Below are 105,232 nucleotides of genomic sequence, written 5' to 3'. Positions count from 1 at the left end.
ACTTGGTCATTGCCATTCTGGTTACAGCTAATTTTTGGCTGGTGGCTTAAGGAGTTTTAAACCTTTTTGCATTTTGAAGCTATACCTATACTATAATCTTGTTAAGATCCAAAAGTGTAAAATACTAATTCTTATATTTGTTATCTTTTCAAATGGTCTTAGGATTTTAAGCACAAGAGCACATATGTATATATTGGCAGAGAATTATCACTGTTGTGAACTTTTTACACAGAGGCCACAGGGAGTGACACCCAGAAAGTAGCCTACTGTGCGGTACTTTCAACATGGCGCACAGCTGCCGCACAGCTGTCACAGAAAATGACGTAATGTTCAGGGAAATTAAATTACAGTTGACTTAATTGATGTATTCTAAAAATATATATTGTGCTGCCTCCAACTGGTAACAAGAGCGATCCGAGATGGCAACAACCTGCCTCCCTGCCCAATGCTACATGCTTACACTGTGAGTGGCCAGGCAGACAGACAGACAGACAGACAGATGGAAGAAAGAAAGGATGAAAGAAAGGAGGAAGACATGACAGGAAAGAAAGAAAGAAAGAAAGAAAGAAAGAAAGAAAGAAAGAAAGAAAGAAAGAAAGAAAGAAAGAAAGAAAGAAAGAAAGAAAGAAAGAAAGAAAGAAAGAAAGAAAGCATCATTGCCGTACCTGGTCCCACCCCTCAATAATGGGCTTCCAGGGCAGCAAAGCATATGTGAACATCTGTCGTAAAAAGATTGAAGGCACATGCTGAAACAAGCCAGTGCAATTTTAAAACGCATGCATGCATGTGGCCTGTCTTATTTCATTGTAATTGAGTGTAGCCTACGATTAGAGGCAGGGACCTGCAGCATGAAAGTACAGTGTATGAAGACTTCTGTTGCAAAATGACCTAAACATTTTGTGACTTTTGCATTTTATTATTGGTGCTGTTCTGACGTTAATTCATCTACATGTGGATTCTTGAAATTCAATTATTTTGAGAATCTACTTTTTTAAACCCATATAAAATGCATCTGGCGATACAATGCAATGCCGTGCACACTGCAAAAATGTAAATTTCCCAAAATGTTCCAAAATGTGGGCCGTACGTCATTTTGCAATGAAGCTCTTCATATTTTAATGAACACTGCTTGAGCTAAGGCAGCTCTTTACTTGGCATAACGTAAACATGATCTTTGACATGATCTTTTACAAATGCTTGACGAGCTAAAGCATGTGACAATAATGTCCTCATAAAATATACAACCTCTATAGCCTATCAAGGTTCCTAGTGAAGTTCCACATGCTCCCCGCGCCCCCTCAAGCACCTCCCCCTTCAAAAGTCTGTGCAGACCACTGGATTAACTGGCTGTGTGTGTGTGTGTGTGTGTGTGTGTGTGTGTGTGTGTGTGTGTGTGTGTGTGTGTGTGTGTGTGTGTGTGTGTGTGTGTGTGTGTGTGTGTGTGTGTGTGTGTGTGTGTGTGCATGTGTCCATGTGCGTGCGGGTGTGCGTGTGGTCAGATTGGTGCTTTAGCAGTTGCCATAGTAGGCCTAACCATCATTCTCGGGCTGGGCCTTGGACTGGGACTGCAGCTGAAAGACTGCCAGAAACCTGGTAAGTCTCCAACATTTCCCCCTTTTATCTCCTCAGAATGCGCTCTGCCTTTTGCATATTTAAAGGAAAAAAGTCCACTTCAACTTCGAAATTTCATTTTATTCATGACGTCACGAAAAAATGAAATGAAAAGTGAGAGCATAAAAATCCTGGTTGAAGCTGACTTTTTTTCCCTTTTTATCTGGTCATTTGTTTGTCCTGCTCCCAGGTCAGACGTTTGGATATGCCGGCTTTAAAGGGACACTGTGTGAGATTTTTAGTTGTTTTTTTCCAGAATTCATGCTACCCATTCACTAATGTTACCTTTTTCATGAATACTTACCACCACCGTCAAATTCTAAGTATTCATTATGACTGGAAAAATTGCACTTTTCATACATGAAAAGGGGAATCTTCTCCATGGTCCGCCATTTTGAATTTCCAAAAAAAGCCATTTTAGCTGCAAAAATGACTACTTGGACCATACTAGAAAATATTTGTTTATTACTTAGTAAACTTTCATGTAAATATCAAATTTGGCGATAGCCAACCCAGTTTCAATGAGCAGCATAGTTGCAGTACCTTTTTTGACCATTTCCTGCACAGTGTCCCTTTAACCTACTTTTTAAACTTTTTACCGCTTTTTTCACAACAGTCAGTCACTCAACATTGACCTCACCCTTCTGCTGACATAATGTGGTCTGTGAGACTGTGGTGAGGCAATGTCATGACTGACAGAAAACCACAACTGAACGCCTACATGGAAACCACATTTGCCTCAGCACAACAAGCTAAATTGCAGACAGCAGCTTTCTCTTCTTGTTAGTTTTCTCCTCAGTCTCCTCTCCACAGCGGACAACAGACAGGAAATGGCTGGGAGAGAGAGATGGGGAAGGTTTGGGAAATTACCTTTTATATAGGCCGGGAACCGAACCCGGGCCGCCCATATAGTAGTCCAGTGCCCAGCCGCTATAGCCATGGCTGGGCCATTTCCTTACTTCTTACAGTCACATGTACTGGCCTTCCTTGATGCATGAAAAGTCTTTTTTATGGCAGAATCACAGCAGAATTTCAATTAATCAGCAATCGGCTTTATAAACACAGCTTTATAAACACTTTATTAACATTTAATAACAATTAACATTTAACAAAGCATTTACAAATGGTTATAAATGAGCAATAACCAAACTCTGACTGCACAGTGGAGTGGGAATCAATTTCTACTGTGTGAGTTTTATGTGGCTTCATGCTTTCTGGTCTTTGAAACTTCCTGGACCGCTGCGACTACGCTGTGTTAGCATAGAATTTCTTGCCCATTTATATACATTTGTAAACATTTTGTTTGATAATTAGTTAATGCTGTGAATAGGATGTTATTCTAAAGTGTTACCAAACATGTTTATCCCCCCCCCCCCAGTGGTTGCTACGTCGTGTAGGAGTCGTTGCTATGAGCCGTTTGATGAGGAGGAGACGCCGGGTTGCCGCTGTGACCAGCAGTGTCACGAGAGCAACAGCTGCTGCTACGACTTCCAGGACACCTGCCTACAGCCAAGTAGGCTACACACTCACACACACACACACACACACACACACACACACACACACACACACACACACACACACACACACACACACACTCACCCACACACACACACACAGGCACGCACGCACGCATGCACACACATCTGCCTATAACCAAGTACGCACTCACACACACACACACACACACACACACATACACACACACCTGCCTACAACCAAGTAGGCCTACACACACACACAGGCACGCACGCATGCACACACATCTGCCTACAACCAAGTGCGCACTCACACACACACACATACACACACACCTGCCTACAACCAAGTACTGTACACACTCACACACACACATAAACTCACACACACATGCGCGCTTGTGTGCACACACACGTGCGCGTGGCGTGCACTCACACACATGCACACACATCCTACAACCAAAGCCTACAAGCCTACAACCAAATACACACACGCGCACAAACACAAACACACACCTGCCTACAACCAAGTACACACTCACACACACACACACACACACACACACACACACACATGCACGCACACACACACACACGCACACACACCTGCCTACAATCAAGTACACACACACTCACACACACACACACAAACACACACGCACACAAACACGTACACGCACACACACACACAAACACACACACCTGCCTACATCCAAGTTAGTACACACACACACACACACACACGCACACACACATGCGCTCGCACACACACACACACGCACACATGCACACACACACACACACACACACACACACACACACACACACACACACACACACACACACACACAGTTCATTTTTTTTAAATCTATCTTTTCCAGAGACAAAACGAACAATTTTACTGTCTTGTTTTACTCACTTGTAATGAAATATAATAAAAGAAATCCGGAATCTTGAAACTTGTAGCTTAGAGCCTGTAAGAGTCAATGGCACACACACACACACACACACACAAGCCACAACCCCCCAATAGAGAGAGAGGGGACCCATTACATAATTTGTTTTGGGAAGGGGGCCTCATAAGATGACTTTGTCCTGGGCCCAGCCAAAGCTATCAACGGCCCTGCAGCACCCCCCACCCCCCCGCCCCCCACCCCCACACACACACACACACAGACACAGATAATGATAATAATAGCCTAATAATAATAATAATGCATTTTATTTAATTTAAAAAGCGCCTTTCAAAACACTCAAGGACACTGTGCAGAGAGAAGCAAAATAAAACAAGACACATAAAGAGATTATAAGCAAAACAAAAGATAAAACAAAACAGAGTTAAAGAATCATAAAGAGTAGGCTAACTGAAACAGATGAGTTTTTAGTCTGATGATTTCCTTCTCTTGGTGCTGTAGGTCAGCAGTGGGAGTGCACACGGCTCAGGTGTGGCGAGAAGCGTCTGCCGCAGAGTAACTGCCACTGCTCTGACGACTGCATGAGCGCCGGAGACTGCTGCACTAACTACCAGAGTGCCTGCCAGGGTAAGGAGTAAGGACACTGCTGCTCTATCTACCAGAGTGCCTGCCAGGGTAAGGAGTAAGGACACTGCTGCTCTATCTACCAGAGTGCCTGCCAGGGTAAGGAGTAAGGACACTGCTGCTCTATCTACCAGAGTGCCTGCCAGGGTAAGGAGTAAGGACACTGCTGCTCTATCTACCAGAGTGCCTGCCAGGGTAAGGAGTTAGGACACTGCTGCACTAGCTACCAGAGTGCCTGCCAGGGTAAGGAGTAAGGACACTGCTGCACTAACTACAGTATCAGAGTGCCTGCCAGGGTAAGGAGTAAGGACACTGCTGCACTAACTACCAGAGAGCCTGCCAGGGTAAGGACACTGTTGCACTAACTAAGCCAGGCCATGCCCTCCTAGTGACGCAACAGCTTCATGCCGTGTCCTGACCAAGAGCGAACTACGCTGCCTGGTAGCGTGGGTAGCAGAAGAAGTTTCGCCTTGAATTCGCTGTATTCGCTCCAGACGCAGCATTGACATGTTTGATTCAGCTAATCACATAACGGCTCTGGCTTGACAGCCTGGGACATTTGGAGATATGAACGTTCCGATTGGTTTTCGCCGAACAGCGTCAGAGCGAATTCGCCTGCGATTAGATTTAGTTTAATCGTCAAAATTCGCTCTGGTCGCGCAAGAAGCTTCGCTCCTGGCGAATTCGCCTTGGTAGCGCAGGTCGCGTGCCCTCCATAGAGAAATAATGACTTCCGTCACTTCATTCGCTCCGTTCGCTCCTGGTCTGTACATGGCATCAGCGTTGCTACCAGTCATGTCAAGAGCAATGCAAGTACTTTCTGAGTTCCCGCAAAATTGGGAAGCAAACAGTTTCTTGGGAAGCAAACAGTCATTAGCAAACCAAGGGAAGCCGTTTGGGAAATGCAGTTTGGGAAATGTTAATTGTTATGCCCTTGGTCAGACCAAGTCTCGAAGAGATTTGAAAGTCGATGATAATCAGGCTAGCACTAACTACCAGACTGCCTGCCAGGGTAAGGACACTACTGCACTAACTAAATTCCATATATTGCTCAGCCCTAGTGCAGCTGTAGTCTTTGTTCTGCTGCCTCAGACTAACCTGAGAAATCCCATACGGCTTCGCACAATCGTTCCCATCTGAAAGACAGCAGGGATACTTTCCCAAAAATGCTTGGTGGTGGTACCTGTATATTGCAAAGGAGTAATGCAGGGAGGAGAAAGGAGTTGCACACAGGAGCCGGATGCGATTCAGGAGAAACTATTTAGAAAAGCCAGCTATTATTTTTATTTTCAGCTTTTCAATACTGTTTCTCCTGAACTGCGTCTGGCTCCTGTGTGTGACTCCTTTCTCCTGAGCCTGATCTCGACGAAATTTCGTCTAATTTGTCGCACAAAACCAAAATCGATATTGCGTTCAGATTTCGACGCATTCCCTTTGTTGTCACACATGCGTAGTGGCCATGCTGCTGTCTGGAGCACATTGTAACGGAACGCGCAGCTCGCTCTCTTCCTGGACCAGCGCGTTTCCTACATTACCCACACCACCCTGCCACTCGCTAGTTATGGGGAGTGGTTATAATTATGTAGCGTGTAGGAACGGGTGCAGGATAGTTGTTTTTCGTTCTTTTTGTTTTTTTCCTTATCCTCCTCCTCTTGGGTATGTGCGGTCATAAACGCTGACGTGATTGGTCTGCAATTAGGCGCTGGCATCTTCAGGGCACCTGTGGGGTCCTGAGCAGGTAGCTTGTTCTGTGGCTAGCTCAGGAGCTGTGTGGCTGGCGGCGCGTTTGGTGGCGTTTTCCTTGGCAAGCCTAGGGAGGGGTACCCAGGAGCGCCTTCCCCAAAGCGCCGTAGCATCTGCTGTAGTCCGGGCTTTTGCATGATCAAGCCTACATTTGCCCGAGTAGTCCGACGTTTACTTGAGTGGTGCAGCTGGTGACCGGGGCCCAGTTCCTGTGTGTACTGAAGTGTGTGCAAGAAGCCAGTGGTCGGGATAAGCAGAGTTGGCTACGGAGCCATTCACCTGTAGGCCTATGTGTGTGGCGTGATAGTCACAGAACGCTGTGCTGCGCGGCTCAGCTGCTGTTCTCTCTAAACATAAATTAAATGAAACGTATGAGTGTTGTGTGAGTGTGAAGTGCGAACTGCTGCTGCTACATTGTAATTTTGAGGTTTGTTTTGTTATTTTCTCCCCCCTCTGTCCTAGTGGCCAGAGGTTGTAGCCGACTGATCTAAGGGGTAGACCACAGGCTGAGGGGGGCTATTCTTTTTTGTTTTGTTTAGTTTGTTTCCTCTTCCCTTTGTTAGTCTGTCCCTCCCAAATTCACACTGGATCCGATCCCCTTTAGCTCCCGGTACTAGTCCAGCCCTACTGGCCCCTTATGATCGAGCTCCCAGGGTACGCAGCCTCCTTGTTGAAACAGTCACTTGAGAGTGTAGTGAAAGTGTGTGAGATCTATCTGAGTCAGTGTGTTGGACTCTTGACTGTGTGCCACCTTACGGGTTTATTTGCCCCACTCGTGTGTAACAGGGGTTGCAGTGCTAAATACTTTGGACTATTTGTGTTCTGCCTTAGGGGTCATTTCCCTTCACGTGTGTATTAAGAGGCTGGCCCTGACTGTTCCCTCTGTTCGGCCCAGTAGGCTAGCGCCGACCCGGGCATTGTAGGAGCCAGTGTGTCTTTGTCCAAACTTTCCCCCCAATGTATTTGTTTATTTATGTTTAAACTGTTGCAACACTTCATATAAATTTTAATGTGTATTTAATAAAATCTGTATTTTTATACTTTTCTTAATTACCGTTGTTGTGTGGATTTTTGGGACAGAGTTCCCCTTGCTCTGAAAGTGTGAATTCAAGGGGTGGCGTAGTCTTTACTGTAGGGGGCGCTACATCTACAAAGTCTACTGTAGGGGGCGCTACAACTTTGGCGTAGTCAGGCAGGACGATTCCTGTGAAGTGTTGCAATAGGGTTCCTTGTTTTGGTTTGTTTATTTTTGGCGCAGCAGTGTGTGTGTGTTGGTGTGTGTGTGGTAGTAGAGAACAGCAGCTGACAAGAAGATGGCGGAACTCCAGGAGCTGCGGGATGAACTGGAGCGACTTCAAGCCGAGAATCAAAGACTCTCAAATGCCAGAGGTGACGATGCCCAGCCTGGGCAGCGCAACCAAATAGTGTACATTCCCAGAGAGAGGCGCTGTCCGAAATTTTCTGGGGCCCCAGTGGGTGGGTCTTTAACTGTTGAGGAATGGGTGGAGGAGGCAGAGGGCTGCATCCGGTCAAGACACATGTCCAATCAAGAAAAAGCCCTGTTTTTGTATGATCACCTTGAGGGCGAAGCCCGAAATGAAATTAAATATCGTCCCACTGCAACTAGAGAAGACCCTGTACAACTAATCAAAGTGTTGAAAGAGGTTTTTGGTTGTGCTAAATCTTATGTGCTCTGGCAGCAGCGTTTCTTTGATAGAAAGCAAAAAGAAAATGAGTCTTTGTTTGAATTTTCACATGCTCTAATGGAACTCATGGAGAAAATCAAAATGTCAAAAAATGACTGTATTGCTAATCCTAATTTAGTCTTGAGGGACCAATTCTGTGAAAATGTCCACGACCCCGCTCTGCGAAGAGAGCTTAAGAAGCTGGTGCGGGCTAACGCGGGTTGGACGATCTTGGAGGTCAGGCAGGAAGCCACTAGGTGGGTGGAGGAGGGCCAGGCAGGAAGTGATCATAGCCGTCGTGAGGCTGTGAGGCACAACAGTAAAGCCCAGTACACATCTCAGTGTGAAGTTACGCTCACACAGACCTCTGAATTAGCGGAATTGAAAGGCCTGGTGCTGAAGCAACAATCCCAGATAGAAATGCTGGTGAAACATTTGGGACAGCCAAATTCTACAACCCCTGCTCCCCAGCCATATCAGGGTGGTCGCTTGAGGCGGACACCAGACGGCCGCCCAATCTGTTTTAAATGTGGACAACCCGGGCACATCGCTCGTTACTGTCAGGCCTCCCGTCCCCTAACTAGTGGGCCCAACCCTCCATCGTCCGTAGATAGTACGTCCGCACCGCCCCCACCCCCGGCTGTCAGCGCCACCAGCATGTCGGGAAACTAGCGCCGCCCAGTGTACAGAGCCATACACTGGGAGGGACTGTATCTGGCTCTCCTTGTTTGCCTTCTCGTAGTCACTTAGTGGGAAAATGTCCAGTGTTAAATGTCAGTATGGGGGGAATAGCTGTTCCTTGCCTTGTGGATACTGGGTCTATGGTCACCACCATCACAGAGAGTTATTTCCATGAGCATTTTGCACATTTGCAGAAGAAAGAGTGTAATTGGTTAGGCTTGAAGGCAGCAAATGGGCTGGATATACCATATAGTGGTTATGTGGAAATGGAGATAGTCGTGCTGGGTCAGTGCATTTCGGGGAGGGGGGTGTTGATAGTCAAGGACCCTGAAGATGCCGCGTCTATTCTTCGTAAGACAGCCATACCTGGTATCTTAGGGATGAATGTACTTGTAGAGTGTTACCAGGCTCTTTTTGAACAGTTAGGTTCCCAGCTCTTTCAGTCTCCTCTGATTGAATCGGCAGGCCCGGCGGCTCGGCAGGCTCTGAAGCAGTGTGAAAGGATCGAGGCCGTCGTCAACGCCACCAAGCCCTTCAGAGTGAGAGTCCACGGGAAGGCGTCGACATGTCTCAAGGCGGGTACGCTCACCATGGTTCCAGTGTCATGTCCCCAGCTGGAAGCTGTGGATTTCCTGCTGGAGCCACCCAGCTTTGAGGAGGAGCAGTTGCCAGAGGGACTCTTGATGTCACCTACCCTCGTCTGTGCTCGAAAGGGGCTCCTCTACGCGCCAGTAGTGAATGTTGGCGCGGCAGACATATGGCTCCCCCCACGTCGCGTCATTGGAACAGTGCAGGCTGTGACGGCGACACCTGTCCGAGGCACACCCATCATTGTAGACCCTGCCTGGGAGGAATGTTGCGCTTATGTATCGGCTCAAGAGGTGTCCCCACCCGCCAATACCCCTGCCCCTGAGCAAGACTTCGTTGGCCTAACCCAACAGCAGGCTGCCCGAGCCCAATCCCTTCTGGATAAGTACAGCAGTATATTCTCCCAGAGCGATGCAGATCTAGGCTGCACTTCCCTTATAGCCCATGAAGTACCCCTGTTAGACAATGCTCCAGTTCGCCAGCCATACCGCCGCATTCCGCCCTCCCAGTACGAGATGGTGAAGGCACACATTCAACAGCTTCTAGACAACCAGGTGATTAGAGAAAGTTCCAGCCCCTACTCCTCCCCCATTGTCCTTGTGACCAAGAAAGACGGTAGTCTTAGACTTTGTGTGGATTATCGACAGCTCAATTCTAGGACTCGACGTGATGCCTACCCGCTCCCGAGGATAGAGGAGTCACTGGATGCATTGTCAGGGGCCAAGTGGTTTTCCACATTAGACCTTGCTAGTGGTTACCATCAAGTTCCGGTGGCAGAAAAAGATAAGCATAAGACCGCTTTCTGCACACCATTTGGCCTTTTTGAATTCAATAGGATGGCGTTCGGCCTCTGCAATGCACCCAGTACCTTCCAACGCCTCATGGAGCGCATCTTCGGAGATTGCCGCTACCAATCCGTCCTACTGTACCTGGATGATGTCATCGTTTTCTCGGCCACGGTCGAGCAACATCTTGAACGACTGGAGGAAGTCTTCCGGAGACTGGAGAAGCAGGGCCTGAAGGCTAACCTGGCAAAATGCAAGTTCTTTCAACATGAGGTGAACTACCTGGGGCACGTGGTCTCGGCTGAGGGGGTGTCCACTGATCCATCAAAAATTGAGGCTGTGAAGGAATGGCGGCGTCCAGGTCATCTCGCTGAGCTCCGGTCATTCCTGGGCTTCGCGAGTTATTACCGCCGGTTCGTGGAGGGGTTCTCCAAGCTTGCAGCCCCCCTACACCAACTGGTGGGGAAGCTCAGCGGGCCTCGACGGAAGGGGAAGACGCCACCCGTTCCTCTAGGCGAGGCATGGGATGAGAGCTGCGAGGAGGCATTTCAGGCCTTGAAGAAGAAACTTACCTCTGCGCCTGTGTTGGCCTATGCTGACTTCCAGAAGCCCTTCATCCTCGAGGTGGACGCTAGTCATGGCGGGCTTGGAGCTGTCTTGTCGCAGGAGCAGGGGGGGAAGATCCGTCCAGTGGCATTCGCCAGCCGCGGGCTTAAGCCCACGGAGAAGAACATGGAAAACTACAGCTCCATGAAGTTGGAGCTTCTCGCATTAAAGTGGGCAGTCACAGAGAAATTCAGAGAGTATCTGCTCGGGAACCACTTCACCATCATAACTGATAACAACCCGCTCAGCCACTTGCAGACGGCCAAGCTGGGTGCACTTGAGCAGCGGTGGGCCTCACAGCTGGCCTCCTTCAATTTCATCATCAAATACCGCCCGGGCAGGAACCATCAGAATGCTGACAGCCTGTCAAGGCAGTACTTGGAGCGGTTCTCCTTCGGCACAGCAGTACCAGCGCTGGGGGTGTTGGGAGAGAGGTTCCAGGCCGTGGGGGATGGGAGCCATTGCGAGGAAGTGACTGCTTTGCCAGGGCGTACGCCCCAAGACCTGCAGCAGCTGCAGGAGGCTGACCCCGTCATCGGGCCAGTCCGTCAGCACCATCAGAGAGGCCGGTGGCCTCGTACTGAAGAACGGAAGATGCTGCCTCGGGCCAGTCAGGTTCTGCTCCGTCAATGGGACCGGCTGGTGAACCGTGAGGGAGTGATGTACCGCCTAGCTCATGTCTCAAGTCACGGCCCTGAAGTACTCCAACTGCTGCTGCCCCAGTGTTTACAGGATGAGGTGTTGCGGAGTGTCCATGATGACCAGGGCCATCAGGGAGTGGAAAGGACCATTGAACTTCTGCGAGCCCGGTGCTTTTGGCCAAACATGGCGCGAGATGCGGAGAAGTGGTACCTGAAGTGCCAGAGGTGTGTGCTGGGGAAGGCTGTGCTACCGAAAGTGCGGGCCTACTGGGGCACGCTGCAAGCGAGTCGGCCAAATGAGATTTTGGCCATGGACTTCACAACTCTAGACCCCGCCAGCGATGGCAGAGAGAATGTGCTTGTCCTCACCGATGTTTTCACCAAGTACGCTCAGGCCATTCCAACCCAAGATCAGAAAGCAACCACTGTAGCCCGCATCCTAGTGCAGCAGTGGTTCCATAGGTTCGGACCGCCAGCCCGGATTCACTCTGACCAAGGGCGAAATTTCGAAAGCCTGGTGATCAAACAGCTCTGTCAGATGTATGGGATTCAGAAAAGCAGAACACCTCCGTACCACCCACAGGGGAATGGTCAGTGTGAAAGATTCAACAGAACACTACATGGCCTGTTACGCACGTTACCAGTGGCAGAGAAGCGCCGGTGGCCTCAGCACCTTCCCCAGCTCACCTATGCCTACAACACCACCCCCCACCAGACCACTGGCCATTCACCGTATTTTCTGATGTTTGGGCAGCATCCCAGACTGCCAATAGATTTTCTCCTCGGCAACAACAGCGCGGCTCCTGAGCATGACAACTTGGAAGAGTGGATCCAGAAGCACCAGCAAAGCATAACTATGACCCGGGAGCATGTAAGGCAGCGCGCCGCTGAACAAGCACAAAGGCGGAATCAAGGCCACAACGACCAACTGAATGATGCCGGGTTTCGGGAGGGCCAGCTGGTACTTCTGCGCAATCATCCCCCAGGTCGAAACAAGATTCAAGACCATTGGCATGCAGAAACATTCCAGGTGCTACGTAGCGCAGGCACTGTCTACACTGTGACTCCCGTGGGGGGAGGGCCATGTCGTCAGGTCCATCGAACCGAGCTCAGGGCCGTGCCGGAGGGGTGGCAGCCCGTGGCTGAGGGGCGTGACCGTCCTGTGAGGCCAGCCAGTAGAGAATGTGAGAGAAGAAACTCTGATCCGATGGACGTGGATCCATCCGATGGCATGGTGGTGGTGCGCAGCGGAGAGAGGCCTCAAGAGAACCCAGTTCCGATTAGAGACCCGGCCCTGGGAGTGGGGGAACCCCCGTCTGAGGACCTAGCGGCCCCCGAGGCCATGCCTCCACCTGAGACAGACCAAGAGGAAGTTTTGCTCCCCGGCTCGCTGGAGCCATCCAGAGCCCCGTCGACAGAGGATGTAGCTGATGCGCTGGGGGATGCACCCGCCTGCCTGCGGCGTACGACCAGGGCCACTGCTGGCTGCCATCCAAACCCCCACCGTCTACCCCAGAGCAGTGTCCTAGCCAGTGAATTACAAGAGGAGGGCCCCCGGGAAGAAGAGTGAGTTGTGATCGTCGGGCCGCCGATTCAATTGGAGGGGGTGATTGTAGCGTGTAGGAACGGGTGCAGGATAGTTGTTTTTCGTTCTTTTTGTTTTTTTCCTTATCCTCCTCCTCTTGGGTATGTGCGGTCATAAACGCTGACGTGATTGGTCTGCAATTAGGCGCTGGCATCTTCAGGGCACCTGTGGGGTCCTGAGCAGGTAGCTTGTTCTGTGGCTAGCTCAGGAGCTGTGTGGCTGGCGGCGCGTTTGGTGGCGTTTTCCTTGGCAAGCCTAGGGAGGGGTACCCAGGAGCGCCTTCCCCAAAGCGCCGTAGCATCTGCTGTAGTCCGGGCTTTTGCATGATCAAGCCTACATTTGCCCGAGTAGTCCGACGTTTACTTGAGTGGTGCAGCTGGTGACCGGGGCCCAGTTCCTGTGTGTACTGAAGTGTGTGCAAGAAGCCAGTGGTCGGGATAAGCAGAGTTGGCTACGGAGCCATTCACCTGTAGGCCTATGTGTGTGGCGTGATAGTCACAGAACGCTGTGCTGCGCGGCTCAGCTGCTGTTCTCTCTAAACATAAATTAAATGAAACGTATGAGTGTTGTGTGAGTGTGAAGTGCGAACTGCTGCTGCTACATTGTAATTTTGAGGTTTGTTTTGTTATTTTCTCCCCCCTCTGTCCTAGTGGCCAGAGGTTGTAGCCGACTGATCTAAGGGGTAGACCACAGGCTGAGGGGGGCTATTCTTTTTTGTTTTGTTTAGTTTGTTTCCTCTTCCCTTTGTTAGTCTGTCCCTCCCAAATTCACACTGGATCCGATCCCCTTTAGCTCCCGGTACTAGTCCAGCCCTACTGGCCCCTTATGATCGAGCTCCCAGGGTACGCAGCCTCCTTGTTGAAATAGTCACTTGAGAGTGTAGTGAAAGTGTGTGAGATCTATCTGAGTCAGTGTGTTGGACTCTTGACTGTGTGCCACCTTACGGGTTTATTTGCCCCACTCGTGTGTAACAGGGGTTGCAGTGCTAAATACTTTGGACTATTTGTGTTCTGCCTTAGGGGTCATTTCCCTTCACGTGTGTATTAAGAGGCTGGCCCTGACTGTTCCCTCTGTTCGGCCCAGTAGGCTAGCGCCGACCCGGGCATTGTAGGAGCCAGTGTGTCTTTGTCCAAACTTTCCCCCCAATGTATTTGTTTATTTATGTTTAAACTGTTGCAACACTTCATATAAATTTTAATGTGTATTTAATAAAATCTGTATTTTTATACTTTTCTTAATTACCGTTGTTGTGTGGATTTTTGGGACAGAGTTCCCCTTGCTCTGAAAGTGTGAATTCAAGGGGTGGCGTAGTCTTTACTGTAGGGGGCGCTACATCTACAAAGTCTACTGTAGGGGGCGCTACAATTATGTAATTATATAATTATGTTTTCAAAATTTGTTGTATGTAATCTAATTTCGTGAAGTTCACTAAAAATAACAAAAGACATTTCTGGCGTTTTTCATTCATTCAGTTTACCTCAAAATCACTGAATTGATTCCTTTTGGGACTGTGACGCTTGTTTAACCGACGGCACTCTGACGGCTGTCTGACGCCCAACAAGCAAACTTTAAAAATTTTAATTTTAGTGTTGGTGGCAACGTTACAACACAGATGGCCAAACTCGGCTTCTGATTGGTCGAGCTTCAAGCGCAAAAATGCTCTGCTGTGCCCTGACCAAAACCATCCCTAAACCTAACCTGTCAATAAATCAATGTTTCTGCTGCTTTAATTTTGCCAAGAACAGCGAAATGAGCACGGCAATGGCGAATTTGTTGCAACATTGTGCCCAGACCAAAACCATCCCTACACCTGACCCATCACAGAATGTGTGGACACACGTGATAGCCGGTTTCAAATCGGCAGGTTATCTTAAAGCTCGACCAATCAGAAGCCGAGTTTGGACATCTGTGTGCACCAGACAGCAGCATGTGTCACAACAAAGGAAATGCGCTGAAATCTGGACGCAATTTCTATTTTGGTACGCATGATAAATTAGATGCAATTCCTTTGAGATCATGTAGTAGCTCTCGTCCGTGCAGTGTGTACTGCCCCATATGGTTTATAGCAAGTTCCAAACAAAACTGGAAAATTCTGTTCAGAGCATCTTTGGTTCATCACTTCCACCACAGAGATGACAAATTGATGCACTTGTGTCTTATGCAGGACCAGCTTAAGATGGCCAGGGGCCCCTAGGCTACAGGTTGCTGTGGGGCCCCCCGTAAGGCAAATCTTGCGACAATTCTACAAAGACAATGTCATAATTAGGAGCTAGTAATTTATGATAACATGTCTACCAACTGTATTTAACATGAAAGATGAATTTTACCATATCACATCTTGTCACAATTCTGCATTTTTTTCACTTTTGGCCAATCAGGGCCCCCCTGGCAGGTGGGGGCCCCTAAGCCCTAGCCATATCTAGCCTGTGCATTAATCCGGCCCTGGTCTTGTGTTCTAAATCCAGGGGAAACAACATGGTTGGAAGATGAATGTCCTGACATGGCTCAGCCCAGCTGTCCTGCAGAGTATGTCAATATGTGTATATGTCTATGACTGTGTGTGACTTTGTTTTCTTCCTTCTTGGATCATACTGCTTTTTTTCTATCTGTCTGTCTTTCTTTCTTTCTTTCTTTCTTTCTTTCTTTCTTTCTGTCTTTTTTCTTTCGTTTTTTTTTCCAGAATTCTTTGGAAGTAGGCACACTTAATGGAATTCTGTGTGAGTTTTTAATTGCTTTACTGCGCAACGTTCGTTAATGTTTTCATGCTGTGAGGACTGCAAGACCTCTTTCCCCATGTTGTTTTACTTTGCACTGCATTATGGGGTTTCCTTCGCTTTGCATGCCCTTGCGCTCAAATTTGTTGTGTGGTTTTAGTGGTGTGAATTTGTGAGTTTGTGATCCACGCCCATACACTTTCCAAATCCTTCACATGGCTTCCTCTGTATGTTCGTAAGTATCATGAGCCTATTTTCAAAATTGCAAAAGAACACGAAGCTCAATATAGACATCATGTAAGAAGAAGAAAAAAAAGTCCAGTTGACTGTAAACAGAAGAATCTATGAATCTATGTTTTTCTCTCAAATTATTTGGTTTGACTTTTGTGAGTTTGTTTCCCTGTCTTTACACTTTCAAAAGACACTGCCCTTCTCTTTGTTACTTGTCATTAAGTAGCATGTTCATGATGACGAAGTATTTGCCGCTTAAACGCACGTAGAGTTCAAAATAAACCGTATATTGTGCACTTGCTCTTTTTTGTCCACAAAGATTTAACTCTCTCTCTCTCTCTCTCTCTCTCTCTCTCTCTCTCTCTCTCTCTCTCTCTCTCTCTCTCTCTCTCTCTCTCTCCCCATCTCTCTCTCTCTCTCTGTGTCTCTGTCTGTCTGTCTCTCTGTGTCTGTCTGTCTGTCTCTCTGTGTCCGTCTATCTGTCTGTCTGTCTGTCTGTCTGTCTGTCTCTCTCTCTCTCTCTCTCTCTCTCTCTCTCTCTCTCTCTCTCTCTCTCTCTCCCTCTGTGTGTGTGTGTGTGTGTGTGTGTGTGTGTGTGTGTGTGTGTGTGTGTGTGTGTGTGTGTGTGTGTGTGTGTGTGTGTGTGTGTGTGTGTGTGTGTGTGTGCGTGTGTGCGTGTGCCTCCTGTCTTCACATATACAGGTTCAAGAGGCAGCCACTGCTGCTGGTCTCCCTGGATGGCTTGAGAGCAGAGTACCTGCAGACCTGGGCCCACCTGCTGCCCGTGCTCACCAAGATGAGTACGTAAACAGGGGCAGATTAACATACAAACTACGGCAGATATGGTTGCTTCCTAGGGCCAGATTAACATACAAACTACGGCAGATATGGCTGCAACATAGGGCCAGATTAACATACAAACTACGATAGATATGGTTGCTTCCTAGGGCCAGATTAGCATACAGACTACGGCAGATATGGCTGTAACCTAGGGCCAGATTAACATACAAACTACGATAGATATGGCTGCTTCCTAGGGCCAGATTAACATACAGACTACGGCAGATATGGCTGCAACCTAGGGCCAGATTAACATACAAACTACGATAGATATGGCTGCTTCCTAGGGCCAGATTAACATACAGACTACGGCAGATATGGCTGCAACCTAGGGCCAGATTAACATACAAACTACGATAGATATGGTTGCTTCCTAGGGCCAGATTAACATACAGACTATGGCAGATATGGCTGCTGCCTAGGGCCAGATTAACACGGACAATACGGTAGATTTGGCTGCAGTCTAAGGCCTCCCTGAAGTGTCAGATTAACACGATATAGCAGATATGGCTGCTACCTATAGGGCCAGATTTACACACAATATGGTAGATTTGGCTGCAGTCTAGGGCCTCCCTGCAGGGCCATTTTAACATACTAGACAAGCCTAGGGCCCCCACCTCAAACTAACATACAAGCTACGGTAGGTATGGCTGCAGTTTAGTCCCCCCTTGCAAGGCCAGATTAACACACAAGATACACTAGATATGACTGCAGCCTAGGGCCCCCCACCCCAGATTAACACACAAGATACACTAGATATGGCTGCCGCCTAGGGGCCCCTACCCCAGATTAACACACAGGGTGGATATGGCTGCAGCCTAGGGGCCCCCATCCCAGATTAACACACAAGATACAGATATGACAGCAGCCTAGGGCCTCCACCCCAGATTAACACACAATACACTATATATGACTGCAGCCTAGGGCCTCCACCCCAGATTAACACACAATACACTATATATGACTGCAGCCTAGGGCTCCCCACCCCAGATTAACACACACCATACACTAGATATGACTGCAGCCTAGGGCCCCCCAGGGCCAGATTAACAATATTTTGAAACACTTGATCAGTTCTTGTTGATGGATCCTATCCACCCAAACAGTCCTTAATTGTACTCTTACTCTCTCTCTCTCTCTGTTCTCTCTCTCTCTCTCTCTCTCTCTCTCTCTCTCTCTCTCTCTCTCTCTCTCTCTCTCTCTCTCTCTCTCTCTCTCTCTCTCTCAGAGCAGTGTGGCGTTTCAGCACCGTACATGCAAGCTGTGTTTCCCAGTAAGACCTTCCCCAATCACTACTCTATAGCAACGGTATGTTATAGGCCTATCTCACCACATTCCCTCTGATACACCTCCACCACAACACAGACCCATCCTCCCCGCCAAGCCACTGCTCAAGGCTTTTTACACACCACATTTATATATGTGTATATTTATTGTATTTATTTATTCACTATTTTTAGGCCTATTATTTTAATTTCTATCTCTTATGTGTTCTGTATAATGTATTGTGGATATGTGTGAGTGTATGTGTGTGTACTGCTGCTGCAAAACAATTGCCCAAGCTGGGACAAATAAAGCTTCTTGACTTGACTTGACTTGACAAACAGCACTGTAAACAGCATTAGTCTTCTTGAGATGGGAAGAAGTATGATAATTCTGGGGTGCATTTCTCAAAAGCGTAGTTGTTAGCCAGTTAGCAACTTGGGTAGTTGCCAATGGGAAATTGCACTGAAAACAACAAAGTAGCTAATGAAGTTAGCAACTATGGTTTTGAGAAATGCATCCTTATCTTGGTTCACAGAAACAAAAATTGGGCAGTCAATATGCTAACTAAATCCCAATAGAGTATTTACAACACTGTGGAGAGTCCAATCAAAAGTCAGTGTAAAATTTTGCAGGTGGCCAAAGTAATGCCAACTCTAATGCTCTTAATATTTGCAGGATATTGAGCCAAATTAACCCTGAAGATACACTGATACAAGTTACACTGACCAAAGAGTAGAATGAACACTATTTTTGAGTGGGAGAAAGGGTTATCTGAAACGGAGTTCGTTTCAACTATTTAACCCCTTTGTGCAGAGCCTATGCTATAACCTGTCCTCAGAATTGTAATGTCCTAAAGTAAGTCTTATTTTGTTACTTAAGTCTCTCCGTAATGTCATAGAAATGTTGCTATGATGTAGTTGAGTCTTTTCAGCAAAGAGTGAACGGGCTCGCCGGTTGCCCCACCTACACAAAGAGTTTAATTGACACTGGTATGTTTACTGAATTGTTGATTCCCCCTTGTCAGGGCCTATACGCGGAGTCCCATGGCCTGGTCGATAACAGCATGTACGACCCTGTGTTTGACGCCTCCTTCAGCCTGTCCAACTCTGAGAAGGATAACCCACGCTGGTACTATGGCCAGCCGGTGAGAACTAGCCTGATTATCATCGACTTTCAAATCTCTTCGAGACTTGGTCTGACCCAGAGCATAACAATTAACATTTCTCAAATGCATTGTTGACCCGCCTCCGTTGGTTTGCTACTGGTTGTTTGCTTCCTGACCAAGTGGGAGGAGTTCCCGATTTTTCTGGAGCTCAGAAACTATATTTATATTGTTCCTTCCTGGCCCGCACTAGAAGCAACTCTCCTGGTGGCAGGGTGATCCGTTGCATGGAAGCCACTGCCACCGGTGTGTGAATGTGAGAGTGAATGATTTCATTTGAGGCATGTAATGTAAAGTGCTTTGAGTGCTCAAAATAGTGGAAGGCACACTATAAATGCAGCAGACCATTTGTGTGGTATAGCAGAAGGAGATCTGTGTTACTTTGATTATATAGACAGCCAATGTCAAATGTTCCATGCAATCTGTCTGTGCACAATCAAGTTGATTTGGTTCAATGGCAGGCATATGTAGATATCTTGTGCTTATTGACTTTTTTATTACTTAAATCACTTTTTATTTTAATACTTAAAAGAGTGGGCGATAGAGATGGGACAGGGCTGGTAAAGGACCCACTTGTAAGTCCAATCAACGTGTGTGTGTGTGTGTGTGTGTGTGTGGGGGGGGGGGTCCTAACGCACCGACATGACAGTGACATGATATTATAGGGAGAGAGATTTGCATGTTAAGTGTTCCCAGATGAGGATGTCTTACTACATTGTAGTATTCACTGTATACACTGTATTCAAGTTGAATGACAGAGCCTATTAAAGTGTCCAACGTCTTTATTTCAAATGGGTCTCTTTGGCCTCCATCCCTAAGTCTTAACAAAAGCCGCAAAAGCATTGGCTTTTTATTAACATCTCAAACGTGTCGAATGTGGATTATGTTCTTATAACACATGCTTTGCTCTTCATCCCAGATCTGGCACACAGCACGCTACCAAGGACTCAAGTCCGGAACATTCTTTTGGCCCGGCTCTGACGTCAAGATCAATGGAAGTTATCCCAACATATACATGCCATATGACGGGTAAGCCAACAACATTTTGCAATGTACAGTATTCATATACTGTTTATAGTGTACTGTAATTTGCCATAATATAATGTTTCATTCATTTCTCCCTCCAGAAAAGTACCTTTTGAGAAAAGAGTCTTCTCAGTGCTACAATGGCTGCGACTGCCAGAACATGAGAGGTAATCAATGCAGTGATCAATCAGAGTTAAATGTTTGCAACTGGTTCATGCCAGTGGTATGTGCAAAGTAACTGAGGGTTTGCTAACACATACCCAAATATAGCTGAAAACTGAGACTTTTCCCTTCGTTTATGCCTTGGTTTACTTTACGCTATCGTAAACAAAACCTAATCCTTCCATGGAATTTTAAAGAAATCCAGACACAAAAGGATTTGAAGTGTGCTGACTCCTTTCCCCAAACCTTTAGTTTACCCACAAACAGAGATTTGCCTGGCTCCCTCCTACCCTCTGCACTGCCGCCCACCCACAGCCATTAATGACAGCTCTCGACCGCATATTTACAGTAGACAAATTGAATGATGGTGTGTGTGAACAAAAGTTAATCTGGGAAACGGAAGTGTAAAAATGTTAATTTATCAAAATACCTGGTTATGTGTTAATCAAGTGACTCACGTTTGATGTCTGTGTGTGAATACTTGCAGGCCAGATTTCTACACGCTGTACCTTGAAGAACCAGATAAATCAGGTCATTCCTACGGGCCCGTGAGCGGAGGGGTAAGGTGTAGTCTTACTCTAACATTTAATTCAGTCTCATTAAGTTGTTTTTATTTACTTGTTCTCAAGAAACATTCATCATCAAACTTTTGACTCATTCTTTGACTCATACTTTTGACTCATTCAGATGCTTTGTTTACTTGTTCATGTCTTTCTTTTCCAATGTGACGTTCCAATACCAAAACAGTTTAAGTTACACCCAAAATAAATACCATCATAGTGTGTGCCAGATGTTCATAATCAATGTAGCCTGGCATGACGGATGGTATGGTCTTACATTCACTTAGAACTCATCAAGATGTTTGGTTTATTTACATAAGTTCAACAATACACGTAAAACCTCTGGGTTCTGGTAAAAGCAGGACTACTAACTTGGTCATTCAAAAAGAAAAAGGTTTACCGCACACTATACTAAGCACTTTGTTCCTTCATTATTAATCCATCAAGAGAACAATTCTAGAGAATATCTTGCGCTAATCCACCTCTGCCATGCAAATGAAGTTAAGGCAACGAAGTTTGTGCTGTAGTGATATATTTGCTTTTCCATCACGTTTCAATGCATTTTAAGTCGATGTACAGTATATATCTTTGATCGAAGCAGTCCTTCTGATGTCGAGTCATGGTAACAGGCTCTGAACTGGACCTGACAACTTGGCCCGCTGTACACAACAGAAGGGACAATCCATTGCAATCAGCAGTCCAATGTAGGCCTTCACAGAGACAGAGCTATAGTGGGGGCAAGCAGGGCATTTGCCCCTGGGCCCAAGGCCATCCTGTATTGGTGGTAGGGGTCCTATGATAACGACCTTGGCAGGCTGTATGGGGGCCCTATCAGTGTTTTGCCTGAGGGCCCTGTGCGCAATTTTTCCATCAATGGGCCCTCAGTTTTATTCACCTACTCTTCTTTTGGCCACTGTTATGCTCCCGTTTTCACATGCGGCATGCTAAATGACTACTGCATAATGTTATAATAGTTAATTTGATCATTCTGAGGAACTAGCTGGTGTATGTTTAGGTGTTATGACAGCTGGGGTTGTTGCTGGCAGGAAATACAGTAAATGTAGGCCTACATTTGATGCATTAAAAAGTTGTAAGTACTTGTTTGCAACGCAACGTTACACTCTCATCGGGTCCAGGCAGATGCTGTCCATATAGGGCCGGCATCAGGGCTGGATTAAGACGGCTTGGGGCCCCTAGGCTGCGGGTTGCTGTGGGGCCCCTTGGAAAGCAAATGTCGCAACAAATGTACATAAAGAGTATCATAATTACGAGCTAGAAATGAGTGATAGCTTGTCTACCAATTGTACTCAATAAGACACTTGATTTGTTCAATATTGCATCCTGTCACAGTTCCTCAATTGTTCCCTTTTGGTCAATCAGGGGCCCACTGGCAGGTGGGGGCCCCTAGGCTGCAGCCATATCTAGCCTGTGCGTTAATCCGGCCATGGCCGGCGTGACTGTGTTCCCCAGAACAAGGACTCTTTAGACTACCCGGCACATCTTGAGTCATATGTATGCTAACAATAACAATAGCAACAAAATTTCTATGGTAGAGTAGAGTAGACGTACTTGAAAAATCCCCACAGAAATGAAGGAACTAATTTGCATGGTCATGATGACAGTAAACAAATGATACAAAGATGAATGAGGTGGAGTGATTTCTCATTTTACATGCGCTTTTACAGAAAGGGACCTTGATAAGGAGTTCCAGATGAAATGGTTAGAAGTGGAACGGGAACTTGGCCTTAAAAAAAAAGTTGGTGCAAGCAGCAGTCGAGAATGAAAAGCAAAGACAATTCCAACGTAAATGTGAACGTGAGGAACATGAATTCCAGTTGAAGAAACTCCAATTAGAGTTGGCTACCAGGAACCAATTTGCATGGTCTTGACAGTAAACAAATGATACAGAGACAAATGAGGTGGAGTAAGTCAAGGAGGCAGGCTTTGAAATCAGTGCAAAGTCCAAGGTTTGTTATCCCACTAAATTGGCTCCCGCAGCTTGTCCAGTGGTTCTGAAGCTAGGGGCAGTGAATGCACTGCATGGATTTTGCATTAGTCTTTGTTAGAAAACCTCAGGTTCACAGTTAATATAATTCCATAAATCAATATTCATTTGTATGCCGATTAACCCCTTAGCGCAGAGCCTACGTTTATAACCCTAGAGTCACCAAAATTGTATTGACCTCGTGCCAGAATCGAACCTGGGTCCCCAGTGTTGCAGTGCCATACCCTACTGTTTGAGCCATGGCAGGTCCTTCTGCTTTTCAAAACATCCCATTTAATACCAACAACTGCATGACGATTGGGCCATCTAAAAGGCAAGGGAGGTTACAGTATGTAGCTATGTGCATAGTAACTGGTGCAACAATGCAACAATCACTTTGCTTTAATGCTGTATGCCGGCATACTGTATCATTAGAGTTAGTTTGGACACTTGAGACTACCTGGCACATCGTGAGATTTTAGCTTTTTTAAAATAAAAATGTGGGTATGTTACAGCTGAATGAACACATTCTAATGCAAGATGAGGGTCTTTTAAATGCAATCATGTTTCATGTTTTTATGTGCATCACAGGCTAAGACATTTAGGTATTTATAGGCTGAGGGCAACTTTACCAAGAAGGGCTTAGGCATTCAGCAGACGTTTTTTGCAGGTGCATTAGGCACGAATGGGTTAAGAAACCCAAAGTTTTAGCTTTAGCTTCATCTAGTCCAGAGTTTCTCAAAGTGGGGCGCAAGCCCCTCTGGGGGGGTGCGGAGGCTTTGTGGAGGCATTATTTCCTGTCTTGCCAATAAGCCAATACGTTTAAAGACCTCACCAACATTATATTATTAATTGTCATGAATTTGAATAGTAAGAAATGAACACATACTGTATCTGCACTGCATTCGACTGCAGTCCCTCTTTGTTTTATCTCACCTTTCCTTTGATTCTACGCAGCGATCGTAAAATGACTGTAGTCTGCGCGAGTACTGCTGTTGCTTGGGGGGCTCAGAGGCATCCAGACCCTCTGAGGGGAGAATGATGGAAAAAGTTTGAGAACCACTGATCTAGTCCAAGTGGATCCTCTTCCAGTGGCCTCTGAGCTCTCATCAGGCAGGAATGTAGACATCATGGGGACTGATTCATTCATTCCTACCTGCAGCCATCTGCTTGTCAAAACATCCTCTGTAATTACAGCAATACAGACCATGATTAGGACCAGGCCCCGGTGCATGGCCTACACTGAGGGCCTTTGCCCTGGCCATTGTTACAGGGTGAGACACATAACTGGAAGCAGTGGGGAAAACATAGCAGAGCAGCTATGCTAACCTGGTTCTCGCAAAGGGTCTGCGTGAGAGCCAGGCTACAGTTATGCTGCCCTACGAAGCAAAAAGGCAGTAACTGAATTGCTGTTGAAAATGAGTTATTGTGATTTCCTGGACATATACGTATGTCAAAATATAAAGTTAAATAAATCGATTGGTAATATAGAGTATCAAAACAGCCATATGTCAATAATCGTATGACGTAAGACTACATAGGCTGAACAACAGAATAATGTCAATGTCATTGTACTCAATTTGGATCTATGTACTGTACCTTACAGTAAGGAGATATGCACATTACAATCAACAACTATTGTAAAATACTACTAGTGAAATTTCAGACAAACTCTTTCCCATCATGTGTGGCAGTTCAAATGTACCTGCAATGCAGCTGGAGTGTAGACCCAAAACCAAAACATATGACACTGTCTAATCATCAAAACAACACCATATATCCATGACAAACAGGAATGGAAAACTGACCAAAACGGCCAATGAAATCAAGTCCTGCTATTTACTCCATGCCTGCAAGTCCCTGCCTGCGATTAGTGTTCATATTTTACCATGTTTTCTGGAATGATTTCACAACACTAGGCCCTTACTAAGGAAATAGTAGGCTATAGGAAATAGTATACTCTGACGACGGAGGTAGGCCTACTTAAAAGATACATGGTTGAAATCACAATGAAATCACTACACAGTACCATTTCTCCCTTTTCTCATAGGCTGTGTTACGTAAACATGGTATGCATCTATGCTCTATGGTATGCACTGGAATTTCAAATTTAAAAAGGGGCATATACCCTTGGCATCAAATATTAAAGCCAGGTCACAGAGTCCTGAAATACAGTAAACACGTCAAGGTGAGACCAAGTTGTCATAGTGTCACAACTTAGCATAGGTGCCGAATTAGGGGGGCATGGACCTTTTTGACCCGTCAGCGGGTCCATCTGCACAAAGTGGCTACCTGGATTATATAAAGATGTTGACATTCACTACACAAATTACAAAATCGGTTACAGAATTCCCAGTGCAACGAAGCTTATTGAAATTATTAAAAGTAGAAAAGAAGGAAGAAAGACACCCGTGACACATCATTCTTCCAGTTACCCCAGATTGCGGCGGGTTGATTGCAAATGTTTGTCATTGTGCCTAACCAAGACAAGACAAGCCAAGCCAAGTCGAGATGATTTGCTGCAGACATGCACATGTGTCTTGTCTTCTACATGCGATCAGGGCTGTAACCAGACATTTTCAAATACAGAGGTAAAATACTGCGTGCTGAACTGTATACCGTACATTTAGAATGCTTCAAATACTTCAGTCAAACTCTTTCTTTTTATTAATCACTGCCTTGAGGATAAATGGGGGTGTTGTATACAGACTGAATTTATCATTGAAATCACTCAAAATACTGAGGACATGACCTCTGTGTCCTCAATGGTAGTTATGGCCATGCATGGGGTTGCCTGATGGTATTACAATCCCTTGTGGGGTTGGGAGGTCTTTCCTCAAGAGCTGTGTGATTCAATATCAACAGATTTGCTATTTTATTTTCTGGGGAAGAATACGTCCCCCTACCCCTACCTGGAAGCAATGTACTATATTTATTTGTCACGGCTGGACTGGGATGAAAAAGCAGGCCGGGCATTTTCGGTCAAGACCGGTCCGCCAGGCATTGAGAAAGACAATGAAGCCAATGACAACAGTTTTAGTCATCTTTACAAACTGTTTTGACCACAACAGTCAAAATTAATATTTAAATCTGACTCTGAGAGGTCAGCTCTAGCGGCATGAGGACTGATACTACTGCACTAAGGGCAGGGACAGGCCATAATCATCAACAGTCCACCGGGCAAATGCCCTTTAAGCCTTATGGCAGGGGTGTCAAACGCATTGCCCGCGGGTTCCATCCGGCCCGGATGTTAAAAAAAAAAAAAAAATATATATATATATATATATATATGAAGAGTTCAGATGCAAAACCCCCTAACTCCACTTGACCACTTTTTGAGAAAAACACATTTTTTTATCAGGCCTTTGTATTTAGGTATAGAAACCTAGATTTAATTGAAATCACAAGGAAATTAGTTAGGGAAAACACTGTGTAAATTTTACAAATGTTACTTCTGCCAACTTACTGTTTTTAACAAGTATTTTCTTTCTTTGCCGTCAAAACCAGCTAAATCCATTACTGCTTTGTGTGCAAAACCCTCTAAATCCATTTTTTTCCATACAGGCATGGGAAAGTGTTACAAAACCACCAAAGATACAACTGGAAACATTGAAAATGATTATGCCACACATATGGGGTGGTTATAATAGTGCTGGTGTTGTGGTTGGCCCATTCATATCTAATTTAATGGACACATGATCATCAGATAATTGCGCCATACGGTATTTGTAGCCCCTTCATGGCACCCTGTCCAGGAGGTGACCTGCTGTAATAGTCACTGAAAGGTTACCAAAGTAGTAGCCCTACTGCACCATGACACAACACTCCACTATGACACAACATAGGGCAGGGATGAGGAACCTTTTTCATTGGAGGGGCCACTTCAAATTCATCCGAGGGCCATAAAAGTCCTCCGAGGCCCATACTATAAACACAAACCAGGATTTCCCCCTGCACTTTAGGCCTATATTGAATGAAACCACCTTTAAAACAGACCCAACCTTTTCTAGGTCCCCTGGATATAATTTAATTGTATTGCAAATGTATTTCATAACATTCCTTTACAAAACATGTAATATTTCATGTGAAGCTGCTTTATATCGTGGGCCGGATAAAATGGCCTCAAGGGCCGCAAATGGTTCCTCACCCCAGACACAGGGCGTTTAGTATTGCACTACGTCTTGGTCATTGCCACTCTAGTAGTGGCTTAAGTTAAAGGGTTAAGCAATACCCAAAGAATACCAACACTCATCTTCATGAATGAAAATCCACACTGTTTAAACAACAACAAAAGTTTATTTTCTTCACATCTGCAGACTTAATGCTTCCCAAGCAAATGATACAAAGTAGTAAATCAAATGAGATTTTCATGTTGTTTACATCATTTTTTTTTAAATTGCACTGCAGTAGTATTTCAATTGTAACACAAATACATGCAACAAGCAATTTTCTGCCAAGAATGGCAAGTTAAAGCCAGTAAGATTAACACAGTAATCGTAATTACAATAACAAAATGGTATAACAATAATAACGAGGATAATCATACAGCTGTAAAAAGAGCTTGATATAAATAAGTTAATCATGAAAATGAAGTTGAGGTATGAGACAATACATTTAATGTATTAACAAGACAATTAACATGACAACTATTTTACAAACCTGTTTTTGGTAATTCAACATTAGGAAACTGAGGTATGAGAAGGTACACATAAAAACAGAATTATTAAGTTTACATTAACTAGGGTTGACTATGGTAACAAGGCTGCTTTATTTTTTGGGTGAGAGTGTCTGAGTGTTATGTGTGCATGTTTAGTGACATTGTGCCCCTTAAGAATGTGTGTGTGTGTGTGTGTGTGTGTGTGTGTGTGTGTGTGTGTGTGTGTGTGTGTGTGTGTGTGTGTGTGTCATAATGTCTATCCAAATGTTTCAAGGCTCTCACATACTTCAGGATCCAAGAGTCCGTCCCTGCCATATTTCAATCATCAAGCAAGCCTGGCTCATTAAGTAGGTAGATAAATAAATAAATAAATAAATAAATACATAAATACATAAATAAATAAATAAATAAATAAACAAACAAATAAATAAACAAATAAAATAAATAAATTCAATTTACATTATGAACAAAAGATTGCTGAGACGACAAACTTGTTTTAGGTGTGTGTGTCTGCGTGTGTGTGTGTGCTATTATGAGTTTGTGCCTGCACTTGTGTGTCTGTGTGTAAACAGATATGCATACATTTTTGTCATTATCGTGACTTACGTGTGTAGTGTGTTTGTGTCTGCCTAAGAGTGCATTGACTTAATGGAAGGTGTGTGTGTGTGTGTGAGAGAGAGAGAGAGAGAGAGAGAGAGAGAGAGAGAGAGAGAGAGAGAGAGAGAGAGAGAGAGAGAGAGAGAGAGAGAGAGAGAGAGAGAGAGAGAGAAGAGATTTTACTCAACCTCCAGATCTTGTTCAATGTTCCTGTCACCTGCACTTGACAACGCCTCTTCATAAAATTCCTGCACAGTTGCAGGCACTCCCAACTCATGCAGTAACTTCATCACATCCCTCTTCTTCGCCAGCTTCACACAGTTGACATCTGGTAGAGGAGCCGGCGCAAAGTCACGCCACCTCTTCCCTCTTCTCAGCACAGAATGACGAGTAAAATCGCCAGCAAATGAAGGCTTGCAATCCAGCCTATCCCCACAGATCTGAATGACTCTGGCCTCGCTAATTTTGAAGGATCGTTGCTGGGTGGTGAAGGCAGCAGCTTCTTTCTTGAAGTCATAGCACTGCCAATCTCTCCCATACTGATGGACAGTGCCATGCCTGTGAAGGATGGATGTATACTCGTCTGGCAGCAGAATGGTGGCCTGCTTTTTAATGTGTTGTTCGATCCTGCCAAACACCCTGTCGGCTGGCAGGAAACTGTGTCCTCGGACCGGAAAGAAATAGTTCATGGTGAGGTGGGGAAACATCTGAGAATGGAGGGCAAACAGCATGGCCAGCACATTGATATTCTTGTTTTGCCCATAGCAGGAGTCAGAGAAGAGGCGGAGGCACTGACGCATGGAGAGGCTGTCTGCAGCTACTGCGGTGAAAAAGTGTTGCAGGGCTGAGGCAATCATATTGCTGTCCTTCGAGTTCTCACTCTCCAGCCAGGTGTAGAGGTGGATATCATGTCTGCTCTGTGGTTCCCCTCTGCCATGGTGACGCACCACTCCAAATACATAATAGTACAGCTGTCTGGAGTAATAAGTCTGCCCTATGGCAGACTTTGGCAGAACAAGGTTCTCCATCATATCGAAACACACAGTGAAAGAATCACCAACATCATTCAAAAGATTATAAAATTGGCGGGCGCGTCTGCGATGGAGGGCGTACAGGATGATTTTTTCTTGCTTTTGTTGATCTGTTAATGTGGGGTCATTCATTTCCATCCGGGATTTCACACATGTGGAGCACAGGTCCTTGGCCGGGTGTCCAAAGGCCAAGTTAAAGTCATACATAAAAATGCTCCAATAGAGTGAGTAAGTGACTTGCAGATGATTTTGCTCCAAAAAAAGCCGATGCATTTTTGCGACGCATAGGTCACTGGGTAGGTACTTCCTGCCTGGAGCGCCACGCCGGGCGTAATGGCTGGATCTGCAGTCAAAGGACTTGATGTGTCCTCTTATTGCCTCCTTCTTGGTTGTGACTTCCTCATTTGGTCTTGAGCCTCCTCGTTTTTCGGGGCGCGCCGTGCCAGTTTCTAGCCAGTGCTTGGCAATGCCCTGAACTCTGTCTTTCTTGACACCTATAATGACAATAAATGGGAGAGAGAGTTGAGAATTAAAAAAAAGAAGCTGACTGGCTGTTCATTCTTACTGTGAAAAATCAGGAGGAATTCGAAGAAAAGCTTTCATCCATCCATTCATTCATTCATTCATGCAAATTATGTCAAAATATCACATGCTTTGTCTTTTACCTCCCATTTTTAAAAGTACACACAATGAATGCACAAGATAAATCAAATGCCTTGATTATTGAACATTTTAAATTTACTGTTTTGTCTTTTTATTTCATAATGGTGATATAGGGGCCTATGCAAGGTTGTGGTGGGATGGGTGAGTGTTAGTCACTGACAGTGTTGGGAGGTAATGCATTACAAAATTAATTACTGTAATGTATTACTTTTTACTGTAATGCAGTAATGTACGGCATTACAGGGCAAAAATCTGTAATATTTACCTAGTTACAATGCAAAATAACTTAAGTTACAAATGCATTACATGACCTGGATTTTAGTGGTATTCAGTGTGGTGAGTCAGAAAGAAGCTATTCTTGAGCCTGGTTGTTTTTAGTCTGCATGCTGCCAAAAACACCTCCTGGGTTGGAGGTGAAAAAGTAATGACTCATGAGCTTGATTTACACTGCAATGAATTGCCAGATCCATGTTTAGGCCTACAGTTCTTTTGGCGAAAGTAACTGAAGTAAGCTTAATGCAAAAGTAGTGTAATGCCTTAGATTTTAAATATAGTAATATTTTACTGTAAGGGATTATTCTGAAAAGACAGTAGCCTAACATGTAATCAGTAAGCTTAATGCATTACAGTTTTTGAGTAACTTTCCCAACACTGGTCACTGAATAATGATACTGTCTCCCATCTTAGGTGTGCTAGGAGTTAAACTCCTATCATTACTGTTGGCTGATACAGGCCAATAGCCATAGGGAATAGCAGACTAGCAAAGCGATTCACATCAGAAAGGTATACCCCGTTTGAAATGGATTAACATGATCAGGACTCTCTCTCTCGATCTGTGTGTGTGTGTGTGTGTGTGTGTGTGTGTGTGTGTGTGTGTGTGTGTGTGTGTGTGTGTGTGTGTGTGTGTGTGTGTACAGTGTGTGACTGTGTGTGTGCATCTGTGTGTGAGCACAACAGACAGCACACTCGTGAAGGAAGACAATGTTTTGACTTACAGAAAATGCTGAGGAAAGACGCCTGACAGACAGGAACCCTTGTTTTGTCCTCCTTTAAAACCGAGTACTTGATGGTCACGTCCCTCTGTCGTTGTCTCGTCTCCTCGTCCTCCCTCCTCCGTTTAACAGGCATGATGTCCATGTGGGATAGCAGTATGGCATCCTGTGCCACCTTGTCTTTGGTTGTGTACAGCTGGTTTTTGAAGTATGCAAGGTCGGTCGCTGTTAACTTTACCGCGGCGCACATCCGTCGGTTATGGTTGCAGGCTATTGCATTTTCACAGTTTTCGCCACTATATCGCTGTATTTTCGCTACATGGCGACGCTTATTTTTCTCAGCACAGCGTTTCCTCCGTCCGTTCACTGTTTGGAGGACAGGCTCACTCATTCCATCATAATCAGTGCCATCAGGCTTCTCTGTAGCTGCCATTTTGCCGAAAGTCGCCGGATAAAGTTAGCTTTCCTGAGGAGACTTTGGCATCAGCTGTTTCTTTGTTTACAAACTTGATCGCATGTGACGCGGTCCAGGTCACGTTCTGATTGGTTGTTGAAAGTAGGGGCTTTTGCAGTGAAAGTGAAGTGGCGTTTAGCGGTTTTTGATTTTAAACAGATATTTTAGACACGGCGGGGAGCGGTTTATTTTATTTTTTTTAACAAAAACATTTAATTTATATAATCTAGATTTAGACAGGATTCACACAATATCACTAACTCATTTTTTTCAAAAATGGCGTTTAGGGGGTTTTGCATCTGAACTCTTCATATATATATATATATATATATATATATATATATATATATATATATATATATATATATTAATTTTAATTTTTTAATTTTTTTATTTTTTTTTAATGAAATAACCGAAATGCGCAATTACGCCCCTCGGGGCAAAATCGAGACATGCATGACATTAACTCAATGGTCCCTCTGTTATACTGTATATATGTAGTAAAGTGCACATCACACTTCTATTATAAATGGTGAATTTGTACTGTAACAGGCATTTGATAAATATATTATAGACCTCATATATAGAGATAAAATGTTAATACTTCTTATTCGTATTGTATTGGTATTGGTTGTAATTAAATAATAAATAATTGGATTTGTATTGGTTCCTATTAAGCTGAAACTGGAAACGGGATGTTAGAATGCGTGAAAATGCAGGAAATTACATCTAGGAAATACAAATTTTTCTGCCAAAATGAACTGTGCCATTTTAATTAATTGACGGTTGGCAATGAATGAATGAAGTCAAGGAAATTTTGCATAGGATTATCAGTATTGCATTGCTTTCTACATATTCAACACATTTAAAACGTGATAGTACTGAACACTAATCCTCCGCTTTACGTTTTTTTTGCGATGATGTTACTAATGCGGCCCGCTTGAGGTCCACATGGGTTGTATGCGGCCCCCGGACCAAAACGAGTTTGACACCCCACCCCGGCCAATCCAGACATGATATTTATTTACTAGGTGGACTCTGACCATAGAAGTAGATCATAGTGTTCTCGAGTTCTCGAAATTACAAAAAGAATGTTTTTTGCATTGATGTTACGTGATGTGATTTATCTACCTATCTCTAAATAGCACACCCCACCCCCCTTACAAATTGCCGTTACAGCTCATCCAAGGAGTCCAGGGGGTAGACAAGATCGTTGGGCAACTGATGGATGGCCTGAAGATGTTGAAACTCACTCAGTGCCTCAACATCATGATTGTAGCAGACCATGGTAAGAAGCATAGCATCCATCACGTCCATCTGGTAGCCACAACACCACAAAATTCTGGTTAGCACAAAATGGTACTACTATGATCAGTGTTGCCAGATGTGTCTGATCAAATCCTGCACAAAAGGTTCTCAAAAAACGCCAAAATGCGCCCAATTAAAAAAAAATTGCATTGATTTCTATGGGCACAAAACGGCAAAAAACCCTGCCAAATGGCCATTTTTTCCCGTTTTTACCTGCAGACGGCCATCCCAAGTAGCCCAATTGGGCGGGTAACAACGCTGGCTATTATCTTGGCCAGTTCAGGCCTTCAAAATGTATTAAAGGTGCACTGTGTAGGAAATGGTCAAAAAAGGTACTGCAGCTATGCTGCTCATTGAAACTGGGTTGCCTATTGCCAAATTTGATCTTTTCATGAAAGTTACGGAGCAATAAACTAATATGTTCTAGTTTGGCCCATGTACAGTCATTTTTGCAGCTAAAAATGGCTATTTCTTGAAATTCAAAATGGCAGACCATGGAGAAGATCCCCCTTTTCATGTATGAACAGTGCAATTTGTCCAGTCATAATGAACACTTGGAAATTGATGTTGGTGGTGGTCTGCATGAAAAAGGTAACATTAGTAAATGGGTAGCATGAATTCTGGAAATAAACAACTAATAATCTTACACAGTGCACCTTTAAGTTTGTTCAAATCTGTGTGGCAGGCAATATTGAAAGTCGGACATCTTGAAAATGTTAGCCTCAAAAATCTATTCTATCTATTCTTATTATAAAGAGTGTTAGTAACTTAATGATTGCTACTATTAGGCCAGGGGTGAATTTCTGGAAAGCATAGTTGTTAGCAGTTAGCAACTTACGTAGGTAGTTGCCAATGGGAAATTGCATTGAAACCAACAAAGTAGCTAACATAGTTAGCAACTACGCTTTCCAGAAATGCACCCCTGAATAGTCCATTGGAAAGAGAACGGTAAACAACCACTTTCATTTTCAGCTAAATCACTCAGTATATTTTTTCCCCACTTTTATCTAAATGTTATACTTACATGGGGAAAGTACTGCTACCTGTTTTTCTAGGCTTGTGTCAACCCACACAATACTGATACGCATTACAAATCTGTACAAAACTGAATTCTGGCTTGAATCAGTTCCCTCCGATGCTTTGAGGTGTTTCATCCCACACAACACTATTTTTTTTCACAAAACTGGAAAATGAAACTGATTATCTCTCTATTGAAATCAGCGGAGGTACTGAAGGGGGGGGGGGGTGTCTCTGACAAAAGGGACATTGCATTTTTTTTTTAAAACTAAAATTCCACAAGTTAACAGCTAGCAGCTAATAGATGTACTGTATTCACTATCCTGTAGATTTCTACCAATATTAGCGATCAATGGCCTGTGTAATTTTTTTTTGTCCATTAATATTGCTTGATCTATTCTTAAATCCAAAAGGGGGTCCCTGCTTAAAAAGTTTGGGAACCACTGTTTTACAATGTCCTGGGCAGTCATGGGTAAGCGGTTAGGGCGTCAGACTTGTATCCCAACGGTTGCCAGTTCGACTCCCGACCCGCCATGTTGGTGGGGGGAGTAATTAACCAGTGCTCTCCCCCATCCTCCTCCATGACTGAGGTACCCTGAGCATGGTACCGTTCGCCGCACTGCTCCCTTGGGGCGCCATTGGGGGCTGCCCCCTTGCACGGGTGAGGCATAAATTTCGCTGTGTACAGTGTAGAGATGCACCGGATCCAAGATCCGGTTCCAGATACGGCAGGATAATAGGGTTTTTCACAGGATCCGGGTCCGGTTCCAGGATCCAGGATCCGGTAGCCGAGGCTTTTCAGTCAAAATAGTTTGAGCCAACGTGATAAAAAGGGCCCACGTGTGTGAGTAGGCTATGTGTTTCAACCCTTTTGTAGGATCCGGTATCCGGTTCCGGATCCGGCAGGATCTTAAGCAGTGGATCCGGTATCCGGCAGGATCCTAAAAATCAGGATCCGGTGCATCTCTAGTACAGTGTGTAGTGTGCACTTGTGTGCTGTGGAGTGCTGTGTCACAATGACAATGGGAGTTGGAGTTTCCCAGTCGGGCTTTCACTTTCCTGATGCCTTGTGTTTGTGCTGTAATTGTCCAGGAATGGAGGAAAACAGGTGTGCCAGAAAAGATGTGCTGTATTTACTGTCCTGTAGATTTCTACCAATATTAGTGGACAATGGCCTATGGCTATTGGACAATGGCCTGTGTCTTTATATTCCTAGATTTATTCTTACTGTAAATCCAAAAGGGGGTCCCTGCTGAAAAAGTTTGGGATCCACTGTTTTACAGTGTCCTGATACCTTGTGTTTGTGCTGTGACTGTGCTGTAATTGTCCAGGAATGGAGGAAACCAGCTGTGCCAGAAAAGAAGTGCTTCAGGACCTGATAGGAGATGTGAGCGGCTACTATGTCAGCGAGGGACCTTTTGGGAGAATCAGACCCATTGACAAAGACCAGCGTTGTACGTGCCTGAGAACTGAACACCACCTCACATAGCTTTGCGTATTCTGACTGTTTTCCCTTCCTTTGAATCAGAGTGAAACTAAACACATGCTTTGTTTCTGCTAGTTGACTCAGCCGGGCTGGTGGCAAACATGACGGTAAGTTCTGGAAAAGGTTCTGGGTGATCAGAATTTACCGTGACTGTGATTTGACTAACACCTCGAAGCATCTAGTATGGACGTAGGAGTCTTGACACATATATAACTGTTTATACAGTATATACTGACCTGTCCCAGTCTGAAGCAGCTTCCACTACATATTTGTTAATTTTATAAAAGAGGATGATGCTATAAAGTATATGAATAAAAAATAACAATGCATTTTTTTTTATTAATGAAATAAACAAAATAAGCTGAAAATAAAATTATATGAAATACGATAAAATAAAATCAATACAGTGAAAATAAAATAAAATGAAACCAATCTGGGAAAATGTGTTGTGTTGTTTTACCAGTGTAAGAAACCTGCACAGAAGACCAAGGCGTACCTGAAGGCTCATCTACCTAAACGTCTCCACTTCGCCAACAGCAGGCGCATTGAGGACGTTGCCGTCTTGGTAGAAGCCAAATGGCTTTTTGAAAGGTGTCCCTCTTTCTCCTATTTGCCTTATCTCTTCACCCATCTCTTCTTTTCTCATTCAAACACTCAATTTATTTGAAAAAGGTGGAAAAGAAAAATACTTTTCTTCAATCAAGGCACTCATGAGGGGCAATCATGAGGGGCAATTTTCAGTCCTTTATTAGACACGTTTTTTTGTCTTTTCACCTTTCTCAATTTAACAGAAGAACCTTCGATCAAACAGCAGCCTGTCAAAAGTGTTGGTTTATATATATAGGCCTATGTATTTTATTTATTTAAAGATTTTTTTGGTCTTTTTGACTTTATGATAGTACAGTGAAGATAGAGACAGGAAGCGAGAGAGACAATGAAGGGCCGGCAAAGGACCCGGGCCGAAAATCGAACCCGGATCGGCCACATAGTAGACAAGTGCCCTACCGGCCACGGTAGAGCCTTTGGTTTATATATTTCTGTCAAGGGACCATGCACGCCGCTTACTCCAAACTAAATTAATACGCTTCCTTTCCACAGCTTGCTTTCTTCATGACGTCTTTCGGCAACACTTTACTTGACGCCGGTGTCATATGCATGTCATTACAGTGTCATAATAGTGTCATGGCACAGTTATGCACGTGTCATAAACACTATGTCCATGTCATAAACATTTTATGACTGTTGGCCTTAAGTGAAAACCCAAAGTGATCCGAACGTCACTTAAGGCCAATAGTCATAAAATGTTTATGACATGGACATAATGTTTATGACTTATCTATGACTGTGTCATGACACTGTAATGACATGCATATGATACCGGCGTCAAGTAAAGTGTTACCCGTCTTTCTATGTTTGGGCCTTTCCTACTTTCTGTTCACCCCCACGCCTTCTCCTTGCTTCTGCTTCCTTTGCTTCTTCTTCCTAAATATGACACTGTCATTAAACATTACCAGAATGAGCACTTTCTAAAGCCCAGGGTAGTATTCCAAGAGCCTCGCTAAGTAGTAAACCAGGTTAAATTAACCTTGAGGTGGTGGCAAATCATCTAAGGGCCTGGGGTTCTCGTTTTCTTAACTAAATGACACCTATGGACTACCCGTTAGCAGGTTTAGACTTAGCAGCACTTAGCACTTAGCCTTCTTCTTGGAATAGTCTGCAGGTATCCTTGTTTGTTTGCTGATAGACTGTTTGCTTGTTTGTTTGTTTGTTTGTTTGTTTGTTTGTTTGTTTGTTTGTTTGTTTGTTTGTTGACAGGTATCCAGGGTCACTGACCTTTTGTGCTGGTGGGACCCATGGATGGGACAATGATTTTTACAGCATGCAGGTACGTATGTGTGTGTTATCTTTGCTGCTGCTGCTGCTGTTGCTGCTGCTGTTGTTGTCGTTGTCGTTGTCGTTGTCGTTGTCTCTGTGTGTGTGTGTGTGTGTGTGTGTGTGTGTGTGTGTGTGTGTGTGTGTGTGTGTGTGTGTGTGTGTGCGTGCATGAGTGTGTGTGTGTGTGTGTGTGTGTGTGAGAGAGAGAGAGAGAGAGAGAGAGAGAGAGAGAGGGAGAGAGAGAGAGAGAAAGAGAAAGAGAAAGAGAAAGAGAAAGAGAAATATAATAATATATAATAATAATAATAATATATGGAAAAGTATGGAGAGAGGGGAGGACTGGGAGAAAGAGGTCAGAGAGCACAGAGCAGGGTGATGTGTTTATATGTTTGTGTTCTGTTTTGGTGTGTCCACGTGTGTAAGAGAGAACGTACTGCACTGTGACGCCATGTATATAACACCATGTGCTCGCTTGTACATTCACCGCTAAATAAACATGGAAATATGCTGTGAATGTACGTGCGTGCATGTGTCCGTGCGTGCATGTGTATGTGTGTGTGTGTGTGTGTGTGTGTGCGTGCATGTGTGTGTGGTGTGTTTGTGTGCAGAGACCATGTCTCACATATGTCAGCTAAACAGCGGATGTTGAAATGTGTCCACTGTGATTGTAAACCTTTGGGCTTTACCCCACCAGACCCCTTAAACTTGGTTAAGACATACTTGTACACACACACATTACTGTTGTAAGGAAGAGAGACAGTGGCGGAACAATTGCACACAGGGCCCCAGGGCAAAACACTGAGTGTGGCCCCCATTAAGCCTACAATGGTCACAATAGGGCCCCGACCACCAATACAGGACGGTCCTGGGCCCAGGGGCACATGCCCTGCTTGCCCCCCCCCCTATAGCTCCGCCTCTGAAGAGAGAGCATTTCATTGCTCCCAAAGAGTCAACCAGTACAGCTGCAACTCCCCGTAATACAAAGTACATATAAAGCTATTGATCTCAGATAATGATCTCATGCTTGCTCATTGTGAAACAAAGTCACAGATAAGATCACCAGAGTGCAAGACGTGAATTTTTGTAGCAGTGCAGAAGGTCAGGTTTGCTAGGCCTTAGGGTGTTTTCACACCTGGTCCCTTTCAGCCATTTAAACGAACTCAGACCTGTGGCTCAGTATTTTCTGCCCATATGTGAACGCTCCAAAGTGTACCCAGACCCCTTGGAACTGACCCGTACTGAGAGTCACATAAAGTCTCATGAACAGTGCTGAGAGTCTATAAAGCAGTAACAAAAAAATGGAAGGTTTTGCATGCAGTGTAGTTCTGCGGGATTCCAGAAACACAGAATGAGATGTTTTTCTTGAACGAGCACATAAGCGAGGTGGACTTGTAGATAGATGGTGAATTTATGGGTATGGATTATCATAGCAATAGATCCCTTTACTGGTTATACGTCAATGTGTACGTCATCGAGCTGCATGCACATTGTTGGAGCAGAATCGACCATGTACCGCACGTTTGTAAAGAAACTAGCCAGGTGTTTTTTTTTTCTATTTTTTGACAAACGTACACACTTCAGGACAGCAGGTCTTCTGTCTTTAGGTTTTGCACCTAGGGTCTGTTTGTGTCTGTGTGTATTTGAGTCAGTGATGACACAACTTCTAAACGTGTCAATAAACGAATGCAGTAGTCTGCACACTGCCCCCTAGAGGAAGAAAGAGGGTATTGGCCCTTCACTGCAGTGAACTTTTGCCAGGGTTATAAACTGTGTAAGCTATCGCAAGATCGTCAGTCACCATGTGAAGCTGGAAGATTAATTCAAAACGTAACAACTGTTAGTATAGCAGAAGTCATACAAGACATGCAGCTCAATCTAAAGTTTGATGAAACAAATAAATACATATTCAAAAAGTTAAAGGTATACCAGGCGGCTGGGTCAAAAGTTAATCATTCTCTTCCACTACTATACATACTGATTTATGACCTTGGCACAGGGTCAACACCTCAGTAGCACAATGCCACGTGCCAGTAAGTTGTGCACTACTACCAGTAAACCAAGCGGAAACATTGATGAGGAAACACAAGGGTGAAGGCCGGGCACTGCAGTGACTCTATATAGGAAGTCATAAAGATATGTATGACCTTTGCAAAAAAAAGTATGAAGTGGTTAAAATGCCTTTAAAATGTGTTGGACATTGTTGCCAGTGTTGCAACTGTACACTGCGCCTAGATGGCTTGCTTATTATCCAATATGCATTGTGACTTTCTTATTATTTAATGTTGCTTCTGTTACCTTGTGTTGGACAATCCTGTCAGTGTTGCAACTCCACACAGCACCTTGATGTTTTTGTTTACTTTCTGCCACTTTTTAAATGCATCATCTTCTTCTTTACTCTGTGTAGGACAATGCTATCAGTGTTGCAACTGTAGCCTACACTGTGCCTTACCCTGTTCTTTTATTAGTACATTTGATGATGTTTTGTTTGCCCCCGACTTGCATTGCTACGCTTAATTTGGCTATACTGTTAAACTAGGCAATGGACACACATATACGAAAATTATATGCACATTCATGAATAATGCTGGGAAATACTGCAACTATGTGAAAATCAAAAAAAGGGTGGACTGTTCCTTTAAATTTCTCCTTTTAAGTCGCTTTGGCCAAAGGCATCTGCTAAATGCTAATGTAATGTAAAAAGGACTTTTCTTGACACTTCCCAGGCCATGTTCCTCAGCTATGGCCCGAAGTTCCTCTCACATGCAGAAGTGGAACCATTCTCCAACGTCGAGCTGTACAACCTTATGTGTGGTGGGTAATGAACTTCCCATTAACTTTATTTCAATGTTTGGGGTTGGGTATTGCAAAGACCCTGTCTGTCTCTCTGTCTGTCTCAATGTCTGTCTGTCTATCTGCCTGTTTTTCTGTCTTTCTGTCTGTCTCTCTGCTTGTCTGTCTGCCTGCCTGTTCGTCTGTCTTTCTGTCTGCCTCTCTGCGTGTCTGTCTGTCTGTCTGCCTGCCTACCTGCCTGATTGTCTGTCTCTCTGCTTGTCTGTCTGCCTGCCCGTCTGTCTTTCTGTCTGTCTCTCTGCTTGTCTGTCTGCCTGCTCGTCTGTCTTTCTGTCTGTCTCTCTGCTTGTCTGTATGCCTGCCTGTCCGTCTGTCTTTCTGTCTGTCTGCCTGTCCACTCTTCAGGGGCTGCCAAACTCAACATCACTAGAGACATACAGTAGGCCTATGTGCAGGTTCTGAACATCACATGCAGGTAGTGTAGTGTTGGCCTGAGGGTTAGGTTGCCATGTCTGATTACTCTTGTTTGTTTCAGTGTTCTTACTGTAAGCTGTTATTGGGGCAGCACAGTGAAGATGGTCAAAAGACTGCATTTATATAGTGGCTTTCCACTCCTCGAGCACTCAAAGCGCTTTACATTGTATGCCTCACATTCACACTCACATTTACATACCGCTGGCAGTGGCCGCAACGCAGGGTATCACCCTGCCACCAGGAGCAACTTGGGATTAAGTATCTTGCTTAAGGACACATCGATGGGATCAGACAGAGCGAGGCTTGAACCAACAACCTTAGGGTTGCCGAACGGCTCCTCTACCACCTAAGCCACCATTGCCCCACAGATCGAGCAAGGAAAGTAGTGAAAGTAATGTCTGTGATCAATGTTGCAGCAGAGACCATGAAAAGGGAACCTAGAATCTTGAAAATCTTTGGTTGCAGTACAGGGGTGCGTTTCCGCAATGTTAGCATTGAACTACAGATGTACTTTGTAGTTATCTACTTACTTCAAGGCAAAATCCGTGCATTTCTCGAAACCTTACTATTCCCACAGTAAGCCCAAAGTAGTGTGGCTATACTTTCCTGAGTCCACACCGCTACTTACTTTCTTGGCATTGCAGTGCGTGACCAAAGAAGCAACAAGAGATAAGCATGATTGCTGAGTCATGATTCAGCTGTTTCCTCCTAAATTCAGTGCGTGAAGTAGAAAGCAATAGTGTACAACCACCACCAGCACATTTGATTGGATGTCACGACAACGTGACTCCGCTGTTTCCTCCACAACACACCTTGTAATTTCTTTGTGAAAAAACACGGCCGTGGCATTACAATCTGACACCGTCCGCACCAATAATGCAGTATTATCCGCATATCGATTGTATTTCGTTTCATTCCGAGGTGTAATTTGTAAAATATTTGGACAATAAAGTTGTGGTTACTCCCCGAAAATCGTCTGTTAAAGTGTCATATCCCTAAGGAATTTTCATGCGGATTTCATTACATAGCCTAGTGGTATTCACGCTTGCATTCCAATGGGAAAACAGAAGCCACGCCGGTTCGAATCCACATGGTTGCAGTGCCACAATTTTTGAAATATCTGACAGAAATAGGTAATTTATGTTCTGCATTACCAACACACACGTGCAGCCAATGTAAAATGTGTTACACTGTAGGGTCCAAAACACGATTTCACGAGTTGTTGTCAACATGCTGCACACTGGTTTCGAACCCGCGTGGCTCGCGTCTTCCCATTGATAGGCAAGCGTAAATACCCCTAGGCTATGAAATGAAATTCGCGCCAAAAATATTTAAGTACTTGGCACGTAAGCCAGTGCATTTCCGGGAGTCACCAATACTTTCTTATCTAAATATTTCACAAATTACACATCGAAATGAGACACAATTCAATCAGTATACAGCTAAAAGTATATTATTAGTGTGGGATTCATCAGATTCCAAGGATATTGTTCAGTTGGCCGTGCCAATATTATTATAATTAATGGAGAGACCACAACGTGTGTATCCAGTTGGTATCGGCAAAGAAAATGGAATCTTGTACAAGAACCACAACTAGCTGGTGTGGCCAGGAGTGGCACTGCAGCTATGTTATCACAGCCAAGTAAATAATGAATGGGTGCCAATGGGGCTGTACCCTTCTCATAGAACTATCTGCCCGTGTGATTTTTTCCCTGGAAACAATGGAGTCGCGTTCGATAGATATGAGTAAGTGAAAGCATTTGCCGACACGTTTGCATCTTGTCAAGTGTTACATTCGTGAAAATGACCCTTATTTCAACTATAGCAATGACATAACACGTGACAATCGACTTTACGGCACTACGCCATTTGTTTTGTAGTTTTAAGTCTGACTTCAGATGTCGATGTGTTTAAAGTTATGTTAGGATTGTTGCGGACACCTGTTATTTATTGCATTTAAGGTGGTGGAAAAGCGGCATGTGTACATGGGGTAAAGGAAATGACTGCGCTCATCCTTAAGAATTTGGGCACCTTCAATTAACATGTTGGACGGCGGTGGGGGGTTTTGAGGTGTGTGACCGTAGATGTCTCTGCTAGGATCAGTCAGAGTACGTCTCTCGTCAGCTCTGGTCGTGAATAGTCGCAAAGATTCCTCAGCCAGCAGGTATTAGCCGAATGCTAGCGTGTTGCAGGACAAAACTAACACGTCTTTGGGAGAACAAAGCCATGTCAGGAACCTTTAACTTCACTTCTAATACAACGTTCATGATAAGGTACAGAATGTGCACACATCTTTACAAACCAGAGAACAGAACCGTCACAAATCCCTGCTGAGCCATTTAGCCCAATAGGCTCCCATTCATCTTTTACTTGGCTGCGTTCGCCAACGGGGCTATAATGGGAGCCAATGAGAGACGCCTATCTCATAGCTTAGACAATAGAGTTCTTCAGCGGAAGCGGAAGCATGTAGTAGATTGTAGTCTTTCATGTTAGCATTTAAGGACGTCCTGGTTCCTATTGGCTTCCGGCCTCCATTGGGAATGAATAGGGGTAAATTTCAAATAAGCTCCGAGTGCAAGCACGCGCTTAGCGAACCCCCGCAAACTGTCGAGGGTGTTAAAAATAGGCTGTAGGTATGACATGGTTGATCATTTTGTGTCAAACTTCGACATAAATACGATGTTGCGTCCATATGCTAAACCCGGAAGCTTTTGGTGACTACAGAAGCGGCGCCTGTATCTAACGGCATGTACGTGCGGAAGGTTGTACCCATGGCAACCAAAGGAAAGTATGTAGTTCGGAAGTTTTAATGATCAGAAAGGGGTTAGCAATATTGAATTATAATCGTCGTGATTTAACATGTGAATACACCAACATGGTGATACGATCCCTTCCACTAATGAGAAAGGGATGCGGGGACACGCTAATGTTCGTTGTTGCCGTGCAACTTATATTTTTGCCAAACCTGAATCTCTATGGCGTTTTGCAATGTAAAAAATCGCCATGGAACCGGTAGTCCAAACGCCGCATACAAGTTGACGTCAACGCTGAAGAGCTCTATTTCTGGTATTGGTGTACCTTTTATTAAGTGAACCCCGCCTTCCGGTCCCAAGGTTACATAACAAAGGTTCCCCCTCAGTAACCATAACACTACATCCCCCTTTCTGACTAGGTGATGCTGTTCATGAGAAGACAGAATAAACATAAAACTCTTACTGATAGAGATACTGATACTACAAATCTTAACAAAAGTCATTCACTTCATCTGACTGTTTTACCTTAAATCATTACTCGAACATAAACCATTTAAATTGCATTAAATTCCATCTATCTCATTTAAGTAACCTTTTTACTGAAAAGTGAAAATGCTCATAACATACTGCTTATTACCAGTATTATAACATCTATTTCAAATGTCAAAATGTGTGACCGCAACAGTTAACATTCTTTAACTCATTTTGTAAACCCATGAATCTGAAATAAAGTTTCAGGTTAAACTGTTAACACATTCAACCTTAACAAGTGATTACATAAACACTTTTCAACAGATATTTTCATTTCTTTTTTTTTCTCTTTTCAAACCTCCAGTCTATTTGCAAACATAGTCCTTCAGGTACACTGGAGGTGCCCTCACTCTGGTGGCGACACTTCTTCCTGTGGGAAGTGTCTGCTGACCGAATCACTCCCGGCTGCTGGTGAGGCAGGCGTGTACACGCCGGCTGGTACATCTTCTCCCTGTGTCTCTGGCTGTAGGATGGTGGGAGATGGTGGTGCTGTAGGGGTGCGTGAGAGATGGTACCTGTTCCGTCGCAGCGTGCCCCTCGGTGTCTCGACCATGTAGGACCGTGGCTTGCCTGCATGAGACACCACAGTGCCCCTCTCCAGGATGTCTTTGACCCAGACATGGTCACCTTCCTGCAGTACCGGCATGTCGTGTGCTCTGTGGCGACGATCGTAGTTCTCCTTCTGCTTCTTTTTGTACCTGAGTTCTGTTTTTCTCAGATTGTCCATGTCAGTCCAGCCTGGTTCAAGCTGGGATGGGATGACAGGGACAGGCGTTCTGATTTATCTCCCCATGAGGAGCTCGGCTGGACTGTGTCCATTGGCAAGAGGAGCGGCGCGGTAGGCCATGAGAGCAAGGTAAGGATCCCTCGCTTTCTTTAGAAGTGCTTTGATTGTTCTTACGGCTCGCTCCGCCTCTCCATTGCTCTGAGGGAAGTGGGGACTAGACGTCACATGGTCGAAGCCCCACTCCTGTGCGAATCTCTTGAAGTGCTCAGAGTTAAATTGCGGCCCGTTATCGCTGCGGACCACGTCTGCTATGCCATGACGAGCGAAAATGGATTTGAAGTGCTCGATCACGGCCTCAGATGTGGTGTGTGTAAGTTTGGCAACTTCAAAAAATCTTGAAAAATAATCAACAACGACTAAGTAATGTTTGTTACTATCAGTCTGAAACAGGTCTGCACCTACAGTAGACCATGGTCTTACCGGAAAGTCTGTGGGTTGCAGCGTTTCTCTGAAGTTGACTCTCTCACGGATGCATGTGTCGCACTCCTCAACCATTTTTGTCAGTGCTTTGTTGAGGCCTGGCCACCAAACTGACTGCTTAGCCCTCTCCCTACATTTTGTGAGTCCCAGGTGGCCCTCGTGCAGTTTCTGTAGTATGTCATCTCTAAGTGACGCTGGGATTACTATTCTACAGCCGTAGAGTAGCAGACCGTTGTGAACTGTCAGCTCACCTGAGTAGGGAAGATAGGCCTGGAATGCTGGCTGGATGGAGAATTTATTCGGCCAACCCTCCTGGCAGTATGTTTTCAGTGTGTGGAGAAGAGTGTCTTTGTCCTGATGTGCCTGAATTTCTTTCAGTCTCTTTTCTGTTGCAGACAGGTTTGCAATCACAGAGTTCACATACAAATTCACCTCTTCCTCCTGCAGTCCATCAGCTGTGCTACGGACTGGTGCTCTGGAGAGCACATCGGCGGTGGCGATGCTCTTGCCTGGCACATGTGAGATGGTGTAAGAGAATCTCATGAGCTGCATACGTAGGCGTTGTATGCGGGGTGGCAGTTCGTCCAGATTCTTTGAGCCTAGCAAGGGGACTAAAGGTTTGTGATCAGTCTCTACATGGAATTCTTTTCCAATCAGGAACTCGGCGAATCTCTCGCAGGCCCACGTTGTAGCCAAGGCTTCCTTTTCAATTTGAGCGTACCGCTGCTCGGTGTTGCTCAGCGCTCTTGAAGCGTACGCTACTGGCTTCCAGTCTGATCCATCCTTTCGCTGTAGAAGTACAGCCCCCATGCCGTAAGACGATGAATCTGCTGAGACTAGTGTCTCTGCATTCGGGTCATATAGGGCGAGACCCGGTGGTGTTGTCAGCTCTTCTTTGATTTTGTCGAAGGCTTGTTGCTGTTGGGGCCCCCAGGCCCACATGTTGGATTTCCTCAACAGGTCTCGTAGAGGACGCGTCTTCTCGGCTAGATGAGGCAGGAATTTACCTAGGTGATTGGTCATCCCCAGGAAGCGCCTGACCTCACTGACGTTGCTGGGCTCTGTCATGGCTTTGACAGCGCTCACCTTGTCGGGGTCGGCGCTGACCCCAGTGGCCTCAATGACTTGCCCCAGGAACTTTATCCTGCTCTTTGAGAACTCACACTTGTCATTGAGAGTCACTCCAGCCTCCTGCAGTCGTGTCAATGCCTTCCTCAGCCTGTCGTCGTGCTCGGTCTGCGTCGCTCCCCAGATGAGCACGTCGTCCATCTGGCACAGAACCCCTTCCAGTCCTTCCAGGATGCGCGACATGCGCTTTTGGAAGTGTTCTGGGGCAGACGAGATCCCGAAACACATGCGATTGTAGCAATACCGCCCATACGGTGTGATGAACGTGGTGAGGAGAGAGGACTCTTTGGAGAGTGGAATCTGCCAGAATCCTGATTTGGCATCAAGTTTTGAGAAAACCTTCGCGCCTGCCAGCTGTCCTAATGCGTGATCGACGGACGGCAAGGGATGCTTCTCCCTCATCACTGACTTGTTAAGCTCTGTGAGGTCTGTGCAGATTCTGACCTTTCCTGTGCTCTTGGGCACCACGACCATAGGTGCACACCATGCTGTTGGCTCCTCCACCTTCGATATCACTCCTTGCTGCTCCATACGACTCAGCTCCTCCTTGACCTTTGGCATGAGAGGGAGCGATATGCGGCGTGGTGTGGAGAGGGAAAAAGGCTTTGCACCCGGCTTGAGTACAATGGTGTACTCCCCCTCCATTTTACCTAGCCCTGAAAAGAGCTTTGGAAACTCACTTTTCACAGTCTCTGTGCTGTCTAGGCTGATGTTGTTCACTCTGGCGACCAGCTGTAGTGACATGGCAGCTGATCCGCTGAGAAGTGGTGTGAGCAGTCCTTCCACGACATACACCTCCTCGCGTGTGCTGTGCTTGCTGTTGCTGATGGTGGCTGTGAATTTTCCTTTCAGCTTTAACGGTAACCCTCCTGGTCCGTAGAGGATCTTTTTTGCTTTGGCCAGCTTGCTGAACTGACCCTGGACGTACAATTGTTCTGGAACTGCTGTAACGTCGGCTCCAGTGTCTATTTTAAACACTGTTTTGTGACTGTCCACTTTCACTTCAGTGATCCATGGATTGGCCCCTGTGTTCTCGGACACAGAGCCTAGGAACGCGACGTCCTCGTCGCTGTTCTCATCGTACTCAGCCACTGCTGCAACATTCGCTGCTTGTCTCTTTTTTGTTTTTCACACTCGAGCGTAATGCCCTTTCTTTTTACATTGGTTGCACACAGCGTCTCTCGCTGGACATTGTTGTGGATGATGCCCGCGAGTGTCTCCACATCTCATGCACTGTGCATTTTTCTCCTGACCGTGCCCGGTCTTCTGAAATGGCGGTTTGGTCTTTTGTTGCTTCTTCCTGAAGCCCGTGGCGCAGGCACCGCGCGCTTGCACACTGTCCACCTGCGTGTTGCATGCATCTGCTTTAAAGTTCGTATTTAGCATTGCAAGCTGCTTTTTGACACTTTCGCTTTGCCGTGCCTTATCAATCGCACTGTCCATTGTTAATTTAGAGTCCAGTTGCAAATGCTCTGACAACTTTTTGTCTCTCAGTCCCACAACAAGACGATCTCTCACCATTTCGTCGTGCAGAACACCGTAGCCACAGTGCTCTGCTAGGCAATGCAATGCAGTGTAAAAACTGTCTACAGACTCGCCAACTTCTTGAATTCGCATGTTGAATCGCGCTCTTTCAATTATGACATTCCTGCGAGCAGTGAAATGTCCGTCCAGTTTATCAATAACTGTGTCGTACTTTATTGAGTCGGCTGGCGTTAGGTGCAGGGAAAGTAAAACATCTTCCGCTTCTTCCCCCATCGAATATATCAATGCATTCACCTGATTCACCTCATCTTCTTCCTCGAGTCCAGAAGCGATGCGGAATCTTTCGAATCTTTTGATCCATTTCGTCCACTCTTCGGGCTTGAACGTGAACTTCTCCGGTGGAGATACTCGGTAGTTAGCCATGCGGCCGCCGTTTCGGGTATGCTAACGCTTAGCACAGACTTGATCTCGTCGTAGCGATCGACTCGCATTCAAACTTAAGATCACTCAGCACGCTCTACCTCTCTAAAACACTGGTACACTAAACTTATTAAACATTATAAACGTCCGACTTGACTTCTGACACCATGTTCAGTTGGCCGTGCCAATATTATTATAATTAATGGAGAGACCACAACGTGTGTATCCAGTTGGTATCGGTGTACCTTTTATTAAGTGAACCCCGCCTTCCGGTCCCAAGGTTACATAACAAAGGTTCCCCCTCAGTAACCATAAAGGGTGGTTTATGCCTCGAGATCAGCGTCACTGCATCATGATGCAGTGAGCCGCGCAGTTAACGGAGTGAAGCCCCCCCCATCACGCAGGTACTCTGGGGCACCTCCCCGAAATTGTGTCTCGACGCAGGGAGCGACGGCGTGAAAGGGCGAAAATAGGTCTCTGATTGGTCCTCTCGACCAGCCTGCTCTGTCCTCGAGTCGAGAACAAGCGCTACTTCCTTGTTCTAACCTTCGTCGGTCTACGGACTGTGAGCTCTTCATTAAATAAGTTGCTCGTGCTTTGTTGTTTGATTTATTTACACGAACCAAAGACAACACATGCGCTTGCAAGTTACGACGCTGAAGTTATTTGGACAGTTGAACAGTGGTTCCGAGGTCGAGGAAACATTCCGCTTCGTCCTCGACAAATGAGCCACTTCTTTGTTCCAAACTACCACTGTGGCTGCCAGTGCGATCAAACATGCACGTGATATAAAGATTTTATGTTTAATTTTCATTCTCGTCGAGTCTGTGATGCTAAAAAACAACCGACACGTCTAGTTTACTCTTTGTATTGAAGGCAGTTTCAGCGTGGAATGACATCGCGCAGACCGTGCTTCAAAACAGGGCATAAACCAAAATTAACTGCATCATGGCTGCGACAAGCTCACTCTGTGGCACAAGTAGGAAGCATAACCCGCCCTTAACACTACAGATATGACGGTTTTTTTTCACGAACAAATGACATGACGGGAATTTGTGTTCTGAATACTCTCGCAGCTGTATCATCACTTTGTGTGCATGTCGATTGATTTTCATCGCTTTTGCACCACAGGATTAAAAGATATTGACACATTTGTGGTCAAATATGTACTACAAGTTTAGCTAATGGGTGGAGTCACACTCTGAAGTAGACTAGCGCTGTGTGTTACTTGGGGTGGCTGAGGTGATGTCTGGACTCAATGGATCTACTCCAGCTGTACTTCAACTTCACTGTCGAGATACGGATAGGAGGTGCCTCACTTTCAAAGTCACCACTACTTCAGAGTGCACATTACTCCAAGCAGTAGTTACTTCGTGTGCTAACGTTCGAGACACAGGAGTTAGCAACTTTTATAGTATCTACTCTGCAAAGTTGCTAACCGACTAGCTACTTCGCCTTTGAGAAATCTACCCCAGTATAGTAAAGAGTGTTAGCCTGCGGTTAAGCATTTCTCCTCCATAATAGTGAGAGGTTTTTGAGAGCAGGGGTGAGTTGTTGAGTTTTCAATGGATGGCAGGGGGTTGGAAGATTATGTGATTATGCTTAACCCATTTTAGTCTAAGGCACCTGCAAAAAATGCCTGCTGAATGTCTAAACCCTTTTTGGGGAAAAGGTGCCCTCTGCCTATTAAAACCTAAATATCTCAGCCTCAGAAGCACATAAAACATGAAATAAGTCACATTTAAAAGGTAGGACCTCATCCTGCATTAGAATGTGTAAATTCAACTCTAACATTCCCCCATTTTTAATTAATAGAGCCTGAACGCAGCGTATATGTCGCTCCAGGTGCCAAAGGTCAAACAGCATATACGCAGCGTTTGTAGAGTATGGCGTGCTCTTATCCAGATAGTTTGTTGGTTTCTTGGGTTTGGGTGCTCATAAGATATTGTGCATCCAGGTTCAAGAATGAGAATACATTCTCTGACTAAGGCACTAAAATGGTAATGTCCTACATGGACATATTAAAAACAAGGCCCACACATAGCTGCATGAGTGCCTTCGCGTGGGCCTTGTTTTTACGTAATATGTCCATGTAGGACTTGTCAAATTACTGTAATAAAGACATTTTAATTTGGAGTGCCTTAGTCAGATAATTTATTCTCATTCTTGAACCTAAATGTATACGAGGCATCAGGATAAAATGGATTAAGTGACCGGTGACCCTGCTCCTCCTCGCTTCACTGTGGGTGTGGGAGGAGAAGAGAAGGGCCAGAGGGATGAGAGCATTCTGGTCAGAGGTGTCAGAAATAAACCCACAGTAACTATCTTACAACCAACTGATTCAGAGCTTGTTGAATCAAACTTGAGGCAGCTTTTTTGAGATTTTAGGGTTTTTTTTGCCGGTAGCAACAATCTACTATACCTACCTCAGTAAGTGCAGTGGGATAACTGACATGGTTCCGGTTCCGGATCCGGAAAAGGCAGGATAATAGGGTTTTTCACAGGATCCGGATCCGGCAGGATCTTAAGAAGTGGATCCGGTATCCGGCAGATACCTAAAAATCAGGATCTGGTGCATCTCTAGTTTTTACGTAGCCTAGGCTTTTCAGTCAATCTTTCACAACCCCAATCACTGCATGGAGTGAAAGCACTTTAGAAGCAGCCGTTGCAGGCAGTTTGTCAGTAAGCCAATGAGTCTAAAAAATAGTTTGAGCCAACGTAATAAAAAGGGCCCACGTGTGCGAGTAGACTATGTGTTTCAACCCTTTCGTAGGATCCGGTTCCGGATCCGGCAGGATCTTAAGCAGTGGATCCGGTATCCGGCAGGATCCTAAAAATCAGGATCCGGTGCATCTCTATATGTAATATCATGTACTGGTACTTAGACCATGAATCACTTCTACTTTTACTTATCTATAAAGTCAAAAAAGTCAAAAATAAAGGCAGCTTTTTGCCTTTATTTTTGTCAGGACAGTTGAAGGGAGACAGGAAATGAGTGGAGAGATAGAGATGGGGAAGGATTGGCAAATGACTCGGGCCGGAAATCAAACCCGGATCACCGGCGTAGTAACCCAGTGCCCTACCGTTAGGCCACGGCAGGGCCATTTCTACTTAAACTTTTGAAACCCCTCTGATTGAGTTGAACTGACCCTTCCCATGAAATACCCCCACCACAGACGTTCTGGAAATCACGCCGGTGGAGAACAACGGTACCCACGGCAGTATGAACCACCTGTTGAGGAAGCCCTGGTTCAGCCCACAGCACCCAGCCGAGCAGAACCGGCCTGCCCAGTGCCCCCTGCTCACACTCAGCCCGGGCGACGAGCTGGGCTGCACCTGCCCTGCACTGGTACATTACATTACACTACACTTAGCTGACACTTTTATCTAAAGCAACTTACAGTTACTTTAAGGACAGGGTATTGGTTACAGTCCCTGGAGCATTACATTACATTACACTTAGACACTTTTATCAAAAGTGACTTACAGCTGCTTTAAGGACAGGTTATTGGTTACAGTCCCTGGAGCAGTGTGGGGTTAGGTGCCATGCTCAAGGGCATCTCAGCCATGGAGTGGGACCAGCAACTTTCTGATCTAAAGCCCATCTCCTTAACCACAAGACCACGGCTGCCCTAGGTACTCCATTTGGAACACTACTTTGACGTTTGCATAATAGGTGTAACATGGCCGTGTCATAACAACGTCGTAACACAGTCATGGACATGTCAAATACATTGGGTCAATGTCATTTTACATTTTATGACAGTTTCCATTATGTGACATTCAGTAACGGTAAAGACAGCACTAACAATGTCAACTTTTCATGACCATAAAACGTTAATGACATTGACAATGTTTATGACTTATCCATGACTGTGTCATGACACTGTTTTGAAACTGTTATGACACTGTCATGTCATACGTATGATGGCGGCGTCAAGTTAAAGTGATACTGTCCCATTTTTGGAAATAAGCTTATTTTACACCTCCCCTTGACTTAAATAGTAGGGATTTACCGTTCTCCTACTTCCAACCGTTCTCTGGGTATGGCAGTGCAAATTTTACCTCCAAGCTAGCGGTTAACATTGAGTCCTATGAGACCAGTTAGCCGCCAGCTGGTCTCATAAGACTCAATGTTAACTGCTAGCTTGGAGGTAAAATTTGCACTGCCATACCCAGAGAACGGTCGGAAGTGCAGGAGAACGGTAAGACCCTATTATTTAACTCAAAGGGAGGTGTAAAATGATCTTATTTCCAAAAATGGGACAGTGCCACCATTTTTGCTGTCCCAAACCAGACTTTAACTTACGTACTGCACCATGTTGACTTAAAGGTCCACTGTGGGTCACTACACTATACTGTACCTTCTCTGCACTGGTAGACTATTTATTAGTACACACTCCGATGTGTGTGTGTGTGTGTGTGTGTGTGTGTGTGTGTGTGTGTGTGTGTGTGTGTGTGTGTGTGTGTGTGTGTGTGTGTGTGAGAGAGAGAGAGAGAGAGAGAGAGAGAAAGAGAGAGAGAGAGCGTGTGTGTGTGTGTGTGCGTGCATGCGTGCATGCGTGTGTGTGTTATGTGAATTTTGTGAGGATGGGAAAAGGAGGTTAGATGGTGTTTAAGATAAAACCTTGCCAAAGCCACAGTAATTACGGTACGCGATTTGAAAGGAGTATCCCATAACTCATATTTATTGCTTTGTACAGTCATTTGTGGTGTTTTGCCATGTGCCCTAAAGCTGACATTACGTGAGCAATTTGTTTTTCTTAATTGGCCTTTAACTGCTGTCCGCTGTGTAGGAGGCGCGTGTAGATAGGGCGTGTGTGTGTTTAGTGTAGTTTCAAGTGTTCTGTAAGCAATTTAATGTGTTTCTTTCTTATGCTTTTTCAGGCTGGGAACAACCTTAACTCACGTCTCAATCTGACCGCAAGTCAAGGTACTGTATGGTCAGCCAAATGTCTTCATATGTCTTCACACAGGGAACGTACTAATAAATATATCTAGAAAATGACTACAAGACGGGCAGGAAAGAAAATGTTATACATAAAACCTTAGACATGGGAGTAAATGGTATCATAAAAATATATAGTTAAAAAAATAAACATTTGTGAGCAGCAGAGTCAAGCAAAGCAAACGTTTTTTTCTGAGGTTTCATCTATTATGAAGAAGTGTAGTTGAAGGCGTGCACATCCAACAGAAAAGCATCAACAGGCTCCAAATCAAAAACAGCAGGCGTGGAAGGGAGAATGATCTACACACTGCTGGCAAAAGACTTAGGATTTGTAAGATGCCTGAAGAAGATCTATGAGTACAGTACATTTCTTCCAGTAACTCATTTTTGTCATAAAGGGGGAAGGATCTGCACACTGCTTGCAAAATACTTAATTTATTGGGAGCAGTGATTTGATCCGATGTTCTTCGTGCAACTTAAGAAGCCTGATTTGTAAGACGCCTGACGAGAATCTATGATAGAAACGTTGTCAATAAATTAAGTAACACTTAACTGTGCGGTAACACTTAATTCTGCGGTGTCTATTCTAAATTGTCTGTTTGTATCAACATGTGATATGATGTACAAAACTTGCTTACAACAGAGATACATAATACATAGTGAATGCTACATTGTTTTTACAGTGTAAAATTGCAGAATCTCCTCTACTGGTTGTGCCTAGGGTCAAGTCTAGATAGGGTGAAATGGCGTTTAGTCATTATGATGCCCCAACAGTATGTTGTTTTAAAAGAAATTAAAAACAGGTTTATTCTCATCTGCCTTTGGTGATAGTTAATGATCTACTATCGATATAGTTTCTTTTTCTTCTTTCAATGCCTATTTTATTTGGCATTGTAGCGAAATAAAAGGTATAAAAAATGCAACCTTGAGTGCCTCAGATTTCCTTTACCCTGAAAAAGTTTAAAACTCCTCTGATCGTGTATAAGTCACTCAATGGCCTAGGCCCTGAATACTCTATATTACAGATATGAAATAGCAATATCATCCTAAAAGATGTCTTAGGTCTGCAGAGTCTCCTCTACTGGTTGTGACTAGGGTAAAATCCAGACAGGGCGAAATTGCATTTAGAAAGAAAATAAATTAAAAACAGCTTTATTTTCATCTGCCTTTGGTCAAATTCACATGGTTAGCTACTTTCTGTAACACTTCCTATAGGCTACTTAAATAATTGTCTTCTCTTTTAATATTTTTCTTCTCTCTTCTCTTCCTTTCCTCTCAAGCCCTAAAATGAACGTCGTAATGTTCATTGAAAAGTTGACAACCATAGTACTACACTACTATGACATAACACAGGGCCTTAAATGCATTATGACTTGGTCATTGTCATTCTGGTAACAGCCCTACCGTGGCGCTAACGGTAGGGCACTCGTCTGCTATGCGGCTGACCCGGGTTCGATTCCGGCCTGGATCCTTTGTCGGCCCTTCCCCGTCTCTCTCCCCACTCGCTTCCTGTCTCTCCTCCACTATCCTGTCTCATAAAAAAAACAAATAAAGGCTTGAAAAGCGCTAAAAAAATAATTTTTAAAAAGTATGATAATGCGCAGTACCAATCTTATTGCTATGGCTTGGCCTCCCCACAGTTTCCAGTGCTGAGAGGAAGCACATGCCCTTCGGGAGGCCGAGAGTGATGCAGGCTGACGCTGAGTACTGTGTGCTACATCACCATGGCTTTGTCAGCGGCTACAGCACAGACATCCTGATGCCCATGTGGAGCTCATACACCCTGGAGAAACCGGTAAGTGGCACTCATCCGCTGCACCGCATTTCCTGACCCTATGTCTATGTCTGTCTGCATGGGAAAGTAAGAAACGTAATTTCAATTCTTTGTATGACCAGCGCATGTAAAGAAATTGACAATAAAACCGACTTGACTTGACCCTGGACTTTGTATTGCATTATACGGTTACACTTAACTTGGCGCAGGTGTCATACATATGATATAACAGTGTCATGACACAGTCATGGAGAGTCATGAACATGATGTCAATGTCATGAAGGTTTTATGGTCATGACACATTAACATTGACAGGGCTGTCTTTACCCATAACCGAATGTCACTTAATGACAAAGTCATAAAATGTTGATATTATTGATATTGATATTACTGCGTTACGACACTGTTATGACAGTCTTATGTCATATGTCTGACGCCGGCGTCAAGTAAAGTGTTACCCATTATACTTAGCTGAAGCCTCTATCAATGAAGGTTTAGAGACCTTGCAAATGTAGAGTTTCTCTTTTTAAAATGGAATGGGGGCAGTGTACACCTCTGTGAACGTCATTATACTCATTATACGTACATACATTATACATATTATTATGACGTTTCAGGCAGCATGCCCTTCATCAGACATGATGTCGAAATGTGACAATATTAAATTAAGAGAAACAGGAGCTTGGTGTCACAGATGTCAAATTCAGTTTTCATGTGCCTGTGCAGTGTCAATGCATGACATCTTTGGTGTGTGAAGAAGTTCCCTAGTAAGCAATGCCTTTTGTCACCTAATGAGTTCCATTCCAATCAAGCAGCCAGTCTTTGTTTTGCTTGCTTGTTTTGCATTCTCTGCAGATGACACATACAATTTACTTCATGTATTCCCCTGTGTCTTCAGTCTTCTTTTCCCTTCAGATGATGATGATTAAGATGGATTACTGTTTGTTTCCTACTTATTTTGTCCATCACATTCAATTATGCTGCTATGCTGCATCTCATGTCAGATCCAACTTGCTCATTGCTCTGCTGTTGAATGTGTTCCATTGCCATTGTACGCATGAGAATCATACATTGGTACACAATAGGATATCACTTTATAAGCAGATATTTATTATTAAGTTTCACACAATAGATTGAGATACATTTAGGCTAAAAGTATTGAATACTTCCCTTTATAGTACGTAAAGTAGGAATGCAACCAGACATTTTGGGACCTCGTGAAAGAATACTGTATATAGGCCTAGTGTTGGGGTGTTATTGATCACAGCAACCCAGGGGCAGCCATGGCTTACTGATTAAGGAGATGGGCTTTAAATCCAGGGCAACACTTCCAAATGAGGGGCCATAATTAACAGTAAAGTAGCTACAACCTAATACTTAAAGTGGTGGTTCGCTATTTTAGACATTAAGCCCTGTTAGTGTGACTTCTGGGGTGAAGTAGAGATGTTCTCATCACAATTTTGACATTTGGTGCTGAACGGAGCATTTGGGTATTCAAGACTGCAGCCCCCCCACCTTTACATTGACTCCAATGAAGCACTCAAGCAATCGATCATAAAATGGCATTAAACTTTAGTTTGCAGAGACATGAAACTCACCGAGTGGTCAGAGGTGGGCAGCGATACGTTGGCTCGAAAATCACCGCGAAATACGCTTCCAGAGAAGATATATTATCATTAATTTCCGTCTTCATTGATTGTATTGGTTTGACTAGTAGTACTCCGCGCGACCGGAAATGGGGGTGCGTTTGTTTACGTTACTATCTATGGTTTGTATGCAAGCTGTAGTTTTTGTAGCCATCCCGCTCAAAGATAGCCGTTCTACCTCGCTCCTTGATGTCTACACAAACAACAAACTATCGCTACCTACTGGCTGGATGTCTACTGCTATTCAACGGCGTCTGGGGAAAAATAGGTCCGCCAAATGCTAAACAACAGTTAGAAGTATTAAAAAAAACAACAGTTAGAAGGCATATTTCGCTGCAATTTTCGGGTCAATTTATCGCTGTTTACCACTGACCACATGGTGAGTTCCACGTCTTCTCGAACGAAAGTTTAATGCCATTTTATAATCGATTGCTTGAGTGCTCTGTTGGAGTCAATGTAAAGGTGGGGGGGCTGCAGTCTTGGATACCCAAATGCTCCGTTCAGCACCAAATGTCAAAATTGTGATGAGAACATCTCTACTTCACCCCAGAAGTCACACAAACAGGGCTTAATGTCTAAAATAGCGAACCACCACTTTAAGCAAGGGTTAATAATTCTTACTTAATGCCACATTAGACACATATTAGCCTAATTGTTATTAATGCACATTAGTAAGCAGTTACTTAACTATTAGATAACTATTACCTTGTGTTACAAGTTAATAGCACATCATTATTTAACTAATAGATAAGTAAGGGCACAGTTATTCGTTAAGTAGCTATCAGGTAATACTTAACTAAGGACCAAAATTAACACTTACTTGATACAAAAGTAAGGCATAACTAATGGATAAATAATACATAAATATTGGGGGTTTGGGACCCTTATATTAGAGTTGGCTGAGGATAACTAATGGTTAATTAATAGATAGATATTGGTGTTTGGGACCCTTATATTAGAGTTGGCTGCAGATAACTAATGGTTAATTAATCAATAGATATTGGTGTTTGAGACCCTTATAATAGAGTTGGCTGAGCATCCCGAATAGTCAAGTTAATCTACTGTGACATCTAGTTTTCATTCCTTCAAATCACTGTAATAGTGGCAACAGGAGCTATTATATAGCAAGGATTGGACGTACACTTCTCAATGATGGTGGGGTGATGAGATGTAATTTTTTCATATACCACTTGTTAGTTTTAATGGTAAAAACCCTACCATAAATGCAGGACATTATGAAGAGTAATAGATTTGAAGCGAAACTAAACCATTCCTTTGTGATAATTGAGTTAATGTTTGAGAATATTAGCTCCAAGAAGTGCAGTGCATGATGGGTACGCAATCTACAGACAGCAATATTTCGGTGTTATTTATTCATTAGATATGCCTTGCTTTTGTATTAAGTAAGTGTTAATTTAGGTCCTGAGTTAAGTACGACCTAATAGCTACTTAACTATTAACTGTACCCTTACTTTTCTATTAGTTAAATAATTATATGCTATGAATTTGTGACACATGGCAATAGTTATCTCATAGTTAAGTAACTGCTTACTAATGTTTAACATATGCATTAATAACAATTAATATGTGTCTAATGTGTCGTTAAGTAATGATTATTAACCATTACTTAAGTATTAGGTTGTAGCTACTTTACTGTTAATTATGGCCCCTTATTTGGAAGTGTTACCAAATCCAGTTTTGGATAGTAATACATTACAAAAGTAATGAATTACTGTAATGCATTACTTTCTGCTGTAATACAGTAATGTACAGTAAAGCATTACAGGGCAAAAATATGTAATATTTACTTAGTTACTTAGTTACAATGCTAATCTTAAATAACTTAAGTTACAAATGCATTACAAATATCTGGATTTTAGTGGTATTCAGTGTGGTGGGTCAGAAAGAAGCTATTCCTGATCCTGGTTGTTTTTACTCTGCATGCTGCCAACAACACCTCCTGGATTGGAGGTGAAAAAGTCATGACCCATGAGCTTGATTTACACTGTAATAAACTGCCAGTTCCATATTTAGGCCTACAGTTTTTTTTGGCAAAAGTAACTAAAGTAATGCAAAAGTACGTAGTGTAATGCCTTACATTTTAAATATAGTAATATTGTAGTGTAAGGGATTATTTTGAAAAGACAGTAACATGTAATTAGTAATGCATTACAGGTTTTGAGTAACTTGCCCAACACTGTTTAAATCAGAGGGATGCCGGGTTTGAACCCCTCCCTTCCACTCCCTGGCTTCTGCAATGAATATTTAGTTTTCATAAGAGTTTTTATATTCTCAGGTGAGTTGAAGTCACGACAATCCCAGGTAACACTTTACAATAATGGTGCATTATTTGTAATGGAATGATGTTGGAAGTAATGTATGATTCATGGTGAATTAACACATAATTTATGTATGCAGTGATGTTTAATCTATTATTAGTCAATGAGGAGTCACTATTGTAGTCATGATGACTCACCATTAAGTAATTGTGGTACAACCAAGGGTAATTAATGGTGTGAATTACAAGTGTTAATATATCATATATTAACACTGCAGATGAAAATCCTGATATATCGATCCAATCATACATGAATCCGACCTTAATTAATGATGGATGAGTAATAATGGAATAATGTTGTAAGTAATGTCAGCATCACCACTGTGGATAATAATACTGCCATATGGATCCAATCATATCTCAATCACAGGTCAGACAGGTCATAACTAGTCCTGGTTGTAAAACCATTTAATTTCACTGAGGAAAAAATAGACTAAGCTAGGGATGCCTAGGTGAAAGTGGTCAGGGGGCTAGATTTTTTTCAAGACTTTATTTCTGACCTGAAAATAGGCCTACTACACTGACTCACACATTGATATGCATGAAATTACCCAGAAAGGCCTATACATACAAACATTGCATTGGTACCACAGTAGCTTCACAATGAGGCTTAAAACGCCCTAGCCTATTCTAAAGAAGTGTGCCTTTGAAAACATGATATTGCCCTATCCATGCAGGTCTACATTTATTTAGATAGGCTAGTGTTTCTCAACGGGGGCAGTACAGCCCCCCAGGGGGCGTTGGAGAGCTCTAGGGGGGCGTTGAGAAGGATACAGGTGAGAGTGGGCGGGGCTTAGTTCCAATTAAAGCAGATAGTCCATTTTATTTTTTAATACTAAGGGGGGCATTGGCAGGCTTATGATCAGGTCAAGGGGGCGTTGGGAGGCTTACGATGAGGTCCAGTGGGCGTTTCCTTAAAAAAGGTTGAGAACCACAGAGATAGGCTATTAAAAACTGGATGCAAACAAAACACAAAAGATTGGTCTTCACACCCCTGAGTCGTCACACTCAAGTCGGAGTCACAGGACTCGAGTCCACACCTCTGATGACATTACTTACAACATTATTCCATTATTACGCACGCATCATTAATTAAGGTTGGATTCATGTATGATTGGATCAATATATCAGGATTTTTATCAGCAGTGTTAATATATGATATATTAACACTTGTAATTCACACCATTAATTACCCTTGGTTGTACCACAATTACTTAATGGTGAGTCATCATGACTACAATAGTGACTCCTCATTGACTAATAATAGATTAAACATCACTGCATACATAAATTATGTGTTAATTCACCATGAATCATACATTACTTCCAAAATTATTCCGTTACTATTCATGTACCATTATTGTAAAGTGTTACCCAATCCCATAATTGCTAGTTCAACAAGTTGTAACGCTACCCTGGAAAATTCCCCAAGAAATTCTGCTGCATTATGTTCCAAGATAATGACATCAAATGAAATGTCTCCACTCTCTCCATCTCTGTCAGTGGCACTTGGCAGAGGTGCACGCACAGATGTTTAGTCTGCCTGGCGCTTGCGAGGCTCTGTCTGTACTCTGCAACATTACGCCTCAGTCTCTCTCTCTCTCTCCCTCTCTCTCTCTCTCTCTCTCTCTCTCTCTCTCTCTGTCTCTCTCTCTCTCTCTCTCTCTCTCTCTCTCTCTCTCTCTCTTTTTCTCTCTCTCTCACAGGCAAGTGAAGACCCTCTTCCAGGTGTCATACCCGATTGCTTGAGAGCGGATGTGAGACTCGACTCCAACCAAAGTGCCACCTGTGAGGAGTACAATGCGGTGCCGGCTGCTGCCCAATTCGCCTCAGCCTTCCTCTACCCTCCCAGTGCGTAAACAGATCACACACACCACAGGGGACAACCACCATACACAGGCAGAGTTAGTGACTCAAATAAGCATCGGCTGACTCGGGACAGTGATTCAGTAGCCTCTTACTGCAGCAGGGGTCGCCGGCGACCCTATTCACTTGCTGAAAATGCTTAACTACATCATAACAACATTGCCATGACATCACAGAGAGCCATAGTGCTGTGCTAAGGGGTTAAACTTTAAATCCTACATAGAGCCCCTTTAAGAATATTTGCTAACCCAGATGCTTGCCCCATTGTGCTCAGCTCTGGCAGGCACTGTATATCTCCATAGAGAGTATCTCCAGTCATGTTTGGTGTAAACACACTTAATTCTTCGGACGTACTCCAAACCCAAGTGCTGTGGTGTTTTTTTCTTTCACCCTCAGATTTGAATGAGTCTGCGGATGAGCAGTATGACTCCCTGATGATGAGCAACGTCGTTCCCATGTATCATCCGTTCAAGGGTAAGCAAGACACAACACCAGGAGAAAGACTCAAGATTACAGCCACATGCTGTACATAATGATTTTGTCACTCATCTCATCTTCTTTAGGGATATTATTACTACTGTGTGTGTGTGTGTGTGTGTGTGTGTGTGTGTGTGTGTGTGTGTGTGTGTGTGTGTGTGTGTGTGTGTGTGTGTGTGTGTGTGTGTGTGTGACACCGTAGCCTCCAGAGCTGGAGTCGGAATGTGTATGTGTTGCGTCATAGCACTGTCCACTGTTTTTTTTATGTACTGGTACATGAAGAACTTTGTTGTACAATGACTTATTTCCATTTTGTAACAATTTGGGAAATTTACATTTTTGCATTTCATTGCAAAAATCATTTTATATACAGTAGGTATAAAAAGTATGTTCTGAAAATATTTGATTATATATCACACAGAGATGAAAGGACGTCACAGTCGTCACAGAAACAGTCATTTTCAATACAAAATGGTGTTTAACTCATTTCGCAATACAACTACATTTGTTTATGGGCTCTTTAGTCTCTATTTATATTGGCCAGTCGAAGATGGTGACAGGAAATGAGAGGGGTGATAGACAGGTACGGATCGGGAAATGACCTCAGGCAAGAGTCTATGTACAAGTGTCTTACTGAAGGACACATTGATAGGGTCAGTTAGAGCGGGGCTAGAAGCTACAACCTTTAGGTTGCTGAACAAACACCTGCCAAATATGCCCCCATGGCCACAGTGTGTAGGCCTATCTGTGGTCTTCATGGGCAACAGTAGTTTTCAGAGTGAGGAGTCCGCACACTTAGAATCCTTTTTGAGAATCTGAAGAAGACTGTTGAGGTCGCAACGTTATCCTGCCATGAAAAAATAAAACACAACAAAAAGGATTCTAAGTGTGCGGACTCCTCACTCTAAAAACTGCAGTTGACCTTCGTCCTGCACCTTTCCCTGGGATGTGCACAATCCTCTCCTTCAACTTCATGGGCAACAGTCATGATTCAGCCCAGTATGGTTTAGCTCCTCTTCCGCTCTTCATTTGCTCATGTGCAGATTTCTTTGAAGCTTGAAGATGTGTTGCGTTTATTTTCAGTCCTGGCCTGGTATTTCTAACATCAGACCAGAGCAGTTGGAGACTTCTGGATAAAAGATGCAATGTCTTCAAGATGTCCAAAAACACGCTCATCGGCTCACAAGATTTTAATCATTTGTGTCATTTTCGATATACACCACATTTTCACCATTGGCTGTGACTACTGGACATCAATTACAATAGAGTGAAGAAGAGGGCTGATGATTGATGTGACAGGCACATACATCATTCTGGCTGTACATGATAGAGAAATTCTGCATTAGGCTAACTGGAATTGTGGACTTTCAGACATACACTCACCGGCCACTTCATTAGGAACACCTCTCTAGTGCTGGGTTGGACCCCCTTTTGCCTTCAGAACTGCCCGAACTGCCTGCAACACTTGTTAGTACAGTAGGCTGTGGCATTCCAACAAAGATAAATTGGTACTAATTGGCCCTAATTGTGCTAAGAAAATATCTTTAAGCCATTATATCCCCAGCCTGAAACGTTGATGTAAGGCAGGGTTGACCCATGTTTTCATATTGTTGACGCCAAATTCTGACCATTCCTTCTGAGTGTTGGAGTTGATATCAAGACTCATCAGACCAGGCAACATTTTCCCGATCTTCTAGTGTCGTTTATGGTGAGCCTGTCCAAATTGTTGCCTCATTTTCCTGTTCTTAGCTGACAGGAGTGGCACCAAATGTGGTTTTCTGCTGATACAGCCCATTTGCCTTAAGATTTGGTGTTCTGTGTAATCAGGGATTCTCTCATGCATACCTCGGTTGTATTGAGTGGACATTTGACTTAATGTTGCCTTTGTATCAGCTCAAACCAGTCTGGCCATTTTCCTCTGACCTCTACCATCAACAAGGCATTATTGCCCACAGAATCGCTGCTCACTGCATTTTTTTTTCTTTTTTCGTGCGATTCTTTGTAAACCCTAGAGATGGTTGTGTGTGAATATCCCAGTAGACCAGTATTTTCTGAAATACTCAAATCAAGTCCTTTCAGCTTGACAGCCATGTCATGTTCAAAGTCATTTAAATAACCTTTCTTCCCCATTATGATGGTCGGTTTGAACTACATCAGATCATCTCAACCATGTCTACATGCAAAAATGCATTGAGTTGCCACCATGCGATTGGCTGATCAGAAATTTGCCTCAATGAGCAGATGTAACAGGTGTTCCTAATGTAGTGGCCGGTGAGTGTATTTCACACGTAAACAGTGGGTCTGATTTTCGTTTTGTAGCATCAAAAATCAGAAGTTCCAACTGGAGTGGATGTGTATCGTTGGACTGCGTCGTATCATTATGCCAGGCATTCGGGTTTAATTTCTGCCCGAGGTCATTTCCCGATCCTCTCCCATCTTGGCTTGACTTTCAAACCGACCTGACATGACTTCTCTCTCCCTACGTATTTTCTGTCTCTCTCACTGTCCCGTCTAAATAATGAAGGTGTACAGTAACAAACAGTCCAAAAAAAGACATCTAAAAAAATACAACTGCGGACATCTTGTAATGATTCATGTGATTTATGATGTATTTCTTTGACTTTGATTGCTCCCCTAGGAATCTGGGATTACTTCCATAATGTGTTGCTGAAGAGATATGCAACGCAGTACAACGGTCTGAACGTGGTGGCTGGTCCTGTCTTTGATTACAACTATGATGGACGATATGACTCTGCTGACCAAATCAAAAAGTATGTGACTAGTTTCTCTGCCACATTTCCATCAACAACCAAATGAGCGGGTATTTTCTAGATACTGTACTCATTTTACATAGTTACATGTGTTTTGGTCAAGAGACTTGCAGTAGGAGCAAGGAGTTTTTGGGTTTCCATTTGCAACTAGTAGTGTTGTGACGTTTGCGAGTGCATCCATTGTTTTGAACGGCTCCTAAAAGTGAACGATGGGAGCCGAATCACAACTGGGAGAGCCACTCTACTCTACCGAACACTTTAATTTGTGGGAAAAAAACACAAGTGTTTGCATCACAGAGTGGCAGAAACAGTCTTTAGAAGGAGGAGGACAATCAGTTTGGACAAAATGACTTAGGCTAGAGGTCAAGTGAAAAAATCTATCTCCTAAACACTGCATTAATAATAACAAACAAACGGAACAAGCCACTATTATCCGGATCCCGTCAAAGACCCAGAAAGTCCATCTCTAGCAACTGGCAATATCTGAAAAACTTTCCAAGGCGCAACTGCAGCGCTGTCATAGGGAAACAAGGCCGACAGGCGGACAACAGATGCGTCCCTCTATGCCAGTTCCAACTATGCCACCCCCCCCCCCCCCCAAAACGCCCCCTGGCCTCCACTTAGCATGTCAACGCCCCCCGAGGATGTACTTTTTGTTTATTGGTCATCATGGACACTCCAAATATTGTGGCAGGCAGCAAGGCAGCAAAATGGCGAGACATGGCTTTATTTTTTGCAGTTTAGGGTATAATAAGCTTATCATCATTATTGGATTTGGAAAAGAACCATAGGCTATGATTTGAAATTTCACATAGCCTAGATGAAGTGAACATTACAAATTACCAGACATTTATTAGGCCTAACAACCTTTATTATCACGCCATTTCAGCAGTATGTGCATGTGGGAAAGAATCTAAACATCGACAAATAATAAACTAGACTGCCTGTGCAGTCGCCTTCGACTGCTTAAGGTATATCCCCGAAACGCGACGCTTCCAGTCCCCAATCATTCCTACCACTCCCGTCCACCTTTTCATGAACGTTTATGATAAATACAAAATATAAAATAAATATATTTAATATCTATACATAGATCAATGACATGCATAGGCTTAAAACCAAATGACTATTGTGAAAATGAAGGAAAAAATGGGGCAAATGGTAACACTGTTTTAATGGTTCACTATTACAGTGGATATACCACATTAAGTACAGTGTAATAACCAGTGTAACAATATTTAATATCACGTCATACCAGTGTGACACCATGTACCAATTTTGTACTTATATCATGTAGGCTATTTGTGTGTAAGTGGTATTACATGGTATTGCATATTTGTACACTGGTATTACACTAGTATTACATGGTATTACATATTGTTACACTGATTATTACACTGTACCTGGTATTGCCTATTTTTACACTGGTATTACACTAGTATTACATGGTATTAAATATTGTTACACTGGTTATTACACTGTAGGCCTACCTGATATGGTAGATTCACTGAAATGGTGAACCATTAAATTAAGGAGTTACCGGGCAAATCAATCCACCCAGTCAGAAGTTATGGGCCAAATAAAAATTCCACCATTTTGAAAGTGTTGACCTCCAAACTCGAATCAGTTCATGAACCTACCCTGCAGCATTCACACACCAAATCTGGGACAAATCCATCCACCCGGTAAGAAGTAAGGGGCCAAACAAAAATTCGGCCATCTTGAATTCGGCCATCTTGAAATTGTTGACCTCCAAACTCGAATCAGTTCATGAACCTACCCTAGAACATTCACACACCAAATCTGGGACAAATCCATCCACCCGGTCAGAAGTAATGGGCCAAACAAAAATTCGGCCATCTTGAATTCGGCCATCTTGAAATTGTTGACCTCCAAACTCGAATCAGTTCATGAACTTACCCTGCAGCATTCACACACCAAATCTGGGACAAATCCATCCACCCGGTCAGAAGTAAGGGGCCAAACAAAAATTCGGCCATCTTGAATTCGGCCATCTTGAAAGTGTTAACCTCCAAACTGTGATCAGTTCATGAACCCACCCTAGAGCATTCACACACCAAATCTGGGACAAATCCATCCACCCGGTCAGAAGTAATGGGCCAAACAAAAATTCGGCCATCTTGAATTCGGCCATCTTGAAATTGTTGACCTCCAAACTCGAATCAGTTCATGAACCTACCCTAGAACATTCACACACCAAATCTGGGACAAATCCATCCACCCGGTCAGAAGTTATGGACCAAACAAAAATTCGGCCATCTTGAATTCGGCCATCTTGAAAGTGTTAACCTCCAAACTGTAATCAGTTCATGAACCCACCCTAGAGCATTCACACACACCAAATCTGGGACAAATCCATCCACCCGGTCAGAAGTAATGGGCCAAACAAAAATTCGGCCATCTTGAATTCGACCATCTTGAAATTGTTGACCTCCAAACTCGAATCAGTTCATGAACCTACCCTAGAACATTCACACACCAAATCTGGGACAAATCCATCCACCCGGTCAGAAGTTATGGACCAAACAAAAATTCGGCCATCTTGAATTCGGCCATCTTGAAAGTGTTAACCTCCAAACTCTAATCAGTTCATGAACCCACCCTAGAGCATTCACACACCAAATCTGGGACAAATCCAAACATCCGTTCAAAAGTTATCGCGGCGGCGGACGCGGCGGCGGCAGTGCACGCAAAACCATTACATCCCCGACGCTCCGCGTTTCGGGGATATAATAAATAAAACCGTTTGGGTGAATCATGCGCTTATGGACTTTTTTTCAATACCAGCTTCACCGTCAAGGCACAAAGCAGTGAAACTCAATTACCCAGAATGCTGCACGTGAGCTCTCTACCCGGGTGATTCTGGAAAACAAACATGGCGGCAACTCGCTTTACTACCTTAATAATGTGTTAATCCGACTCTAGATTTCTTAACTGATGAAAATCGAAGGCAGAAATCAACATTGTAGTGTCTAAATATGAGGTCGATTGGTCTATTTGTGGCGTACATCACGACCGGCTGAGTTGTTGGCCTCACGTTTGTCAGTTAGCCTGTGGCTAGGCTACTTTTCGCCAACGTTAGCATCCGGTTAGAAAGGCTATGCTTGCACGCATTCGCTCCGGTCCAAAATGGCAAGTCTGCCGCCTTGTGGCCACATGAAGGAACAATTGAAGGAATGCGTTTCAGACACAATTGAAGGAATGCGTTTCAGACGGACGGACGGACGGACGGACAGACAGACCCTCTTATAGAGATGCTGGGACGCATCTAAAAAAGGCGCCTCTCGAATTCATCTCATCACAATTGAGGTAGTTGGCAATAACAATAATACTGACGTTTTTACGGGGAAGCGTTGTTCAGCTGTCCTTCAACGTTTGCTCGAGGCGAGAGGAATCAGCACGGCGTATGAATAATTAAAAAAACATGGGTTCATGCTCATGGTATTGAACATTTCTGAAATGGATAAATCACAAAAAGTCTGAATCAAAGGGTTTGACTCTCTGAAATTGTTTATTGTAACCAAGCCATGCAATAAAGACTTTTTACTTTTGATAGATGAGAGTGCCTTGGTATTTTTTCTTTTTCAATTTCTGAAATGGATATTTGTTTTTCAGCTATGTGCCAGGATCAGAGATCCCCATCCCCACCCACTACTTCCTGGTGCTGACAAGCTGTCACAACTCCTCCGGGCCTGTCGAGGGCTGTCCAGAGCAGCTCCAGACTGTTTCGTTCCTCATACCGCACCGGCCAGACAACACAGAATCATGCAGCGTAAGCCAATATAATATCCTCGTAACGCACTGTGCAGACAACACAGAATCATGCAGCATAAGCAAATACACTATTCTCATACTGCACTGGTCTCGTGCTCAAAAGTGAGTCCCTGCCAGAAAAGGACCGACAGGGAGTCACTTTTGAGCACGACACCGGCCAGAAAAGGACAGAATAATGCAGCGTAAACCAAATCAAAGGAATTTAGGTTTTTTTTTTTAAAGGGACACTGTGCAGGAAATAAGATACTGCAACTATGCTGCTCATTGAAACTGGGCTGCCAATTGCCAAATTTGATCTTTACATGAAAGTTTACTAAGTAATAAACAAATATTTTCTAGTATGGTCCAAGTACAGTCATTTTTGCAGCTAAAAATGGCTATTTTTTAAAATTCAAAATGGCGGACCATGGAGAAGATCCCCCTTTACATGTATGAAAAATGCAATTTTTCCAGTCACAATGAATACTTAGAATTTGATGCTGGTGGTAAGTATTCATGAAAAAGGTAACATTAGTGAATGGGCAGCACAAATTCTGGAAATAAACAACTAAAAATGTCACACAGTGTCCCTTTAACAAAGTAAACAGACTGCATTCTGTCAGAGGTGTCAAAAGTAAACGTTTAAAGTAGAAGTTTAAAAACCCTGCTACAGTTTCCTTGCAACACAAGTGACTTCACTGAGTAACTGGGCTACATTTACTGTACCAGTGTAGCCTACCTGACTTACATTCAACTGATTCTGAGGTTGGATGGAATTTGTGTCGAATTTTTGTGCTGGTTTTTTTTCAATAACAACAGTCACTCATTTGGTAGGCCCTACAGTTGAAATACTGGTGTAATTACCTCCGGCAAGGAGGTTATGCTTTCGGTCGCGGTGGTTTGTCTGTCTGTCTGTTTGTTTTTCTGTATGGCTGTCGGTTTGTCTGTTTATTTGTCTGTCAGCAGGATAACTCAAAGTGTGCGTTCCAATATGCTACCTTGCATCCTCCACTTCTCCTTGTGGCCTCGCCCCGCCTTCTGGCCCCTGTTCCGTGGAGAAAACAATAAAGTTTCTCCGCTGTAAGCCTAGCCAAAACAATTTTTGGGGGACTGTTCTTCATTCACCATCCAGATTTCAAATGAGAAAATGACTTAACAATTGAGCTTTTGCGAGATATTGAAATATAATGCTGTTGGCAGTGATGTCATCATGACATATTATTTCCTGGTACGAGGCCACATGCACAAGTGGAGGATGCAACGCACCCAAAAAGTTATGGCGATTTTCTTCGGGTTTCCGGGTCTAGTCCCACCGCCCGCCATTGCTTCACTTCCGATTAGAATGTACGCTATCCCTTCTATTCTGTATCATTGGCCATGCCCCTTCAGGTGAGTACTGTAGGAGACTAGGAGACTGAATGGAGTTCATTGGGAAAGTAGTTAAAAAGAGAAATACACGCGCATCCGTCTCAAAAAGATTGGGTGCAGGACCAGCAAAAATACCATGAAAAACTGAGAGAAAAGTTCGCGACACCAAGCTCCCATTGCTCCTTCATCAGGGGCAGGACATGCTGCCCGAAACGTCACATTGAAAAAGAGCAACGGGAGCTTGGTGTCGAGGACTTTTCTTTCTGTTTTTCATTGGGAAAGTCACATCCATTTAGGAGACCAGAGTAAGTCCCACTTCATTGCATTGGTGACTTGTGCTATACTTTATCCATATATATGAACACTATTCCGGGTGCGGCCGCATATTACCGCCACCCAGCGCTCTCAAATAACTGTTTTCATCACCAGCCAAAATAGCTAGTAAATGTTAATCTCACTAGCCAAACACACTCTTACTAATGGGTGAAAGTGGCTAAGTTGGTCTTTTCTACCAGCCAAACTGAAATGTCACCAGCATTTGTCAGGTTGGCTGGTGTTCATTTAGAGCCCTGCCGACACCTATAGGAAATTGTCCTATCACTGACTGATGGCAGCAATACAAGCTACCGGCCAAACATGGCACAGATCTGACTTCATCCATTCCTTCCAATACAAAGTAGTGGTCAACACGGCATGTAGTGAAGTGAAGTGAAGTGAAAGCCCATTGGGAAACTCCAACTCCCATTGTCATTGTGACACAGCACTCCACAGCACACAAGTAGTGAACACACTACACGCAATGAAATTGCATTTATGCCTCACCTGTGCAAGGGGGCAGCCCTCAATGGCACCCATAGGGAGCAGTGTGGCTGGACGGTACCATGCTCAGGTTACCTCAGTCATCATAGAGAAGGATGGGGGAGAGCACTGGTTGATTACTCCCCTCACCAACCTGGCGGGTCGGGAGTCAAACCGGCAACCTTTGGGCTACAAGTCTGACACCCTAACTTTACCCATGACTGTTGTTATCTACAAGTATGTGGTTTGTGTTGGCTTTAGCATATTGAAAATATTTGCACTTACTCTGCTCTTGTCCTCTTCAGAGTTCACAGCCTGAAAGCCAATGGGTGGAGGACCTGCTGTGGTTCCACCAGTCGCGAGTGAGAGATGTAGAGCTCATCACTGGACTAGACTTCTATCAGGACAGCAGCCGGCCAATCGCAGAGCTTCTACAAGTCAAGACCCGCCCCACTGCAGCCATTTTCAGGAAGACCTAAAAACCAGCGAAAGAAAACACCTGCAGACACACACATGCGCGCGCGCACACACACACACACACACACACACAGTGGTTGATACATTTGATCAATATGCAAGATAGTAGGGTCACTGGCCCAAAAAGAGTTGTTTATTTCATGATATTAACAAACCAGTGCTGATATGCTACCAGTGAACCATGACTACAGCAATTTCCTGCATCTGCTTGTTCAAAATGATGAGTCAGTTGACAAGGAAATCAGCAGTTTTTGTACATAGATAAGCTATGAAATATGTGACACTGTATATTTAGAGAATTTGTAATTTCCTGTAGAGGTCATTCTGGAATTTTGTACACTTCAACATGATTGTGAGAAAATAATTGTGTTTTTTTCTAATAACCCCACTATGACCTGTTGAAGAAGTATTAAACTATTCAATTCTGACTAGTATTAAACCATTAAATTAGACAATTCTGGTAATTACCTTCATTTCCCCACGGGGATCAATAAAGTAACTCTGCTCTATTATTATATTTTTCATATTCAGTATTCCATATCAATTGGATGAATTGAATGTTCGACACCTTGTGGTAGAATACCTACTGTATTCTCACCTTTGTCACATATTGTAATTAGTTGTGTTCAGTTGGGGCCTAGTGGTTAGAGAGTTGGTCTTTCAATCTAGGGGTTGCAGGTTCAAATCCCCCCTGACCTCTCCCTACATCTCCATCCATGGCTGAAGTGCCCTTGAGCAAGGCACCTAACCCCACATTGCTCCAGGGACTGTAACCAATACCTTGACAAATAATAACTGTAAGTCGCTTTGAATGAATGAAAGCATCAGCTAAGTGCAATGTAATGTAATGTGTTCCTGTCATGAATGTACGTTTATATATTGAGCACTGTATGAAAGTTTAGCCTGCTGTATGAATAGCCTTGGTCCTGTGTCCTCTTCATTGTCCATATTCTAAAGAAAGATAGTGGCCAATGTAACTGAGGTGTTCCTGCACAGTCCACCACTCGGGGCTCGAACCTGCCACCTCTTGGTCGACGCATCAGTTCGGGTACAGCACAGCACGATACCACTGAGCTAAAGGACCAGGTCACACCTAGGTCACACCTAAATATTTAAACTCATCAACATTATTTAGCTTTGTTCCATCAACATATATGTCTGGAACAACATTTAGTTTAAATCTATTGTGAAAATACATTGTGACAGTTTTGTTGGTATTTAGTGTGAGACAGGAGGTTTTTAACATTAAACAAGCTTGTCCATATGACAGTGTTTATTTGGTTTCATTTGTGTGAATATAATTAGCATTCCATAGTTCATTTTTTTATCATCAATAAAGGAAAACATATTTGTGTGTAGTTCTGTATAAATTCTAACATGTAGTCAGACAATTAAAGGAAAGAAGAAGGTTTACTCCTAAAACTTAAATCGAATAAAATCAGGTTAACTCCCTAAAGTATTGAACAAAAAACAGGAAACACCCGGAGACTGGTAATAACAGATGGTGAATTTGGAGTTGGAAGATAGAAAATGGATCTGTCCGAATGTCAAATATTCTGAAGTAATTAAAATGACAGTGAGACGAACAAGAGGGTGAAATTCAAGTTGGCTGTAAGATGCTGCTTCTTCTCTCCATTGATCAATGTTTTAAACGTACACACTTTGTCCGTGTCTCTTTATTGATGGTTTACAGGTTTAACAGTTGCAACAACTTGCAAGATCAATAATGTTAGTGTAACGGAGGCCAACTAGCAGAGTGTGGTGTGGAACGTTAGTGGCCTCACGTTTTGCTGATGCCCCGCCTCTGTGGAGAAAACAAATACGTTTCCCCACTGTCAGCCTAGCCACAACAATTTTTGGGGGACTATTCTTCATTCACCATCCAGTTTGCAAATGAGAAAATAACTTTACAATTGAGCTTTTGCAAGATATTGAAATATAATGCTGTTGTCAGTGATGTCATCATGACAAATTACTTCCTGATACAAGGCCACAAGCACAAGTGGAGGACGTACGGTTGCATATTGGAGCGCACCCTACATGTTCAGCATGTTGCCGTGACCTGACCCCGAATGCTGCCATCGTGGGCCAGTATCATGATGTCATTTCACAGATGTTACCACCTCCTACAGGTAAATGTGTGTATTCTTGCCTTGTCATCGATTCATGGCAGCACTAAACGTGCCAAACATGGCAGCGACCTGACTTCAGCCATTGAGTGCGTTCCAATATGTGACCTTGCGTCCTCCACTTGTGCTTGTGGCCTCGTACCAGGAAGTAATATGTCGTGATGACTTCACTGACAACAGCATTATATTTAAATATCTCGCAAAAGCTCAATTTTAAAGTAATTTTCTCATTTGCAAACTGGATGGTGAATGAGTTGTCCCCCAAGAAATGTTTTGGCTAGGCTGACAGTGGGGAAACTTTATTGTTTTCTCCATGGAGGTGGGGCCACAAGGCGGGGCGAGGTCACAAGCACAAGTGGAGGACGCAAGGTCGCATATTGGAATGGACCCATTCACTCCAGTGCGAAGGAGTGGTCAACGCCGTAGCTAGTGTTTATATCTATGGTACACTATAACGTGGCTCGGCTTGTCAGTGGCACATTTAAACCTGTAGATGGCACAAAAGCTTCTTCCTTTAGCTCTTAACAACACAACTTTTAAAAATAAATAACTGCGGAATTCTTCCCGATTCAGCCCTATCACTTATTTTCAAAAAGGACATTTTAGAATGACTGGTCTTGACAAAGTTTAGTGAGAGCCCAAACACCTCGAAGGTTTCTTTATCAGCAGGTGCAGCTTTTCAGGGTACTTCAGTCATCAGTTTCACAAGGAAGAGCACAATATTATAGAGCATTATATTTCAATATCTCGCAAAAGCTCAATTGTAAAGTAATTTTCTCATTTGCAAACTGGATGGTGAATGAATAATTAGTGCTAATAGATGTAGGCCTATCCCTAAAATAAAGTGTTACCAAATCATCTAAAGGAGGAGCACCTCCAGGCCCCTGTTCAATGTGCGTAAACACAGCAGGAATTGGAGAGGAGCCCGTCTAAGCCAAAAAATGTCGGTAACACTTTATTTTAGGGATACATCTATTAGCACTAATACATACAATGCTTCTGTATAAGAAACTTGTAAGGCATGTACAAAGCTAAATCAAACATTTGTTAGGAATATATTCGCAAATGTCTTGTTCATGCACAATAAGGGATCTATAACCATTTTAACCTTAGTAAGGACCTAGTACTGTAGGCCTAAGCGTTTGCTTAGTACATGCCTTACAAGTTACTTATGCAGGCATTAACATTGTATGTATTAGTGCTTATAGATGTATCCCTAAAATAAAGTGTTGCCGATGATTTACCTCTTAACTTAGCTGTGTGGTTGCCAAGTGTTGCCGTGGCCAGCTGATTAGCATCATTATGGGATGGAGGGCTGAGCTGAACCGACCAAAGGGCAAATTACATTAGAAGCCCACCGGTGACCACAGCCAAATGATTTACCCACCACCACCTCAACCACCACCTCCTCATCTTCCTCTTCCTCCTTCTCTTCCTCCTTCTCTTCCTCCACCTCCTCCTCCACCTCCACCAACTCTTCATCTACCACGGTGGTTCCCAACCTTTTTCTTCAGGGACCCATATTTTTACCGTTGTAGGCTTTGGTGACCCATTCACACGAGCGCCCATATGAAAGGGAGTCACAAGATACTCTGTTTCCTGCAAAAACTCATTAGTTATCACTTTGTCATTTATTCAACATGGGCTATATATGGTATTGGTGGGGTGGCGTCCGCGCCAATGTCTTATCCTGTGCGTATCGCTCGGTGCGTAATTCCAAGAGCATGAAAAGGAAGAAAGGAGTCGCACACTGGAGCTGAATGCAAAATCAAAAGCTGTATTAAATAAAGCCGAAAAAAGTAAATAAAACCGTCAGACAGGGGACAAACGTTTCGGGTCTAGCCCATCATCAGTGTTCCCAGCCCCTGTCTGTCGGTTTTATTTACTTTTTTCGGCTGTGTTTAATACATTTTTTGATTTTGCATTCAGCTCCAGTGTGCGACTCCTTTCTTCCTTTTCTATATATGGTATTAGAATTAAACCCCTTAAAATCAAAAGGGCTTTGTGGCGACCCATAGGTTGGGTCCCGACCCATAGGTTGGGAACCACTCTACCATCTCCGCCACCTCCACCTCCACCTCGAGCCAGCATGTCCTGAACCAGCTTTGCAGTATAGGACCCCGAACAGGAGCTGTTGGGGCAACTTTCATACCATACTGTATAATGAAAATGAAAAGACCATTTTCCGGGGGCGCTGTGGCGCAGCCCGCTAAGCCCCCCACATTTGGGCTTGCATGCCCACCCACGGGGACCCCTGTTCGAGTCCGGCCTGGGTCATTTCCCGATCCTCCCCTGTCTCTCTGTCCCATTCGCTTCCTGTCACCATCTTCGGCTGTCCTGTCAAATAAAGGCATAAAAGCCCCTAAAAAAAATTAAAACACCATTGTCCACGGAGGACTGCCAGCCCACCGGGAAACTTCCCTGCAGTTCAGATTACCATTCCAGGCCTGTCTTTTTTTTCCCCAAATATATTTTTTTGTAATTTTTAACATTTTTATAATCACACATTAAACACATAAACTGAAGGATGGTACTGCACAGTACATACAAATAAATCCACACATACACAAAATTAAAATTACAACAATATGACAGAAAGAACAAAACTATAAATAATAAAAAAATAAAAATAGAAAATTAAAATAAATTAAAATAAAAAATAAAAATGCTTCTCAATTAGTATCAGTATCGCTTACATTCGACATCCCATTACCTCAGCCTTCTTCCAAAAAGGATTCCAGGCCTGTCTTTAAGGGAGACTGGGTCTACTGTTCCTGGGATCTCTCTAGGAACACAAAATTGACTAAAGAAAGGTATAAACAATAAAGAAAATTTCAGGTTGTTTAGATGGAGGTCCAAGTATTTGTTCCACATAGATAGTCTCACAAAGCTGAGACTTAAGGTTGGGCGTCTCTTTATAGAAATAAATCATATTTCCCCATTCCCTGCAGGAAGAGAACAATTGAAACTGTGACATTACATTACCTTTTTATCCAAAGTGACTTACAGTTATTTTAAATTAGAGATGCACCGGATCCTGATTTTTAGAATCCTGCCAGATACCGGATCCACTGCTTAAGATCCTGTCGGATCCGGAACCGGATACCGGATCCTACGAAAGGGTTGAAACACATAGCCAACTCGCAATTGTGGGCCCTTTTTATTACGTTGGCGCAAACTATTTTTAAGACTCATTGGCTTACTGCCACACTGCCTTCAACGGCCGCTTCCAAAGGGCTTTCACTCCATGCAGCGATTGGGGTTGTGAAAGACTGACTGAAAAGCCTAGGCTACGTACAAAGTGCCCCAGATCCTGATTTTTAGGTAACTGCCGGATACCGGATCCACTGCTTAAGATGCTGTCGGATCCAGATAGTCTGAAACACCCTATTTTCCTGTCGGATCCGGAACCGGATCTTGGATCCTGTACATCTCTATTTTAAATACAGGGTATTGGTTACAGTCCCTGGAGCAGTATGGGGTTATGTGCCCAAAAGGGGCGATTAAGCAGCAAGACATAAGCACATATAGACAACAACAGCATATACCACAGGGCAGACATTAAGTGCAGTGGTCAATTTATGGTTCAATAAAAAAATAAAGTAAGAAACATCATCACAACATAAAAGGGCACCTCAGCAAGGGAGTGAGAAGGGTGGGATTCGAACCTGCAACCCTCTGATCTAAAGCCCATCTCCGTAGCCAGTAATCCACGGCTGCCAGATCTACTACTATCTCATATGATATATTTTATTTTATGTAAATTGTGTTTATGCCTATTGCTTGATTTTCTTGTCTGTGTACGTACGTAGTAATGTTTTGACATGTTGAACAATATCTTAATTGCTTCTCGGATTCATCGAGAAAAAAAAAAGACTGCCCTCAGTTGTATTCCCTAGAATTCAAATAAAGGTTTCCATTCTGTTATCCTGCATGTAAATAAAGTTGTAATCTGTTCTAAAATGAGTTCCAGAATTCTTTTGAACTCTCTGCTGAACCCCAGACGCATCAGTTCCAGAGAAGTTTTACAGTGTGTAAATTTGCAAGCAAAGTGGTGCTGTACACAACCATGTCAGGCAGGAAGGTATTAAACTCCACAGCTTTCATTGAAGAGCACAGACTGTAGCGCCTTCAATGAGCTTGTAGCCCTTAATGCACGCCATTCCACCATGCTGTTTCATGAATGGAACACTGTAGTAGAGGCTGAATAAAAACATAGAACTACACTTCACAAGACATTAGGACGTCATTGCCATTCTGGTAACAGCTCATTTGTCTTACTGGGTTAAACCTCTGTGATGTTGATGAAACCAGATGTGAGGGAATGGCAGTTCACATACACAGATCCCTTTACCCACATTGCAGAACAAAAGGGCTGGACTGGTAATCTGGCATATAGGGCATTTCCCCATTGCAGTGCAGGACTGGACCGGTAATCTGGCATAAACTGTAGGGGATTTTCCCAGTGGTGTTTTGTGAATGCCCAGGTAAATTGGAGGATCTCTGACAAACATTAGTCTGATGCACTGTAAATAAAAAAGAAATAACTAAAATAGACATGCGTGTGGCACCAGATTTTCTTCCCTTTTATTCACGTCTGGTCCTACACTGGTTGCACCAGATTGTCATTAGAAGCGCAGAGTAGGTGTTCTCCTTTGTTCTACTGATGATTTTTGTTTATTTGTTTGTTTGTTTTTTTCTCTGGGACAGGCCAACAGTTTAGAGGGGGCGGCCCATCGGTCCATATTCAGTGGTACAGGAGGGTAACGTGCGACTGAGTTACCAGGGCCCATAGGTGGGCCCACACAGTGTTTGATTTATGTACATGTATATATATGGCTGGGGGGGTCCATTGGAGTTGATTGTACACAGGGCCCACAATTTGCTGCTACGCCCCTGTGAGGGGGTGTTTATTCAAAGCAAGTTGAGAAACACTCATTTACATTACGGATGAACAATTGTGGCCAAACCCATTTAGACGAGCCCCATTTCAAGTTGACGAATATTGAAATGAATTATGAAACATTAGCCTTTATTTCACCACTGAAACTGCTTGCTGTTAACTGTTACCTGGCATGTAGGCATGTATCCAAGTATTCAGTCTTCAGGATACATGTACAAGTGTATGCAGGGCCGCTGACAGCTTTTGCTGGACCCAGGACAAAGTCATCTGAAAGGGCCCCCTATCCAATACATACAATGTAATGGGGACCCAATTCTGGGCCCCCTACCTCCCTGGGCCCGGGGCAACATACCCCTTTGCCCCCCCCTCCCCTGTCGGCGGGCCTAAGTGTACTTCTAATGAGCGTGCCCTGACACATTGCCGACTGGGGCGGAGTGGCCATAGGGATTACCGGTGAGTGGGCCGCTGCGCTACTCAGAATACTGCTGCTGGATTATAGTGTCCTACTCCGCCCCTGGTAATTAAGACGGCTGATAGCCCTTAGACCACACACAACTGTGTGTGTATTTGTATTGCCTGCCAACCTGTCCCGGTTTTTCCTAGTTGTCTGGGGTGTTCATGGTCTTTTCAAGGGGAAACTATGTACCCTAAGTCTCAATCCACACACTTGTGTGCGTTGGGCACAATGTTTCAGTGCATAGGGCGCTCACGCTGAAAATTTCGGTTTGGTCAGTGCACTGAAAGCGCCCGGGTGATCCCCTACCAATGGTGGAAAACGCAGTGTTTGACCGATGGACACTGCACGCACTAAACAGACAGTGAAATGGAAGAAACGGGGCGTTCAATTCAATAGAAGAGTGTGGTCAACAGTCTCCTAATTCTATAAGTTCAGTAAGATAAGACACCAAGCCAAGTTTTGTATGCGTGATAGTTGCCCTTTGCACGTACACAAGTGCATGGATTGAGACATAGGGGTAGTTTTCCTGAACACTGAATGAAGGGAGCCATTAGCCTACTTACAAGCAGGGGTGAAAGTAGTTTTCATTTCTTATACCGGTGCTACCGCCCCACCAACATACAAACAATAAACAAGTCAAATGAGCATTTGCACTAGAGATCTATAACTATATATATCGCTGCATGACTATTTTGGGTGTCTCTTCATAGGACGACACTTTTCTCAATTGGCATAGCGTGGTTGTTGTAGCCTATGTGTTCTCTTCTTAAATAGCAGACCTTACTATTGTCAAAAGTGGGTTTTGGGCAGTAAACCAATTACCTTACCGGTAATGTTCACCAGCTGTATGCTAAATGTTATACTGGTGCTACGCACCTGTGTGCACCCGTCTACTTTCACCCCTGCTTACAAGCAAGTGGATCGATTACTATTGAAATGCCCAGACTTTTTCTCAGACAGAAAGAAGAAAAATACATCTAAAAAGCAGTCAGTGGTGGTTCAAGCTGTAAATTGCACCTGCAGAAGTTTTGACCCCATCGATCAGGACTCGAGCTATTTGTGTGCAGATATTCAAATCCACCGCAGGGCCACAGCATTGTTTTGCTGTTTCTGTGTAAGCTATTTGGAGCTGTAAATCCGTTATCAGTGAATGAGCTTCAATGAATTACTGCACACGGCTCGCACGCACGCACACAGTCATTTGAATGTTTCCATGAGGCCACACTAATGTGTGTGTGGTCCGTACTACTGTGTCAACAACAGTTGCTGTGAGGCAGTATTTGCTTATTTGCTTACAAATAGGATTGCGTGTTGTACTTTTAGACTCTGTTTTCATAAACATATCTAGTTTGGCCTCTTGTTTACGTAAATATGGCGACCTACTTCTGGCCTGGCACCAAGCTCACAGACCGCTCCGGGTCTTTCAAGCTCCTCATTTGTGCAGGTATGCACCCTCGTAACTCAAATGGGTGCTTTCATACCCACTTGGGCCCAGGGGCCAATAATAAGAAGCTGGTTCAGGAGTAGACCAGATTACGGTAAATCAGGTAAATCATCTATTAGAAGAGCCTAGAGTCCTCATCTTCTAAGAAAATCATATATTAGAGCCCAGAGTCCTCATTTTCAAAGAAAATCATATATTAGAGCCTAGAGTCCTCATCTTCTAAGAAAATCATATATTAGAGCCTAGAGTCCTCATCTTCTAAGAAAATCATATATTAGAAGAGCCTAGAGTCCTCATTTTCAAAGAAAATAATATAATAGAAGAGCCTGGAGTCCTCATTTTCTACTTCTTGTGTACTTGTCAGCAAACGAGTTCACAACACTGTCAAGCTTTTTTTGGAAACAATATCCTTGACTGACAACAGGGATAATGGCTTTAAAACCCTGACGCTTTCATGTGGTTTTGTGACTGCATTTTATATTCCCTGAAAATCATCTAATAGAAGAGCCTGGAGTCCTCATTTTCGTACCCCAGGCTCTTCAATTAGATGATTTACCACTTAACTTAACCTGGTTTATTCCTGAACCAGGCTCTTAGTATACCCCTCAGGTTTAAATACAACCTGGGTCATGTCCCAACCCTGCCTCACTCTCTCCCTCCTTTTCTCTTCCACTCATAATCTTCACCATTATATCCTATTCACAATAATAAAAAAGTCCATCACTCAGGGCTTGAACTGGGGACCACACAACAAACTCCGGGCCTGGGAGGCAGGTGCGTTAGGGTCGGTGGCGTTTCAGCAGTAACACACGTCAGGGCTGCGCAACAGCCAGTGCCACTATTGTATGGATTTTTTTGTTTGTTTGTTTTTAGTGGACTTTTGAAGATGCATACCGGTATTCATTGTAGCATGTCAACCACCCATTACTAATTAATTTATGGGCATTAGATGCAGTTGCGCCACCTGATGTCTAAGCCCCAAAACATCTTTGACTTGTTAACCCTACTTGTGTTCCCTGCACTGCTCCTCCCCTGGGTGCCTGGAGGGCTGCTCCCCTGCACTGCTCCCCTCTGAGCTCCCCTACACATACACTGCTCCCCTGCACTGCTTCCTTATGCCCACCTGGGCTCCCCTGCACGACTCCCCTGCACTGCTCCCTTATATCCCCTGCACGGCTCCCCTCTGGCCAACTGGAGGGCTGCTCCCCTGCACTGCTCCCCTCTGCCCATCTGGTCTCCCCTGCACTGCTCCCCTCTGAGTGTCTGGAGAGCTGCCTCCCTGCACTGCTCCTCTCTAGGCATCTGGGCTCCCCTGCACTGCTCCCCTGCACTGCTCCTCTGCACTGCTCCCCTCTGGGCTCCCCTCTGGGTTCCCCTCTAGGCTCCCCTGCTCCCCTCTGGGCTCCCCTCTGGGCTCCCCTCTAGGCTCCCCTGCTCCCCTCTGGGCTTCCCTGCACTGCTCCCCTCTGGGCTCCACTCTGGGCTTCCCTGCACTGCTCCCCTCTGGGCTCCCCTCTAGGCTCCCCTGCTCCCCTCTGGGATCCCCTGCTCCCCTCTGGGCTTCCCTGCACTGCTCCCCTCTGCCCGTCTGGCCTCCCCTGCACTGCTCTTTCCCTACACTGCTGCTCCCCTGCACTGCTCCCCACTGCCCACCTGGAGGGCTGCTCCCCTCTGGGCTCCCCTGCACTGCTCCCCACTGGGCTCCCCTCTGGCCACCTGGAGAGCTGCTCCCTTGCACTGAGATCGGTGGTGAGCATTGTCCAATGACAACAAATGGACACTCAGTCTCTTCACTGTCATGTCATTCCAAGAAATGGAACCCTTCAACAGAAGACACAGACCAAGAGAAAGGAAACAGAGTAATCTCACTTCTCAGCAAACGAGTTCACAGAACTGTCAAGCTACTTTTTGAAAGAATGTCCTTGACCGCCGACTGGGATAATGTGGTTTTGTGACTGCATTTCATTTTCCCTGAACAAAAACAACATACTCCATTCATAACATTGGGACAGATGAAACCGTTCAGATTCAGATTAAATTGATTCCTCGTAATCCTTTGCCTTTGGAGGGCACTGTACACATATAACATCAAGAAACAGGCTGGAAACATCTCGGCTTACCTCCCTCATGCTGGAAATAAAAAAGCCTTTTGAAACCTCTTCCATTGGGAATTTCAAAGAGCTGTCTCCTGGAAGAAACCATTAACACATGTGTCTTTTTCCTGAGGGCCAAGAATAGAATGGCCTTTCTGCTCTAAAGAATATCTATTACATCTAAGGATTATGTTTTTTTTTTTTTTCAAACATAACAGCACATGTGCGCATATGTGTGTTTCCTAAATGTATTCCTGTCACTTACAAGTTTCATCTTTCCCTGAATAGTCACCAAGTAATAAAATTATATTTAATGGTCTGGCTGAAATACAGTAGGTTCTGCAGGCAAAGACACCTGGTAACTCAAAATCGTGAACGTGGAAAATGGATCTGCTTGTTCAAGTGTACATTTTCAAACCATACAGCATACTTGAAATTGATGGAAGAAGTAAATATTCATTCACTTGTGAATGGGAAGGATTATTTCTGGAATATATATTCTGGAAAATGACACCATCATAACACTTCCATATTTTTTAAAAGAAAAAAACACTCCACCTTAATAAAAGTGAAAGGGACAGATTTGTGTGCAGTTACTGAAAAAGGAAGCAGTGGTTCCCATGCGCTACTGTATACGTGAGGAAAGGGAAGGTGCTGGAAACTGGTAAGTGTTTATCTAATAGTAGTGTAGGTGACATCCAGTAAAACAGGTGCTGGATCAAACAAACGTGCGTTGCTGCTCACCGATTTATTGAACACAACGTTTCGACCTCAGGCTGTCTTCGTGTGACGGAGGTCATCTTGCACCTGTTCACCCCCCTCGGGGATCGAACGTGCGACCTCGTCAACTACAACGGTTCGGCAATGGGAGACACAGTACGATACCGCTGGGCCAAGAGACTAGTCTCTCGGCCCAACGGCACGAGACTGTATGAGGCTATAGGAGGGAGGTTTACCAACGTTCCACGCCAACTCTGTGCTAGTTAGCCTCCGTTACACTCTCCCCCTTAAACCTCACTCCCATCCGGGTCACGGCACCACTGTGACGGAGGTCATCTTGCACCTGTTCACCCCCCTCGGGGATCGAACGTGCGACCTCGTCAACTACAACGGTTCGGCAATGGGAGACACAGTACGATACCGCTGGGCCAAGAGACTAGTCTCTCGGCCCAACGGCACGAGACTGTATGAGGCTATAGGAGGGAGGTTTACCAACGTTCCACGCCAACTCTGTGCTAGTTAGCCTCCGTTACATTCGTCAGGTGTATAGGTCAAATATCTGTCACCTGAAGCCTGAGGTCGAAACGTGTTCAATAAATTGGTGAGCAGCAACAGTGTGCAGATTTTTCTTTCTTCTTAGCTAATAGCATACCTCATGTCCACTGTAGCCTCTTAGTGCAGATGGGCCTGTTGATGGGCCTATTAACTATTTGCTGAAAACACTCAACTACATTATAACAACATTTCTATGACAATTCAGAGAGTCTCAAGTGAGAGTAAGAATGGCTCATAACATTATAACAGAGGCTTTGCGATAAGGGGTTAAGAATAACTTTCCCACACATTCCCTCACTTTGAATCTCAAGCTTGGGATTAGACACATCTATCTTCACGATAGATACACTACATTTGTGAGCATGCCAGACACAGAGCCATGCCCTACAGAGGTCACCATGCCCTACTGAGGTCACTCTGCCTTTACGAAGCAGAGACATGGAGTGCGTCTTAATATGCGACCTTGCCTCCTCCACTTGCCTCCTCCACTTGCTTCTCGTCATGATGACATCACTGACAGCAGCATTTTATCACAATATTTTGCAAAAGCTCAATTGTGAGTGAGTCTTTTTCTCATTTGCAATTGGGATGGTGAATGAAAAACAGTCCCTCAAAAGTTGTTGTGGCTAGGCTGACAGCTGGGAAACTTTATCGTTTTCTCCACGGAGGAGGGGCCAGGAGGCGGGACGAGGAGACAAGCGCAAGTGGAGGAGGCAAGGTCGCATATTAAGACGCACTCATGGTCACCCTGCTCTACTGAGGTCACCATGCCCTACTGAGGTCACCATGTCCTTATGAAGCAGAGCCATGGCTACTGAGGTCACCATGTCCTACTGGGGTCACCCTGCCTTTATGAAGCAGAGCCATGGTCACCCTGTCCTTATGACGCAGAGCCATCGCTACTGAGGTCACCATGTCCTTATGACGCAGAGCCATCGCTACTGAGGTCACCATGCCCTACTGGGGTCACCTCTTATGAAGCAGAGCCATGGTTACAGTGGTCACCATGCCCTTACGAAGCAGACCCATGGCTACTGGGGTCACCATGTCCTTATGAAGCAGACCCATGGCTACAGTGGTCACCATGCCCTTATGAAGTAGACCCATGGCTACAGTGGTCACCATGCCCTTCTGAAGCAGAGCCATGGCCTTATGAAGCAGACCCATGGCTACTGAGGTCACCATGCCCTTATGAAGCAGAGACATGACCTTATGAGGCAGAGACATGGCTACAGTGGTCACCATGCCCTTATGAAGCAGAGCATTGGCTACTGAGGTCATCATGCCCTTATGAAGTTCTGATAAGTACACAGAAAGCTGTTGAACAACATAGGCCATTGGTACCCAAACTTTTTCAGCAGGGATGGCTAAGTAAACAAATCAGCAAGTTGTTTCTGGCTCTTTCATTTTGAGTCATGCCCTGGTTCGCACAGTGCTGTGTTGTAAGGTGTATTGCATACTTTAGACAGGGCCGCTGGCAGCTTTTGCTGGGCCCAGGAAAGTGTTCTGAAAGGGCCCCCTACCCAATACATACAATGTAATGGGGACCCAATTCTGGGCTCCCTGTCTCTCGGGGCCCGGGACAACATACCCCTTTGCCTACACCGCCCCCCATCGGTGGGCCTGACTGTAGGCCAACACCTGCCGTTGCCTCATGCATCCGGCATCATCCATTAGTTTTGTTTTGTGTCGTTCTATTTTGAGTCATTGTCTGCAGACTAGTGTTGTGTTGTCTGTGTCTGCTCATGTTGCATGTTGCATATTATTGCATACATCCGTTTAGTTTTGTTTTTGCTACAAGCAAATCGCTGTATAACAATAGCAAACATAGTGCCCGATTGTGAACAGGACAGTGAAGATCATAACAGGAAGAGAGTGGGAGAGAGAGATGTGGGTCATAGTTGTGAAATGACCCAAGCAAGACTTGAACCTGTTTCCCCCCATGGGGATGCAAGCCCATGGAATTAGTGTGATACACCACCTCACCTCTACCCCGAACCACCAGGCTTAGTCTTCGAACATGTGTGGTCACCAATGAAAAGATTTTTAAAAAATCTTTCTAGGCATTTAAAAAGCCTTTATTAAACTCTGAATACATACAATTAATGAAGGGTTTTTAACTTTAGTTAATAAGGAGTGCTTCGAACGTTTTTTTTGTTTGTTTTTTTTTTTTAAATCTTTTCATGGCTGTTTGAACGGCCAAGTTTTTTTTGATTAGCACACTTTTTTTAGACTTGGATTTGAGACTGGTGATGTGTCGGTCGTGAACGAAATGCCTCTAAGAACCGGCTCTTTGAAGTGAACGACGGGAACCAGCTCCGCAATGGAAGCCGTTTTAGGATATTTTTTGGGAGCCGTTTTTCTTTTGTTTGTTTGTTTTGTCCTTCTCTCCCCTTGCCTCTCATTGTGTGTATCTGTCACGGGGTGACAAGGGCCACTGGTGGAGGTGGGAACCAAAATTTGTTTTAATTGTTTCGCGAGGGAAGTTGTGGAAACGACGGACATAAGGTGACTGGAGGGTGAACTTGGACTAATGAACTCAAAATGGGTGCAGGTGTGAGACGGGACAATTAGGAATGTGATTGGTGCATTTGGGGAGGTTGAGGGTTTTTATTTGCAGGTTTGGAACACACGGGCAGAGCAGAGGAGCGGCGACGCAGCGGGGGAGGCGAGAGGAAGAGAGAGAGAGCGCTGTCGAGATGGCGGGTGACCTGAGCCGGAGAACAGGTGCGCGAGTGAACGTCTTAACCGGTAGCCGGACGAGGCTGAGCCTAGACGGAGCACACGAAGATCCTAGGGATCGGACGCCGGTGACCTGTGTATCCACGGAGGGTGCGGATGGCATTCTGCCCGATGAGGGTCCGCGGCCGGAGCACAGTTGAGACGCCACGTTGGAAACTGGAGGGGTGTGGACAATCACCCCTCCCTTGAGTTAAGTGTTGGCATTCCGTAGCTTGGTCCTCGGGACCTTCCATTTGAAGCCTCTCGCAAGAGTACTGTTGGCGCTCGTTGTCTCTCTCCTCTCACTGTTGCTCTTTCTCTCTCTCCCCCTTGCTCTCTCACCTGCTGTCGTCCTCCTCCTGCCCACTCTACCGGGCCATGCTGAGTAATTATAATCTGCCACAGTAACACAAATTTTAACTATAGCGATGTAGTAAGTTGGCTACCCTTATTTGGTTGCTGTGTAAGAAGTTTGCAGTGCATTCACACAAGTGTGTCGTGTGCGTTTGTAATTCACGTGTTGCTGGGAGCCATCCTGTTTTACGTAAACAATAGCGTTGGTGTAGCACTGTGGCATTCATTGTGCCGAACTGTGGCTGGTGACGGTGTCCCTGTTTCCTTCAGCCCCGATACGGATGGATGCTGGATTTGATGTGGCGAGCGCGGACTGGTTGGTGGACACCCCCTTGGAAGGACAACCCCCCCCCCCTGGACTCTCTCGTTCGTTCATGGACTGGTTCGCACACACACGCACCCTCACTCTCATTAGGCCTACAGAACTTTGTGTCCACAATTCAGAGGAATAAATGTTAAACCTCAACTGCTCTGGTGTCTTGGTGTGTTTGGTTGTGCAATGCTCCTCGGGGTATAGTTGATAGTAAGTGGAGGTGCCGCTTGGCAACGCGCACCTCCCACCTGTGACAAGTGGCGTAGTCGGCAGGATACCCCGAGTTGAGTCATTGTGCACCCGGACACACCAGACCCAGAGACAGCGGTGTAGGCCAGGTTCTACTTGTTTTAGATGGGGGGGACTGAGAACACTGATCTTGTAATGGACACATTTTAAATCGGAAAAGAAAAAAAAAACGTAAAAAGGAGAAAGAAAAAAAAAAGCGAATCCTTGCTAAAGATTGATTTCATTGTTTTTGTTTTTCATGGACTCTGCTAATTCTCCACAGTTGCAATGGCCCTGTGTGTGACAACAAACCCCCCCGGCCCCCGGACGGCGATGGCTCAAGCTGGTTCTAGGGACTAGAACATTTCAGTGGGTAGGATGTCATGGGGTGACAAGGGCCACTGGTGGAGGTGGGAACCAAAATTTGTTTTAATTGTTTCGCGAGGGAAGTTGTGGAAACGACGGACATAAACAGAGACTGGAGGGTGAACTTGGACTAATGAACTCAAAATGGGTGCAGGTGTGAGACGGGACAATTAGGAATGTGATTGGTGCATTTGGGGAGGTTGAGGGGTTTTATTTGCAGGTTTGGAACACACGGGCAGAGCGGAGGAGCGGCGACGCAGCGGGGGAGGCGAGAGGAAGAGAGAGAGAGCGCTGTCGAGATGGCGGGTGACCTGAGCCGGAGAACAGGTGCGCGAGTGAACGTCTTAACTGGTAGCCGGACGAGGCTGATCCTAGACGGAGCACACGAAGATCCTAGGGATCGGACGCCGGTGACCTGTGTATCCACGGAGGGTGCGGATGGCATTCAGCGTGATGAGAGTCCGCGGCCGGAGCACAGTTGAGACGCCACGTTGGAAATTGTAGGGGTGTGGACAATCACCCCTCCCTTGAGTTAAGTGATGGCATTCCGTAGCTTGGTCCTCGGGACCTTCCATTTGAAGCCTCTCGCAAGAGCACTGTTGGCGCTCGTTGTCTCTCTCCTCTCACTGTTGCTCTTTCTCTCTCTCCCCTTTGGTCTCTCACCTGTTGTCGTCCTCCTCCTGCCCACTCCACCGGGCCATGCTGAATAATTATAATCTGCCACAGTAACACCAATTTTAACTATAGCGATGTAGTAAGTTGGCTACCCTTATTTGGTGGCTGTGTAAGAAGTTTGCAGTGCATTCACACAAGTGTGTCGTGTGCGTTTGTAATTCACGTGTTGCTGGGAGCCATCCTGTTTTACGTAAACAATAGCGTTGGTGTAGCACTGTGGCATTCATTGTGCCGAACTGTGGCTGGTGACGGTGTCCCTGTTTCCTTCAGCCCCGATGCGGATGGATGCCGGATTTGATGTGGCGAGCGCGGACTGGTTGGTGGACGCCCCCTTGGAAGGACAACACCCCCCCCCTCCCCCTGGACTCTCTCATTCGTTCAAGGACTGGTTCGCACACACACGCACCCTCACTCTCATTAGGCCTACAGAACTTTGTGTCCACAATTCAGAGGAATAAATGTTAAACCTCAACTGCTCTGGTGTCTTGGTGTGTTTGGTTGTGCAATGCTCCTCGGGGTATAGTTGATAGTAAGTGGAGGTGCCGCTTGGCAACGCGCACCTCCCACCTGTGACATATCCTCTAAAAGTGCCAGTGGTTAGGCCTACAGCGCAGGAGTGTGTTACAGACACACTCACAGCGATAAGAAATACATAGTAGATATTAATACTTTTTTAATATACTTTGCATTTGGGTATGTTGGGTCATTATTTAACGACTGATTATAATTAATATTTTTAATAATATTTTTACACAGCATGCACTGCCCGAAGTGCTTCACAATGTCAATAATGAAACAAATTGTTGTAAAATAAAATTAAAACTATTCATTTATTAATAATGTAAACATATGTAGGGAGCCGTTTGGGAGCCAAAAGAGCCGGCTCTCCGTAGTAAGAAGAGCCAATAGAACCGCATCTCAAAGAAGAGCCGAAAATACTATCACTATTTGTGACCCAGTGAAGCATTTCCTTCTCTCTTTTTGGTTGCATGTGTATTGTTTTTTTTTTAACAATTCCCAATAATTTGGGGATGGCACAACTTCCCCTCTGGCACAAATCACTCCATGCTCAGTATATTGAAGCTGGGAAATGTGGAGGTCGTGTATAGTAGCCTATGTACAGGTAGCCTATATGCAAAAAGATGTCTGTCACACTCACACTGTCTGTGATATGTGAGTCAATAACGTCTTATGCTGCTGTCCTGCTGTTGAAAATGAACTGTTGTTTGATTATGCCTATAAAGAGAATCAAATTTACTCGAATCTAATCTAGGCCTTAATCCAATATAATATGATCCAGTGAAGTATTCAACTACATTAAATTGCACAACACAACCGGTGTTGCCAATTAAGGGTTACGTACGGCTCTCTGTAATGTCATGGGAATATTGTTATGATGTACTTGAGTATTTTCAGCAAATACGGCGACCCCATCTGCACTAACCCTCTACTGCATAGGGTTGCCATATGGCAACCGTTAACTTTTTCCAGTTTTTCTAGTAGATGGTACACTATAACCTATTCATTTAGACTTATTTGTGATAAGACAGCCTTTTACTTTGAAACCAAAAAAACTTTTCAGGTCACATGATTAAGAAATAAACACAGGAAGCCCTTTTTCATCACCTACTTTGGTGTGTGGAGGTCATCGCTCAAGGCCTCCATAAACCAAGGTATTAAACATTTCAGCCCAAAATATTGTTATAAAAAAAATAAAAACACTATCTGTAATATGTAAACTGTTATTTTTCATCATTAAAACAACTTTAGATGCAAAGGTTTTTTTGTAAAATGGTAAAATGTTATGGTTGCCATATGGCAACTTCATGCAGTTATGGAACAACATTTTGGCCATTCACCCCAATCAACCCCATTGGAATGACTTAGAATTAGAGTAGTATGAGGCTATTTTTACAGATATTTCTTATAATTCTTGTGCCAAATGAATAATTTGTACTTATATTTGTAATTTTAGACATGTAAAAATGCATTGTACATGTTTGCAAATAGGTGTAAACAACCTTTTCGGAAGCTTGTTTGTAAATGTGTGTACATGTCTATGGGCCGAATTGTTGACCATATTTTGCTATCTTACCAAAAATAATTTCACTAAATACTAAAAATATATATTTTAATTTATGTAATTTAGTGAGTTTTAACATTTGGAAAGTAATATATTGGAGTTTTATCAAGGAAAATTCTCTTTTTGAGGAAAAACCTGATTTTACACAAGATTCCACGACTGCATGAAGTTGCCATATGGCAACCATAAGCTAAAATCTTAATTAAAAAAAAAAAAATGTAATTTTTTTTTTGGAAATCTATTATTTAACTCATTGAAATTTAACTTTCAGATTACCGATAGGCTACAGCGGGCAAAAATAGAAATGGGATGGTCCGAAATCAATATTTATGGAAAAAATTACTGAAAGGGTCCCTAAAGTACACAGACACTTCATATTAGAGCTAGGCAAATAACACATTCCTATCCTACACGGTATATTTATGCTATAGATACTTCTATGTGCTATTATGTGCTGTTACACTAACCTGGACACCCCCCCCCCCCCAGTCCTAATTCTTCTGATACTCAAAATGTTTCCTTCAAGTAATATTTTCTATAGGCCTATATTAATACTGCAGGCGTAAGTGGGGCAAATGTTACACACATTTGAAATTATCCTGGGGGGGGAGGGGGGGCAAATTTAGCCCAATAGTCCTGACTGTACACCAGAGATGGGCGAGCTCAGGCCCAGCCCGGGGGCCACAGGCGACCTGCTGAGCCATTTCATCTGGCCCACAGAACAATCCAAAGGGATACTCTATCCCAACATGCTTACAACGGCTAGAGGGCAGTGGTGGACAGTGGTCTTGCAGATGTGAGATTAACCAGATAAAGTCATCTGTATCTCTTTATTCTACACTTGCATTCATTTCACGGAAATCTGTGAGATCAAACTGTTTCCTAATGTGCAGGAATGTCAGCGTAGGCTACGATGTTTCTCATTACTGACAACTGAGACAAGTTGCCTGTGACATCTGGCACTTTGGTCAATATTATAAAGCCAATGTGGCCATTGTGCCAAAATGATTGTCCCTACTGTGCTTTGGTTCCAAAAACCTTTAGTTTCACAGTGGATTATGAAGAAAGCCAAATCTACACAAATTTAGCTTTGTAATCAATTAAGATTGTAATCAATTAAGATTCATTCTGAATGTCGGTATTAGTCAGCCAGGCCAGCCACAATGCATCACATTATTCTTCTAATTGTATTCCAAACACATGGAATAGCTCTATAGACTGCCTCCACTAGTGCCTCTATAATATTACTCCAACTAGAAACCAGCTAATGAGGATAGCAGCCTGTCACAACAGAATACAATAGAATAGAATTATTGTGTAGAATATATATATATACATATATATATATATATAATACATACATATATATATATATATACATATATATATATATATATATAATACAATAAGAAAATATTTTCAACAATCAATGTCAATTTTGTGCGACATTTGGATATAGAAAACAATGGTAGGGCCTGTGGAATGTTTGTATGCTTCAGAGTGTGAAAAGGGGTTTTCAACTATAAAACGTGAACAATTTCACCTAGGCCTACTTGTCTCCTCTCAGCGCAAAGCCTATAAATACTGTAGGCCTACATCTTTTCATTATTGAGCATATTTTTTCTTTCTTTCTTTCTTTCTTCCTTTGAAACAACAATGGGTGTGGTGACAAGCAGACAGCATCAGCATCTCAGGCGTATCTCTGTGCGTCACCGGAAAGAGTAATGACTACTATAACGCGTAATCCATATTCAGACCAAAAAAAGAGGAAAGGCACAACTTAGTGTTTTGACGTCATACACACAGGTGTATATAGCCCCTAGTGCAGATAGTGCTCCAACATGTCAGACACCATGGTAAGTGCACGAGATAGTGTTACTCCAACATACTCTGCGCATATATGATCCCATTCCATTGTTGGTGTGAAATGCAACTGCTTGAGTGTTAAATCAACACCTAACTGTTTATTCAACACTCAAAGACTTGCATCAACATCAAGTCGATTGGGACCATATATTGTCAGCATAGTGTTGAATTAACTAACCCATTTTCTCCATGCGTAAAGCAGCTATTCTGGCACACGTATTTACCTTTTTGTAATGTCCTTCTCTCCGTGATCTAGTTGTTTCTTCTGTTGCTGGTGGCCTACGTCTCTCCACAGGCGAGAGGACAGAACTCCACAACATATCAGCACACAGACCGAGCAACCGGACAGATTCTTACGTGTGACAAGTGCAGACCGGGTTACTATCTCCGCGAGCACTGTACGGCGACGCAGCCATCGAAGTGCGCGCTGTGCGAGAAGGGGCTCTACACTGAGTGCTGGAACTACGTCTCCGAATGTCTGATTTGTGACGGCTGCTACGAAAATCAAGACATCTCAAGGCCGTGTTCACCCCGGCAAAACACAAAATGCGTTTGCAAAAAGGGATATTTCTGGAGTACTTTCTACTGTAAACGCCACACCGTTTGTCCATCTGGATATGGGGTGAAGACTGCAGGTAAGACTAGAGGACGTTTTGACAGCTTGTGCTTAAGTTACGCTTCACACTTTCCGTGATGGAGGGACTCTGACACAGCATGCTGATTATTTGACAATAGTTTTAGTCAAGTTCACTTGCTGTGATGAAAGCGCCGGCTACTACCATTACCTCCAATCCAGTAACTAGTGCATGCGTGCGCAATAGGCTTCCTCTTTTTTATTTTCCCCCTACATTTCAAACTGCAGCGTAACTGCAGGTGTATGGCACGAAAGTGCAACAGAATAATGGAAAGCTCACACAGTAATTTGGACAAAAACTGCAACATAGGTTGAATCTAAAGTGGAGTTTTTTGCCCATTAGAATCGTGGGATGTAAATGTCATCTTTTCCTATTTTACCTTCTCAGGTACACACGAAAAGGACACTGAATGCGAATTGTGCCCAGCAGGGTTTTACGCAGCCGGCCACCCAGCCACTTGCCAAAAGCACACTGCCTGTGAAGCGTTGACCAAGATAACGGTTCTCAAGGGGGCGAGCTGGCATAATGCCTTCTGCGCTTCATGTGAAAACGTAGTTGAAGGTACAGTATTATATGATCCACTATTTACTAAAACGAGTTCTTATGTTGCTCAATGGTAAATTGATTTTGACCAGCTGACACAAGTTGGGCTACACTTAGACTTAGACAGTTATTTCACCTGTTGCCATATGTCTCTTCATAACGACAATTATTCTTGCATGTGTTTGCGTGCGCGTGCCCACGCCACGCGTTTGTGTTTAGGTTGCTCGGAGATTCTCCGCCGTTTCCTTCCGAGCTTCTTCGCCCATTTCAACATGAATAAAGCCAAACTACAACGACTTGTGGGGAAGATGGGTACACCTGCCACCAGGAGACTTCGTCGAAGGAGTCAACCCAATATGAAAGAACTTCTCTCCGATATCAACGCATGGGTTGCCAAAGCCCCCGTGCACGAGCTCCAGAAACTACCAGAGAAGCTGGAGAGCGTGCAGCTTTACCACCCTGCGGAGAAGCTCAAGCGCAAAATTGATAAAATCACCGCAAAAAAACAAAGCCGCTGCAATGAACAGATGTAATGTTATGTTTATTTCGTTTTATTTATTTATTCTATTTAATTTTTGATAGTTTGTAATACCTTCTTTTTTATGTTGTAACAATGGAATCCTCAATGCACTACCTGCCAGACACACATGCATAAATTACACAATATAACATTCAAGAGAGGCAGTTGAATGTAGTTCGACTTTGAATGTATTTTTCTGCTGAAGTTGGATAAATAAAACATTAATAACTGCTACAAACTTCTTTCCCCGGGCTCATTTTTCTATCTGGAGACTGCTGCAGTAGGCACACAGCAGGCGAGGAGGCCTGCTCAATCATTCAAGGTACAACATGTCCATGTGTTTATAGGCTATGCAGTCTGCACTCTGAGGACAACCTACAACCAAGAGTGCCATGATTCTGATTTCACTTACACAGCCTATCAGTATTTACACAGCGTAAACAACTATGTAAGAAAGTAGTTCAGGAGGTGTGAAAAAGTGAAATATTTCCTTCTTCTTCTTCTTCTTCTTCTTCTTCTTCTTCTTATTATTATTATTATTATTATTATTATTATTATTATTATTGCATAACAATGATAATGATATACATAATAATAATAATAATAATAATAGGCCTAATAATAATAATAATAATAATAATAATAATAATAATAATAATAATAATAATAATAACAACAACAAAATTAGTAGTAGTAGTAGCAGTAGTAGTAGTAGGCCTATTAGTAGGCCCAGTGTTGGGGGTAGTAACAGTAAGGGGTCAAAGACGTCCAACATGTCCTTCAGTGCAACGGATACTTTTGCTTACAGTAAATGCAAAAAAAGAGACTTTAAATGGACACTGTGTGAGATTTAGTTGTTTATTTCCAGAATTCATGCTGCCCTTTCACTACTGTTATCTTTTTCATGAGTACTTACCACCACCACCAAATTCTAAGTATTCATTATGACTGGAAAAATTGCACTTTTCATACATGAAAAGGGGGATCTTCTCCATGGTCCACCATTTTGAATTTCCAAAAATAGCCATTTTTAGCTGCAAAAATGACTCTACTTGGACCATACTAGGAAATATTTGTTTATTACTGAGTAAACTTTCATATAAAGATCAAATTTGGCAATAGGCAGCCCAGTTTCAATGAGCAGCATGGTTGCAGTACCTTTTTTGACCATTTCCTGCACAGTGTCCCTTTAAAAAAAAAAAAAAAATTGGCTTGGCTTTCATGCATTCACTTTTCAAAAAATTGTTTTGAAATTTCACGTTTTTCACAGTTACAGTAAGCAAAAGCATCTGTTAGCACTGAAGGACAGTGTCATGTTGGACGTCTTTGACCCTAATATTGGCAGTATCAGTAGGCCTACTGGCTGATGCTTTTATCCAAAGCAGCTGACCAAGGCAGAGCACAGATCAGGAAGGATTAATGCAGCCAGGCCACAGTCGTAGCCGCCTGGGAATACCCATGCTACCTTGTGCACTTGTAGCCTATAAAGTAGCCTACTGTACGTAGAAGTAGAGGTAGGCTACTTCGAATGTGATTGCAACACATGTAGTAGGCCTATGATATTACAAAGTTGAAACCATATAATCTCATGCCACTGCTGTAGAAATTACATCTGTATGAGTAGGCCTCTTTAATCTTTTACTTTATACCAGTGGTTCTTAACCTGGGGTGCACCAGAGATTTCAGGGGGTGCGCAGAATTTTGTTTGTGTTAAGGTTGTGACCAAAATTCTGCTTCCGAATATTATGATCAAAACCAAATTAAAACATGTTTTGGACCCCATGTAAAGTCATTAAAGTATACAAGTTATAACAAGAGTCATTGTAATCAATCAGCATATACACATGTAGACGTTTGGTTTGGGTTAGGGGCTTGTCTTGGGCATAGGCAAGGGGGTGATTTAAGAAAAAAAAGGTTAAGAACCACTGCTTTAACTCTCCTGGTGATACACAGGTTTCCACAGTACAGGACAGGGAGAGAGAGAGGGGGAGTAGTAGTACAAGTCATGAGAGAAGAGTCACCATCGTCGCAAGCTTCTCTAGAGGTGCTTATGGATGATCCTAAAGCTAGCAGGTGAGAGTCAGTGCCTGCTAGCCCGTGCTAGCACTAAGGGTGATTGTGAATAGGCTGCTCTGCAAACAGGTCTATCTATAGGGGTACTGTGTGGCTAATTAATTTGTGTATCCTTCTTCCTACCACAATTTGTTGGTTAAGAGGAAATAACAACCGATAATTAACCCACGTATAAATGTTTAATCCTGTTTAAACTCGCTCTAGAATAGAGAGGACAATAGGGTCTTGTATTGGGAAGTGGGAACATCTGTGTCGAATGAATAACAGTCTGTTCACAGGGCTAAACTGGGACCGAAAAGTGGCCAGGGGAATTTTGGCATAGATAGGCCCCGAACACGCACAGGCCACTTTCATACTATATCTTGACTGGCTGAATCCACTGTCTGTATTGATGATGGACCAATGGGCCTCCCCCTCCTCTGATTTGTGGGCCAATGCCCATGAAAACAACCACAACCACAACAGTATAGGCCCCTGGGGACTCTTGGCCCATCGGGAAAATGCCCTGTATGCCAGATTACCAGTCCACCCCTGTGTTCATGAGTGCAGAGAGCAGGCTAATGATGCCTTGTGGCCAACCTGTTTCTCTGTATTTGAAGTTGGAAGTGGCCAGCCAGCAGGGCCGCTGCTAATGTTTTGGAGGCCCTAAGCACAACTGGTCAGCAGGCCCCTATCATAATTAAATGATAAAAATAATAACAACAACAAAAACAACAACAACAAAAATAATGGCTAATTGGCTAATAATAGTCTGCTAACTAATAAATACTGTATATGTTTCTGAATGTAATTCTATATTTTTTTCATGACGTCTTTAAGTATTTGACGTTCCCAAACATTTAATGGCACATTACATTTTTGGGAGCATCACACAGTGTTGCGGACCTTTATTTTCCTTTCAGTCTTTTAGTCAATCTCAATTGTAGAGGCCCCAATTTTGGGGGCAAACTGGTTGGTGCTCCAAGCTTCTGTCTAGCGGTGGCCCTGCCAGCCACCAAAACACCTTGGCTGTGCTCATGTCAGTGGTGTAGTCAACATAGAACGCAGGTACAGGCAGTATACCCACCTCAACATTTCACAGATTTCAGTATACCCACCTAAAATGGATTGATCCATTATTTAGAATAGCACAAATATATACAGTAGGCCTATACCCACCTCAAGAAATGCTCAAATATACAGTATACCCACCACAAAGTAGACTACACCACTGGTTCATGTGTAAAATGTCACAAAAATTCTTCAAACACAACTTTGTATGTATTCTCCCTCAGTGCACTCTTTACAAACACAAACATCAGTGTGCAATGAAATACGTCATGTGAATTCCTCTGGTGAACCGTTTTGAATACTCCATGACTAATTGAAGATGTGCCTCTAATTTATTTTAATGAGAGATCAGTTCTGCTTTTGCAGGGTATGGCACAGAGCACATCTGCAACACACACAGACACACAGACACACAGACACACAGACAGACAGACAGACAGACACACAGACACACACACACACACACACACACACACACACCCTAAAGCACATTTGGTATTCAAAACATTACATAACAGGCAGGGCTGCAGGCAGGAGCGTCAACAGGGGGGGGGGGGGTATGTGAAAGGGGTATGTTGTCCCAGGCCCAGAGATAGAGGGGGCCCAGAATTGGGTCCTCATCATTGAGCGCATTTACATGCAGTTCAGTATCCCGAATTCAGTATCCCGTTATTAAGTAGCCCGAACTTGCGTTTGAACATATAAACACCTTATCCCGACTTCAGTATCCCGGATAAGCTCCTTTCAGGGACTTTGAGAAATCGGGCTATGCTAGATGGAGTATTCCGACAGAAGTCGGGATGCTGGCGCATGTAAACACCTTATCCCGGATAGCGAGGCTTCCAATAGAAGGCTGTTGCTGCTAGCCAGGCTACACGTATTTGAAGAGAATTCTATAATAGCTAAGAATGTAGACCGAGATATAACGCTCTGTGCTCATATATATGTTTGACCGTATGTGTGTGTTAAGATGTGTATGTCTTTTATTTTCTTATTCATTTATTATTTTTATTTTCTTTAGGTTTTGTATTTCTATATTTTTCTAACCTTTTTATTTATGCTATATTGCTGATTGATGGAGACTGGGACTGCAAACTTAATTGCCCACTGATGGGATTAATACAGTTTTCTGAATCTGAATCTGAATCTGAATAACCGGGATATGCTTCATATTTGGGATACTAAACCACTGATATAAACGCAATCATTACATTGTATGTACTGAGCGAGGAGGCCTCTTAGATGACTATTAAAGGGCCCTGCCAATGCCATCAGCAGCTCTGGCTGTTAGTACAGTAACACAGTTGCATAACTCTGGAATGTAAACACAGGCAACGATCTGTTAGGGTAGGCTATATAGTACAGGAAGAAGTGGTCCGCACACAGGGTAGGCCTATTAGCTCCAAAAATAAAGTTTATATTTTTGGAGCTAATACCCAGTGTGCAGACCACTTCATCACACTGTTTACCACTTTTTGTCTGGCACCTGGATAACTGCTTTGTGGATGTGCACACCCCAACCAACCTCCAAAAACTACATACAGGAACAAACAACCTTGCTGTGTCTACACTAGTGGACTACCCAGGGGGCGTTGGGGAGCCCTCTGGGGGCATTGAGAAGGATTGCCATAGGGCTGCATTAGTCTATTTTATTTCTAAATAGGCCTACTAAGGGGGGCGCTGGCAGGATCGTGATTACGTCAAAGGGGCATTTGTTCAAAAAAGGTTGATAACCACTGGCTTACGCAGCAATTGCTGCTGTGTTAATTCAATGCCAATCTGAGCGTAAAGCCGTATACCGAATACCAGTTGATATAGTGTTAAATTGTTAAAGTGTTTTCCAGATTCAACGACTGAAAGACTGAAATTTCACATATGGGGCCACGAATACTCAGGAAAGTGCATTTCATTGTTTTAGGTCTTTTTTGTCTTTATTTCTGACAGAATAGTGAAGGAGAAGCAGGAGATGAGTTGGGAGAAAGAGACGGGGAAGGATTGTCAAATGACCCAGGCTGGAATCGAACTCAGGTCACCAGTGTAGTAACCCAGTGCCCTACCGTTAGAGCCACGGCAGGGCCAGGAGAGTGCACGTCATTAACACTGTAAAATGCACTGCACACAGGAGTGTTGGATTAACACTGTAAAATGCACTGCATATAGGAGTGCATGTCATGCGCATCGATAACTTGGTGATCAGGAGTGAAATCAGGTGCATTGCAAATGGAAGAAGAAAAAAAAACGCTGATAAAGAAAGACCTGTATGCACTGTAAAATATTGCAGCCAGTTAAATGTAAAAAAGTAGGCTTAGTTGCCCTGCTGCCTCAAGTTTGTAAGTTAACTCAACTTGAGAAAGCATTGAGTTGGTTTAAGCCTCAAGATGAGTTCACTTGAAACTCAGGGCATCAGAAAATCTTACCTTTTGACTGACTTGCAATGTTTTCTAGTGTGCATTCTAAAGTCACAGGCAGTCATGGGTAAGCAGTTGTCAGACTTCTAGCTCAAAGTCAAAGGTTGCTGGTTTGACTCCCGACCCACCAGATTGGTGGGGGGAGTAATTAACCAGTGCTCTCCCCCATCCTCCTCCATGACTGAAGTACCCTGAGCATGGTACTGTCCCGCCGCACTGCTCCCTTTCAGGCGCCATTGGGGGCTGCCTTCTTGCAGGGGTGAGGCATAAATGCAATTTTGTGCTGCGGGGTGCTGTGTCACAATGACAATGGGAGTTGGAGTTTCCCAGTTGGGCTTTCACTTAGAGGTGTGTTGTTCATGAACGAGCCGGTTCTTTTGAACGGCTCCCTGAAGTGAACGATGGGAACCGGATCACAGCTGGGGGAGCCACTCGACCGTTATTTACTTGCACTGATTTAAATGGGTCTTTTTAAATGTTCTTTCTTTACTTTTTACAGCGCTCACTGTCTGGTCCCACTACATTATCCACTCACTAAAGTTAACAGTCTGTTACATGCGTGCGGCGCGCTGGTGCTTGTGGCAGATGTTTCCACTCAGTGGAAGGTGGGTATACTAACTGTATATATTTGTGCTATTCTAAATAATGGATCAATCAATTTCAGGTGGGTACTGAAATCCTTGAAATTTTGAAGTGGATATATTTGCGTATAGACCCGTTTAGAGTCGACGTCCTCATGAATGCGTACGCATCATTGACTCAAACACACCAGAGATGTTTTAAGGATATTACCACCCACTGTTCTGGGTGGTACTGCACTCTAGGGGGAGTGCAGACTCACGGCTCTGCATTCAGAAAGAATGGGCTGCGCTCTCTGGACAGCGACCACTAGGTGAACTGCAGGCATGGTTAAAATAGGGAGTGGTGAGGCTGTATGTAATACTGCCTGACAGTGCAGACACTAAAGAGAGAAAAACTGCCGTTCTGAAGTGTGTACGTTGATAAAAAAAAAAAAGCAGAGATTCCGAAAAGTACACTTGTTATCCTATTTCTACTTGTTATGCATTTGTTATGCATTTTCAAGCATCAAAGGGTATGTTGTAGCTGTATATGATGGCAACTGGTGGCTAGCATGTGTTGAGGAATGTATGCCGAGCACTGGAGAGGTGAAACTGAACTTCCTGCATCCTCATGGACCATCTCCATCCTTCACGTTTCCCTTCAGACCAGATAGACTTGTCATGGATCATCAGGATGTGCTTCTGGTAGTGGAACCTAACTGCAACGGGACGTACTTATACATTATCTACAAAAGACATAGCTGCTGCTTCAAATGCACTGGTAGAGTACAAAATGAGAGTGTAGCCATTGATTATCTCTTTAAAGTACGGTAAAGGGAAGATGACACAGGTACACAGAGAAGGAATGTTCAAACATTCACATATCATCATTTGGTGTGTATAAATGGACATCTGCCTTAGTTTCTGAAACCTGGGAACATGGAAACTGACCATTTTTGTTTTGTTTTTGTTTTGTCATGTGATGCTACTATGGTATTACCATATTATTAGTAAGTGGTCTGTATGATGCCATATTTGTGAGTCAAATTCTCTCTGAAATGAATAAAGAACCGAACACCAGCATATGAGGTGTTGCTAATGACATTGCCGGCTACGTTTGGACAAGGAACTGGCCATTTTAAAATATAGTTTTTTTAGATATTCAATTTTTAATTTTTCAATTTATCATAATTCATATTCTGAGAGTTGTTGTATTCCAAGCTGATTGTGTAATATGTAGAGCCAGAAAAGAGCTTTCAAACAATACCACAGGCATCTTTTTGTGACTAACACTGACTGATATATTCAAGGCTGAATGTATAGTGTCCTACCCTAAAATGTGAACCTTTCCTAGTCTGTTTCTCCCTTAATATTAGTGTCAGATTCAAACCAATGCAGTTCTGGGGTGCTACCTTGCTACTAAAAAGGCACACCAAGTATGACTGAAATCCGGATCGGTCGGGTCCCAAAGCGTCTGATTTCACGTGAAATGACCCATTAAACTACTGACTGGACTGATGACATCGCCAGGAATGCCCGTGTCTGTGGTGGCCACTGCATATCTGAAGTTAGCGCGAGCATCCGATATCTTATTTCGGAAAAAACAACTGTTGAGTCTCTGTACAAGTGAACGGAGCATGGCCGATTTTGAGGCAGCGGTGGGCACGCAGCCAAATGGTCCTCATTGCTCAAGTTGCGTTGCGTGTGTATGCAAGCCAGGACAGCGTTCACCAAGTGTTAGGCTGGGCCCGACCAAAGCTGTCAGTTACTCTGACATTAAAAGACATTATGGTAACAGTTGTCTCAGTAAAAAATCAGTACGCATTAGTTATACACAGCGAGAAACAAGAACTACTCCTTTCAGTTTTCTTTTTTTGTGGCCTATATACAAGGAAACAGGGCAGATCATTTATGGTAAGATATTAACTGTACCTGATTCATTATATACAATTTTCCTGCTGAAGGGTATCGGCCCAGAATCAACCAGCTGATACGCACATTGGTTTGGCACTCCCATTTGTCTGTGAATATGGATGGGCAACTTTCATCGCTTCTCCATTAAAAATGATATAATGCAGGCCTACAAAAAAATGCCCCATGTCCCAAGCCATGTCCCAAATTTCTTGAGGACATGCCACTATAAACGTTACGTGAGAGAATAGACTATGATTGAAGTGAGAAAATAAGCTATGATCTATGTTGATCTGAATTGTATTGATCATAATGCCCACCCAAAGACACCAGTTACTTAATTTACATTACATTACATTGCACTAGCTGACGCTTTCATTTATTCAAAGCAAATTACAGCTATTATTTTTCAGGGTATTGGTTACAGTCCCTGGAGCAATGTGGGGTTAGGTGCCTTGCTCAAGGGAACTTCAGCCATGGATGGAGATGTCGGGAGAGGTCAGGGGGGATTCGAACCGGCAACCCCGAGACCAGCTTTCTAACCACTAGGCCACGGCTGCCCTTATTAAAAACACTCTTAAGCGAGTGCGCCCAGTACATTTGTGACTTATGTCATTCATTTCTTCCCACTCCACCACTCCAATGTTCGTCAAGCATTGAGTTTACCTCTCTTTAGTCTTCATAACATCCTCCTCCAACATAACATGGAAATGCCATGCAGACCAGACACTCGAGTGCAGAGTGAAATTGCATCGTTTACAACAGCTGGTTTCAATAAGACAGCGGTTCTCAACCTTTTTTGAACAAACATCCCCTTGACCTCATCATAATACTTACAATGCAGACACCCCACCCCCAAAGACTAATGCCACCCAAATGAAACTGAGCAACTGTCCCCTCCTCAGCGGCCCCCTAACGCCCCATGGGGGGCTATAGAGCCCCTGTTGAGAAACACTTCAATAAGGCAACCACCTCTCCACAAAGTAAATAAGGTAAGTGGTAAGTGTAAGTACTCTCCTACGGGCTTGGTAGTCTATTCCAGGACCATACATTACTGCTCTCATATACATTGCTGACAGTAATGGAAAAATGAATCCCTTACTTACATCTGGCCGTATCTTGGATGAAGGATCGGAGCAGTGGTAGTTTGTTGATGACAAGTCAAATGATTTAAAAGTTCACCGACAAAATCTTCCCACCAGCTAGTTAATGGAAGTCTATGGGTGGTTCCAGACTAATTGCATAATCACTGTAGTATGCTTACCACTATTGAACTAGGAGTTAGCCAAGTCGGTGGACAGTTATTGAGTTATCGCCAATGGACGGACCTCAATCACTTGATCAGATGACATTTTGGTGAACTGAAAATATGACTCCCTCTGGTCCTCTGTCTTTTTTTTTCATCCAGAAAACTGGCAAGTCACCTAATGGGGGAGGGACGAGGGAGGTGGGTGCACATTTCGAACATCAACACAGTTAAGTTTATATGACTTTATCCTGGGCCTAACCAAAGCTGTCAGCAGCCCTTGTCACAGGATATTAGTTGCAATCTCTGGAGCAATGTGGGGTTAGGTGACACCAGGCATGGATGTGGTTCAATGACACCAGGCATGGATGTGGTGACCGGTCCGAGTGCATGTCCCCATATCTTTTCCCTAAAGAGATATAGTATTCAAACCTGCAGGTTTCTGACCACATCACAGCACCAACTTCCTACATAAACATTCATCCACAGACTTCATAAACAATCCTTCCTTCATAAACATTCATCCACAGACTGACAGCTATATTTACATATAATACAGTCAGGGCTGTTTCAAGCTACGTTTCAAGCCCTTGGCAAAGAGGACATTGGGCCCCTTTACCCCTGCTGGAGCGATCCCCAATTAGTGTCATTGCACTTTCCACTTTTCATAGAAATCAGAGAAATGTTGCTGACAAAGTAAAGGTGTTGCTGTTATTTGAACACATTTCCAGTCATTATCAAGGAGCCCCCTTTAAGCTGGGGGTCAGAGGCGATTGCCTAGTTTACTGGCCTGGTTGTGACAGGCCTGTGTAGTAGAGTCGATGTACTGTCACACTTGCAAAGGGGAGAGAGCTCATGTCCACATTAGTTTCCTGAATTCCCGGGTAATATTTAACCTCAGCAAAGTTGGAGGTGTGTAATGTACTGTAGAGCCTATTTGTTTCTCAGTAGCTGAATAAACATCATTCATTCAAATCAGAGCTTATTTTTGTCTATGGACGGTGTATTTATAACCAAAGTAATAGCCTATGCTGCACATACAAATTCCTTCCAGAGAATGTGCCAAATTCTGCAGAAATTCAAGCAAAACATACCAAATAGGCTTTCATTTGAATGGTTTAAACTTTTTATTTTATTTATTTATTCATTTATTTATTTATTTTTTAGCTGTGTCCCCCCAAACTGCCTACAGAGCATTAGAAGCTTAGTTGAGTTCTTCTAGACTCCCCACTTAACATTGTTATCAGTTTAACTCTGAACACTGTGTTTGTAGAGAATCTGATGAAGACTGTTGAAGTCGAAACGTAATCCAGCCATGAAATAATAAAAGACAACAAAAAGAATTTTAAGTGTGCGAACTTCTCACTTTGAAAACTACAGTTGGCCTTCGTCCTGCACCTTTTCCTGGGATGTGCACAATCCTCTCCTTTAACTCTGAACTCCCCACAATGCCTCAGTATAGTTTTACATATCCTTCCAAGTTCCCTAGAGAGCAACAATGGTAACACTTTAGAATAACGTCCTATTCACAGCTTTATAAACACTTTATAAATAATGAACTAATTATCAACAAAATGTTTACAAATGTTTATAAATGGGCAAGAAATACTATGCTAACACAGCAGACACAGCGCAGTCGCAGCGGTCCTGGAAGTCTCTCCTCCAAAGACCAGAGGGCATGAAACCACATAAAACTCACACAGTACAAGTTGATTCCCATTCCACTATGCAGTCATAGTTTGGTTAACTCATTTACAAACATTTGTAAATGCTTTGTTAAATGTTAATTGTTATTAAATGTTAATAAAGTGTTTATAAAGCTGTGAATAGGACGTTATTCTAAAGTGTTACCGCAACAATAGTTTAAATTGCTGTCCCTCCAAGCCCCTTTGACTGTCACTCCAATCCCCTTACAGAAAACACCACTAGTTTTAGCTGCATTCAACCTTTTTTTTGATAGCTGTCTTTTTGATAATTGATCAGCTCAGAATCACATGAATCACAGAAGCACATCCCTTTAGAGAACACCAAGCACAGCTGTGATATCCTCGGCATATACATGCCTCTCCACTCAAAGCATATGTGGTCACACGCATTTGTTTTAGCTGAGATGTAGTAAGTGATGTTTGTCTGCCATCCAGAGTAGTCATCCACTCCACTCTCACTCAACCCAGAGTCAGCCTAAAAAAATACTTGCTGTGCACTTTGTATCTGCTATGTGGCCATAAACAAGAAAAGAAAGAAGGTCCGCACACTGTTGTTTCTTTCTTTTCTTGTTTTATCGTGTTTAAGTTCGGCACCTGTTTTATCTGGATGTGCGCACACTCCAAAACGCTGCAGTGATGTGGCCTTAACCTGGTTCTCACGCAGACCCCTGTGCATTTTCGCCCAACTTCGTGAGAACCAGGGGGCTATGATTATATCCTCTATTTAAAGTCGAGATGCACCGGATCCTGATTTTTAGGATCCTGCCGGATACCGGATCCACTGCTTAACCCTCCTGTTATCCTTGGGGTCTATTTGACCCCTTTCAATGTTTAACACCTGAAAAATACATGAAGTACATATTTCTTCTGCCTCATCTTTGATGACTTTTCCTAAATATATGGAATGAATTTGAAAAAAGTGAAATTTCAGCAAAAATGTTTTCCCTAAGTGCTGTACACATTTAGGTTACATCCGTGTCCCTTGGGGTCAATTTGACCCAATTGTTTCAAGTGCATAAAACATAAATGGAACATTCATATTTTGCAAATACATGTCAAAATCTGTTTAGATAATGTGAAATACATGAAAATAAGCTAGTCAGCCATGTTTCTTCTGAACATTTTGCTTTTGTTTGGGCCCTGATAACTAAAAATGCTAATGATATGAGGGAGGCCTAAAACTAATTCACGGCAACATTTTGGACTTTGGTGGCTAATACAGCATTGCCATTTTGACAAAATACACCAACTGAACCTTGTTGTACCCAAAGCACCATCATGGCACCCACCACAGCAACACCCTCCCCCCATTCCTGTACCCTGGGAGCTACTTTTGCACCCTCCCACTACACACAAACACTAGTATAAGAAGGGTCACATAGTCAGCATTGCTGTGCATGCTGTTCTGTGCCCAGCATATATAATTATAAGTGATGGTATATTTGAAGAGAAGCTTTCTGATTGTGATCCAAATATTGAAATGGACTGTTCTGATGGTGACAAGCCATTGTACTTCTTTAGATGGAGACGATCTCAAGGTTGGTTGCTATGTTGAGAGATATAATGGTGCTATTCTTCTCCTCATTTCAGTATTGTGTTCCAAATTGACATCTTTGTCTGCAGCCTTGGCTATAAACTGGTGCTACCTGACATAGAAAAGGCAGGAACAGCAACAGCTGTAA

General features: G+C 43.8%; 2 protein-coding genes across 2 annotated transcripts; both read left to right on the top strand.

Moving 5' to 3' along the window:
• Nucleotides 1-284: 284 nt before the first annotated feature.
• On the top strand, nt 285-70,009 carry LOC134436828 (venom phosphodiesterase CdcPDE). The gene is made up of 25 exons (XM_063186178.1): nt 285-323; nt 1,500-1,593; nt 2,990-3,124; nt 4,505-4,630; nt 15,407-15,479; nt 16,598-16,686; nt 17,955-18,034; nt 19,017-19,136; nt 20,074-20,183; nt 20,282-20,347; nt 20,830-20,902; nt 32,460-32,568; nt 34,937-35,059; nt 35,167-35,198; nt 35,555-35,682; nt 36,907-36,976; nt 39,690-39,777; nt 50,931-51,103; nt 52,642-52,687; nt 54,343-54,497; nt 60,167-60,311; nt 60,723-60,800; nt 63,442-63,574; nt 67,211-67,367; nt 69,820-70,009. The coding sequence occupies exons 1-25, from the start codon at nt 285-287 to the stop codon at nt 69,991-69,993; spliced, it is 2,616 nt and encodes an 871-aa protein (XP_063042248.1). The 3' UTR covers nt 69,994-70,009.
• A 20,864-nt stretch (nt 70,010-90,873) lies between these two features.
• Nucleotides 90,874-92,808, top strand: LOC134436827 (tumor necrosis factor receptor superfamily member 11B-like). The gene is made up of 4 exons (XM_063186177.1): nt 90,874-90,888; nt 91,155-91,533; nt 91,921-92,094; nt 92,296-92,808. The coding sequence occupies exons 1-4, from the start codon at nt 90,874-90,876 to the stop codon at nt 92,607-92,609; spliced, it is 882 nt and encodes a 293-aa protein (XP_063042247.1). The 3' UTR covers nt 92,610-92,808.
• The last annotated feature ends 12,424 nt before the right edge of the window (nt 92,809-105,232 follow it).

This window comes from Engraulis encrasicolus, chromosome 20 (assembly GCF_034702125.1).
Source record: "Engraulis encrasicolus isolate BLACKSEA-1 chromosome 20, IST_EnEncr_1.0, whole genome shotgun sequence".
NCBI lineage: Eukaryota > Metazoa > Chordata > Actinopteri > Clupeiformes > Engraulidae > Engraulis > Engraulis encrasicolus.
The sequence above is the reverse complement of the archived record's forward strand: the minus strand, read 5'-3'. Positions and strand labels throughout refer to the sequence as shown.

Bases quoted from the DNA above. Each gene is read 5' to 3' on its own strand.
- LOC134436828 (XM_063186178.1), top strand. From the start codon at position 285: ATGGCGCACAGCTGCCGCACAGCTGTCACAGAAAATGAC. The intron at 4,631-15,406 runs GTAAGGAGTAAG...TTCTAAATCCAG, and splicing joins CTACCAGAGTGCCTGCCAGG to GGGAAACAACATGGTTGGAA. The intron at 35,683-36,906 runs GTGTCCCTCTTT...GTTTGTTGACAG, and splicing joins GCCAAATGGCTTTTTGAAAG to GTATCCAGGGTCACTGACCT.
- LOC134436827 (XM_063186177.1), top strand. The intron at 91,534-91,920 runs GTAAGACTAGAG...TTACCTTCTCAG, and splicing joins ATATGGGGTGAAGACTGCAG to GTACACACGAAAAGGACACT. The intron at 92,095-92,295 runs GTACAGTATTAT...GTTTGTGTTTAG, and splicing joins ATGTGAAAACGTAGTTGAAG to GTTGCTCGGAGATTCTCCGC.